Consider the following 144,179-nt stretch of genomic DNA (forward strand, 5'->3'; position numbering starts at 1 on the left):
TCCGGGCTCTCTCTCTGGTGATCAGACACGCAAACGGTGCAGCCTGTTCCAAGGCAGGGTGATTCACAGCGCTGTGTGTCTTCCTGTGCTTACAAGCTCCCTCGTTCCCCGTGCTTTGCCGTTTTCCTCCTCTTCGCTTATAAAACGGGGCTCCAGAGGTCAGCGCAAGCAGTGCGGAGACATCGGGAGCGCCGGAGGTCACGGGAGCGGCGTGGAAGTACGAGAGCAGCCGCAGTGCCGATGGACCCGGTAATGGACGCACGCAGGCCTTCAGTTGACCAACCACGTCCCACTGGATGTATTGTGCAAAGTCCTGGGTGCACGATATTAGTTGATGAAAGCGCTGCTTCATCCGCACGCTCCGTGTCACATTGGTGCGCTGGAAAATGCTGATGATTAAACACGGACGTGACGCGAACGAGCGATCAGCTCCCGTCGTTCGCTGGGCCAGAGCCCAGATGGGCTGCGAGGCTCTTTGCGGGATGGTCAGCGGACTGTGTGTATTTTTTCTTGCAAATGGGTGGCTTGAATACTGAAGAGAGGAGCGGCGCAAACTTTGTGCCAAAGCCTGCAAATATGCTTCATAAGTCATTTCTTACACAGGGCAGTGCAAATAGCACAGATCATTTTTGAGCTTATGTGGAAGGGAAGCTATCGGTTTACTTTAATAGGCCTGATTTGTGGGGATGCACCGTATGAACCGTGCTCATCCATTTGGTTTATTGCCCACCAGGCAGCTTGCTTGTTATTCAGTCGAGGTTGAAAATTATTGCGCTTGTCTATTAATCCTGATTTTTGTTGTTTTCGGTCCATAATTTAGGACACAGGTAGTGTTACTTGGCTGTGATATTTGTTCTCATTGTCCTGAAGAACCACGCCGTTTCGCCGGTCTAATTGTGCGACAGGTCCTGGTATGGCCCTTGTGTGCTGTTTCTGTACCCAGCAATACGCACTGGAAACAAAACGGAAGCACCTTCTACCTGCCAGCATCTCTCGTGGTTTGTCTCGCCGGGGTAAACTGCCAAAGATCGCCATCAGGAAGAGAGAGAAGAAAAGAGCAGGGGGGAGCAAAAGAGCAAAGTGTTGATTAATAACGGTCATCGGTGCTGATCTTGGGGGTGGGGGGGCAGACACTGGCCAATTACAGCACTGTCGCCGCTGCAGATTTCCTTTATATTTCCCACGAATGCCTTTCCCTCACTTTCCATAAAACAGTTCCTACTCATTAAAGCATTCCCCCCCCCATTGCGTTGCAGGGAAGGCACTCGGAATCATAAAAAAGAGAATGAAGGTGGCAGATGCACATCGCATTACAGGAGCCACACAACAAGAGGAGCACAAACTGGTGCCTCTAGCTCCTTCTGGTGATTAACAGACACATCGAGATATTGAGCGGGAGGCAAAAACGCAGGCAAATGCGGCAGAAGTTGATAGCGCCCCCATATTTAATTGAGCCAGCGATGATAGTCATTACTTAGAGTTGCCTCTGGCACTTGTCCCCTCGGTAGCCACTGAGAACAGGCCCGCAACTCAGAGCTGCCTAATCTAATGGTGTAACAATTGTGCCTGAGACCCAGCTCATACGAGCAGGACTAATGCAATCTGCGAGAGCCCCTGGAATCAGAACGTAATTAGATTGGCCTGTTCTTGATGCACACCACACTGACTCATTCCCGGGAATTGAACTCTATTGGAATGGGCTGAATTAACTCCTTCCTCCCTGCGACGGCGCCGAACTTCAAGAACACGTGCAGGGATGACGAGGACGGCGAAGCGGAAGGCGCAAAAAGAGTACAGTTATCACCGTTCAAGGAACTGACTTGCTCGTTGCAGTCATCGCTGCGTTTCTCGTGAAGGAAATTGCTGTTTTTCTGAGGCTTTTGCAAAAAGTTGGAGTGGGCGTTTGAGTACAGCGCCTGTATTTTTCTGTTAAACTCTTACTTGGTATTACTTAGTATTCGTGGCACAGGGTCATCTGTGAAACAGCGATGTGGAAATACAGGCGCTCGTGGAAAATATGTTTGTTTGGACACAATCACTTTCAATTGAGATTCTGTTAGAGAAATTGCAAATTTTGTTTTGGAAGAGTCCCTCATTGGAATGAATTGCAGTGTCTGAAATACTGTAGGGTTAGGGTTTGGTAGAAGGTAGAAGCATAAAATCTCGCTATCATCTGTCCTCAGGTGTGATATTAGATGAAAATAATAATAATCAGCAGATATTCACCATGTTATTCTACGATACCCTGCTCTTCTCACCATATTCAGTAGGTGGCGCACGACATTAAAAAGATGCTAATGAAGCTCAGGGCTAATTGACCTGAAGGAAAGCATGGAGGGCCGTTCCTATCCGCTAACTGTATACATTAGCGGAACAAAAAGCCTTTAAGGACTGATAATGCAGCCAAACTGATGAAATAATTGGCACTTTCTTAATCCGTCTTCACGTGCGGAAAATGCTTTAAATATGTGAAACGAAGGGTGTTCACATTGAATTGATTAGTGTTGCCTGCTGTTTGTGACCCGTGCTTCTCAGCTTACTGTTCTAAGTGCCCTAATTAGCTCTTAGTCTGCGCAATGAGTCCGCCGGGCTGCAAACTTAAACACACATAATGAACAAAAACGTGTGAGGGTTTTTAGTGTGCCTCGTAAACCCACTCATTGCAGTTCTAGAAAATTCCTCTATTAAAACGGTGCGCATTGCAGCGAGTTTGGAAATCCAATGTATTTAGTTAACTTTAGTTTTTTTTTTTTTTCTACTGCAAAATTGCACAGTTTGTATGTGACAGCAACCAATGTTCGTATGAGGTTTACATTAAGGCATCTTGTCAGAAATTATGTGGCTCACTTGCAAACACGGAGTAACTGCTGTTTTCTACTGTAACATTATTAGGTAGCATGGTTTTTGGCAGTCAAACTCATACATATAAAAACAAAGAGTAACATTTCCTATAGCAACAGTTGTTTTTGAGTACTATTATGTGAAATTGAACTTTTGAATTGTGCTCATAGACACAGTACGGGGTCTGCTGAACAGTGTTTATCGCTTATTAGCCAGCAAAGTGAAAGAAAAACAAGTTTGTAGGTAAATATTGAACGGCTGAGGACATCATTAAAAATACCTCACAAGTCTAGTCAATAACTGTATCCCCTTAATTCTTTGAAATTTAAATGAGTTGTTTTTCCACTCTGTTTAGGAACAGAAAGAGGATTGCCCCTGCAGAGTGTTTGCGTTTGTCCCACCTTGCTCCTACCCTGCAGTCATTCAAATGGCATGACCACACATAGCATGACAAATGTTGTCTTGGCCTTCCTTCAAAAAGGTGGGGCAGCTGGTAGTTTAGTGGTTAGAGCTGTTACTTTTAAGCCATAGGTTCAAATCCCACCTCCTACTGTGGTACCCTTAAGCAAGGTTCTTACCCTAGATTGCGCCAGAAAAATTACCCAGCTGTACAGACAGGTAAATAATTGTAAGCTGCTTCGGAGAAAAGCATCTCCTAAACCAATAAATGTAAGGTGTGGGCTCTCCCTGGTATTATCTTACACTTATTGCAGTTCTTGGCATGTGTTGGCGGTCATCCTGATAAAAAATACTACCTATGGCCTCCTGTTGTTCAATTACCCACATCACCCTTGAAGTGTTTACCTTTCCACATGATTATAGCTGTGAAAATAGCCTATTAAAATAATGGATATTCATTACCTTTGTCTAAAAATGTCAGACAAAAGAAACAATTTTCTCTGAGAAAGGAAAATATCAGTTCATTATACTGTGTGATACTACGAGTCCCTCATTAAAAACTAAGAAAAAGAGTAAGAGAACATTCCTATAAGAATATGTTTGTAGATATTAATATGGAAAAAAATCCTGTGAAGGATATAATCTGCAATACAACTGTGATTAATATAAACATATTCCAAAGAATACTGAACATCCTGATGGGAAACAACGACCTCTGCTGTTTAGATTGTGGGAGAAGCCATATAAAAACTATTATGCCTCAAAACAGTACAAAATGTTCTTTGACTACATTCATAAAACAGCGAGTGAGTTCTGGGTACAACGCTTTGCCATGGAACTGTAAAAAACACTTGACAAGATATTTTTCAGCACTGGTACAACCTGTCTTCCCAAACAATACTGATGTCATATCTGGCTCTGTGAGGCTTTTTGTACAGCAGACCCTGGAGGGGTCGGGGGGTGGAGTAAAGGCCTCATTGAAAATAATTTACAAAACTACTGGCCCTTATGCTCGTGTAACCCCAGAACTGATGTAATTATCCTTGTACAGCCTTCAGGGCAGGGGAAACAGTGGAGAGAAATATGACCTTCAACACAGATGCATGCCCTCTCCTTCTACTGATGCTGTGATGCACACATGCTGTTTGCTGTACCCTGTGCTGTGTGCTTCATGCACTTTGCATTGGATCACTCATTTTCTTGTTTTCTTTTTTAAATTTATTTCCTGGTGTAGAAGGCAGAATATGGTTGATTTCTTACATAAAACTCACATAATCTTGCATGACACAAATCTTTGCTTCCCTTCTGGCTTCACGGCAACCTTTATTGTGTGAAGCCGTGTAAATCGGTCCAGTGGTGTAGCAGCTGGCCATTATCAGCAGCACACAATGGAGTTGTGCAGAGTGGGACAGTGTAGACGTACCTCAGCGCTGGGGTAACCCATCTCCACCCTTGGCATGCCTATGCAATGGACAGCAACTTAGAGACATCAGAGCATCTGCAACAAGTTTTCGGTTCACGAGTTCATTATTTATTTAGCTAGCACACTGTCCCACCCTGTGCATGTTGAGAGGTACTGAGTATAAGAATACAAATTATTGCAAACAAGAAGATAAAAAGAAAAAGGCACAGTGGGTTCCAACAACAGCTGCAAGAACAAGTAGAGATCTCAGGAGCAATCCGCCAAATAATGGCACCGTAAGTGGGTCCAAACACTAGTAGTGGTAATTGGCGAGTAAAACACAAGAAACATCCAGGGGACAATGAATGGCATTGCTTATCCATGTGACTGTACATTAATCAATACGTCAAAGGAAATATAATTACAGCGCGGCGGAGGAAAGCATGTGCAGTCGGTAAGAGCGGGACGAAGACCACGCCAAGGTTACCGAAGCCTGGGCAGAAGCTCGGGACACCGTTCTTTGGATGTTGACGAAATGACACATTTTTGCTTGTTTGGCACATTTTCCTCGATTCTCTTTCCCTTTGCAAAGCTACCTGACTGAGAATAATGATTCCCGTGGCCTTGGCCGCATCACAAGCCGTAGAGAGTCCAACGGCCCATGCATTTATGCATGAAAAGCCTCTGAAACTTTAATAAGTGTGCGCCATTAATCTATGTGCCATTTTGTAAAGCTGGAATTAAAGTTTCATTTGTATTTTCCCCCCACCACCCTTCCATTACAAGCTCCGCACACCCCTCGGATGCCTCGACAGTTAAATATTCATCCGTGTTGAATCACACACCACGGAAGGTGGTATCTCTGTTGCGCTAAGTGCATCTGTGATCTCACTCTGACTGCCGACCAGGGAGGTGGGAGCTCTAGGTGAGGCCCAGGGAGCTGGGCCCTTCATACTCCACTCCACTCGCATGTACGCGTCGGAAGGCAGCACGGCTTTCAACGCGTTATTTAAGCACCGGCAGGGAAAGTGTTTGTTGTGGCCATTCTGGACCTCTGGAGCATGAGTGTTAGCAACGCTCTTTGAGAGGAGCTCGGCTAAATTTATATATTGCGCGCGGGCTGCCCGCTCCATTTCACCTGGGCCCTTTGCGCCAACAAACTTTTTTCTAATCACTTGCGCTGTTATGAATGAATGGCCATTTTGAACAGCTTTAATTCGTCAAAACACGCGTGAATCCAGACAAACTACCGCGCAGGCAAAAAGCGCGAAACGGCGCGATGCAAAGAGCCCAGGAGGCCGTCGAAGGCCCTCGAGAGCGCGCAGCCCCGCCCTCCCCTGTGAAGAGTCCGCCGTGAATGGGGCTCCTTAGCGAAGACGAGACGAGCGCGCGCGCGCGAGCGAGCGAGAGAGAGAGAGACATTGAGAGAGCGAGGGGGAGGGAGTGAGCGGCGTTTTCGTTTTTTTTTTTTTTTTTTTTTTGATCATGTCAACGCGAGCGGGTTCCACGGCGCGCGCGGCGAGGAGGCGCGAGCGGCTCTAGGCATGGAGCGGAACGGGCCGTTTCTCAGCACAGAGCGCACGAGCGGCGGCAGCAGCACTAACGGAAAGTTCGCGAGCGGTGATGTCGCGTGTTCGCGCCTCCACTCCGAGAACGCGTGAGCACTTTTAAAAGGACCGCGTCGGGAGGCGAACCTCACTCACCTCCTGAGGACACGAGGAGACGCAGGGATGCGTGCATCATAGTGCTGTAGCGACGATTTAAAAGCTTCAAGCCTTCATCGCATTGAATCGTTGGGCAAACTGGACATTTCTAGTAGAGTCCCCGCGCTGCTCGTTCTGAGGAAACGCTTGAGAAGACGAGAAAAGAGGAGCACACCGACCGAGGACTTTTTTTTTCCGGAGACGCGAGGCTTGAAACACACACCGGCGTTTCGGTTTTGCATCCCCAGGCGCTGATGACACACAGCAGCATCCATCCATGTGAACAAAGTATGGGATACCCTCTTTTGACTGGGAAGGATTGCCCGGGGTCCGAGGGAAGTGTGCGCTCTCTTATTTAAGGCGGCTCAAGTTTAAATGAAGTTTTCGGGGAAGAGAATGGGCTCGAAAGACAAGCCGGTGCTGTGTGTGAGTCGAGTGTGAAGAAGAAGGAGCCGAGAGCCGCCCGGCTGCTGCAGCGGCGGAGGAGACACAGAGCCGCGGAGACACAGCATGGCTTTTCCGGACTACAGGAGCGCTTCGAGGAGCACCGGCAGAGCGCACCGCTGCCCGGCCTGACGACACCCGAACCCGGCTCGGAGTCTACAGCCACTCAGCGTAATAAGGAGGAGTACTTTCGCTTGAAAAAAGTGGCGCGTCTGAAGTCCGCCTTGTCGAGCGTTCCGAAAACGCGGCTCTCCAGATAACGTTTACAGCCGGAGAACGCGGTCGTTTTCGCAAGCCAGGAAAGAAAGAAAGAGTGTCTGAGGCCGCAGGCCAGCGGCGGGCTCCCTCATGCGTGTGCCGGAATTTGGAGTCACGTCGCCTTACGATATTTTGAACCAACAGTAGCATTTAGTCGGGTGAAAAACGGTGTCAGACCAAACTGTAGACTCAGAAAGAGCCCCGTTTTTGCTGCCCCGCGGACATGAACGGTTGGTGTCACCAAATGGAGTTTTCTCTCGTGGCCGTGGTGGTGGCCCTCGTGTCGTGGGTGTCCGTGTGGGCGGACGACAGCAAGGTGATCTCGGACCGGTACGCGATCTACTGGAACAGCACGAACCCCAGGTGAGCGCGCGCACGAAGCACTCGCTGCACCGCACGCGACCTCGGCGCCGCCGGGCACCACGCCGGCCAGCAACTTCGCGCGCGCGCACACACGCGCCGCAGGGCTCGCGCGTTCGCGGCGGCACACACATCCGCTTCTCGCAGGCTGCCGGTGTTTCCCAGGCACGGGAACTGGAGAATCGGGAAGGCTGCAGGTCTCACACCGAAAACACACCGACACTTTAGGCTAGCGCGAGCTGGGCCAGGGACAGAGAAACTTCCTTCCGTGTCCTTCTTGGGACAGTCGGTCAGTGCTCGTGGACAACAGAACAGTTCATACTTTTAAACACGTCTCCGCCGCAACAACATTTCTTTCCCCGCTTTGTTTCCACCACTCCAGTCACACACACACACGTGCCACGCAGCGGCCCCCAGGGCGCGGGATGGGTGGGGGGGGGTGGGGGTCATACATGTTTATTTGTGTGTCGGATTTATTTACCCAGACACACTCCTGTAGTGGCCGCCCTTCTTATTCTGTTCAAAAAGCTCAGTTTCCATGCCTTGTGGGCTCCAGTGACTGACTGAGAGCTGACCTGCAGCTTCAGGGGGCTCCTCTGTCTATGAGGGAGTGCCAAGCCAAGGTAAAGGTAACTTTGCACACACTGCCAATGTGACGTGGTGGTTGCTCATTCAGACACTTTTAAAAGAGCAGAGCAAGGTGAACAGAGTACTTTCAAAGTAACGGTAGTGAAGAAAACACAAATGCTGAAGTATATGGGTAGTACAGTTATAATTTAGGGCTCTGTATGACCATGAAAGTGGAAATTAGCGGTGGGACTAAATATTTAATAGGTGTTTTTAGTGACTCCTTAACAAATATATCATTTTAGCATACAGCACAAAATCTTAAGTCTATTCTTTTAGTGTAGGAGGTGGGTGCCAGCAACAGACTCTTAATGTCCATTTCAGAACTGACCCAGCAGAGTAAGCAATGGATTCTGACACCCCTATAAATTATACACATTATATAGCATCTCAAGTAAACTATTTGCATCAAGTTGTTGAAAAACCCTTGCGCAGCATTTTTGGAGCGCATATTTCTCACACACGCAGTTGTGAAGAATTAAGAGTGAATATGTTTTAAAAATTGAGATCTTTCTTTCTTATGACGATGTACTTGCATCTTGTTTTGATTTTTTTCAGCATTGTGGACTAGAGTGAAAAGAGTTTTGACTTTCCAGTACTTGATTCCAGCACACTCCATCTTTTGACTATCATTAGTTATCTTTGTATTATAAAAAAAATCATGCTCAAAATCCTTGCAGGTACTCAAGTGGAATGGAAAAAGTTCTAGGCAATGTCCAGACCCTGACTTTAGTTAACAACGGTACATTTATTTTTGAAGAAAATACATTTGATGACTTTGAATAATATTCTTGCAGATCTTGTTTAACACTTTGCAGTAAGTAAAAATATCGACCATTGAGGAAACTAAAAACAGTAAGTGCCCATTTCAGTTCACTGGGATCTTTTGAAAATAGGTACTTGTAGCGTTCATTCCAACTTTTGAACTTCTTTGAGTCTCGGACGTTGCACTTTTTGTAGTCAGAAAAGTTTCTAATATTACACATCACTGAATAACACTCAAAATTAGCATCTGGTTTACATATGTTCACAATGACATTGTGGCACATATTTTTCTGGTTTGTTGGGTTCCTCTTTGACTCGGTCAGATGTGTGTTTTGTCAGTCAATTATAGTTTGACAACCTATATTATTGTTTACCTTCTGTCTTGATCCTTACATTTATTCACTTAGCAGATGCTTTTCTCCAAAGCGTCTTTATTTTCTTACTTCCTCCGATCCTTATTCGCCTACTTTTAAAAAGATAGCTATGCAGTTTTTTAGTTTTTGCAAAAGAAAAAAAGGAAAAAAAACAATTCTGAAAATCTTGAACTAAGTTGTAAAATATACATTTTCAGAAGTGATTTGCATGTATACTGCCTTTCTTCCTGTTGCTCTGTTTTCTTTAGGCTTTGTTTTCTAAAGTAATGTGATGATAATTATGTGCACACTTGAACTGTAGAGAAATGATGGGTTGTGAAAAGCAGCTGTATTATAACCCTGTGTAGGAATGAAGTTCCTGAAGAAAAGCCTCTGAGACATGGAGAGAATGGGAAAACGAGGCCTCCTCTTTACATCCTCACAGACAAAAACAGCATGATGAGGAAGAGTATTTTAATTTGATTTTCATTTCTTCTGAACCTTTAAGGACCAGGTGCACCTTTTGATAGCTTATGATTTTAATATCACCAACTGGCTTGTTAACAAGTTCCTGCAGTTGCAGCTTGCTTGGTGGCAAAGTACTAGATGCTGGTAGGTAGCTAAGTATAGGATTTTTCTTTGAAAACATACATGCCTGTTATGAATCATGTTAACATTTACTTCCAGATTTTGTTATTATTTTCGAACATAGTATTGTTTTTTATTTAGAAAGCAATGTAGTTTTGACTTGTTTTGCTTTAACTTAGCATTTTAAATGTTCTATTTTTTGGGTCATAAAAGATTGAGATTTATTAGCATTGTGTACTTGGCTGTTTGAGTGCAATGTGTTTTTTAAAAAAAAAAAAAAAAAAAACAGCAACTCTATTTTTTGACAAAACATGTTTTGCTGCCTTGTCTGTTTACAAGGTTAATTAGAAGGTTAATGGGATGAATATGATTACTCACAATATATGCCATTATGCCTAAAATTGTTCAAGCACAGAATGAATGGCATACTTTATCTTACCTCACCAAATGGTTCGTTACCCAGCTCGAGATTTGAAAACATAGCTTCTGAAACTATGTGCAGCAGTGATTTTTTAAAAAAAGTTTCTGTTACGTTTTTGCAGATAGGTGTGTTAACAATTGTAGCTGCATTTTTGGAGTCCATTTCAAACTGTTCTTTCATTATCAGGTCATCCAAGTTGCCCTTCATTTACAGAGTAAACTTGTGAAAACAAATGAATTTTTTTGAAGTAGAAGAATGGATAGAAACTTCACTATAACTATTGGGGAAAGTGGTCATCAATGATGTAAATTTTTTTAAAACTATGCTATAAGGATCAGTGACATCAAAATATAGACTTGTGACTCGGAGAGTGCAAGCCAATCCAGTTTCACCAGGAGTATAATCTCTGACATTGTTGCATGCATATTTCCAGGAGCACGTTTGCCATCAGTGGTCTGTAATGACCATCAATTAATTAGTACACTCGGTATAAAATTCAGTGAAAAAATGAATATGCATCACAAGTAAGAAAAAATAAAAATGTGAAGAATAATGCACTGACCCATGCATTTTTTAAATAAAGGCATACAAATGAGCAATTGCTATAAGCCAATGTTACCTTTTCCGAAGATTCATCACCAGATTTCAAATTTATTCAGTAAACTTTTCTTTTTCCTTTTCTGGTGACTCATATTCCAGGCTGTAGGAGTGCCAAAGAATATGACCAAGCAGTGTTGAATATAAAATAAACCTACTTGACAGCGAATGCTTATGAATTGGTCAGGGGTGTTAATAAGCACTTATGTATATCCCTTTCCCTTTTAAACTGGATGAATTTTAACAGCATGTGAAGTCTTTTGTGTGCTACAGACATTACTGTAGCTGTCCTAATGTTTGTAGGGACTGATTGGTTCATGGAATAATAGCTTCTATGATAGGGAATAGATGAGGGAGAAGGTCATAATGAGTGGTGAAATTGTATCTCAGTCAGGTTATTTCTGTATGTCGAAATATGCTAAGTTCATATTGTTACAAATATCTTCACTTGTTTGTTTAATTTTGCAGTTTTGTTCTTTCAGCCATATTTCACAGACTTTTATGGATGTGAACAAATAAATGGAAGATACAGCAAAGGAAGGCACAAATTGCCTTGTTCACTCACTTTTTTGGGAGTCTTCAATGTTTGCATGCCCCCAATCTTTTATGAAGTTAAAATATGCGTAGTACTTGTTAAGGGTCAACTTGCAATATTTTAAGTATTTAGTATTTGCGTATTTGATCTCGGAACAAAAATCGTAAAATGGCAACAAATTACTTTGTGTTCCTCTAGATGGCGTAGTGTTGTTTTTAGGATTCGCAGTGTAACGTAGCCGCCATTTTCTGAGTACAGAAAGGGAGACGGTCATTGCAGAAACGCTTAAATTGGCAAAAATAAACAAAATGGAACCGGTTACCGTTTTAAAATCTTATCTTAAGTGAAGAATTCGATTCTGTCTCATTCTGCTTTTTGTGTTTTTACATTTCGTCAATAATTACGTGGTGCACCTTGGTGATGCGATTTTTTTTCTTTTTTAACGCGAAATCCCAGTTTAATTTTGAAATGTTTATGGATCATAGAAATATTGGAGATATTTTCTATTGCTTTAGAAAAAGAAATTCTCTCATGCGTACATGAAGTGTAGGAAAGTAAATTAGATAAATTTCATGCTGCAATTTTAAGTGATTTCGGGTAATTTAAAGATTTCATAAGAGCTGTCAAAGTTTTCGTTACTTTTTATTAAATCGGAGTTTATAATAAATTTGATAGAACCCTTTTCCCGTTAAAAAAATTTTTCTTCGTGGTCTACCTTTATCTGACGTGCTTTTCTTTTTTTCTGGCAATAGTGTACAAGTGTTTTATTGGTCACTTACATTAGATAGATACTTTAAAATACAGAAATTATTTCTCTGGAACTTATTTACAGAAATTATATTCCTACATTTTCAGGCTTTATGTTTTCGAATAGATATTAAGTGAGTAATAATTAAAATTAGATGTTCGTTGTGCGTATTTTCTCTGCAGTGTATGTAGGTCGAAAATTTTGGAGGCACGCGACTGGAAGCTTTTGTGTGAACAAGCTTATTATTATATTTCTCTGATGGTATGTCTAATGGAGAGTGGGTATGAGAAGGGACTGCCCTCTGGGCTTGTGTACAGCAAATAGTTGCAAATCTGCTGTCTGTTTATCTAGCCAGACGCATGATGTTAATTAATTTTTCAGATTCGATTGGGCAGCACTATGGGGGGTCATTTGGCCTGCATGTCTACCAATCAGTCTTCTCCATATGCAGGCCGGTAATTAATTTGAGGTATCATGAGAATGGTGACTTACAGAATGATTTCTTCATCACTGCTTGCAAAATCAACCTGGATTGGAATAGGACAATATATTATAATAATTGTCATGCTTCTTGTGTTACCTGTGGGAGAACCCCTATCCAAAAACGCTAAAAGTAAAAGCCACTCTTCCTCTTCCTTCCTGTTCTTAGTTCTCCATAGAAAAGACATTTGTTTGCTCTAAAACTTGGATAACATTTTGTTGTCTAGAAGGACACTTTGTGGTTTTTGAATAATTAATTGAGTAAAAAAAGTTTTAAGACCAAGGGTAAAAAAAATCAACAATTATACTTCTCAAATGTCATTAGTTAAACAAGATGTAATGTATTATCATTTATTTTTTTAAATAAATAAGCAAATAAAAAAGCATGCCATTCCCATTCTATCAGTGTGGGTTTAGGATTATTTTGTATGTGGATTTCCTGATGTCACTGCTTATCTTTGTTCTCAGTAAAGAAGAGGGGCAACAATTGAACACATCAACTACATTTTCTTAAAAATATGTTAGTGATGAAGAGCACAAAATACCCCTTTTAAAGAAAAAGTTCTGACATGTTTTCAATCTGAAAACATCTGAAAAAACTTAATAAATGACAAATTTTGTCTTTAACACAAAGATGCTTGTTAGTTTTACACATTTTAGCACTAAAGTGCCTTAACATGTCATTAAAGATTAAAGATTGTGCACGATATCTACAAAAGCAGCTGGAATAAAAAAAAATTGCTTGTCAGTAATCTAGGCTCAAAGCTTCATTAAACATAACGACCTGAGGTGAATGAGTGCCTTAAGCTCACTGCACATGGTAGGACATGGTAGGCCACTTCTTTCCAAGTGTTATGTGAATATATATCAAGGTTATGTCAGTTGAAGGGAAAATGCAAGGTAAAAGATTCATTTTACCTGTCTCAGTGTTGCACAACTGTGGAGTGTTTCCTGGCAACATGTAATAATGCTTGGTTTAGTAAAAATTCTACACTGAATAAAAAATATAATATTTTTATGCTTTCTTAAGATAGATGGAGTAACTGTAGTATTAATAAATGTTATAAATAGATTTTGCTATACATTTTGGATATAATATACTTTTAATGCTAACCACTCCCTTAACTGGAAGCAGTTTTGTTATGATGCTGCAGTTTCCTGTAATTATTTACGCAAAGTTACTGAAATTTGCAGTTATAAAATAGCTTTAAATTGATTGTCTTTTCTCAGTATTACGGTTTCGTATATGTTGTGGTGACGCAACAGCAGTAAGAATGAAAGAATGAAATCTGTCTTCCAGATTATTATCTGGTACTTTTAAATATATATTTGTGTGTTGTAAGATGATGATAAAACACTACATTGTTTTTTTTAAACTCTAGCAGAGTATCCAGCTTTGTAGCTTTCTGTGAAGTTTCTCTTCATTGTTTGTGTGTGTGTGATACAAAATACTAGGCTAGTTCCTCGAGTGAGAGCATGGGAGAAACAGGCATTCTGTCCCGTTCAGTGTTATGCAAAGCAGGCTGTCTTGTTAGAACTTTAAATATTAATGAATGGCTGACATTGACCAGTGTTTCATGCATTTATTGTTTAACTTTAAAATTGAGATGTAAACATATTGTATATTCAAGTGATTTATGGCATTTTTGTAATTTCACTTCATCTCCTTTGAGTATCCCTGTACAATAAGTTTTAAGTTTTGTTACATGACCTGTGTTGACTTAGCTTGTGTTTCTCGTCACTGACATTTACAGAATTGTCACGTCACCTGTACGTAGAGAAATGGGGGGTGAGAAAGAGAACGCAGAACTAATATAAGGCAAAGACATAGCCTAAATTTGTTTTTGGTGTCCAACTGTAGTCAAGGAGTGGAATGGAATTTAATGTGATTTTGCTGAAATATTGTTTTCCAGTATGACTTCCTTTCCTCTTGGTTGACAGGGTTCCAATGTGTGAACCACCTGCAAACCACAAAACAATTTTACATGCACTTTGCATGTTGAAACTACAGGTTTACAAGCACGAATTTATCTTTGTATTATCAGTTTACAAAAGAAGCACCCCTTATATTTTAAAATCTTTATAAATAAAAATATAGGTAAAATTGCATTTTTACAGACTTTATGATATGTATCTAAGCCCCAGTAAACATTACGACAAAATGTAAGAGTATTAAACACCTTGATTAATCACTAAACATCTTAATGGCTTGTTGCTTGTAAAAGCAAAAGAAAACGTTTGACAAATTTAATGCACCTAAGTCTGTTTTCCATAGTAGCTCATAAAAGTAACAATGGTGCTTCTTTAATTAAATCCTGGCAAATAGTTTGCTTTTATTGATGTATGCACATGGTACATTAGTTTGTCCCCCTCTTCATTACTGCTTCATTGCATTCTTATTTGGCTTTTAACGGCATCAAAACATTAATCAAATTACTCTAATGGAGTTCAGACTTGCTGCTTTGAATAGTGAAATGCATTTTAGTACATTCTGGGTTATTTTTATAGTTTTTTCAAACAATATAACAAATTACTGCTGTCTCCTGCATAGAGCATAAAATGATGTATTTTTAAAATGGTTTACCTGCTGCTTAAAAAAATACAATAGTTATTCCACATCTAGGTCTGCTGCTTTTGCTTTAACAGAATTATTGATAGTAGCATTTATATACGGTAAATAAAGTTAGTGAACTGAAATTTGAAGGTACTGTTCTCACATCAAAATAAAGTTTTCAGCAATAAATGTACTGTATACAGTTCTCAATAATTTTAGCAGTGTCCTATTAAAAGTATTATGAGCCTCACAGAGACTGTCTGCAGGAAAACACTTTTAAGACAAATGATAGCACAGTGGTTAGAAGCGCTATCTTTGCACCCAAAGGTCAGAGGTTTGAATTTCACCTCTGGCTGTAGTAACCTCGAGCAAGGTACCTACCCTAAAATTACCCAGCTGTTTAAATGGGTAAATAATTGTAGGTAGATTAACACTGAAATTTGCTTTGGAAAGAAGCATCAGCTAAGTGAATAAATGTAAATGTAAGACTCAAGAATGAAGCCTGGCTACACAGACAATGACAATGTAATAGCTCTTACTTGATCAGCTGCACCTATTTTACTTACATTAAGTTGATGGGCTGGAAGACTGATGGTAGATCAAGAATAGCTTGGTGTTCCTGCTATGTGTAATTTTTTTGTAAGGAAATGTTGCTATGTTTTGTAAAATATGGTTTTGTGTGTTTTAAACAATATTTCTATAATAAATAGGAAAAAGTAATAAACAGTAGTCAACAGTGGACCTGTAATGCCAATGTAATACTTAACAAGAATAGCAGAAGGAAGTGGTTATAGTTTATTTTTTTAGTACAATTGCTAGATATTGCATAATATATAGTGGAACTGCATGATATTTGTAAGTAATATATTCAACTAAATGTTTTAAAGAACTTTTAAATCTTGAAGTACTGAAATAAGATACATTCATGAGTCATGACATCTTGTCAAAAATACCTTTTCACAATCTTTTCACACAAAATATTAATGAAAATATGCACAACAGCTTGGTCATTGTCAGGTGCTTAAATGCCAAGGACCTGCTACATTAGCTGACATATTGCACTATATCATAATTTTTCTGTTGTTTGTAAAGGTGTGTTTTGAGGAGGATTTTACAATCATTTTTCTGTTGCAGCTGGTATATATACATTTCATAATAGGTCAATGAAAAGCTTCCATGTTTATCCGTAATCTATGCGTTTCCCAAGTATATTTTTCACTTTATATACTGACCAGTAAAAATATTTTTTTGGTTTTAAAAAAGTCAGGTCAAAAAATGGTATACCTTGTGACTAGATTTGATACCAAAAATGTAAATACAGGTAGTTGCTTCTACTTTCTAGACAGCCACTGTTATCATTTTTCTTGTTGAGGTTAATAATTAGTAACTAATATTTGGTTCATTTAGTTGGTATTTTGCTACTTTACATCAAAAACTAACTAGCTATCATAAAATTCTGCTACAAACTGTTAATGGAAAATATAAAAAAAATTAAATTACTAAAATATGCAAGTTTGTGAATAACTAAAATAAGACATATTCTCTTCTGTTTACCATGCAACTATTGAATATTGTACAAAATATTTCGTATTTTACAAAGTGTAGTTTTCGTTTCAATAAAATTAAACAATAAAAAGAGAATGCCTTCTATGTCATTTCCATAAGACAAGCAAATACTTGCTGAAATATTGCATATCTAATTCTATTAATTAATGAAATTTGGAATCTGGTGAGCCCAGATAAGACAACATATCAAAATTTTAAATTGCAACATAATTTTAATGAAAGTGAAAATTCCATTTTACTGAATAGATAGTAACTTTTTTCTGTGGACCCATCATCTTCTATCGGCATGTAATAATAGTAATAATAATAATTCTTTGTTATTTTTATTTAATCATTTAATCTGTTTGTCTTGTTTTAAATGAACTGTTACATATAAACTCACTCCTGTTTTATCTACCGTAAGTTCCTTTTGAAAATTCACAAATATAACATCATAGCAACTGAATCCTACATAGTTGTCTTTGAATCCACACCAAATTTAAGGTACACTTGAAATATCAGTACTCTGTTATCATTTGAAGTTTTAAAATGATAGTGAGATTGCATTATAATGTACTTCAGTATCTCATCAGGGCTGTAAAAACTTCTCAGATATTGAGACACCAAAAGCTGTTAGCATTACTGTAGTTATACACAGGCTTCCTTGAAAAAATCAGGGGAACAGACCTCCACGCTCCCTTGTTATATCTGTGCATCTAATTATACACACATAATTATCAGCATACTAACATGAAACTACTGGCATATGTGTTACCTGTAAATATCTGATTTCAATTTTATTTGATGAGGTTCCTTTAAGGATTATAATGTACTCAGATTTGGAATATATTTATGCATTTTAAAAAAATCTGTTAAAATTTCTCTTAAATATGGCACTATGAAATATATAGTGAGAATTCTTCCTTTGGGAACAGGTCTTATATTTTTTTTTTTTTGGCCAAGCCAGGGCTGGGGAAATCCTCATGGAGACCCGCCAAAAAGTTATACACGAGTCCTGTCGGACTCTTACCGACTAAAACCCCAGCCTGATTGGACAATATTTCGACAGTGTTAAGGACACGCAGTCAGCATGCTGGTTGAAGTCCCAGAAGGGCCTCGGATATAGTATAACCAGCAAGGTCTCTGATACATTATAGTTAGGATTTTTTTCTAGCAAAATCTCAGAATTTTTTAGTAAGATATCCAGATCCATGTATATTAAGCACAAAAATATATGCTGAACAAAAACCATCTGTTTCACATTGTGACATACATAAGATTTAATATCACAGCTGGGTTATTCAACTCACAGATAGCTTTAAGATTATGAATGTAAGTGGATAGCACAAAATACTAATTTGACGATAGATATTCTTCTCTCTTAATTTTCAGCACTCAACTAGGTTTCAGCCATGTCTCTTTTGCAGTGTCTGTGGGCTCAACCATCAAAATGTATATACAGGACCAGTGTTTATATTTTGCTAATGATTTATCTGGGAGGAAATAGCTTACAATGGTACACAATATGCATTTACAGCTATGTTGAAAATATGGCGGCGTTTCATGTGTACAAATGTTTCTCATTACAACACTCGGAGAGTGAGCTAATGTACAGACACCATTGTACAGTATACATTAATGTACATGCAGTAAAGTTACTTCATATTGATGATTTCGTGCTTCCATCCATCCAGTTTCAAAAACCAGTTGTTCCGATCAGGGTCGCAGTGTACCAGAGCCTATCCTGGAAGCATTGGTTACAAGGATGGGGGAATACACCTTGAATGGGATGACCATCTACTGAAGCGTAACCACACACAGTCACTCATTCACACACTAAGGGTCAATTTAGAGTCACCAATCCAGCTGAACTGCATGTCTTTGGACTGTGGGAGGAAACCTGCACAGATACCAGGAGAACAAGCAATCTCCATAAAGACAACGGAGGTCGCAAAGATCAAACCCATGTTTTCTTACACTACTGTGGAGCTGTGAGGTGGCAACACTACTTGCTGCCCCAAGGTGCCTGCTCCAGATTTTTTATTATTATTATTATTATTATTATTATATGCTCATAAAATGTAATACATTTACCATTATATATGCTAAAATTTGATTTAGATTTCTTTTAGACCACTGAATATTAAATAATTTTTTTATGGCTCTGTCGCAGTTCTTCAAATTTTCAAGGACTGGTTTTATCTTCCTAAAATAAAGGTAAATAGGTGTAGTTCATGGTCATTATCACCACTTTCATATACACACACACACATTTTCAGAACCGCTTGTCCCATACGGGGTCACGGGGAACCGGAGCCTACCCGGTAACACAGGGCGTAAGGCCAGAGGGGGAAGGGACACACCCAGGACGGGACGCCAGTCCATCGCAAGGCACCCCAAGCGGGACTCGAACCCCAGACCCACTGAAGAGCAGGACCAGGTCCAACCCACTGCGCCACTGCGCCCCCGCACTTTCATATAGTTTCTGGAAATTTCATATATGTCAGGCTGTCCAACATTATTGGACTGCTTCACTTGTCTTCCCATAGCAAATCATGGAATTTGACTTTATAGCAGTTGGCTCTTGCACATATGTAATTTTCCTCATGGAAATTTGGAGCAGTTGGAGAACTGCTGCTATACCATAGGCTTTGACCTTCAAATACTTAGAGATTTGAAAAAAGCAAAAGAGACAAAAAATCTTGTGAAATGTAGTGTTGCTCTTGAGTCATCTGGGAGCTTTGTTTCGTGTATCACAGACATGTCAAACCTGTCATTCTCTTCAGAGTAGAAATGACTTTTGTCTGGAGGTTTGGGTTTTTATTGTTATTTGGGGAAATGTAGAGTTGCTTGGGTTGTGGAACAGTCTGGAAATAAGAACTATCAGCTCTCTGTCCCAGTCACATACTCTATATAGACCATGCATATGGCTGGACTGCTTTGCTTCGAAAGGGTAACACAAAATCATCTCGGACCACACCATGTAGCCAGCAGTTGTATTGGCCAGTCTTCTACTCTTTTTAAACATTATGGTCCCTTGAACTTCATACTCTTGGCTCTGTAGCCGAGGGAGCAAAATTATCAAATGATGTTAAGATGTTGTTGAGAGTGAAAAAAACATATTTCTAGATCAGTATTTTATCGGACAGTAAATAATAATAATGCTGGTATCTTCTTAATAACAGTGTTTTAAAACAAAAGGCAAAACAAGATTTCATTTCACATCACAGTTCATTATAGTATCAAAAGATGCAGTTGCACTGTGTGATTTTCCATAGAAGTGATATCAAATAGTTAATATCAAAGGTAAGAAATCAACATAAAAGTATGCTCAACATAGGTACAGCAGATCAACTGTAACACAGTATTTCTACAGAGCATTCTTTTTGCTTGAATGTAGGTCACAATTTTTCCAAGGTTTTCTCACGTTTTGCTCAGTTTTGTTCATGATGGCGAAGCTTGTACTCAGCGATGACTTGTTTTCAAGTAAATATGATGTATATCAGAGTGTACATCAATGGAAATTATTTTATGCAGTTGAACTATTGCAGAGACTAGAGATCCATACAATGATAATGGCCCAAGCCTCATATAACTGTTTTTTTGGACCTCCCGAGTACACATTTTAAAATGTTCAATGTGTATAAACCCAAAACTCATCGTGTGAGGATGCATTTGATTCCAATAATGATTGGTAGGTGTGTTTGGTGAAGGACTCAAGTGCAGAGTGTATTTATAATAGCGAGCAGAGCTTCTTGTGAAGAAACGATCACAGAACAATGACGATGAACATTGTCACTACGAAGAACATGATACGAGCCCACTTGGTTCTGCACTTGCTCTGACTTTGACCTGTAGACGGAACTCTCAGAAGATGAGCCATGGTTCATTTTAATTGCGTTTTTGTGCTGTCCTTAGCAAGATGCGGGAGCTGTGCATGAAGGTGTATCTGTCACGGTGCTGGGCATGGCCCTTGTGTGTTTATGACAAAACTAAGTACTTGTACTAGCCTTACGTTTACATTTTTGAATTTAGCAGATGCTTTTTTTCAAAGCAAAGTACAACTTAAGTGAAAACGAAAGTACATTTTACCAACCTTGTTGTGTTCACTGTGATTAAAAATCAAGCCTTCTCACTATTTAGAAAAACATTATTTATTGGTCTTCGTGACAATGCAATTAGCTGAGAAACTCAGATCAGATAATGTTTTTTTTTTTTTTTTTCTGCAGTGTTGTTTTAAAAATAAAATAATTAAAGAAAAGAGACTGATACATTTTGTTTTGTTAGATTTGCATTTAGGAAGCATTTGATAGAGAAGAAATTTTTTTGTCTGAGATGTATATCACTTTGGGGAAAAGCATCTCCTAAACAAATAAATGTAAACGTAAATATAACCAGATACCTTTATATGACTGGCAAAATGAAACAAATACGTAAATATTGAGCAGACCAAAGTCGATGCCAGTCGATGAAAAAACTATGCATTTCTTTTGGGACCTCTGTGCTAAGATGGTTATTTCTGAAATGAAGTTATAAATGTGATTCAGAACACAATGCCAATGAAAACCACATTTACATATGCATGCATAAGGTATGATATTCTAAAAACGCTAGTACATGGTGTATTTTAACGCCACACATTCTTTTGTGGTGATAGTCGCAAGACAAAAACATACAGTAATGCTGAGCTTCTCTTATATTTTGATTGCTATGTGAAGGGTGGGCAAAAACTACACACTATAGCTCATCTAATGGTTCATATGAGACTGAAAATGCACTAATGCTCATGAGTAAATAAATGGTGGTATACACACACGTACACTGACTGAAACTGCTTGTCCCGAGCGGGGTCGCGGTGAACCGGAGCCTAACCTGGGACACACCCAGGACAGGACGCCAGTCCATCGCAAGGCACCCCAAGCAGGACTCAAACCCCAGACCCACCAGAGAGCAGGCACAGGCCAAACCTGCTGTGCCACCGCACCCCTCCTGATTGTATAGACATGGTCAATTTTTTATTTGCAACTTTACACAATGTAGACATAGGAGACATGCACAACATTTTCTGGTGGTGCTTACTGGTAGTAGTTTTTTTAAACTTATTTTGTTACACATAAGAAAAACAAATTCAGTGAATATCTCCAAGCTTCAGAATGGCCTATAAAATATTTACATTTAACTCTTTAAACATACTGCAGTCAGGGAAGAAAATAACCATAATAAAATGTTTAATTTTAAGAGGCTGAACCATGTTCTTAACCTCTTTATTCATTTTACAAATGCCTTAGTGAAATGTTTCTCTAGATAGCTCAGTGCATTTTGCATTTTGCATGCAGTGTAACTATTTTCCTCGGCTATTATACAGCCAGGGTATTGCTGCTATTGTGCTATAAGTATAGTGAGATTGCAGATTTTTTTCACCCAGTGAAACTTCTTTGTGAAATCTGAACAATGTATATTCTCATGTTAGTATTTTGTTTTAGGGGGGTGTGGTGGCGCAGTGGGTTGAACCACAGTCCTGTTCTCCGGTGGGTCTGGGGTTCGAGTCCCGCTTGGGGTGCCTTGCGACGGACTGGCGTCCCGTCCTGGGTGTGTCCCCTCCCCCTCTGGCCTTACGCCCTGTGTTACCGGGTAGGCTCCGGTTCCCCGTGACCCGTATGGGACAAGCGGTTCTGAAAGTGTGTGTGTGTGTGTGTGTGTGTGTGTGTGTGTGTGTGTGTGTGTGTGTGTGTGTGTATTTTGTTTTTTGTGAAACAGAGATATTCCGTTGCGTGTGCAGTTGTGAAATGTATATATGTTTTATGTCATACAAAAATGGCAGAAATACTTCTGAATAGTCTTCTCCTTGGATTATACCAAGGAGAAGTTTGTTGAGTCTCAAGCCTATGTCCTCACGCCTGTATGATGATGAACTGCATTCTCACCTCAGGGCGGCAGTGAAGCTGACTGAACATCAGGATAGGGGAAGATTACAGAGCCTGTGCTGCGAGTTTAAACAGGATTAGCGATTTCAGCTCAGGTGCTGAAGTAATAGGATTAGGGACTTCCTTTTCTTGTTCATCCACCGTTAAGCCGAATTATGGGGCGAAAACAAAGAAGGTGCGTTTCTTAACTAGTTGGGACACATGGGACCTGTTAAACTCATGGGAGCCTACAATTTCCTGGAACTGCCACACACCTTAGCTCCAGGTGTGACCATGTTGTCTAAGATGGGATGTAATAAGCCTCTTGCTGAAGCCCTTGACCATTTTAGGTTAAAAGCATAACTAACTAAAGGTAGTTCTAGGCTAATTAAAATCCCTATGCGGTTTGTGAACAGCTCTTTGATGTCTTGAAAGACGATCTTAAAAGACAATGCTAAATAAAATAAATACATATAAGACACGCCTATGGATGTTTTTGAAGCTTTCTGAGCAACTCAAAGCCCGGATATATAAACGAAATTTGACAAAGTATGTTTCTAGTACCGAAAAATAAATTCTTAAACCAATCTGAGAATTAGGTGTGAGAAAGACATCTGGTCTCTTTACTCACATTTTTACAACCATTATTCCTAGTATTGGATTAACTCTTTTTGTCAGACAATCCATTTAAACGTGTCTCATGCTGTACATGCGCTGACCCATGTTTTTAACTGTACTATAGGCCAGTTGTTGCAGTCAACTGTGAAAAGCAGTGCATATCTTTTCAGTGCCAGCCTTCTGTGGGCCCACAGGAAAAATGCCTAGCTCACCAACCCAGAGGGATCTGCCTCTAATCCCAGGATTTATCCTTCAAAAGCCAGTCTCTTCTAGAAAGCTTTGAGGTCCTTCACAGAATTCTTTGCTCCTCAGCCTTTTCTAATAGGCAAGTTAAAGTATATGAGCAGGGGGTGGGCCAAAGGCTTATATGATGGGGGAATGGAGTGGGTTGGTGGGGGCGATGGACACTTGGCTTATTTTCGATCCTCCGATAGATGAGTAAAGATCTGTAAGAGCTGCTTGTTCCCTAGTTCTCCAGCGTTCACTCTGCTCATATTGGAACTGGGAGGGTTCATTTAACAGCTAAAAAGTGATTTTGAAGGGGACTTGTGTCCGTCCTTCAGAGGTCCATCTTTGCTGTTGGCCTGTGCGGAAAGCGCTCTGCGACACTGTGTGTTCATACTTTGTGTTTGCTCTCGAAAAAACTGAGGACTTTCTTAAAGCCCAGTGCCATTTCTGCCACAGTACACTGAGGTGTACACTGTGGAGTCTCGTATTGGACCTAGCTTTGATGGAACAATGTTCCAGTGCTACAGATATGTTGGAATTTCCAGCAAGCTTTTTTCCAGCAGTTCTATGATACACAGATACCAGTTCTTCTTTGCTGTAGACCTGCTGAACCTTGGGTTTTGTTTCTGAGTTATATTACAAATACCTCTTTGTAGTGAGTCTGCTGAACCTTTCACTTCCATGACAATTTCTACCTTGCAAGCAAGATGGTTTTGGCTGAATTCCCAGTGAATGCCATCATGACAAGCCTAAAGACCCTGACTTATTATTCCAGCAGCATCTCAAAAGAATGATGGGCCATGTGGTTTAATTTTACGCTGTCAGTCTTTTGCTTTTCCCCAGCTGTTCTAGGGTTAATCTTTGCTCCCCACATCCACAGTCAGTAAGTACCATTATGCCAGCACTCTGGAAAATAGCGATTGACATAAAATGAAAAGTATCATTGACTACAAAGGTCTGGAGATGTCAGAGAAACCACTTTCTTCCAACTACTTTTTTTGGGAAACATTTGAACTTCTTCTCTTTTACATTTATTCATTTAGCTGACACTTTTCTCCCAAGCAACTTACAAGGTTAATCTGCCTACAATTGTTTACCCATTTGTACAGCTGGGTAATTTTTTACTAGAGCAATTTAGGGCAAATACCTTGCTCAAGGGTATTACAGCTAGAGGTGAGATTCAAACCTGTGACCTTTGGGTCCAAAAGCAGCAGCTTGAACCACTACAGTGCCAGCCGTCCCAATGTTCACATTCATTCAGCAGCCACTTCTCTTCAAAGCAACTTATAGTGGGAAGGTTACAATTATTTACACAATTGGGTAATTTTACTGGGCTAACTCAGGATAAGTACCTTGCTTAATGGTATTACAGGTGGGAACTGAACCTATAACCTTGGGGTCCAAAGGCAGTATCACCAACCACTACATTACCAGCTGCCCTGACTTTTGAACCTTGTTGTCTGTCTCTTGGATAAATCAAACTGCACACCCTGGATGGAACCCTGTAGTGATACAAAAAAGAACATGGGTGGGGTATTTCTGGTTTCTATAAAGTAGAAACCAGAAATTCCCCACCCATGTTCTTAATTCATCTATGCAAATACTATCAGTTAATGTTCTTACGTGAGGGTTGAAGGTCACTCCGTTTCTCTAGTGCTTATAAATTTCCATTAAAATATATTTTTTCCCTCATCTTGTATTAATTTGCATATGTCTGGAAACAATGTGTTAAAAACTCTTAAAGGACCCAGGTACCTCCCACACTGAAAACACTGATGAACCAAAAATTATTATTTTGGGGACCACCTTATTTCAGAGAACAGTGTTGCCATGACCTGTTATCCCTGGACAGTTAATTACAATAGCCTCCTTGTAAAGTATTTAAAGCATTTTATGAGGCCGATACGCCACATTAGAGTTTACAGAAAGACTGGATGGGAGATGTCCTTGCCTTCCCCAATGCTTTCATTACCCAGAAAACCAAAATGTCTGCAAGTACAAATGCAGATGGGAGGTACAGCATCTAATCTCACTACATGTGGTCATCAAAATAGAATTTGACAACATCCCAAACAAAATCATCAGCATGACCAGTTTTTCCGTGCAGTTTTTTCAACTAGGATGGCTGCTGTTAAAGTACTTTCTGACATGGCAGTCGCAAAGGCTGTGGTCATTGAAGCCATACATCAGCTATAATGTTTACTTAATATGAAAAGAAGTTCCCACTCTAAGCCCCCCCAGGATTTTGGATAAAGCAGCAGCAAAATTTTCACTGTAAATGTTATCAGATGTGCAGTTGTGGAATTTAGCAGTACATGAAGTTGTGTATTCCACTGTTGTATCTTGTATGAATTCTTATTTCTGAAGTGTGAATACATTTGTAATTTAAATGGTTTGTGAGTTTGTTTAAAACCAGAAAACCAAATGGGTGTTTGCCATGAGTCAAATGCACCTCAACGGTACTTAGCCCATCTCTATCAGTAAAATTACATTACATTTTCTATAAACTCCAGAAAGGAAAACTGTGCTGTTCTTATTTTTATTTTTATTATTATCGTCATCATCTTGTTTGTTGAGCTGTTTGGCCGTCATTATCCAAATTATGAATTGTATAGTTCAAGGGTAAAACAGTTCTTGAGACTGTCAGTTGCAACAAGTTAATCACCATGTTTGACAGTTTAGATGAAGATATAGATTTCTGAAATTTGTAAATCCACACATTAACACTGTGTTTCTATTCATAACGGGACACCTTTCTCCACTGCTGTCGCTGTTGGACAGACTGGTTTCCACCAACAACATAAATGGTTATAAATACCCAAACCGCATCTAATTTCTGTCATTCAGTTTTATGGGCTAATCAAAAATATCACAGTTCATCTGAGCCTTCAATGACACGTCATACAAGTCCTTGCCTGTAGCTTCAGAAACATCGTCTCCTGGAATTTTACCACCATCTGTTTTAAGTATCAGTTACAATGTGAGACAGCAGCCGCTTGATTCCTGCACACTAATGTCAGAGGAAAATCCACACATATATCTTTCGCTGAGTAAAATTTTATCTGTATTTGGCAGGGTGGTCTTTTTCATAACTTCAAACCTAGTACATACATATGGGGGAGCACTCTGAAAGATGAAATCACGTGGGCTGTTTTCACATATGCTTCAGCTTGGGAAATTTTCAGGGGCCGTTATGAACTCAGATGAATGTCCAGTGACAAGGGATTTAGCAAGATGTAATCTTCAGAAGACTATTTCCAACTGTTTCTGTCAACTGTGACTGTAGGGAGACCAATTATTACATCATTTACGTCTGAAAAAAACAAGGCAATAGTACAGAAATTGGATGAGGTGGTAATGTGTACTTTTGCAGGTCTGAAGGAAGGTTATGGGATTTCACGGGAGTGTTCTGGTTTTTACATTCTCGGTCTGTCTGGCTTTTTAATAACTGAACTGCAGGTTTGTGACCGAAAGTGTAGCTCTACAATATGGGCCACGGTACGAGAACCTCGTACTGCGTGTGGTGCGCTGTCCCCGCTTCCACTTCCGTTCAGCTCTGATGGGTGGCAGGAAAGGAGAGCCGATGGCCAGTACCATTTTAATCTGTCTGTGGAACGGGCAATTAGGGAATCTTCGGAAGCACCGGGCCAGTGAACCTTTTATTGTGGAGTTCACTCGGCATACAGGGATTAAACTGGCCAAGAGGGACTCTGCTGGAAGGGTCTTTTCTGCCACATTAGCTTTAACAAAAAGGATTACTGTGGTGTAGGAGTAGCACCCCCACCCATTTTCCCCCCTTCTCTGCCAATGCTCAGTATTTGCAATTAACTGTCGTTCCCATAGAAAGTAAATTTTAGGGGTCAGTCAGTAGGAGTGTGTTCCTCATACTGCAGCCACACCCTACTGCAGTGTAATCAGAGGGATAGAAAGGAGGAAGGACCATTGTTTGAGGTTTTTTTCTAGGAAATGAAGGCTTGTTAGTTGAACCAAGCTGCTTGGCTGATCAGCTTGAACGGACTGTGGGGTAGTATAGTAGTTTGGGCAAGGGTTGGGGGGAGTAGCCAATAGGATGCTCTGAGCACTTCAGTAGACTTGAATGCAAGAAGTCCACACTTGATGATCAGACTGTATCTAATATGGCCGTTAAAGAGAATGGTGGGCCATTATATGGATTTCACTTGAATGGACCACAGAGTCTATTTGACTTGAAATCTAGATGTTGCCAGCATTGAATTGCACAGCCAAGTGCTCTCGTGAACATTACAGGCCATGGAAACGAGCTTTGGTGTATTAGCCGGTTCAAATTACAGAAGTTGAAATCACATTACAGAGCTGTCTGCCTGTGTTACTGATACACAAATACATGGACATGATAGCATTACCCCATTACTTTATATGTGGCATTTTTTGTTTAACACAAAAAGCTGCTGAATACTTGTAATGCATATTGTAAGTACTGTTTAGAGTTTCGTGAAGTTTACCAGAGGTCTTTAAAAGGTCATAGCTCACTCCCCTTCCCCGGCCCCATTCTCAGTCCCATCCTTTCTTGGTGCTGTGCGGCAGAGACTAAAACGTGTTAAACGGGGCTGGCCCCCTTGGATCTCAAATGGATCACAGCGGCGCAGAGCGTTTGGCTTGTTAATGCTGCCCTTAATCCCAGCTTCTCTGGGTGGGTGGGTTGGGTAAGAGAGGGTGGGGGGTTCTGCCCGGCTCCCTGTCTGCCCACGGTCGAATCTGCAGCCCCTCAGCTTTGTTACGAGAGCCTGAAGACCGCATCAGAGAGCAGCCGTCAGATGCCCCAAGAGCCCTTTTCCAGCCAAGGTCAGGACCATTGTACACCAGAGCACAGCTTGAAGGTCTTCTGTTGCACCAGGGAACATGGTACCAGCTTGAAAAAGCTTCCTCTTTCATCTGTTGCTTTGCATCAGTAATAGCCTAATATTAGCATGTGCAATATGTGTTCATGTGACCTGTTTCTCAAACACAGTCTTTTTACTTCATACCCAAAGAGTGCTTTGATGTTGGGGAAACACGGGAACTGGATGATGGGCACTTGAGTTGTTTCTGCGGTAATTTACAGCCTCTTAAAGAGGCTTTTTGTTGCATTTGCTGAAAGTTTTCAATTATTCTTGTTTTGTACTTTGATATGAACCTGCATAAATCATCTGATGAATGTAGGGAATATTTAAAAATAGGAGTTGTTTTCAGTGCTTTACACCACTGATTATTGAAGATTTGTTCATATAGCTTCTTACCACAGGGCACATTGTGTTATTATAGATTTTAAAGTAGTAAAAACTTTAAGTTTGTTAAGGATTAATTTGACTGTTTACTTCCTCTTCTACACTTTAGGCAATCCAACGGACCATACTGTAATTTTCTGTAGTGGCAGCAGTCATTCTTACATGTGCACATTAAGGCCATTACCTTGAGCACTTAGAATACACCAGTGATTGATGAGAATTGATTTCAGTTAATACATGTCTCTCATGCAGCTAAGAGAGAAACATTTAAATCTTTTGTCGGTCTTCACGTTGTGAACACATCAGTGTTATTACTGTTTATCTGCTGCTAGAAATCTGTCATGAGTTGTGCTAAATTAATTCCCAGTTTTCTTATCTGAAGCCTGGACAAAATTCCTCAACATGCATTACACAGGTAACCTGGTGATGTGTGTGTATGTGTGTGTGTTTTTTCTGCTCACAAAGTGCCCAAAGGGATTCTTTATTAGGAACATTTTCACAGAATAAAACCTTAACAGATTGCTTATTGATCGGCAGCGGAGCCAAACGGTAAAAAAAAAAAAAAAAACGAGAGCAAAATCAGGCCCTTTTCACTGCAGCCGCATTAACTGCCCTGTGTCTCATTGTATCCCCGATTCTGAAGAATCCAGCTCCTGATACCCTTTATCCCACAGAAGAAGCTCTCTGTTATATTGCAGTCCAAAGTGGGGAGATTTAGCACCGTTTCTGTCTGCCATATTTTTAAAATTCCACTTTTTTTTTTTACTGGTTGTTAAATATCCTGCACAAGAGGCCTCTTCTTGTGGGTTTGGCTGTAGGTGGCTTCCAGCTGAAAAGTATGATTTGATGTGTGTTAGTGTTAATACAGTTTGTTGTGATGCCAAACAATTGTCATTGGCAGATTTCTCCGATAAAGAGGGCATGTCATAACATCCGACTCCGTAGTATAAATGAGCTGGTCACAAATCGCTTTGTAAGTAGTTACGCATGTCTTTTTTGTCTACGTGATACATTAAAATAAGAACTAGTACTTTACATTGGCTATACCTATACCAAAGTCTGAATCAGTTCAAATTATTATTATTTTTTTTTTTTTTTTTTTTTCACATGAAATCGTCAGCTTTTCAATTTAGACTTCGTTTACATTGATTCACTTAGCAGGCACTTCTCTCCAAAGCAGCTTCCATTGAGCTCTATGTAGTGTTACTAGCACACACCTTATTCACCAAGGTGACTTACACTGCTAGATACACTACTACAAAGGGTCACACATCCATACATCAGTGAAGCACACTCTCTCTGTGACACTCTAGGGGGGATCCTAAACAGCATGTCTTTGGACTGTGGGAGGAAACCCACACAGACATGGGGAGAATATGCAAACTCCACACAGACTGAGCAGGGATTGAATCCACCTTCTCTCACACCACCCAGGCGCTGCGAGACAACAGCACTACTCGCAGTGCCACCATGCCGCCCAGTTTATTAATATGTGTTATAATATGTAATAATATGTATTCTAATAAAGGGGGGTGCAGTGGCGCAGTAGGTTGGACCGGGACCTGTTCTCCAGTGGGTCTGGGGTTCGAGTCCCGCTTGGGGTGCCTTGCAACAGACTGGCGTCCCGTCCTGGGTGTGTCCCCTCCCTCTCCAGCCTTACGCCCTGAGTTGCTGGGTAGGCTCCGGTTCCCTGTGACCCCGTATGGGACAAGCGGTTCCGAAAATGTGTGCGTGTGTATTATAATACATACATATATATATATATAATATTTAACATATTAACATATGAATGCATATGACTAAGATAACATATTAACGTATGAATACATATTATTGATATGTATTATTAATATTTCACTATGTATAATTAGTAATTTGTATAGTACTATTCCTTACCAAATGTGTTTTGTCTTTGCTATTTCTTTTTCTTAAGTATTTACAGTTAGAAAAAAGTAATACTGTTCAAGGAACGCATGAATAAAGAAAATTCCAAAGTTAGAATTTTACATAATTTTCTTAGGAATTATCTAAGAATTTAAGTGTATGTGGGATTCCTTGTGCCTGTAACTGTCTGGAAACCAATTCTACGTCTAAAAAAAATAAATCAAACTGATTCACTGTGAAAATAGAGAAGGACAGTAAGGTGTCAGAAAACATTTTCACCTGCTGGTTTAAATTTTTTCATCCTTGTTACTGGGTAGTATACTTATGGAAAATGTGTGATTTATGTTGGTTTTACAGGAAGTTTTCAAGAATTTTGTGCCTTACTTTCAATGGGAATTTTATTTTGGTGCTCATGATCTGACCTACTTTTGTCTCCAGTAAACCTTTATAAATTAGCCTGTCGAAATTCATCAGACAGTACATGAAAACAACCGGGAAGGAGAATTTTGAAGAATGGTAGAATCATTCAGAAATACAAAATGTGGAAAATAGAAATAATCAGTACAGATAATGGCCATTGACATTTTACCACTGAAAAGTCGCATTCTGCAAATGCATAGGAAAAAAATGCTTGAAATTTTATTCCTCAAAGTGGTAAATGTCCAGTTGCATTTCTGTATTTATAAGATTAATCTTCACAAAAGAAGCTCCTTTCTACGCTGTTGTCATTTCTTTCACATTGGCTGGAACCTACCAAGTTCTTATTCTGTTTTTTTTTCTGTGTTGCTGAGCTGAGGATTGTAGTAAAAGCAGTGCAATAACTGGAGAGTTAATGGGATTATGCAAATTGTAGCACTCTTAAAGGGTCCATTTGAAGTGGTTAATGGAGATTATGGAAATGGTCCACTGGCTAAGACGCTTGGAGTGGAAATGAAAGGCAATGGGAGGGCCTGGGAGAGAAAATAAATAAATAAAATCTGTCTACTTGTCAGCAGTGGAAAGGAGGTGAAGGTAGTGATCGCCGCAGACAGGGGAGTCTGAAAGGTGGGGCTGGGGAGGGGATGTAGATTTCGGCAGGGTCTGCTCGCCTGGGTGCTCCAGCTGCACTTTCTGGTCACAGTGTTGTGTAGAGGCGAAAATATGGAAAGATTAGACCAACATTCCAACTGGCATTTATAATACAAAAAAAGTGTTTACTGTTAACTCTATTGGATAGCCTATGGAGAGTTCGAGTACAAAATGGGACTGTTCGACCCTTTCGGCGCTCAGCAGTGACAACGCATTTCAGATTCAAAATTGGAACATCTTTTCATGCAGAACTCCAATGTGCCCATCACCAAAACAAGTTTAAAATTGAATTTTTCTTGAAATGATTTCATCTCTGCAGAGTATCATACAAGCGACAAGTTATTTCAGATGTCAGTTACTATGAGGATGGAGGAAAACAATGGATTTTAAAAAAAAATTGAAACAGTTTTAATTCAGTTCCTTCCATTGAGAAGTTCTTCCTGTGTCCATTATAAGAGATTGTACACTCTTTGTGTGTGTTTTTAGGCTACTGATGTGACTCTTGGTAGGTCCAAAGCCACACCCCCCCCCCCCCCCCTTCTCTCACAGATGCACTGCCAAGCTCCTCTGACTGCACACACTGTCTACAACCGCTTGTCCCGAGCGGGGTTGCGGCGAACCGCAGCCTAACCCGGCAACACAGGGCGCAAGGCTGGAGGGTGAGGGACACACCCAGAACCGGACTCCAGTCCGCCGCAAGGCACCCCGAGCAGGACTCGAACCGCAGACCCACCATAGACCAGGTTCCGGCCAAACCCCCTGCTTCCCTGTGCCCCCCCGAGTGTTTGTTTACTATTTATGCTCTCTTCCAGCCGCATGTGTGTGGATTTTTGCCTTTTTATTTATTTTTATTGAACGCCGCTGAAGAATGAGTCAGATTAGCTGCAAATAACGTTATGATATTTCTGTCTATAAGTGGTGTTTGAACATTTGGAGTATGATGTGGTTCTTACTACTTCCAGCCCAGACTAACATTCGATTACTTTTTTTCGCTGATTGCTGTTCTCCAAGAATGCATGTGCTTAATGAGGCTCACTTCTGCAATAGCTAACCTTTTTTTGTTAGAGAATGCTGCCGTTTTTTTCTGTGTAGCAAAGGACGGGTTGGAAAGGGTCACTGATTTGTTTCTAAGCAATCAAATCACTTTGGAACATGAATTCTTTGAATAAACGCAACCGTCCAACCAAGTCAGTATGCATCCTTTTATTCTGTTGAGAAAAATTAAAGCTAGTTGCCAGTTCTGCTTTCTAGCGATTGGTCCTCTAACAGTGTGTATTGCTTAGTGTTTGTCCTATACCAGGTTAATATATAAACATTGCACCGCATATTAAATGTCAAGACGATTTCCTATTTATTTGCCATCCCAAAGGCCTGTTGATTTTTTGGTGTCGGGAAGTATCTTGAAATGGATGGAATCCTTCACTGATTGTTGCTGTACCCAGTACTTTTTTATTCTCTTATTTGTCATTCACTGAGTGCATTCATAGCTGTTAATGGAGATCTTACGTTTTATAGTCGCAACAAAAATGGAGCGTTGCCGAGGATTACCCTATGGGTTAAAATATTTTCTCATATCAGCATTTTCATAAACAGCTGAACTGAATTTTCAATTCCGTATGAAACAGCATGCAAGTAGTGGGTTTGAGGTTGTCCCAATGTAGATGTTGATTCACCGAAGAATCACAGATAAGTTTAGAGAGCTTTCTACTGCACATAATGAAAAAACTGGAATGTGGCTTACAAAAGAAAGTAGGCTTGGCTAAAGAAAAAAGAAATGCAGGAAATAAAAGCAAAATGTGGAAATGTATTGTGGCGTTGCCCCTTTCTCCTTCTGCATTGCTAGGGGAAATCTGTGCCATAAAATTGCCAGCTACAGTCTAATTCTGTCCAGCTGCCTGATTTATCGTTTTATCTGTTGTGCTGCTCACTGCAGAGTTTTTCAGAATCTGGGAAAAGTTAGAACCCAAGATACAATGTGAAAGCCAGAAATGCGCGTTGACCTACCGGTGTGAAGGTCGTCCGCGGTGGCCACGCAACACTTTTGCACACAGTGAGCCGATCCTTTAAATCCTTTACATTTTCCCAGCTCGTCTTAATCAGCTTTGGAGGCATTCTTGTCCTCCCGCTCAGAAATCAAAAGTAATTGAATATTCACATAAATTGCAGGAGGACGCTACACTTGAAATCCAATAGCCCCACCAAGTTTCCCTCTCATCTCATGGACTAAAACTTAAAGGTCATGTAGAAGGGGGAGCAAAGGCTTTTAAATCCTAATCTGTTCTTTTTTGGCATCTCCAATGTAGAATTAGAACAAAATCAGTAAGTATTCTTTTAGATTTCAGTTCGAGTCAACGCTGGAATCATTTACAGTGGTTACTGAAGCTAAATGTGTTACATTTTAATGTACGAGTGCATTTTGCATTTGGCAATACTACAGATGAAGCCAGCCACCGTGTACCGGGCAGATTGCTGTAATGATAGTGATGGATGATCTGACTTGCCTTTTATGTCTGTAATGCAATATCACAGACAATAAAATAAACATCAACCAGTGACCTTGCTTTATTGCCATCCACTTGCCCTTTTTAAGGGTCTACTCGTGATACACCGAGAAACATTAACATCAAGCGAGATAGAGGCCCGCTCTCCATTACGATGAGATCACTGGGTTCCATGTGAAAAATGTATTCTCCTTAATGTAATTCTGGTCAGGGATGAGCAGAGGAGAAACAGCAGTTTCTCTAATGGAGAAAGGTGTTAAACCTGTGATGAGCATGTAAGTACATTTAAAACAATAAATGGTTTTTTTTTTTTTTTTAATTGGAGGATTCATGTATTTTAAATTCTTGTAACGAAAACATGAATATTGTTTGGGATATCAGGATGCATTCATCGGCAATGATGCTGAATAAATTTATCAAATTAAGTTTTATGTTACTAATGCTGCACATTGTGTAGGTTTGATACAAATAAAAAATTTGGTCAAATAAGTGAAGCCTCATTAAGGACACTTAGTACTGTGTTTCTTGCAATATTGGTTTGAATTTCTTAAATATGGAGGGAAATGCATTATTAAAATGCATCTGAGCATTGTGTTGGCTTCATGGAAGGTGAAATAATTTCAGTATCAAGTGGTTCTAATGAATATCTGAATGACTCACTTCTGTGAGCGATATTCAGACTTTGAAACAGTTTTCAATTGTTCACCAATCATTATCTGTGGTCAGATGTGTGTGAATGCATGTATTCAGAGGCTGCGCCAGTCTTTACCACGTTGCCTTGACTGCTGCTTTGCAACACCTATCAAGTGAGGACTGGGTACCAAATTGTAGACGGTTATCAGTCCTAACTCTGCACTATTGTGTCCGCTGGTTTTTAGGAACATGCCTGGGTTTGAGCTTTTTACCTCCTCAGATTTTGATTGAAATCTGTCTTGATCACAGTTTTTTAATTTATCCCTATATATATATATATATATTATATATATACATACGTACTGTATATACATATGTATATACAGGTGGTCCGTGATTTACGGTGGGGTTATGTTCCATGAAACCCATTGTAAGTCGAAAATATCGTAAGTCGAAAATGCATTTAATACACCTAATACAGACCTCTGCGTGGCAGACTGGGAGATGCGCATCGCTGCCCAGAGTATTGCAGAGTATCGCATCGCATATCGTTTTCCCGGGAAAAAAAGACAAAAATCAAAATTCAAAGTCCGGTTTCTACTGAATGTCTGTCACCAGCTCACCATTGTAAAATTGAAAAAATCATAAGTTGAATCATCGTCGATCGACGACCAGCTGTGTGTATGTATATATGTTTGTGTGTGTGTGTGTGTATATAGTGTGAAAGAGGGGTAAATTCTGCATGTGAAGGAAAACCGAATTAGGCTGCGAGTGAATGCCTGGTTAATGCCATCATATTTCTGTGGGATGTATGTCGCTTTGGATATAAGCGTCTGCTAAATGACTAAATGTAAACGTAAGAGCACAGGGCCTTGGGTGTGACTGTGGGCACACTCCTGTCTGTGGGACTGTACTGAGAGCAGCTCTGCACAACCCCTAATAATTAATTGAATGGGAAATGAGGAGCAGTGGCCCCACCAGGCTCAGCTCCTTTGGCATGTTAAAGTGACATTCTGTGCTACGTCTTCCTTTTCCCGCCAGCCCTCCCAGTGCTTGTGCTGCCTCATAAATTAAGACTAATCTGTATGAAGAGGATGTTGGTGAGGCTGGGCGTTGTGGCAGAATAGGACAGAGCTGTTTTTAAATAAGGGGACGTGGTGGCGCAGCGGGTTTGGTCGGGTCCCTTTCTCTGGCGGCTCTGGGGTTCGATTCCTGCTTGGGGTGCCTCGTGACAGACTGGCGTCCTGCCGTCGGTGTGTCCCCTCCTCCAGCCTCGCACCCTGCCTTGCCGGTTTAGGCTCCGGTTTGCCGTGCCCCCCCTTGGGACAAGCGATTTCGGACCATGTGTTTAAATACTCCAGAGCAAGGATATGATTGAAAGATTTCATTTTGGCAGAGCACTTCGGACACCTTGCTCGGTTCCGCTTCACTTCAAAGTCCACGCTTCTGAAAAAAAACAGGACAGCCGGGTTAAAAAAACTGATTCAACAATGTCCCCGATAGTCATCTGGCAAATGAAATCTCTTTTCCTTGCCTTGAGCTGTGAATTTCGGTGAGCTATAAAAGAACCAGTTCATCACCTTGCTTTTATTCGCTCTGCGACATCTATACCTTTACAACGAAAAGAGGAGCTGTCTTTGCCTTTCATTCCATCCATCCTGCCAGCGCTGCTCACCTTGTTGTCAGCGAGTGCCGATTCCCTCCTGTGGCTCTTGTGTTCGGGTCCCCAGCGGCCAGAATGCGGTGGGATGCAGGTCTGGCTGCCATAGAAGGAGGCCTCACCCCTTCTTCATTTCGGTAATTAATAACAAAAAGCACTGATCAAGAGGGCCTCTGAGACGATGCCCCAGCCGCCACTGCACTCCTGACGTCCCTCACCTCTCCAAAAGAGGACGTGTGGTTCGAGTCTGACCCTGAACTGGTAATGTCGCTCTGTGTTCCCTAGTTACACACACGTTTGTCTAGACCCGTGGGGCATTTTAAACTTGCTGACTTAAATGTGCTTGCGTTGAGCTACTGACAACAGCTCTCTGAACGGGAGGGGCAATTAATGTGTTTTCTGTCCACCCGGTTGCCCATTCCCAGTGCGGCGGTTAGGACCTCGGAACCGAGGCCGCTGTGCGAGATTGGCTTCACGTGTGCAGGAGGCACAGTGAAATAAACGTCCAACTTTGGTCGCAATTCAACCTGTTGAGAAAGCGCACGGAGGAAAAAAACCATTTCCATTTAGAGAGACCCTCCTGTAGTCTCCCCCTCTCCTCGACTTCATGTTAACAAGTGCTCCCAGGTGGGTGTTGCCATGGCGATTTCCCCGTGGCTGCCGTGGCGATGAGCTTGGGGCGGAACAGGGAGCAGCTTTTCTGAAGACAGCTGTGGCCTGTTTTTTTTTTTTTTTTCCTCTGGTTCCCATTACTTCTTATTTTCTATTGACACTGACCATTTTTTTTGGAAAACCTGTTGAATAGCATTTAGAGACCATTATTTCGGCCATTTTTCCTGCCCAGAATATTCACAATTTTAACAGGTTTTTTTTTTTTTTTTTTTCCCCTGTACCTTACTCGTTCAATAGATTTCTGTTTCTTTCTTGTTTGTGACGAGTCTTTGGATCATTCTTGATTTCTCAAAGATATTAAAAGCTACGAAGAGCCAAGCGTCTTCTACAATTTCACATACATCCTACATTTCTAAGGGAGCCTCCTCCTCTTTGTGAGATAAAACATCTCTGCAGGCGTATGGCAGAAAAGTAAATTCACCAGCATTTCTGGGCTACAGTTACCGTGTTCCTATTGCTCAGTTGGAAGTCGCCCAGAAGGCCGGTGATGTGAGAATGGCTCAACCTCGATGTGCGCCGCTTTCGACCAGCCGTCGACAGACTCGAAACAAGTGACACCTTCACCCCAACCCGTCCGCATGTAACATGGACTTACAGAGTGGTACAGTGTGTCACGGATGTCTGTAGGATATCCTGCAGGACATCGTAGTACAGCGTTACACTAAATGATTTTGTGTGACTTTAACAAACGCCAAGTGATTGGAGGTGTAAAGTCGCAGCTTTGCTAAGGAGTCCCGTCTTGACCCGCAGTTCGGTTGGTAAAACGTACAGGTTTTTGGAACGGCGCACACCGAGCTGTAACTCGCTCGCTGATAAAATCGTAACAAGGACTCACTAGGCATCAACGGGATCAGCGTTTCATATTTTGCACATTTTTTGCGCGTTTTTGTTCCCTTGTTTAATAGCTAAGGCTTGGTCGGGGAAGCTATAGCCAGAGCTGCTAGGCACTGGAACCGACAGCCCTGCGGTTACAAGTCAGTCTGAATGCTGCTCTACCTGCTGCCTGCCAGATCTTGGTGCATCGCACCACTCCCTTCCTCAGCTGAGCCCGTGCATGTAGAAATCTGTTCCCATAAGGCTGAACAGTGGTAAATTAAAGTACTAAGTAGGATGCTGCTTCAGGTCTGCACAGAATCATCTGTGATTTGCTTGCATGTGCGGAACGGGGGGGAAAAAAAAATGTTTAGTTGAGAGCTCAGTGAGTAATTTTGATGTACCGTATGTCTTTTTTACACTAATTGCACAGAAGCAAGTCTACAAACAGAGATGTTTTTATCCTGTATTACAAATGTCATCTTTTGGAGATGTTGTGCTTGCTACATTACCCAGCTCAGGGGGGTGAGATGGACTTCAAGCTGTGAATAAAAGCGCTCTCGCAAGGAGAGCCCCCGAAGCATCTTGGGAATTCTTAGTCGCGGCCGCGCATCAGAGGATCCTTCCCCATCATTTTAAACTTTGAATGATGTCCTCCCGAGCATTGTTTTAATGTCTTTCGCTGTTGTTGTCCCCCTTCTTGTTTCCTCCCTTCCTTATTCCGCCCCGTCTCTGAGGCAGGGGTGAGGTGGGGGTGGTGCTGTGCCGGTGTACCTGCTGGCTAGGGGAAATCGCTTCCATTCAATGCATAAATAAGTAGGCCCCCTCTCTGTCCCCTTGCCTCTTTCGGATGCACTCACCTTCTAACACCTTTCGTCTGCTGCGCCTGCTACATAGACATGTGGATTCGCACGAATCCAGGGATGCCGGTGAAGATGCATTCTTACTGACACATTCACACACACACACTCGAATACACAGTCACTCAATCCTTTCTTAGTTTTGGACCTCCCCTGTCCGACTTTGCCGAAAAGGCCACGCTCCCCAGCCCACATTCCCTGAATACTTATAGTTTATTCTCGCTTTTTTTTTCTTTTTTTTTTCTTGTGTCTTGTTCCCCCTGAAAAGGGCATTTTCAATTGAGTTGGAGCCTGTGGTGACCATTTTCAGGCTAAGCTGCAGATTTGAATCCCCCTCTCACTGAATCTGGGACTCTCGCTGCTTTCCTAGCATCTAGCTTTGATTGTAAATCGTACTTTCACGTACACAGAAATATTGTTAATGCGAATCGGAACTTTATCTATCAATCCCTTTGCTCTTCTCGATGAGGTGGCGACTGTAGTTTGGTGTACATTTCAATCTTTTTTTAATTTTTCACTGCATTGCTGCATACTGTAGGTCGCTCGGTTAATTTAATTTATATTCCTTTCTTCTGTTTGAAGACTGAAGTTATAATCAGACTCAGAATTTAAAGAGAAGAGCTTACGGTTATTAACGGTCTCTGATCAATGTTTTGCTTTGTTTACTCGTTAGAAATGTCGTCATTACACGAATATCATAATTTCCAAATGCTCATTGTATATTAAAAGTCCGTATGAAGTCCTGGTAAAAATGCAAGCAAACCCCTCGATTTATGACTATAATTTGTTCTTTGAAAGCTCCTTGTAGACAAAAATTCATAAACATGTAGAACCCATTAAGTTAAATGGGGAAACAATGAATAATTTCTAAGCTGAAAAAAATCAGCCGTTTTCACAAAAAATGTTAAATTATAAAGCGATAACTATAACTAAGATAATCCGAAGAGTACAAACGATCGTTTGTATTAGTATTTTTGTAAGTAGCACGCAGGTAGAGAAAGGAAGATAAAGTAAATATAAATTATTTAAAGGCTTACAGGGTATGGTGCATCAAAAGGCAGTCCCCCTTTTGATTTACAAAAAAGAGGGATACATTACTGTTATTGTATATATAATAGCTGTCAGGTAGCTAAGGATAACTGCAAACAGTTTTCAAATAAAATCTATTAGGATCACCTGGAAACCATGTTTTGATGCAGATTTGCACAAATCAAATTTCAAATGGTCAGATTTAAGTGCAGACTCCAATAAATTTTAAATCCTTGGATATTAGTAGTTTTTGTCCACGTGGCTTCGCGATTTGTTAAATTTATACATCTCGTTGTTAGAGCCATGCAAAAAAGTATCAGTAGCAATGCAACTTTAAAAAAAAAAAAGGCATCTTTTTGGACGTTAATTTGGGACAGACTTTGCACAGCACTCTAGTTGAAGTGAAGCAGAAGGAAGCAATGCGCAAAATTGTAAATTGTTCGGCCCATTTTGTCCAAGTGCGAGGAACGGGGGGTTGCGCGGGGGTCACGCTCAAAATGAAATGGATGGCTGTAATGTGTGGGCCTTGTGTCATTTTTTCCCTTCCCAGAATTTTCCCCCTCCCCGATCCTAGTCGTCCAATGTGAACTTGCCCTGTCTTAAGAGAGCCTTACCCCCGGTGCCCCAAGATTTCCTTTTTCACCCCCCCCCCCCCCCCACCTCCCAAACTCCTCTTCGTCTCACTCCCTCTCTCCTGCTCTCTTTCTACACCTTCGAGCTGCCACCTCCCTCCCTGTTTACGTCGTACAGTGTGAGGCTTTCAGCCTGCACGGTTTAATTCTGAAAGACAGGCCTCTATAAATAATTCATCCCTCCTTCGCCAGCCTTCTTTCTGCATACGGTACGAGTGTTAGTGACGGTCTGGGGAGAGGAGGGGGGAATTGTAAGCAGGCTACAAAGGCGAAACTAACGAAAGCTGGGCTGAGTAGGGTTGCTGCTTAGCATTGTAAATGTACGCCTCTGGAGGATTATTCTCTGTATACGTGTGTGTGTGTGTGTGTGTGTGTGAGTGTGTGTGTGTGCGCGCGCACGGGTGTATGTATGTGTGTGTGTGTCTGTGTACATGTATGTCTTTGTTCATTTCTGTGTCTCATATTGAGCTCCTGGGTACAATTTGATCCCAGGCGTTTGGATATTAATGAAAAATTAAAGCTCTTACCATAGAATTTGAAATTATTACTTTGACATTTACTGGATTACAATGGTAATTTGTGTAATTTCCCTTTTGTTTTTCTCTTTTTGATATCTAATCCTCACAAATGTGTCCGAATGACAGCGGAGATGCTGGAGGAAATATCGTCCCCTAGTTCCAACTTGACATAACAATAAGGATGTGGATCGAAGTTGGACGCTCTATCCGTGCTCATCCTACACTGTTCTTCAAACAGCCCTACCTGTCTGAATATTGTTTTCCGAAACTTAAATAAATGTTCTGAGCAGAAATGTCCCGAATGTTCTGAACAGAAAGTCCGCATTAAAGTGTAGCACCCATCAGTTGCATCATATAGACATTATACCGTTGTAAAGTATTCGAAGTGAACTCAAATCCCATTGCAAGTTGGGATGAAGTTGTTAATGAGAAATTGGAGAGTTATGGATGCATGATGGCAGCTGTATACGTTTTGCCCTATTAGCACAGTGTCTTGTGCACTGAGAGCACTGACATTGACAGTGCATGAAAGAATGTTGAAAACCCCGATTCTCTATGAACTGAAGACATTGTAATTTCTACTTCAGGAAGTTGTTAATTTAATGTGAAACTGCTCACTTATCGCCAGATCTACTGTTGGTAATGCTCTTTGATCAATTTGTTGCAACACGCCTCCAACTGGATGATCCAGTGGGAAAGTTCACATGAAACTTAATTTTTTTCTAAGGGAAGTCTTTTTCATTATGGATATACTGTATTACAGTGTATGCTGTTTCTGTTATAATTTAGTACCTTATAACACACGCTGTCTGAAACTGTTTGTCCCAACCGGGGTTGCGGCAAACTGGAGCTTAATCCAGCAACACATGGCGCAAGGCTGGAGGGGGAGGGGACACACCCAGGACGGGACACCAGTCCGTCACAGAACACTCCAAGCGGGACTCAAACCCCAGACCTACTGGAGAGCAGGACCCGGTCAAACCCAGTCCTACCTGCTGCGCCGCTGCACCACTGCACCCCTCCCCTAAGTAGTTTATATAAATTGTAAATTGTCACTATGTTCAAATGTTATTTTTGTTTTCAAGGGAACAAAGCCATGGTGAAAAATATAAATTGTACACCAGGAGCAGTATCTAAACTCAATCAGAACATTGTTTCTTATCCATTTGTTTCATATTATTAACACATTGAGTCATTCAGGTAATTTTTTCTTGTTTTTTCAAACCTAAATTTTCTTAAAATCAAAGGGGATTGGCTCAGACCTTCTAAAAACAAGGGGGGTGTTCTAGTGTTTTCCTGCACTTTCCTAGCCTCTGTGCCCAGTTCTAGTGTGGCAAACTGTGGACATGAGAAGAAGTGGGAGGCATCACTGCAGTAGGCCTTTGACAAATAACATCAAGACTTCAGCAACACAGAGCCATTCTTTTGTTTTGTCACACTCTTCCTCCCATATGTTTCTTATTGGGGAAAAATAACTTCTTGACATAAAGTCCCCCCATTTAGTTCTGAAGGGTGAAGTCAGCTATGCTCCATACAGTATAATTTTACTTGGGAAAGAATGGAATAATAACACCTCACAACTGAAGATAAGACTTCTGAAGACTAATATGACAGTAAATATTTTATCGGCATCAAAGTTTTTCGTAAAGTGACTCATGTATAATCCTCTGTCCCAGCTGAGGGATGGACATGATTTCTGTCCTTTATTCAGTACCTTTACGTTGAACCTTTTTCCTGCACTCTGTACAGAAAACTGTTTTATAGACGCACTTAATTGTGCTCGGAAATCAGACGTGTTGGCCTTTATAAATATCTCGCAATACTTGGACGCACTTAAAAGGGGATTTGCTCCCCGACTCAGTATCACGGAAAGCCTGGCTTTGCATACGATCTTCTCGCTTGTTCGGCGACGGTGCCAGCGTTTCTTGTGACGCGGGGAGGAGAAAGCTCTGCGATGCTCTGGCTTTGTGGGTGTCGCTGGCACTGAGCTCTGCGCATTGTGGCCGGCTACATGTCGTACTCACAGCCATCCATCCGATGCTGGACGCTCTCACTCTGTGCTCCAGCAGCGGCTCTCAGTGATTAGGAGTGCATTAGCCTCCTCCCTAGAGGAGCATTAAGTGGAGGAGCTTAATTGCGGCCATTCCCTGGCCACGTTCTGCAGAAAAAAATGGGGAAAAAAAACACGCAGACCAAGTTCCAGCCATTACACGGTCTGGCTCTTAGTATCAGGAAATGTAAAAAAACTCTTAAAATGAGTCACTGCAATGGCTTCAAGGGTATTGCAAATGAGAGTCCCTCAGTGGATATGTTTTGTACATGCCTTTTTTGTTTCCTGCTTCTACCTCAGCCCTCTGGACCTCGCAATGTGGCTGCAGTAGGGGGAGCAAAAGGCCCTGTGGCTGGACGCGTCGCCCCGTGCCGGGGTTTTCGGACTCCTCTCTCTGTTTGCCGCGGGAGAGGCCCGTCCTCGTGACGGAGAACGTCAGCGCTGTGTCATTATCTACATGTGTCCTTTGGCTTCATACAGCCCTGTCTGCCACCCACTGATGGGGCGAGACACTAAATGATCTTGTCATACAAATTCAGCTCCTAACCTCACAATCCCCCTGGAGGAAGCTCACTGGGAAGGCTGAACTTTGCTAATTGCCTCTGTAATAATCAGCCCCCACCCGTCCCCCTTATTTTCCTTGATTAAATCGAGTGTTCGAATAATGGTTTTGATGACCGTTTGATTGCCAGCGGTTCTTGTGCGCACACCCTTGCATCTAATTTATGTGTTTCTGTAAACGCTCTCTGTGCCCAATGATCCTAAGTGGGTCATACGGGGCACGTGTTCAACAGAGCTCCACCAATTCCTCGTCCGATCTGAGCTTTAATGATCTAAAAGTGTTACCATTAGTTTGCTTATTAAAAGAGATGAGAAGGCTCACCGTACTTAACTGGTGCACTTTAACCTGTCTCAGCACATAGACGTACTGTAATAAGGGTCTGTATTTTAGACCTGCTAAAGCCCCATAATGAATCAGAACATATTATAGCAATTGGGGGCCGGCACAAGAGTTTTTGGAGAATTGATGGCTCATTTCTTCTCTGCATCTTTCAGTCTTTGTTTATTTGCAGCTACATTTACATTACATTTATTCATTTAGCTGACGCTTTTCTTCAAAGCGACTTACAATGGTAGTCTGCCTACAATTATTTACCCATTTATACAGCTGGGTAATGTTACCGGAGCAATTTAGGGTAAGTATTTTGCTCAGGGGTACTGCAGCTGGAGTTGGGGATCAAACATGCGACCTTTGGGTCCAGAAGCATCAGCTCTAACCACTACATTGCCAGCTGTCCCCGCTATTGGTGTCTCAAGTGCTACAGTATCCCGTTGCATTCTGAGTGGCTCTCTGCTCTGTATTTCCCAGCTAGCTTCTAACAGTGTTGGTCAGAAATGCGTGTCCTGCCCATGTGTGAGGAGCAAATGATCAAAGTGCCTTCAGGGAGAAAATCCATTGGTGTAGCACTGAATACTTAACATCCTTCCTATCCCTCACTTGATTATCACTCTTATGTTTGCCCCCGTTGCAATCACAGACGTTGGGTACAAATTGCCTTCGTGCATTCGCCAAGGCAAGTAATGGTCCTTCAGCTCATTGTCTTGGCTTTTTTCCTGTTGCTGTTTCCTGGCTTGGCTCTTAGCGAAGTTCAATGAGATGTATGTGCAACATGTCTTTAAAAGTTAATGATAAAAATGACTGTACAAATCGAACATTAGTCTAATCTCTCAGTTTGTGTGTCCAGCCCATGCAGCCAAGAAGATGACTCCAGCCAAAAAACAAAAAATGATTGTAGGAGTAAATACACAAAATTCAGTGGCTCATGATGTGAAGTCTGTCAGTGGCTGACTAATGGAGTGAAGTTTAATAGATTTACTTTGAATGTGTGCCTGAATTTGTCTGTGCTGATGGTAAACAAATAAACCGTACACCGCTGTGGTTTTTGATGTCAAGGTTCTTTTGCAGGAAAGCAGTCAGATCTGCTCAGATGGTTGCGTTACGCGGAGCCCTTTGTGTATCACAGTGTTTCTTGCACATGAAACTGCATTGTCAGTTGGAGAAGATGTGACATCGGCCTAGGATATGCACGATGTAAACTCCTATACCTTTTACCTTTTTTCTACGCATCTACAGCATGCTGAGCTTGGAATTATGCTGTCAGAATTTCTCGGGGGAGCATGGTGGCGCAATTTATTTGGCTGGGGCCTGCTCTCTATTGGGCTTGAGGTTCGAGTCCTCCTTGGGGTGCCTTGCGATGGACTGGCGTCCCGTCCTGGGTGTCCCCCCTCCCCCCTAGCCCTGCACCTTGTACTGCCGGGTTGGGCTCCAGCTTGCCACGACCCCACTTGGGACAAGTGGTTTCAGACAGTGTGTGTGAGAATTGCTTGGTCATGATAAATACATTTTCACCTCTGTATCATTTCATGTTAAACATAGCAGGCATATAGTAGATCTTTTATCAAGTATCTTGTTGACATTTTGGGAACCCACTATATGGAGCTCTTCCCTTCTAAGTGATGTATGTGAAATTGGTGAATCACCTAGTAGTGGGAAATTGCTCTCTCCACTCTTCTCTGTGATCAATACAGCTTGCTTTGAACAGTCTGCTTTTTGACCTGCGCATGCAATTGCTTTCACTTCAGTTTTGTTGTGATACTACAATTTTTAGAGACCGAGAGTGAGAGAGATGGAATGAGTGCAGATTGCCTCTTAGTGCCGGAGGGCGACTTGTTTTATTTGAACAAATTTTAAAAACAGTATAAGCAGAAAAAATTTTTAAAAAATGGAAAGTTATTTGAAAGTTTTTAAAAGTGATCAAATATATACCAACGTGTACTGCTTTCCTTCAAGATTTCAGAAGTGTATTAGTGATGCAGTGATTTTTTTTTTGCCAAATTAATTCGACTGTCATGTCCACGAGTATATGTAGCTCCTCTCTATCTGTGTAACACAGAGCGCTACATAAAAGGATTGATTCCAGGAACACATTCTCAAAATCACAATGTAAACAATACTATATACAGGGGTCTATAATGAATTCACGTTGTAAAGGGATAATTGATTTCTTCACAAAGACCAGCTAGGGATTGGATATCCTTTATTATGTAAATCACAGTTAGCTAACTTCATCTGAATTTGCCGTGAATCCATATGGTGGTGGGATCTGGGAGCTGCACGCAGGATGATGGTTTGACTAATGTAGTCAAAAGAACACAAATGTTTTGTAAGCACAGGATCATGCCCGTGGAAGATTATTCCACATTTGCAAGAGTTTCATTTAAATTTGTGAGCGTGGCTTTCAGCTTGTAAATGAATCCATTATAGCCAGCTGTCAACTTGGTCAAATGTCTAAAATGGCTCAGTTTTTCGCCCGTACCGAATCCAGTTCACGGTGATTCAGGGATCTGGGTGCATGATCCAATTTCTGTGTTCCTCCTTACGATCTGTCTGCCTGTGTCAAATTTTGGTGCTTACAGTACATGACAAAAAAAAAAACAGAGACAAGAACAAAAGCAAGGGGGTAAAACACAATATTCTCTGTGATGTACGTTGCTTTGCAGAAAGTGTCTGCGAAATGTATAAATGTAAAATGTAAATGTAAATATCAGTGGTTAGAAATGTATCCAATGTGGCTCTTGTTAATGCACCAATCAGAACTGATCTAATGTTTTAAAGAAGTTGTCACGAACTTAATAATCATCTAGTAAAAAATTTTGTCTCGTACCACATTGTGTTTACTTGGCGAAGGGAAATGGAGCACGTTAATTGTGGCCCCAGGTTGATTTGTCTTGTTAATTGTGTGTTAAATTATTATATGTTCAAAACAATATGTTTCTGTGTCGAAAACAGTTTAACATACTGTGCTCAGTTCATTTATATATAAATATATAAAGAGCTAAAAGCTCTACAGTTTCAGGAAATTCAAGAATAAAATAATAAAAACATCTTTGTTGCATAAAAAAATGCAATAAAATATATGCAGTGAAGTTGGCAACATTTTTGAGTGGTTACAGCAGTGTCTTTCCTGACACATTGTCAGGAATAACATCATGCGTAATGGCCTGAACCAGTGGATAAAGTATGAAAGTTTTTATTTTTAAAATCTGTGCTGATGTGCCGTGTGCACTTGATGGAGAATCAGAATTTGCTAAATCGGATCATGCATGATTATAACATTCTGTTGTATAATTAGGGGGTAAAGGGAAAAAAAAAAAAACACTTGAACCTGTTTCAGGTCAAATGGTGAGTTTGCATTCATGTTAGAAAAATGGCGGAAAAAAATGTATCCAATTTGCCGTGATGCTCGAAGAAGAGGGCGTTTTTTTCAGTCAATACAAATGTGGTTTGAATGTGTGGATAATGTTGTTATTTCGATGTTTGTGTTCATTTATGTCCTCTTGTCTGAAGCACATTACCATCGTGGTCGTTGAAGAGCTGGCCATTATTGTTATGCATACGCCCCCCCTGCCCATGACAATGTCATATTCAGTATGTCATTTCTACTGAGTTTCCATTTATCACTTTGTTATTGTCTTCTTGAGAGCATTTCGATTCAATACGTGTTGTCCGCAACATCATATTTAACTGCTTACTGGAAAATGTGTTGAAGGTTTTGTGTCTGTGAATGACTATTGTTACATACTTAATACAAAGCTGTAATGTAGCTCTTGTTTTCGTTAGCTCTACATGTTGGGGACCGTGAAGGCCATCTACTCGCTGACTGCTATGTTCCTTCTACTGTGACTGTACAGTGCAAACAAGATCGCCATGCCGATCAGGCGTCAAACAATGTGACGGGCACAAAACCCAAATGCTCACCAGAAACCTAACTCTTTTCTAACATGGTTAGTTTTCAGGTTGGAGAGATGTGTTTATCCTGATCCAACGGTCTTGCGAGTGTCAGTCACGGTGGGAACTGTTAAGATTTTAACTGGCAAATAAACAAAACGTTCTTAAGTACTAAGTTGATGGGCAAGGCCAGACAAACTGTCAGCTTCAAGATGCTATCACCATTAAAGCGACAAATGTTTCAAAAGGTGTGTTTTGTCTCTTAATGGAAATAAATTAGTCCTCTTCCGCTGTCACCTCTCTCACTTGTGAAAGAAGTATTAACAGTACAGTGCAAACAAAAGGCTCAAATATGTAACATCAGCTAATTTCTATGCTGCATGTGCGAGTGCGTGCGTGCGTGTGTGTGTGTACTGGGAAGCTATTTAATCCCATCAACCTTTTAAAATCTGTGCATTTTCCTTCGAATCTCGCTGGCATCTGATAGCACACCTGATAATGACAGCAGATATGCCTGTGCAACACAAATCCAGCCCTGGCACATCTGGTAGCCCCGTGAGCACATCATACAATTTACGTATTATATCTAAATGTGGATTATCAGACACTAATGCTAATGTTCTCCCTCGCCACATTGCTTTCAGGGCAAACTCATTGCCGTTAAATAGCGTTGAAGCACCATGTCATACACTCTGCCGTCAACACTGTAAGTAAAGGGGGGGGTGGGGCAGTAATCCCACAGAAATGTCAAAATGATGTGTGGTATGCAGTCTGTGAGGATTACAAGGCTCTAATTTTACCATAATCCTTTAAATTAAATTCACTAATGACATTAGCACTCTTTTTTTCCCAGCGATATCAAGAGTGGAACGAAGAGGGCATTCCTCATAACGTAACTTTGCTAACGCACTTCGAAAAGGGATTCAAAGCAACTTGTTTTCTGGACGGCAGAATAAATGGGATTTAGATATGCATTGTTGAGGGGGAAAAAAAAATGAATGCGTATTGATTCCAGAATCTCAATTACTGCACTGTGCAGTCCTCGCCTGGCAGTGCCCTTGATACCACAGCTACCTAAAGGCTTTTCATTAGCGACGGAACACGTGTTTGATTTCTTATTAATTCACAGGCACGTGTCGCTGTCGGTGGTGCAAGAATCACGGCCCGCCGCCCTTCCTTTCCTTTATTGCTTCCCTTCCCACACCTGCTGTGTTAAGTTGTGTGATTTATAAGTCAGGCTCTCCGGCAAACAGACTTCCACAGGCTTGTCCGACGTGACGGTGGCAAAATCGGTGGGTGATTAATGAACTTGTGTCTCTTACCAACTTCAAACTGTCTCCATCAAGGCATTGGTGATGCATGTGGATTGAGATGAAGGGCTCATCCCCTCTCTGTTGGATTTGTTTCCACCTCGTGGCACCCCGGTGTCCAACTGTGAGTCAACACCAAACAAATGATCTTACATACTTTGTATGACAGAACGTGCGCGGGTCACTGCGTGTTTTAAAGCTTCTTTTCCAAGTCCGAAGCACATTTGCTACTTCCATCCTAGATATAATGTGGCCTCTGTCATCTGGAGCTCACTGGCCTCCTTTTTTCAGCGCTGGAGGAACGGTGAGGTTTTGCAGTCGACAAACCACTTGAGTCATTGTTCCCGAACTATCTAATGGTATGCTGAACGTCTCCTTAGATTAACTCTGGCTGCTGACTTTTCCCCTTTTCTCAGGAGGTTGTTTTTCTTAGAAGGCTGTTCCCAAAAGTGATGGTCTCCTTTAACCCTGTGCAGATTTTCCAGGCTCGCTGAAGTGCCCTAATAAAAGGGGCCCCATAACTGCGGAAATTATGGCTGCTTGTTGATTTGGTCGACTAGCAGCACGCTGTCTTGTTACAAGAGTGCTTTCCAAGTTCTTCTTCGGTATGAGGGAGCAAGACTTTCTGGTATCGGTTGTTACCAGATTTTACTTAGCCGGGATAAATACACTTTTCTTTAAGCATTTATTTTCAGTAAATGTGTTTTGTAGGGATGCTTTGTCTACTCAGTTCTATTGCACTAAAGGTGTAACAGAGGTTGCTGTTTCTGTGTATACAGTATGTGCAAGAAAATCTCAGCACTGCAATCCCCTCCAAAAAACGGAGTTATACATATTTGTCCCCTGGTGCTTGTTCGGGCTCTCACACATTGCCAGCTCTGTTGCTTTTTATTAAAAATCCCATCTCCAGTTTCTTGTGGACATTCCTCCCACACACATCCGGACCCTGTTATACTGAGCTTTTTTCTCTTTGCAAGAAACCCTTTCATCTGATCCCCAGAGCAAACTAATAAATCATAATTTGTAATAAAAAAAAGTTGCCAGTCTGGTTGGGGCTTTCTCCTCCTAATGGAGTACTCATGTCTTAGGTCAACAGTGTTTGCTTCTCCTCGACTTCTTGTCACATTGTCGTTTTGAAGATGTGTTACTCACCAGGGTTTAGTGCTTTGGAATGCAGAACAATTGTTTGTTGTTATAATTACAGACACAATACAGAACGACTGCGTGAGCACAGTAAAACCACATCTGTTGCTGGCAGGACTTCCCATCTTCATTTGTGCAAAGCGGAAGATTTTTCAAAAGCTCAGAGATATAATTTTTAGGATTTGACACAACTTTGCAAAACCCAAATAATAATTTTGTATCATTATATTTTTGTTGTTTTTTTTTTTGGTTTGATGATGATGATGACGAAGGAGATGTCTGTAACCTTAAGATACGGCTTGAAATGGCAATGGATGATATTATGAAAAGTTTTAGTGTGTGGGGGTGCGGTGGCGCAGCGGGTTTGGCTGGATCCTGCTTTCTGGCGGGTCTGGGGTTTTGAGTCCTGCTTGGGGTGTCTTGTGACGGACTGGTGTCCCGTCCTGGGTGTGTCCCCTCCCCCTCCAGCCTTATGCCCTGTATTGCCGGGTTAAGCTCTGGTTTGCCGTGACCCCGCTTGGGACAAGTGGTTTCAGTCAGTGTGTGTGTGTGTGTGTGTGTGTGTGTGTGTGTGTGTGTGTGTGTGTGTGTTTTACTGTATATGCAGTCTAGTCCGAGTGATGATGCCTGCTAAAGAAACTTGTTTGTGTGGTATCTGTTTATTTCTAAGTGTAAACAGATGCTTAGTGTTCAAAACAATGTCATAAAACACCAAAGCTTTGCGATTAAGTGTTCAGACTTTATCTTTTAACTATAGATAAATTCTTTAGGATTTACATATCGCGTAGTTAACAATGAAGAAGTTTTCTCAGCATGCCATATCATGCGAAATAGGACATGAGGATGGCGTAATCGTCCGGTTCTGCTGATTGCTAAAAGAATCCTCTCATCCTCCAGTCTTTCATTCATTACGCGACAGATTCTAGCGCTTTAGTGAGTAAAAGAGAGCAGCCGCTGTATGGAACAAATTACTGAGCCGTGTTGCGGCTGCAGGGATCCAGCTGCAGGGAAAGCCTAATGAGGTTCTTGAATCAATAAACTGACGATGATGAGAACTCTCTGATGATGCTGAATGCCATCTAGTTCTTTCAGATTTTTCTTCTTCCTTCCTTTTGTTCATGCTCACTGCAAGCATCACAAGCATCCGACACCATCGGTGGAGAATGTATCTTCATTGATTTTAATCGATATGCTACACAATAATTGATTAGAGGACATTCATAGATGTGTTCAACAAATAGGGATGGCAGAGGAAGAGTAAATTCCTGTTCCACTTTTCCTCGGGTTATTAGTTGATGAACAGTACGTTTGCTTTCCACATTTTTCACCAGATCTGCTGCCACAAAGAACAGAGTGCATGTGTAGGATTTGCATTGAAAAGTGCCAGATTATCACCAGTGGATACTTGTTGAAAATGTCACCTGACAGAGGTGCGGCAACTATGACATACAGCTAATGCACGGACGTGAGCCGTAGCCAGAGTACATTAGTCTGTGCTCAGCTCTCAAAATGACTTTTTCCAGGATTCAGACAAATTCAGAAAGGGTCTTCCAAAAGGTGTTGAGAAATACTGATTGACTTTTCATTGTTTGTAGGATATAATACAACTCAGACACTGCTGTCAATTAACGTGACCTCTAATTACCCAGTTTAAAGCATCTGGTCATTTTTTTTTTAACTTGACATAGCAATTGTGTTGTTTGAATGGCACCTTACAACATTTGCCATTGTGCAATCGCGGCTCTTCTATCGTACATAATTTTTTGCAAGACAGCCTATGAATAGGCTTATCTGTTAAATTCTGTTAGAAGACAAGATTGTCCCAGTGTAGTGATTAAAAGTTGCTGCCGATAAAGGGCACAATGAAGTGGCGTTCCCAAGTTGGCTGTCGCTCACTGAACGCTCTGCATTTTACAAGCATTCGTTAGGGCCGTTCAGGAACACCACTGTACGCATGCATTTGTTTTATTAATGTCATAAAATACGCACTGAACGTGGGATGCACAACTCTATGTCGTTCAATGTGTGAGGTTTTCGGCAACACAGATGGGGTAACATTAAAAAAAAGAGTACCAATTTCAAGCCTTGATAACGATACTATGCAGAAAACACTGAATACTTCCATCAGATAATATTCCGCTGCTGGAAACTGTTGACAGAACTTTCATTGGTGCTGCTATGTACTTGAAATAACTTGGAAAGAAAGCACTGGAAAGAAAAACACATCAGTGTGTGTAAATAATGTGTCGCGCTAGTGGTCTTAAAGCTTTTTACTTGGTAACACTGTGTGGAGGTGGATGGTGTGGAGAGCTGGGAAAATGGAGAGCTCGCCATGCATGGCTAAGAACCTGTCTGCCTGCCCCAACCAGGCACGTGCAAAGGTTTTGAAGGGGACCCAGAATACCTCGACCCCTCACTGTTGGGGTGGTATCTTCAGGGCTCCTAGAGGGGGCTGAGGGGCATGTTTCAGTCAAAAGGGGGGTCAGCCCTTCACAGAGCCAACTGCCACTCATGAGCAGTCCAACGTTGCCCTGGGCAACACAACAAAGCCTATCGAGATGAGGTCATGGAAGGTTGGGGGAAGAGCAGTTAGGCCTCGCTGCAGATTTCTTCACCCTGTTTTATATGAAAGGCTGAAAGAGGAATAGGGGGATTATTGGGGCTCGTCCTTTGGAAACCTTTTCATTTTTTTTCAAATCTGATTAGCCTTTGAGCAGCGTAGGGAGAAAAAGGAAGAGGGGAGAGCTGGTGGTGGGGGTAGTTCCCCTCGTCCGCCTGCTTTTGTGCCCAGCTGAGGAGAGACCTCAATATATCATGGCAAATTAGGCTTTTACATTTTTTAAGCAAGAGAGGAGTCCACTAGAGAGAGTGCCTATGTTTCTGTTTACCCGTATTGACCTACATCCCAGCCTCTTTAAAAAAGCGATCTTCAGAGAGCGAAAGCGAGAGGAGAGCGAAAGGAGGTGGAGGGAGCTCAAGTGAAAGGCTGGGCACAGAATATGCTTTTTGTCTGTGCCTCTCCTCACTGCCAGCTGCTTGCACTGTTACAATCAGGGTCTGGGCAGCAGCAGATTAGGAGTAGTCATACCCTAACCTTGGCTTCAATAAGAACATACATCCTTCTAGTTTCCACTGTGGGTAAACTGGGCACGCGGCCTGGCCTACAGTAGATTCACGACTTGGGCATTTGGCCTACAATATCCCACTGTGGAAAATCCACTCCTGGGAGCGGAGCCTTTGTTCCTTTCTCTTTTCCCATCTTTGGACTCGAGGCATGTGGCTCACGAACATGGCACATGATATTGCCGATTCCCATGTTGAAAAGAGGGGTGGGGGCGAGGAGAGAGGGAGAGGGAGCGGCAGCGGGAGTACGTGTGAAATTCTGCACCCTTGGCAGATAAAAGGCTTCACACAGCTGTGACTCAAACCCATTTCATGCTGATATTTCGTGGACTATCCAGTGGGTGACTGGTTTCCTAAGTGATTCCATGTAGTTGACTTCCATGGACCGGTGTTCGGAACACGCCCGTTTAATGAAACAGAGAGCTAAAGACATTTAATGAAGTGAAGGACTGCTCTCAACTGGAGGCAGCTGCCTCCTTCCACGTTCTGTGAGAGAAACGCTGCCGTCGGTGCATATTTCCAGTGCGACCTTCTTCCTGTTCACATTCGTATGAAATTTACCAGTGATTTATCAGCCCTTGCTTTGCATTATTTTAAATATTGTTATTTAGCAGTTCAACCTGTCGAAGGAAGATGTGCTCTCGGATTAGAGGCCCGTGATTTATTGTAGATCGCGTTGGTGTGATCATTAGAACGCCCGAGCGGAGCGCGTAAGCTGGAAAAGCCTCGCACTTATCGACGTGAAAGGTGTTTCTCAGCCTGGGAGCTTTTTCTTCTTCGCAGTGTCTTGCTGTCAGTCACCTTCAGTAGGAGAAATGTGGAGCAGAATCAACTGTTTTATACTTAAGTGCGTTGCTTTCATTAACAGTTGCAAATTTTCTTTTTTCCCCTCTTTTCAGCGCCACATTAGTGCTCTTTTGAAAACACGAGTGTCGAAAAGGAAACGGAGCGTGAAGCACAATAACTGGCGACACGGGGCGCCGCATTGCGAGAATCCGTGACCTACACATTTCCACAGCAACATTTCTTATAAATGCGAGGTGTGAGACTTGAAACGGCAACTTTCTCGCCGACGGTCTACCTGGCTCTCTCAGGAGCGGAAAGCGTGTGGAAAAAACTACCGAGTACTGTCGTTGCTATCCCAGACCTGCATTCCTCTCTTATTCCCTTGTTCTTTTGCAACGAGGAGTAAAAACAAACTCGTGCTTCTTGCGTAGCCTGCCACCCTCGCAGCCGTACTTGAAGCGGTAAGGCTTCTCCACGAGAACAACGGCAACTCTATGAGAACTGAAGAGGTTCTGTCTGGAAAGATCCTTCTCCTTTGTCTCACAGGAGACGAGCTCTGTGACCAATTAGTGTTTTATTGGCCAGAACAAAGCAGGAGCGGGCTCTGCTCTATATGGCCTTTTTAGGGTTTCGCTATACACCATTCCTCTCTCCCCTCACTACGCACAAAGATACACTTTCTCCTGAAAGCCCACAACGGAGAGAACGTTACGAAGACGCAATAATTGCGGTTACAGATGTAGGCGAGGTGGCCTGCCGAAAGTACGTAGACGGAGATCGTTCCTTAATCGCGGTTTCTAATCATGCACGTAGCAGTAAATGCGGCGCATGCACGGGTGCGAGGCTGCAGACCCTTTGCGCTGTCCTCTCAAGGCCCGCAACTCGCCCGAGCACAAACATCAGGGAGCAGGAGATACGCCGATGCTTGATACGGTCATTTTTTAAGTCATTGCTCAAAGCTTTGCTTTTCCCGCCTAACGTTGCCATCGCTTGTGCTCTCATATACTCTCTCCGCTTTGAGAGTGTATCACAGCGCCCGTGAAGATCCTGAGGTGATGACTTTTGCGCGCAAGCGTTCCCTCTCATTCTTATCTCCGCGGATCAATGTCTCATTAAGAGCAATGGAGGAGAAGACGTTCAACTGCCTCAATAATTGATCTCTTCAAATAGTGCATGGAGACAGATGGAAGTAAAAGGCAGAAAATGACAGAAAAATGCCAAGATACTTGTGGATCGCATTACCTGCTGCGAGTTAAGAGAGGAGGGCTCGAAATTTTGACACACATCTGGTGTATAGAAACTAAACCGAATGTGTTTAGAACAAAGTTCTTTTTTTTTTTTTCTTGTTGCACAAGTCAACCAAATAAGACTGTAATTGTAAGTATTTAATCCAAACAAAGGAATTAGATATCCATTGTATTTTTTTTGTACCGTTACTCTTCTAAAGCAGCAGAAATGAAATGCAATCTGGAGACTGAAAATAAAATTAAACCCTTGTTATGCATGACATTTATAAATTAATTTTTCTAATTGTATTTTCCCCCTTTTTTTTTTCCCCCGGTCTCCTCTGCGTTCGACCTGTAAAACATTTAAACAGGTAAGCTTGTTTGTTTTCGTTGCATGTTCGGTCTCATGTTTTTATTTAAAAATAAAATTGCTTTTTCTTTTTTTATTGTTACAAACTTTATCCCGGTAATTCACACTTAATATTCAGAGCTTCAAAGCGCTGGAGCTCGGATAACAATACTGACTAAAAACATTGCTACAGCAGCATGGTAATTTTGTCTATGTTCACTCTATATTTCTCACAGGTAAGTAAGCTCCCCGGCGTGATATTTGTGGTGCTAATTTCTATGCACACCGTTCTTCCCTTTGAAACAAATCCAGACCTGGAGAGACCACTGGGATGTGACGAGCCCACATTTGAATATTGCCATTATTGGCTCAGCTTAGATAAGATGAGATTTAGATGAGAACATTTTTCTGAAATCCTGGCTCTTTTTATTGTTAGTTTGGGACTTAGTCTCTATAATGGTAGGTGGGTCCTCCCCCCTCCCCCCTCCCTGTGTGTCAGCACATTCTGTCTTTTAACCCACACTGCACTTGAATGGTGTGTTGAGTGGCCTTGTGGGTAACGGGTGGGTCTGCAGCTGCTCAAGTGTGACAGTATACAGGAGACTGGATATGGAGTGGTTTAGGAAGGCTTTGATACAATGGGGAAGGGGAGGGATCCGTTCTCCTCGCTCTGCAAACCCACCCAAACGTCACACAGTCCTGTTTACTTAAACAAACTCCGCTCCAGAAACCCCTTTGGTTTCCAGTCTGTTTATTTCTCTGGAGATTAGCCATTGAATTCCACAATAAGACAATGATGGTTAACTGGGCGTGGAGCAAGTTCTGTAGATTTCTTCATTTACATTTCTCCCACAGCGATGAAGGTTCACTTGTGTACTTCTGTGTTTAATGATGGTTTCGTTGCCGTTTCTGGTTTATCGTTTGAAGTCACCGATTCTTAAGACCAGCTCCTACCAGAAGTGGGATTCTTTGCATGTGCAGTGTCATGAAGCTTGTGGTTTTCGGTCTATCCTGAAGCGAACACCAACCCGAGATAGTCTGATTCCTGTTAAAGCGATTTTAATGCAAGACACAAGTGTTTGTCATCAAGTTAGCAGCCGTTCCTTTTTGTTTACAGTGTTACGGGAAATGTAGACAAATGACTCATCCGAAATTTTTTTCTGCTGATGGAATAATCCTGTATTTTGACCTAGTAAAATAGAGAAAAGGACACAGATACATGCAGGACAGTAGGTGAGAATATATGGTCTTGAAATACACTTCCAGACATCTGAATCTAATAATAAATTGGTGACATAACATTGTAAACATCTGTAATTTAAATAATTTATTATTAAATTCAGATTCTCAAGTGTATGCATTATAGCCACTGCCAGTGATGCTTCTTTATGTAGGGAAGTTGAGCTCTTCATTCAGTTAAGTGGTGTCATGCTGAACAGGGACTAATCCATCGAAGCAAAGTCTTTCACACTGAAATGTGCATATGTGCTTGTTTTTTTTTTCGGATTCCTGAAAGATACGCATTCGCAGTCCGGGTTCAGGCATGGCACAGAAAGCAAATGAAGCTAGAGTCAGGCCCATGGTGTCCTTAACCATATACTACCTTTGCTTGCTTACGTACAAGCAACCAGGTAATGACACATGCCAGACTTCTTGTTTCTGTCAGGGTGGGAGGAGTCCTTAGATCCTAATCCCCCACTGAGGGTTGTTTCAGCTGCCATTTTGACACATGAAAAAAATCCCAGCAGGTCAACCTCTGGACAGGCTTCCATAAGCTGATCACAGGGCTCTTGGTGACCCTTGGCACTTTTGAGACCCCCACCAAATACTCCTGCAGCCTACCGCAGCTTCTGGAGCCCCATCTCGTCAGGGATCAGTGACTGTCACCTCTGCCTAGTTGTCCAGCCTGAGACCAGAATTCTGAGTTGGATCTGGCCAGGCCAGTTGCTAAGGGGCAGAAGCACTGAGCCGGAACCAGCGGCCCGCAACTGATGTTCCCAGGAATTCCCACGTTTCTTTGGTGAAAGCTCATGCCCCACCCCCAATCTCTGCCTATTAAAAGGCATTGTTAACCTTTCATTAGGAATACCCAGCTGTTGATGAATATACTTCCCCCCTCCATCCTATTATTGCACATTTTCTCCCCAGCATTTTTTACCCTACTTGAAGAATACTTGAAGACTACTGCACTGTACCATTTTTATGGGAAATACAGGCTCGATATATCACGGGACCCATTATGTGGCTTTGTAATAAATGTGCTTTTGAAGTCATCAACCACAGGAACTGAAGGGTTTGGGCATAACAGATACCTGAGACTCCACTTAACCATCAAGGATTCATGCATGCGGATGAAGACGCATTCAGTATTCTCTAAGTGCACAAGAGTCAGTTTCCATAGCTTTATTTTTGTCCTTTAAAAATCATTAGACTAAGAGCTTTTTTACATTGACTGATGATACACAGAGAATGTAAGTTAGGCCTTTATTAAAATGTCTTATATGGATGTTATTCTTGGCTTTTTTACTGCTCAGGACATTGAAAATTGCTGCGTTCACACCGCCATAGCGTCTTCCTCTTTTTAAATTAGTGGAAAACCAGTAGGTTTACCCATCTTCACTTATTAGCTTGTGTATATATGTGAGTTATATATATGAGCGCGCCGCCTCGGGTTAAGCGCGTAGTATTTAGGCAAAGATGGATCACTGTGTGCTTGAGCTCTGTGAGGAATGTGGCAGGAGCAAAGGACAGGAGAATTCCAAAGGTTTGTCAATGTGACACGCTGGCAATAGGGCCAAACCACTGGAGAGTGATTGTGAGGACTGTGGAGGTGCAGCGAGCTGCTTGAGTGCCTCAGGAAGTGAGAAGCGCGTGAGCGGTGGCAGTGGTCCAGCGGACCATCTTCTGCAGAAAGGTTAATCGTCACAGTCTCTTTACTCGCCTCTGTCTCCCTGCAGGATTTGCATGAAATATTAATGAGTGATTGGATTAACATTACTGGGGCGTGCTCCCAGCAGCCTGTGGCGTGTAATCCCTGCAGTGCCGGGGCTGGGATAAGGGTGAGTGGTGGCCCTGCATGAAGACAGATGCAGCCTGTCCAAGTTCATGGGGTGGAGTGATCGTGGACCAAGCAAGAGGCAGGAAGGGATGGGTGACTCAAACCAACACCTTCCTGTGTGATAAGGACACAAGTATACAGGCAAGGTTCTTGTATGCTAGGTAGTGTAGAATCTGCCTGAAAGGATTATCCTTCTGTGACAGGGGCATTAAGTAATACACAATAATGAGAATTTCATACAGTATTGCAAGAAAAGCACTAATAAAATATACCGGGTATCTTGAAATGTTGCGCAGCTCCATATATGTTGACAAACTGTCAAATAATTCAGAAGGAATCAAAGAATTATTTTAGGAAAATGTACTTAGAATGCTTTCTAGACATAATCACTGCTCTTGTAGGTACTGTTTTGCCACTGTATATATTGAGAATATACCTCAATACACAGTGTTACTATAAATAGTTTTGGTTACTTTTTTGTCAGAACAAAGTTGTGTTTTTAGAGCTGTGTCAAGTGAAAGTAAGTCAATCAGCCAAAGTTCCTCATAATAGCCTTGAATGCAACTGGGAAAATTGATGCATTTGCACCGACCAAATCAGAATTCGGAAATAAAGCTTCGGGAAGTAACAAAAATGTTTTAACAAGAAATCATTTTGTAGGAAGTATTTAGCAGTTTCTGTGAGCACTGTAGCCCTTTATATGCTGTGAGCTATTATTATTATTAGTATTTCAAGGAAATAAATTGTAAGAAATTAAGTTGACAGCCAAAACTGTTTTCAACTAGTTCAGAGCACTAGTAGTTTTCTTAGTGCAAAAAAAAATGTTTTTACACAAATGCATATCAAGACATTGTTATAATTTCTTACAACAATTGTATTGTATTCTGTGCATGTAATTGCCAGCGAGATGGCATGGTTTCAGGAAACCTCAAAATGTTGGGTGGTTGTAACAATATATGTAGACATTATCAATACAGAGACAGGAACAATAAATGGTAAATCCACACAAATTGTGTAGTCAAACCTTTGTATATATTTTGAAGAAATGTACTAAATAAATACTTTTAGTTGCTTTTTGCCTGTGGCTGGGGTTCAAAAAAATGAAGGATGAAAAATTTGTCTGACTCACTAGGGTATGGCACCATCATTCTTGAACATTATGCAAATTCTCCTTGGGAAAATCCTTGGCTCGTTCATAGGGAATTTTTATTGTTGTCCAGCCTCTTTGATTTGTCTTCCATATCCAACATTGACAGCCTGCCACTTCAGGGGTTATGCGAACAAAGCCAGGGTGCGGCCAAGCAGAACAAATCCCCAGTGCCTGCTGTTTGGCTCTTTTTTGGGGAGGGGATCGCTGCAGTTAGAAATCGTTTAGAGGCTCTGGCTGGTACACAGCCAAGACCCTTGTGTTCAAAGAATAGTTCATGTGACTGGATTCTCACCTGTAGGACGGAACACTTTTCATCCTGTTAAAATCTAACACTTATTTTAAAAGTTTAGATTTATCGCCAAGCACGACGCATTCGCTATATTCATAAGAACATTTATGTTTCTATATTATTTATATCTTTATGAGAAAAAAATGGATTCTGACATTCCAGAGTTTCCTCTGTGATTAAAAAAGTTTAATATTATGAAGCCCTCATGAATCTTGTAGCAGCGTCTTACTATGACAGATTTTCAGACGCTTCACATTGAATGTAATGTATCTCCTAAAAATACTATTATACTGTTATGTCTGATACATTTTGCTGCCGGAACAAGAATGCATCTCGTGTCAGCAATTTATTTATTTTTTTTTTCCCCCCGGTGCTCTGTTTATACTCCTGCTCTTACATACTTTTAAGGTTTATAGAGCAACGAATGTCCTCTTTTCGGAGGACAAGTCAAATAAGCAGCGTTATGTGACAGTAGCACAGTGAACCCATAAAACATTTATATTCTTTTAGTTTGAAATGTAATAAAGTTCACAGCGTGCATTCTGCAGTCTGCGTCTGTGTGGATTTTACCCTCCGCCATGCGTAACCCTGTAGAAGGGCCCTCTGGCTAATGGTTGTTCAGGCAGTTCAGCACAATAACGTCCTATATGTGATAAGTATTCCCAGAAACAAAGTTGTGTAAAAAGCAGGGAAAGACCTTGCACTTTATTCTGGTGCAACATACTGCTTTGTCCTGATCCCCAGTATCAGCAGAGTAATGATCAACTCGTAGGATCTACTGTCGAAGGGCACGGGGGGCCAGAGCCTGAGCTGTTTTGTCCAGAAACTGAAGAAAGAATTTCTTTTTCTAGATTTAACAAGACTTAGTATATATATATATAATTTTAAATTTGAAAAATTGAGTGAGAGTAAAATGTTACCTTTGGAAGTAAGCGCTGATCCTATAGGGAGCATCAAACTTGTTGCGAAAAAGCAGCTTTTTTCATAAACATTTTTATTCAATGCGAAATCTTCTTAAATGGGAACATAATTCTTAGATTACACAGTGAACCCTTGCTTTTTCAGGCTATTTTGTGTCTAAGGTACTGTAGCTGAAACAAAAGTTGTTTTTTTTTTAAATTAATTTTTGACGTGTCTAAGTAAATTAAGTTATGTAAAACTAATTTACATAAACTGTTATGTCATCAAGCATAGTATGTAAAGCAAAACCCAAATAAATATGTTTGTGATTAAAACATTTGAAAATTAAGAGGACTGAAACAATTGGAAACGTGCATTTTAACAATAACAATACAGTAATGTGCGAGTACGCATTGTAAACAAACCAGAGATGTTTACAGGACGCTGACTTGTAGCACTTTCCGCTACTTTAAACTCTTTGTAGAGGTGGACACTGGAATATGCAGTACAGAAGTAGGTAATAGTGAAGGAAGACTGCTGTGACATCCCTAAAAAGGCAGATGAGGAGAAACGTAAAATGATAATTTTTCATAAAATAGGGCGATCCTGGGTAACGTTTATTCAGAATGTGAAGTGTACAGTACTTCCTGCTCTATAAATTCAGCCGCTGCTTGTTCCGCGCTAGGTACAGGTACGCAAGTGCACATCCATCCATCGTCAACAACCGATTGTCCCGAGTGGGGGTCGCGGCGAACCGGAGCCCCACCCGGGAACACAAGGCGCAAGGCTGGGGGGGGGGCACATACCCAGGACGGGATGCCAGTCCATCACAAGGCACCTCAAGCAGGGCTCAAACTCCAGACCCACCAGACACCAGCTGAACCCGCTGCACCACCACGTACAAGTGAACAGTGTTTGTGAATAACAGATCAATTGTCAGTTGCTTGTCAATAGTGAGGAATAGTGTTACATTGTCGTTAAAGTATGTTTTTGCCTTATTTCTAAATTTAACGCAAGGAAAAAAGTATAAGTTTGGCCCGTTTCTAATGACCGATGTCCGAAATGAAGAGAATGAGATGTAATGCATCCTAATGAAGGGAAATCTCCTGTGACGTGATGTTTCTGTTGTACGAGTCTTTAGCGCGGGTATCAGTTTGCCAAAACTTCAGAAATGGTAAATCTTGCGGGAATAGTTATACACTTCTTACCGAGGTGGATGTTTTCACGCTCGAATGTCTTTAACAGGTGTCTGTATCTTGGTTTGCCACTCTGTAAGCATGTGTTTGTCAGAAACACATGACTTTTTTATCCTGGATGTGGTAACTTTGCTCTCATATGCTGAACATTGCAAGCCTTTTCCGTGTCCAATGCTACAGGGGTGTAACAGGCATTTAATTTCAGCTCTCCGAGTGCTACAGAGCCATGCCATTGACCCATGACTTTTATTACCCACTGAGCTGAAATGACAGACAGGTTTTACAGGGAGACATATATAACTTTTCATGAGGTACCTGAAAGGTAGTCAAGGGTCAGATAGTGTGTGATTTGCCAAGGTGATTATTATTCTGTTTCACTTCTACGTGTTTTTAGGAGTGTTAACAAATCGACATCGGTTCTCCCATGTTTAGGAGATTTTTAATGCTGAATTTTTCCCAGTGCCAGCTGTAATTCAATGAAGCCAAAATAATTCACTGCAAAGGTGAAATTGCTGATAATATCAAGTCAGTTAGACTTTTTCCCAGTACGCTTGAAACAGATTTAATGCTTCTGGATTTTTTTCAAATAATAATATACCTGAAAAAAGCAATCGTGACTGAGTGCAGAAGTATTTTTTCCTTTTTTTTTTCTTTTTTTTTAAAAATTTCTGCTTTATTTTTATTTTCCTCTTCCTTACCGGAACGTTCTCTATTACACATATGGAGTGTTAAAATCTGGAATGTCACATAATCACAACCAAATGATGTTTTTGGGAATGTTTTTATTCTGGGGTGGATTTCCATGCTTTAAAAATGACGACTCTGAGAGGAATGTTTGAAAGAACTCAGCAGGGGTGTTTCAGTCTCACTGTGGAGCAAAAACCAACAGTCTCACCCCAGTTCTCTAATGGTTTTCATCAGTGGTCTCCCTTTTTGGACCTTCTCCGCAAACATTCTGACCTTCTTCACAAACATGGGATGAAAAATAGTAGAGAATAAGGCCCAGATTGTTGCGCCTGTTGGTCGTTCATTGACACAGCCAAATAAATGGGGTGTAGATGGGGGAGTCCACTGTGAAAAGGGCCAAAGACTGAACCCTGGCACAGCCTCTAGGTGAGGAGCAGAAGGGGAGCGTGGTTTGGGGGCAGGACACTCCTCACCGCATACTGGGCTGCTGAAAGGCACTTGTCCTCCTGACAAACCCCCTGCTCCTCCCCTCCTCCCTGACCCTCCTTCTGTGGGAGAGAAGGGAGCCGCCAATCCCAGTCTGGTCTTTGGCGCAGCAATCGATTGGTCACGGACACTCTGCGGGTTAAACGGCAGTATGGGATCTCTGTGGACCCCGGGCTCCATGACGGATGTCTGGGAAACATCGGAGTGGGCCTATGGATAGAGCCAAATGTATCGGAACAACAAGTCAGGGGCAGCTTGTTTTGGATTCCTGTGGGTGCCCGCATGCGCTGCTACTCAAACCGATGCACCAATGGAAGAGTTCAGACGTTCTCCGCGAAGCAAACCTGTTTATCAAGTAGGATAATCCAAGACTGACAAGCCGCTAGCCTTGAATTCTTCTGCTCGACTGGCCCAAAATCAGCTGCTCCTTCTTGAAGCGTGTGAATTGAAAATCTGCACTTATTCTGTTTCTTTCACCGTCAGTCTAAAGCAAACGCGCCGCAGAAAGACTACGGCTTGATCGCGGTGTACGTTTTATGTTTCGGCTTTATTCCGACCACCTGCACTACATTAATAACATCCCAATGGCATCGACCCTCTAATGCTGTCAAAACAAAAGCGGTGTTGTCCAGATCCGTGCCACGCTACACTTTATACTTTCAGAAGGTTCTGCGATGAGAAACTTTGGAGTTAAATGCGAGACTGCGGAATTTTGACAACTTTTTGGCCTCAATTCAGCATCATATTGTGAGAGCATTTGTTGTAAAAGTGCCCAGCTGTTGTCATAACATAAACATTACGATATAAAAGCGGTATTGTGTTTCAGCGACACTCGACCCTCATTGTAATATCATATGCAGAATCATGTGAAGTATTAGTCATCGTGAGTACGTTGCCATAATTTCGTCCTGCAGTGGTACAAAAGCCATTAGTCGCTTTGGTTGCACAAGTGGAACTGAACACCAAGGTTGCAGCATTAAACCAGACGTAGAAATTTTAAGCATAGTATAGTTCAGCAGTCAGTGCTGGAAGATTAAAAGTTTAAGAAGATTAAATAAAGATTAAAAAGACCCAGATAAGGTCCTCAATGGTTGCGGCTGGCAGGTCCAGGTTGCTGGAGCTAGGAGGTTGAGAGGCATATTGTGACATGGTAAAAACAGAGATGTATAAAAGCCCTATACTTGGCGGAAAGCGTGGGTGGCAGCGTTGCCTGCCTGCTGCCCGCTGCCTGCTGCCCGCCTGCCTGTGTCAGCACAGAGAGTGGGAGGCGAGGCAAAGTAGCTGTAGATGGGAAGGACGTGGACAGTGACCTGGTAAATCTCGTACATTTTGAATGAGAACATTCTTTCTTTCTTTCCCCCTGAGCTATTTTAGTGCTTTAAGCACAATGTAGTTTTGGTAACAAAACGGCGGAAGCCTCAGCGTTCTGCTCCAGGAAACGGCGAGTACCGATGAGGCACGCTCGTAATTATGTGAGTAGCGTCGTTGCGGACATGGCGTTGAAGAGGCACGGGCGTTGCGCGCGGAGAGCCGCTCGTCAGCAAATAATATTGCCGGTCAAGAAATCCAGTTGCGCTGGAGCTGCACCCGCAAGCGTACCCTTCATAAATCTTGCTAAAAAAAATATATGTATTGTGTGTGTATGCCTTTCGCAGTGTGTAGAGGCATGGCCACGTTTCATGGAGAGATTAATTGTGGACTCACTTAAACTGACAGGGAAAAGTGTAAATCATTTGGTCTGTTCTGTCTTGGTTGGCAGACAACAGTCTATTTGACAGAAAGCAGTAATTGGGAAAATCTGGCTGTGGTTAGAGTCCTCAAACAGCCCACCTCCTCCCCAGCCCTGGCCTGCACCCCTCCACTTCCACCTTCAAAATGTCCCAAATTGAGCGTCCATGTAATTTCCACCAATTTAGCGTTCCGTTTCACAGGAACACTGCTTATGAAATGTGATGCAGGGTGAGGGGGAAAAAAAGTGTCTTGACAAGGAGTAAAACTGAAGGAAGGTTGAGGTATAAATTAAATCCCAGCTTCTGCTCGGAGTGAGCTGTCACTGCAAGACTCGTTCTTGCGTCTCCTGCAATTAACCGTGTTTTCCAACCCCCCCCCCCCCCCCCCCCCCACACTTTTTTAAGAATAATGTGTCGTTAAGTTCATAGCTTCATTATATAATGCGTGCAGTTATAAACTAAACCTGGGCTGAAATTGATCCCCAGCTCTCAGATGGGGAGAAAGAGTTTCTTGTTACTCAGCACAGTTACAAGAGGTGCTCTGACATGCCATTAGTCAGCTGGGGACCAACAGGGCGCGAGCGGCAGCCCGGTGCCCTGCTGCTGTGGAGAGTGCTGACAGCAGACACACTGTGCCGGGACTGCAGGCGGGGCAGTTACCGTGACACCTGTTCGGCGTTTGTATTCGCCTTTCTCCTCGCCAGGGCCTGCCTCCCAGCAGGTGAGCACTCCTCATTAGCTGGAGGGTAATTAATTGTCAGCCGTTCGAATGGCAGAGCGCTGTCCCTTCCAGGACCTTTCCAGGACCCCTCATCCTTTGGCACCCTGTAAATCATGAACCGTGTCAGGGTCGAAAGTGCTGTTTTTTTTTTTTGAGAATGCACTACGGAGCACCTCGCGCTAAGGAAGGGATCTTTCAGCAATGCCTCATATATGCTGAATGTATGTACGTCGGTGCGGGGGTGCGGTGGCGCGGTGGGTTGGACCACAGTCCTGCTGTCCAGTGGGTCTGGGGTTTGAGTCCCGCTTGGGGTACCTTGCGACAGACTGGCGTCCCGTCCTGGGTTTGTCCCCTTCCCCCTCTGGCCTAACGCCCTGTGTTCCCGGATAGGTTCCGGTTCCCCGTGACCCTGTATGGGACAAGCGGTTCTGAAAATGTGTGTGTGTGTGTGTGTGTGTGTGTGTGTGTGTGTGTATGTACGTCAGACCGGACAGGTCCCTCACCGGCAGGTAAGATCCAGCAGCTGCGCATGGAGCTCCACAGCATCAAAGTGGCCTCCTCAGATGCTTTTTGAAGAACTCGTTGAAGAAAGGTTGACAATGTGGTCGCAGAGAGCTCAGGTGTTTACAGGTGCCTCTTTTCCACCGAGACAAAACCTTCAACCAGCCTACCAACTGTGGAGCAAGAGCATCAGGAGGCAATTTTTAAAGGGGTCATTAAGAGGAGGACCTTCTCTTTCAGCCAAGGCGACATTATTTGGAAGGGGGGAGGCTGTACCGAGAGGGGCACATAGCAGAAGGAAGGGGGTCATTAAGCCCTCAAGGAGCTGTGGTTGACAAGAGCCCAGGGAGTTGGTTTCTCCTCAGGCAGATGGATCCTCCTGGTGTGAAGCTCGGGCTGGGGCTCCCAGGGAGAGGCACATTCACAGAAGAGGGCTTGTGCCAGACCTCTGCTGGGATGGAATTAGGGGGAACCACGCGAGCCAGTCTGGATCCGGAGCAGGCTGTGACAGAACGCCAGGGCAGGAAACACAAGCTTATTACAGAGTCTCATTACCTCACCAGCAAAAGGGGGAAAAAAAAAAGAAAAACAAAAAATAAAGCATGTGATCTTCTGGTAATTTGTAAATACTGGAGACCTATCGAGAATGCGTTAACCGGTTTGATGTACAGAAATGAATAAATAAAGACTGACAACTTGGGGTCTGATCTCCAAACAAATCTCAGGCCAGATTCCTTTCCTCTGGGGAGCGGTGTCTAGATTAGTACAATTACACTCCTCCAAAGTTACCAGATGGCTGCTTTGATCCCTGTGACCAACCTTTGCTTTTCTTACAAAAAAATCCCAATATAAAGAGCAGAAACCTCAAGGAGTTTCCATGATTTTTTTCTAAGAAAATATCAATTTTATTCTAGTATTATTTCCGAATGTACATTTTAGCATCTATTATTCCGATGCTTCTCTTGATGTAATGCACTCAGTTTTTTTTTCCCGAGATGTGCGTCGCTTTGGCGAAAAGCGTCTGTTAAATCAATAAATGTAAATGCTATCAATGTTTATAGAAATTCTTGAGGAATAAACTGCCCTCTGTTGTTGTTCTGTGCTTTCCGGGGACTTTTCTAACCGATACATGTGAACAGATCTCTGCCTCTTGTTAGATCTGCCGAAGGAGGTCATATGGAGACTTTTTCGGCACTCTGGGGAAGGCACTGCTCCGGGAATCAGTATCTCACGTTTCAGTCCCGGCTTTCATCTTCTGCTAGCAGAAAAGCCCATCAGCATTAGGGACTGCAAAAACAGATCGGCAGAGACCTATGCATGTGTGTCTCTGTGTGTTGGTCCATCTGTTTGTCAGCTCCGTGTGGGAGTTTTACACCTATCTATCTATCCATCCATCTATCCATCCATCCATCCATCCATCCATCCATCCATCCATCCGGTTTTAAACCGGTTTTTTAAACTGGTTTAGGTCAAGACAACCGACCAATCAGAAACCAGAACAATTGCCAAGGCCAAAGGTCACCACAAACCGGCCAATCACGTCAAACCTCCAGACAATTCCCACGCTCAAACTATATATAAAGAAAGAAGTCCAACACTCTCCACACAATTAGTGCACTGATGATGTCATCTTGACAGGTGATGAAATGTTTGCAATTTAAATGCCAAGCTCGGCGAACTGCTGAACATATCCATCCATCTATCCATCCATCTATCCATCCATCCATCCATCCATCCATCCATCCATCCATCCATCCATCCATCCATCCATCTATCCATCCATCTATCTAGTCTGATACTAGATATTAGTTCCAAGTCTTCTGTGAACCCTACAGTAACCATTTGGTTAGTCTGAAATGACCATGAGATGTTCCTAGCCGTGGACAGTGATCCTGTAAGGAGAAATGGACTGTGGAGGACAGTTTAAACATTGGTGAGGTACGGAAAAGAATGCATTGTGAATCAACAATTGCAGAACAGATGTTTTCTGGCTCATTTGTGCTTTCCAGTTATTGATTCACAGTCCTTCCACCACTTCTAACTCGCTTTTAAACTTGCTGAGCTTGGAAAGTACCTAGAACGGTTTTCCTGGACCCCTTTTGAGGGACTTGGAGTTTTAGGGTATGATGTTTCATGGAATGCATATAAAAATCTGATTACACATTGATGAAAAAATATCAGAGTCCCTGAACCCAAGTAACACTTGCGAACAGGCAAGGCATCGGTCACGCTAGTATCACGTATGTGGGTTAAGCCCTGCGAGTGTTCATTTATGCTTGTGATCCTCACCACGTCTCTCCTTTGCTTTGTTCGTTACCACGTAATTTTCCACGAGAGGTTTCTTCTCTGTTTTCAGTTCTGCCTCGTGGCCCATAGCAGAGCACATAGTGTCGTTAGGATGCTTCATATCACCCTGTTCTGATTGTTTGTGTCTTTCTGAATTAGGTGATAAAATGTGTAAAAGGACCGTTAGTCAAAGAAAGTGTGAAATGAATTTGTAAACTTACCAATCTAAAATAATTTTTTTTTTCTATAATAAGTGGTTAACAGTATAAAACTGTAAAAAAAAAAAAAAAAAAAATGTAAATTTTGAGTATAAATCTAAAAAAAAAAAAATCTGGCTTATGTATCATTTATGCATTTTCTGTAATTGTTGCTTTATTACCTGCAGCAGCATGTAGGTGTCTTGGAAAATCTGTAGATTTATTTGAGGTGTCACTTAAAACCATAAAACTAATAATTTAAAATATGCAAAGGTCGCCTAAATAAATAAGACAGACAGACAGACAGCTAGATAGTGCCTGTTTGTTCATAATGTCACGTACACTAAAAGCTACACTTCACTACTGCTTGAAAATATGACTTTTGTAGTATTTTTAATTATTCATAAATTGGCAGGTTATGCTGTGCTTGCGCCGAGTAACAGAAACCTTTACTGTAGAGCGCCAAATGCTCAAACAAACAAACCAAGGGAACTGCCAACCTCAATGTGCTGAGGGACCGGCAGATTTCGAGACGCACATTTCGAGTGTTTATTCTATGTATCTGCTCCCTCTAGAATAATTACACTACACACTGAAACCTTCACGATCAATACACTTGGCAGTGCGTGTTCCTGCACCTTAAAGAGGTATGTGTGTGTTACACACCCATCCATACAGTATAAACACGCAGTGATATTTATTGTGTGAAAAGGGAGCGAGCTTTCGTTACGTGCGCTCGGTATGTAATTCTCATGGCTGTATGTTTCATACACGTCGCCTAATCAATGCAGATGTGTTTCATTTGGAGAGGCCCCTCGAGGCACGGCCGCCCCTAGGAGCCCTAGACAACACTAATTACTGCAATGTATCCATTTCTGTTATTGTAACATTGTAACCCTGCCCGTTGTTGAATCTCAAAACAATGAGGGCCGAGGGGGGGGGGAGCGAGGCGAGCGGGGTTGTCGGGGGGCTGCTCCCCTGACCCCTCCCAAAGGTTCCCCAGGTTTGGGGACCGCTCCGACCAGCGTGGAAGGGGGCTGTAAGTGTGAGGAGGGGGGGACAGATGTAGGGGCGGGCGGTGCTGCGGCTTCCACAGCTGCCCCACGGTGCCAGCGGTCGCGCGGAGGACAGGCGATGGCGCCGCCTCCTCAGGTACCCTGCGTGACTCGTAATTGGCCACGGGTGAATAGCTGTTTCGGAGCAGGAGGCACGTGAGGGATGCAGAAAAGTAGTAGGGAAGGAGAACAAAGTGACATGCATGGAGGGCGGGGGGTCTGCCCCTGTGAAGTACACTTTGCTCGGGCGTACCTCCCTTCTGACCGCCAGCGCCACCTGCCTGAGCCCTGTGGGGCGAACGGAGGCTCGTTTTGCGCGTCCAGGCAATGTCAGCAACTACGCCGATATGTCCAAAAATTCAGGCGTATGCCAGGGCCGTGCTGTTATTGTAATCAAATGCAGATGATAGAAAAATGTAATAATAATAACAATACCGTATTTTGCTTGCTGTGTCTTCTGGCTGAGGAAGTGGCTCTGCCAGTAACGGCATCTTTGTTTTCTTGTGTTGCCGGTTTGTTTTATCAGTTGCTCAACTTCTTCCATGACCTTGGCCCATCTCCAGTGGCCAGTCCAAGTCGCTGCATCTTTCATTGCGACTCTTATTGGTTAATACACTGCTCCCCGCTGCTTAACTGGTGTTCGCTTTCAAAGTTGCATTTGGCTTTTAACACTGAGGGTCTTTAGATATGCTTAAGAATGGCACCAGTTCCAGGAATATTAAAGACTTCCCTTTTGAAGCCTTTTCATAGCAAAACAGAGCTGGCTCTGACATACCGCGGGGAATCCGAATGAAATATGCATTAAAAGCAGCGTGGTTGCTATTAGGATTTTGAATTGAAAATTACAGCCCCCACTTCACTTACCCCCTAAAAAAAAAAAAAAAAAAACTTTCCTCATCCTCGGCGCTGTACACTTCTCTTTCTGCCTGCCCAGAGTTACCATGGAGCCCATGGGCTGGAAGCCGTTAAATCCACTCTATCAGTAGAGGCCTAAGTGCCTCTTCTCTCACTTGCGTATATATAATGCATAGAGGGCCTCATTTCTTAGTTCAGTTTGTGCAGCATGCCCTCACGGCACCAGGAATGTGCAGACCTGGAAGGTGAACAGAAAAGAGCCGGAAAGGGTGTTCCAGAGTAGTCTGGTGCTCCAGCAAATTATTTCTCACACTGGACTCTGAGATTAGTCTGATTACTTGGGCTCATTAAAGACTGAAAGCAGCTTTTACTTTCAGCCATCGGCTTTTTTACGAAGAAAATTTGATTGATCTAAATTCATAGGACGTGTGATAAACTTTTCAGTACGGTTCACGTTTAACAGAAGTTGGTCCGATGTTGGTTTTTAGAGCATACGTGTGCTACGCTGAATCTGGAAAGGCATTAATGGAATTGTGTAGATTATCCCTCAAGTGTACAGGTGGTCCCCGATTTACAATGGGGTCACGTTCCGCGAAACCCATCGTAAGCGGAAAAAATCCTAAGTCGAAAATGCATGTAATACACCTAACTTACCGAACATGATAACCTAGCATACGTGCGATGGCCATTCCTAGCTTGCCGCCTTCATGCTGGGCAATTATCTTGAGTTTCTCCTTAAGAGTAATCACCTTCCTCTTCTTCTTCTCAGCACTAGCAGGAGACACAGATGGGCGTTTCTGTGACATTATGGATGTACGAAACACAACCGCGTGGCAGACTGGGAGATGCAGATCGCTGCCCAGAGAGTATCGCAGCGCACATAGCTTTCCCGGGAAAAAAAAAAATCAAAATTCAAAATACGGTATCTACTGAATGTCTATCGCCAGCTCACCGTCGTAAAAATCATGAGTCGGGGACCGCGTGTACACTTGAATTCCTGCTTGAATATACATTCATTTACTCGACACTTGTCTCCAAAGCAACTTACAATGTTTAGATCAGAATCATTACAGTTACTACTTATTCATTGACACAGCTAGGTAATTTTTACTGCAGCAGTCTTTGGGTAGGCGCCTTGCTCAAGGGTACTACGGTCAGAGGTGGGGAATCACACCCGCAACCTCTAGAGCCAAAGGCAGCAGCACTAACCACTGTACTACCAACTGTGCTGGTCAAAGCGGGACTCAACGTAGTAGCAACCATAGTATATGCAGAGCTGTTTGAGTCACGTGCACGAACGCCCGCTCCTGCTATGTTCTGGCCTGCACGGTGGTTTAAGGTGTTTAGACAAAGCGGCACGTCCTAACGGTACGTGATGAGCAGTAATGGTGGGTGAGTGCAACGGGCGAGCAAGCGCAGCGGCAGGACCACTGGCCTCCAGTCAGGCCCCGGGCTGCTTCCTCCCATCGACCGCAGAGACCACGGCCCGCTCTCCCATCCCCTCTCTTCTTCGCGATTGATGCAGACTGTGAGTGCCCCACCTTGTCTGTCAAAATCCCCCTCAAGGTGCTGCCTGTCACTCCTGCTTGCGCCGCTTCCCCTCCTCATCGATGTGGCTATGGCGAGCTCAGGCGGGAGGCCTTTCCGCCGACAGGGCCCACTCCACGTAGCCTTTGTCATGTAAGGGAGGGTTCGTTTCACCCATCTGTGGTGGAAGATTGTAACTCAATCTTCCCTGGTTATTTTTTAAAGATCTATGCCACCCAAACATGCAAATCTAAAAGTAAAATCAAATTCTAGCTCGCGTTATTTTAAAACATTGTTTTAAAAGTCTCTTCAAGTTCTCCTTTAAATGAATGGGAAGGAGCAGCCCTGTACCGTTAAATCTAAAAATATTGAAACTGCTATTTTGGTTAAAAGCATCTTTTAATAATGAATGGCCTTTTTTATTGTGAACGTTGCAAGGGATGAGGAAATATTTAAAATTAGAAACCTTTATGAAAATCTGGGGGGAAAAGAGTTATAAATGTTAAAATGCCTCCTTCAGGATAGTGTGAGATACGGTGTGTTTTACTTTGTTACAATTTTGCTCTGAGGTAAGAGTCATCAGCATTAACATAAAATGAGCTGGTAATTCTTTAGGAAATGCGGGCAAACTTTTGACTCTCACCTTTACGTTTTATAATGAGGTATCAATAGTGTAAACAGGTATGACTGATGCAGATGTGATGTGACAGGAGGAGTGAAGCGATGGGAGAGACGGCCATGCTCCAGAAGTCAGGCCTGACAGCGATCCATCTCGATGCACTGGCAGTGGAGTCGCACGGACGCTTTTCCACCAGGGCACCCTGGGCTCTCAGTCTGCAGCCCTGTCAGACAGCGGCCGTCCTCTGGTTCTGGCTCCTCACTCCACTGCTGCCTGGGATGACAGTTACACCTGCTCGCTCCAATGGGGTAGGCTGCGTCAGGCCTGTCACCCCCGCCCGCTAGCCCCCTGCCAGGTGTGTCCCCCCCACCCCCTCCACATCAGTCCATTACCCCATCGCCTCGACTCTGTTTGTCCGTCTCAGCTGGCGAGGTCCGTCTGTGGCCTGCCAGCCCCACTAGCCACCCTTCCACTGGGGGCATCAACCCCGATCGGAAGTTGTCGGTCTGTCGCGTCCGTCAGCGCACCTCCCCCTGACCACTGCTTCTCTGCACATGAGTGCTCGAGGTCGCTGTTCCTGACGCCCACGAGGGAGCCTCTCTCACTGCGTTCATTGGCTCCACCTCACTCGGGGTCTCCTGAAGATTTCTGCAAAGTTCAGCACTATGAGTCGCACACCTTTCCAGTCTCCCACTTGTTTTTTTTTTCTTTCTGCTCAAAGCATGGCTTTGAGTGATAGAGCTGTATATATATGAAATATCAAAATGTACTATATACATTTTCTTTTTTTAAATTTCATAAGGGTTAGTTAAACAAGTTCTTTCTTCCACCGCTGCTGTGGATTTTTCTGACTGATGTCAGTTGAGCTGTTCTGAGCTGTCGAGAGGTCATCCACGTTAGTGAATTTTGCACTTGTTTGTCTGTGGTCTCTTAGAAGTAGACACCTCCAGATGTCCTCGCTGTGCGGCTTGTCTCCTTATGTAGTGGCTGCAAGGAGACTTTACATGGCTGTGTGGTGTACTGTCATCATAGAGTGAAACGTATACATAATTGAACTGGTGTGAACCAGAGAATGCATGTAGGCCACCAAGCTATATGGATACTATAGCGTATCTCGAATAAGCCTCATTTTGAATAGGTTTCCATTCAGAAGTGGCATTTATGTTATACAGTCCTCTGGGGCTGCCTCCAGAGACAGATGTATAAACATTTACAGGTCGTGAATCAAAAAAACATAGAAAGGCCATGCAATATGTAAGCAAAGTGTGTGGCTGTCAGATAGGTGACTGCTTTGTGAAATATGCAGATATCTTCTTAGCGGTCCTCTTGACATGTCAATTTAAGCAGGCTTTAACATTTAGTCCAGGGTTATAAGTAAGCCTGACTACAAGAGGAGACCTCAGAGATTGCGAACGGGGTGTAATTGTTGGTGCACATTTCCCTGGCAGGAAATTGCTAACGCGTCACGGGAAGCTGTCTTGAAGGTAATGTCTGCCTGGGGAGAAGGGGGAGCGATATGACTGGCATATGAAATAAAATCTCTTGGCAGCAGTCCTTTTCTTGCACACCTGTGTCTATGTGTGTCTATTTGTGTGAGTGTGTGTGTGCACATATCTATATATATATATGCAATGACCTCAGGTTCAGTATTATGAGTGTCCGTAGCTGCTATAGTGGCTATAGTGAGTCTGCAGAAATTGCCAATGTGTCATGAGGACTTTGAAGGTGATTTCTGCCTCGGGGGAAGAAAGACTTTTGGCAAATAACTCGCGTGGAGGTGAAACTGTTTGCAGAACTCAACGTGAGTCGCAAGCATGCTTTATGAATGGTAAAAGGCAAAGGGAGACTTTCAGGGCTGGGGAACATGGCTGGCCTCATGTGCAGAGTCCAGTAATGTATGGGACAGGACAGGCAGTAGACAGCGAGGGAGACATGTCCTGACGAGTCATCCTTCACCGTTCTCTTGCCGTGAACCCGCCAAGTGTCCGTTTCATAGCGTTGTGGAGCACTTTTCTGGGATGATCCGGGTGTACTACGCTGCTGACTTAATGCAACAGTGTGTTTCTGCCCCGAGCAATCTGTATCCCATAATTCCATCTTCCTTTGCTGAGATGGTTGCCTTTGAGGCTTCCAAAACACAGGGGGTTTATTGTCAACAAGTGATTTAAGAAGCGGAATGTCGATATTCCCTGTTTGCATGTGGCTCCTTCCCCCCACACACATCACTTCTCTTCAGTCACACAGAGTGTTTGTAGGACTACCTGGAATGTTGCCTGCAACATCAGCTTCCGCCTCCATCGAACTGGTATGAATTGGAGGAATTTGTTGTGGATGAATGGTGCCAGATTCCTGTAGAACGCTTCCACATTCTTGTTGAGCTCTTGCCACGTTGAATCCAATCATCCTCGTGTTTTTATTCAGCCTGGTACATGAAGCTACTGCGGGTAGCAGTTGTTTTGGAAACCATTTATTTACTGTATGCAATGCCTCTAAAACAAGATAAATTGGTCTAAGTGTGGAGTAAGTAAGGGAAGCAGAGGTAAAGCACAGGAACTTCTGGAAGATTTTTCATAGCCCAATTGAAGAACCTCATTAGGACACGGAGATTGAGGGATGGTTTATCAAAATGCAGCTGGTGTGTTTTTTTTTTTTTTACTAAAAACGAGAAGCAACCTTTCAGTATTACCGTTATCGGCAAGTTTAACCTACACATCACTTAGCATGCCACTTTCTCAGCGAGGAATGGTGACTGGGCCCGCTTTGATGTGGAAATTAGTGTTTTTTATTCTTTGACAGTGTGAGTTGGGTGTTTACATAACACAGAGCGGCAGAACCCGCAAGAGACAGCATGCCAGTGCTGCCAGGAGAGGCCCGATAGATCTTACTGTCTTATCCGCGCTTAGCCACAGGCATTGAGAGGCAGTGGGAAAGCAATCCCGGGAATACATTATCCATTCCAGGCCCCTTTTCAAAGCTCAAACAGGGAAGGACGGAAGGACGGAAGGACGGAAGGAAGGAAGGGAAGGAAAGGAAGGAAAGGAAAGGAAGGGAAGGAAGATTCCCACAGCCAGGCCACTTCCGTGGATCCCTATTTGGCTGATCTTCCTTCAGTTTGCTGCTGCCGTGTGTGTGTGTCCGTGTCCATCCCTGCGTGTGTGTTGCCATTTCGTTGACTGTTCTAAAGTGTACCTGTTCCTCCCTCACTTCTTTTCTTATTACTTCAAATGAACACTGAGATCCTCTGTGGGTCATAGCTCAATAAAAACCAACTCATGTCAAGGTCAATGTCAGTGGAGTGTCCGTATCGCTCTTATTCTGCCCCTAGTAAATTATCTCTACTGGGTTTCTTGTGCCTCCTATGAAAACTCCATTTCCAAGGTTTGTGTATTGACTGAATACGTGGAGGAGAGCTTGCAGGCTCAGAAAAACTGCTGAAAGAGAGTCAAGCGGACGCCTGAAAAGGTTACAGTGAATTTCTGAGAAACAGTTAAGATATTTGTGGTAGAAAGCTAGATTTAACTGCGTGTGGAGCAAAGGCACGGTATGTACACAGCAGACTGCACAGAGGACAGTAATGGCATCTTGTAGTTCCGCATCCTGCTTAATATGGAAAAAATGGGATGAATAAAATTTCATGGCAGCTTTTGATTGCAAAAATTCTTGGTGGAATGCCAGCGGAACAGTAAAAATGCAGCAAATTAGATCGCCTTGTGTGCCACGCGGCTGAAATAAAAGGTGAAGGAAGTCAATTCTTTGAGTCAAATCCCAATGTCTTGCTGTTGTGAGAGGGTGACTGTCAGACAAAGGAACAAAACTTACATGCAGGGAATAAATAACAAATCAGTGAATAAAATGTATCTCGAATGAGAACAAGCGTAGAACAGCACAAAAATTTTAAGTAAACTAGACAGGATCCCTTTAATAAATCGGTGCGAACAAATCCTCTCTGTAAATCACAAGTAATGAAAAAATAAACGTCCTAAGCAATGTCTTTGTTATAATCTCCAGTATATTTGTATAAAAGTGCGGTATCTGAGTATTTATATTCTCTCTTGAGTATATCCACGTACGGTCACTGTATAAAAAAATACAAATTCCTCGCACATCAAACGTAGCAATCATGGCAAATTTGGAAAAGGAAAAGTTAAACGGAGTACAAACTCCAATCTATCTGCCATACACAGACTGGTAGTGATTGTGTTATTTCAGTGGATGTTGAGATTCTGGGCCTCACTGCCTTGATAAGTGACTGGACTCAGCCCAATCTGCCATGCCAGTGCTGTGCCTGGGAGTTAATTGAAGTGATAAACAGCCCGCCATCTGCCACGGGAGTGCTTTTCTGACTTAAACTCCACCCGCCGAGGAGCATCGATCCGTGCTAATTCCACGGGAGGAATTATTAGGAAGTGCTGCAGTGTCTGGACAGCCACAGCAATAATGAGAAAGGATACGTAATGCAGTAACATTTCGTCCTCATCACTGTCTACTATGTAGAGTGCGTCAGCCTCAGAGTAAGCCCCCGGGCTCCCATCGCTGTCAAGAAATAGGTTTCGACGTCCTCTGTTAGAGGGTTCCTCTGAGCCGACCGACCTAAACAAATAGCCCTTTCCCCACCGTACGTTTCGTTTTTCCTACTTCTTGACCGTATTATGACTGAGCCCCCACTGCCAAAGTAAGGCATGGTATGGCCTTTTGATTGAATCATGCTCGCAGATCCCCGCCTCCTCAGTGCAGGCAGAGAGACCAGGGCCACATTTCTCAGACTTAGCGTGTTTAATCAGAAAGGAAATGGCGCTCAAAGGCATCAGGACCTTTCGTGTGAAGCTGTCAGACTTCGGTCACCGACGTGGCTCGGTACGAAAAGCTGGAAAACTTCTGTAAGCAAGGAGATTTTATTCGTGATAAATGACATTGCGCATAGTCAAATTATCTAAATTCTTTCCAGAAGTAAACACACGAGATCTTGAAAGGCTCTCTAGGATTTCACATCAAGACGCGTTCTTATACAGCAGTTAAACGTATTTATTTGTTCGTCCTGCCACAGACTCCCTTTCTTTAATTCTACTGCTAAAGAAGCTGTCTTGTGTTTCCCGGTGCCCCGAGGTTTAATCTGTGCCCCATTTTTTTGCACTGGTTTGACTTTACTATCTTCTGTGCACCATGATACTAAATTTGGTTTATGCCGCTTTTGCGTGACTTCTCTCATTTCATGATGCTGCACAGAGTAGTCCATTTAAAATCCCTCCCAAGACACAGAAGCCGATTGCAGTTCTGCTTCTTTACTGCTTGGGATAACACTTTAAACTTTTTAGTTTTATTTAAAAAAAAAAAAGAACTCTCAAGAAAAGCATAAATGGAATCTCCATGCTGTTCATCTTTAAACTTCCCATTCTCCTAAATGCCATTCAGGGTCACACTATGTAATATGACAATGCTTAACTGTATCTAAAAACTCTTTAATGTAAAGCGCTGTCATATCTTCACCGGAGGCCGTCATAAATCCAACCTGTACTGCCCATTAATGCTAAGTGAAAAATGCTGTTCCCCGTTGCGCGCGTCTCGGTTTCGCAAGCTCGTTTTCTTTCTCGCCGCGCGCCGACTAAGTGTCGATTGTGGTTGTGAGCGCCCTTGCTCGGTTGAACAAAGCGGAAACAGCGCAGATGCGCACGCGGCATCCGGAGCGTCGGCTCGCTTTACGGTACACTTTGTTTCTCCGGCTGCATTTGGGCCACTCAGCGGGGGTGCGCAGGTGCATTTGCGCGTGTGGTTGTGGAAGATTGCAGATCCATCGCAGCCCTAAACATCACAGTCTGGTCTTGGTGAGCCAGCCATTAGCGGTGGGCTTTGCAGGGCCCCCGGTAAGATGGACGTGAAAGCCTCTTAATTCAGCACAACCTTCCACCCTCATCAAAATTACCGGCTCGTTAGACCAGCCACTGAGACCAATCAATACAGCCATTAACCAAGTGCGGCAAATGAATGATTTTAACTGGCCGGATTGCCTGGAGCTGCTGCTGGATTTGAGAGGCCCGGCCTCATCCGCGCTCTCGCTCCGACCCTCCGATACATTCCAATGTTTACCTGGCGATGTCAAGAAGCGCATCCGAGAACCACGACGGCTACGCTTGCGTTTTCCTTCCCGGTTCTTCTACCTCCTTATGCATTCACCCCAGATGTTCTCCAGCATTCTCCATCAAGTCCGTTCTGTTTTCATAGATCAGCTGTTATGTTGCCGTTTGTACAGTAGTTCAAATTTTACACCCGGTTGAAATTTTAATGATCTGGTGGCTCTTGCTGAATATTTCAGCGAAAGGGAAAAAAAAACAAAAGTTGGTGCCGAAGCACATGTACAAACACACGCACCTTCCAAATAGCTGTCAGCATCTGAACAGAGCCCTGACATGAATGTCTTTGATTAAGCAGGTTTCCGCCCTCTTTTATTTTAATTAGCTAATTCCACATTACATGGGAGTGATGGTGGGAAAAAAAAAGAAAGGGAAAAAAAAGGCATTTTAAAAAACGCAGTGCTTGCAAACCTCATTAACACACTTCAAAAGGACGCATAAAAAATTAATAATCGAGCAACAGTTTGGGTAAATTAAATAATTTAGTTGGTGTGCTTATCCGCAATCCCTTAAGATTACATTAAGAGCCATACAGCAGAGAAGATTGTTGTTTTTGTCCCTTCCTTAACATCATAGCGCACGCTTTGTCTTTTTGTACTTTTTTTAATTTGACGTTCTGTGTTGGCCAAGCTTTATCGGAGCAGCAGACATTGGTACGTCTGGAGATCATCGCTTTTATCTCATCTGTGGCTCCGTTGCGTAAAGGAGGGTGTGTATCCTGCCCCGCCAACAACGGTGTGCCCCTCATCTCTTTGTCCAGTGGGTTACCGTGATACAGACTGCCATAGCAGTGAGACATCCTGAGGCCTTGCTTTGTGGTGAGCCTTGCTAGGCTGACCACACTCAACGGCCAAGGGCTCCTGTAATCCCCGCTTCAAGTGAAGGAGTAAAGAGATTGTCCCGCGCTCGGCCTGGTGAGTGCGAGCGCCGCCGCGTAGAGGCTTGATCCTCTGGCACCCTGGCCCACCCGCTGCAGAACTGAACCAGAACAGATGTCCTTGGGTACTCCCCTGAACCCCGACATTGTCAGAACAGTTAAAACAAATGGGGGAGAGAGGCAGGGGGAGGGCGGGATGTGAAGGGATGCTGGGAGAATGGCCAGGTTGAGGTGTCTTTGACGGATTGCAGTGCAGAGCAGCCCGACTGTTGACAAGGCCCTGTGGCTTGGTTCCCCACACCCTCCCTCTTTGTCTTCCCTGGCTTTTGTTACGAAAAGGGGCGGTGTGTCAGATTCAGATTTCGGCCTGTAGGCACAGCTACAAATTGTCTTTAATTCGTTGAAAAATGGTGGAAAGGGAGGCTGCAATCTGAGCGCACGGCCAAGACGGCGAGCGTGCGAGGGCATCGGAACGCTGACCCGAACAATCGGTGCACGCCTGCAGTAAAAAGAGCTCGAGTAAAGGTTGAAAAAAATGTCTCCGAAATCTTAACGATAAAAATTCGTACGTGCGTTTTGTACAGCGATGTTAGTAGAAGTTAGTCGAAAATGTGACATTGTGGTTTATGATTATGACTGCTCTGTAAAATAGCTTTGTTTTATATTAACTGTCAATAACTGCTTATTCAGTAACAACCTGTTGGTGTTTCCTATACTGTATCATGTTTTAGGCAGTTTGCTTCCTGTTAAGTTTCAAGTGTAACCAGGCTGTCATTACAGTGATGTGACCTTTACTAGGCAGAGCGCAGATTTCTGGTCTCCTGTACTGTCAGCTGAGGAGCAGACAGAAACCACACAATTCTGGGAAAAGAAGAAGAAGGGAAAAAAAAAAAACATGGAATAGCCTCTGAAATATTTAACCCAAACTAATTGGAGAGCACTTCCCATTTCAGGATGCCTCAACCTCTGAAAAAGCAGGACCAGATCAAAGACTCGAGTGCTTTACCCCAGGGAGACTGATGAGGGAGCAGGAGCGGAATGGGGGATGGGGGACGGGGGACGGGGATGGGGGATGGGGCAGGCAAGCACAGAAGAGCGAGGGAAAAGGTAGGCGGCAGCCGGAGAAGCGGAGCAGAGCGTTGAAGAGCCGCCGGTGAGAACCCAGCGCGCTCAAACGATGGAGAGGAGCCGAGGAGGAGCGGACGCCAGCTGCGGCAGCGAGGAGAGGGAGAGGGGACCGGACTCCGCAGCCAGGCGCAAGTGCGCCCGAAGCACGGTGCAAGAGAAGAGGCGAACGGGGCGCGCGAGTTGCTCCCTCCTCTCGTTCGTTTTGTCCATTCACGCGGCTGTTTTCACCCTCTCGCGGTTGGTCACCCTTTTCGAGGTGCTACCGTGATGCTGGAAGGCACCGTCGGGCCTGTTCTTGTGAACGTACGGGGACGTCTGCTTTAAAAAGCTCCGCCATAGCGAGGTCTCATAAGTGTTGTTCGCCTCGATTTATCAATACTCCTCAACGGCGAGCCTCCAGCTTTTCAGAATAATCCCCATCCGTCTCCACCTCTCACCTCCGCTCACTTTCTCTATGAACATTTTGTGATTGACAGCCGGCGCTCATTTTATAATCTGTCCTGGCCGGCCTCCCATCGCTCTCTCACTCCACTCCCGTCAATTAAAAATCAATACAATGCTCATCTCTAATCTCCCTCCTGTGGTACTTTGATCCGCGCCTCATTAGAAGCGGACCGAATTTACCTTTCCTTCTAGACAAATAGCAGCCTGGCACTAAAGCACGCCTGCCCCCACCTCCCTGTCTGCATTGCATAAAGCTCTGCATCATCCCTCAAAACAAAAACCTATTCATGAATTCATTACGTTTCACATTTCAAATATTGCCTGCACAGAAAGACATCTCGCCCTCATCATTTCTTCACGGAGAGGCTTTGATGGCTCGTGATGCGGTAACCCCTTCATTAGTTCAGTGACCCTGGGGTTACTTTGACCGTCTCCACCTGGTGAAGGTTGCAGGTTCAGCCCCCTGCTGAGTCATAGCACACGCTTCGAGTGGCCCCTTCTCTCAGCACTGGGCAGCATCAGCAGGAGATATTACAGCGTGTGGCCGCATGTCCCGGGGGCTCTGCTCGCGAGAGCGTCGCGCAGCTGTGCGTTCCAGTCGCAGTCGTGCGGCGGATGACCTTGAGCCGAGGGCTGCGCTCGGTGTCTGGGGACCAGGTGCGCTCGTGTCATCTCTCCTGCCTCAACTGATTTCATGTAACAGACAAGGAGAAAAAGGAAAAGGCACACCTGAAACAGGACTCAGGAGCTTGTGTTCCCCCCCCCCAATTTTTCCCCCCCTTAGGTGCAAAATTAGGGTACCACTGAGCTGCACATTTCCCCCGGGGTTGCGCCTATTTCCACATCTATTTGGGGGGTCATGGGATCAGGCTGTGAAGAAAGCGTCCTTGTTTCGGAAGGAGCGCCACTTCCTGTGCCGAGCAATAGCGCCGCGACGGCCGTCCTTGCTCCCTCCAAGCCACCCCGGGTGGGGGCGCAGAAAGCGGCCGAGAGGGGCCGAGTATCTGCCTACGGCTGCCTTTGTTATCGCGTGTGCGGAATACGCCTTGTGTGCAGCACGCGTCTCGTCGTCGCCGCTTCTCCTTTTGCACGTTTAGGGTTTTTTAGTGCACGGTCATTGTTTCCGTTATTCTTAGACACCATCTTACTTAATTTGCATCATTTGTTAAAATTTCAGACTAAACACAGGTCCTGCTTCATTAACTGCATTTTTTTTTTTTTTTGTCGCGCTTCTCGTATTTGCACCCTGTCTGCATACAGCGCATTTTGGAGATGCGAGAAGCTCAGACAGAGGCACGTTGCAGAGCAAGTTGAGACATTTTTTGGAAGGGAGAGCATAGCCAGAAGGCTTCTACGATGTGTGGATGGCCTGCTTTACCGTTGCGGGTGCATCTGCCAGCCAGGGTAAAGGCTACTGGAAAGCGAATGTGGCGCATGGCTGAGCAGAGCTTGCTGTGCCAGGCGTTTAGCGGTGGAGAAAATGCTGGGATTTCTCTCCAGGACTCCAGCTCCTCTTTTCTCCCTTCTGAGAAACAACAAAAGGGCAATCCTGTATAATAAATCAATTGCTATTTTAAATATGCACGTGTAGAAAAAGTGCGTACACCTTCATTTCTTCTGTTTTTTTCTATAGCTTTAATACATACGAAGAAGACTGGGCATCAGAATAGTGCCCTGCTAAAACAGATATGAATATCAGCATGGAAGCCAAGTTGAGTTTTATTTTTTTTTTTTTTTTTTTTTTTTTTGGTAATTCTGTTTTAACGCATCTTCGTTCCAGCTTGCAAAAAATATCCACAACAGACTTAGGAAGAAAGGACGGTAAATCCCCTCCTCGTATGGGTCAGTGAATCAATTTTCTCCTTTAGTCGCAAATGGAGTTTCTCTGTATTTTGATTCCCTCTGGAAAACGTACAGTAAAGCGCCTTGCGATGGCATGCTTGTAAAAAAATGTGCTACGAGGAACAAAATTAGATCTGACTTGATTGAGAAGTCAGCTGAACGGCTGGACAGCATACCGGTGGCGTTTATGACTTTGCAAACAAGAGCGCGTGTATGTGGCGGGCGGAAGGCCAGTGCTGAGCCTTCGGCTTGCTCACACCGCTCTGCGAGAAGGCCTGACCCCTGCGGTCACCTGCTCTCACCCACATGGCTGAGCCGCGGTGCCAAACGGGTCGCTTTTGAAGCTTATCTAACGGCATGCAGAGTTGCGTTCTTATTCCCTGGTGCTGGGGGGCTAGAGTAAAAAACAAATCACTGCAGGAAACATAGCACCAGAGCCTTGTTGTCGTTTTCAGAGAATTACGACAATAAATTCCTTCAAAGAGAAGAAAAGGTTCCCCACAAGTTTTCCACAATGTACAGCCTTTATGCTGTAAAGTTTACACGGCTGTACTGGTGCTCTCGCGGTGTCGCCATCCTGCTTTCCCCCCCGAGTGGCCTCGTTGCCCTATAATAGATGGAGCTGTCCACAGTCGGCACAGTATCCTCTTTCAGGCTGAAACTAAGCACATAGCAGCTGCTGCCTTGATTCAGCCAGAAGAGACACTTGATTGAATCCAAAGAAGTGCGAGAGGATGAGGGCACCATGCTGAGAATGAAGTGAGAAGGCTGCATTTTGCTCAACTTGAGCAATTTTTAATTTTGTTTCCTTTCCCTGTTATTTTGTGCATATATTTAAGACTGCAAAGTCCATAACTCGGAACTGATTTGTCTTTCAGAGAATGCACAATACATGTTTTTCTTTTTTTGGAAAATGGGTGTAGATCACGTCAGCGTTTTGTAAAAATTTCACATCCAGTATTTGCAAACAATGGATAATTATTACCAGCATCTAATTAAACACTGCATCTTTCTTCGTTTCTAGTTATGTTAATATTGGTTACTTGTGCAAGTAGCTACAGTGGTTGTTCACGTGTAAAAGAATATCGGAAAAAATCACAATCACACAAGTGCTCCAACATGCATTTGTCACCCATTTCTAATGGTTTGAGTGTTGCAAAGGTCTCCAGCCTCTTCCCAGGGTACATTTATTTTAGATTCCTCTTCTAATAAACTTGAGTGAGACGGAGCAATTAAATTTGCCCATTTTCACAGACTGTTCAGTTTACTGACAGATATGGTTGTTCACAAAATTACAGGCGATCCTCACTCTACAACACGCCGAGACGGACTGAAAACGTGTGTAGTGTTACACATATTTATAAAATTAATTGTTAAATATTATAAAACCAATGTTTAAATAACAAAACACTTTTGATTAGAGGAGTTTTCGTACCTAGCTGATGGCTAGTATTATTATTTACCTTCATTTACATTACTCTGCCCAGATCCCTTTTAAATTAGTTTTAATTTGCCCGTGTACCTTGCCAGATCGACACTGTTACACTTGTAATAGCCTGCTTCTCGAGGACATGTTTACAGCAGATATAAACCCAGATTTTTTTCCGGTGAAGGAAATTGATATGTTTGTGTTTCAAAAATGCATCATGCTGTTTGATTATTGATGAGGCCAGTGTGGTAACACACGTAAAATTGCATTATACATAATAGTGATCTTGTACATAATTTATTGAACACTATTTACAGTTTTGGTATATTTTCTAATATAATATGGTACGTATAGTTCCTTTTTAAATATCGCTGTTGATATTGAGCGAGCTCTGAGTTACAGGTTTAATGACAGATTTGAAAACGTCAACAGACGGATAGTTCTGGTTCTGTGGGGACAATTAGAGCACCTTTTAGCTCACTGCCGATATTGACAACAGCCACTCAGAACCCTTTATAGCTGCAGTGTATGGGGGGCCGAGAGCACCCCTGGTAGAGATTAAATTCATGTGCTTCAGAGTCCAGCTCAAAATAGAAACAACTCTATACCTCTTCCACTCATAGCCAATGAAAATGAGGAACGTGGTCATTATCATAAAGCCCAGGCAAGCGAGGCGAGGAGGAATCACTTGCCTCTTCTCTCTGATATGTGTACGTCGCTGATGAATGGGGGTCAGAGGCAGTTCTTCGCAGATCCCATAGCTGAGAATGAATGGTCTCATTGAGCGCTGGTTATTGAGACTGGTGCTCCATGTATATTTTAACCCCTGCCACTAATTTGTTTCTGCTGCAGCTGGTAGATGGGAAGGCTGAGGCTTCAGGGCTCTTGACGCTGCTTAATGAACGTGTGCCGAGGAAAACATACGGCCGAGCGTCCCTGACCCATGGGCCTTGCCTGGCTGTGCCCTTGTCTTCCTTGATTAACATAGTAGCTTATTCGTGCCCCACCGCCATTCTGCCCCTCCTGCCTTCCCTGCTGCTCTGGCCCAGTAGTCCTTCCAAGACCGTCCAGATCGATGGTCCGATCGCAGCTGTCTCGGCCGTACAGGCCGTCAGGGCTGCGGGTCGTGACCTTCCATTGATCCACCCGGCAGGATCCGTCTGGCTTAGTGATGGATTCCGTCCCCCAGCTCTGGCTGATGACCTGACGATTGCATCCCCAGAGTCCAGCACTCATATTAAACATCAGATTACCAGCCGGCCTGCAACTTTGCCAACTGTATTTTATCCAGCTTGCTTCCGGCAAGATGTTTCTGCAATCTTTGTCAATTAAGCATCAGCGAGTTTGTATTCACACTTTGAAGCAATATGCATGAGAACGATTTAGGAATTTCTATTCAGTCTGTATGTAGCTATAGAGGTCATTATGTACTGTACATTCGATGGAATTTTTTTTTAACAATCAGGATTTTATTTCGTTTGTATTGGATCAACTTAATGCACGAGACTAGGTATGCTTTAATTTCACATTTCACTGAAGCAGCTTCATCTCCGAACATATATACAGTCGATCCTTGATTTTCTGGACTATGGGGGAACGAGGAGTCCGGTGTTACAAAAGTCCGGAAAATCGAAAGCATCATTTTACCACACTGCTGTATACTGCACTATGTACTACAGTAACCCTTTTGTAACCTAATTTAATGTGTAATGAACAGGTAATGCTATTAAAGAAATGAAGTCGGTATTGTAATTGAAACATACATATTGCACATACACTCAGACATTGGGGCACCGTGCACATATAATATTTACACACATGTACTTTTGATTAGAAAGGTAATGGAGCAAATACAGCTAGGTAAATAAATAAGATACAATAAATCAAGAAACAGATGCTTCCCAAAAAATTTGCTAGCTTGAATTTTGCTTTGTTTTATAGTGGTAACTCTGAGCGTGTTTACTCCGACTTAGAATCGAGCGCTTCCGTCCGAGGAGGCTAGAGGAACGCATGCTGCAAGCGGACTAGCTGGTGCTTTGCATCTTCGTGAGACTAGCAGTAGAGACGGCTGCAGGGTTTGTTTTTGAGACGCGCTATCAGAGTTGTTCAAAACATTGTTTTATGCATTAATGAAGTTATTTTTTTCCCCAATAAGCGAAAAAATCAGTTAATATGTTTCCTTATGTTTAAAAATCCGTTTCTTCAGTGTTTATGATTTTTCAGTTTTTTTTTTTTTTTCTGGAAGATTTTTGCAACCGTCCGTAAAGCCCAAAGTTGGTGAAATGGAGGGCTGCCAAATCGAGCATGGACTGCCCAGGTTTTCATCAGCATCCCCCAAGCAATAACTTTACGGACATGGGTTTTTCGTTGCGTTCCCGTTTCCATGGCTAAATTTATCAGTCAATGAAGGTGGGATGATGAGACAAAGCATAGACGGGCTTTTGGCGGAGATCGCACTAAGAGGGAGGGTTCCTCAGAAGAGCACGTAGCATCTGTGCTCCTTCTGCTCTACTTGTTGCGATTCCCCGAGAGAGATGTATCAGAGAGCAGGTTACAGTGCTACTCCATTGCACTTCAGGTCAGGTAGAAGGGCTGTGGTTAGCGTGCCGCCTCTTGCTCCTCCTTTCCACTCTTCCCCCCTTTCCTCTCTCCGTCAGCACTGCATGCCCCCCTCGCTTTGACTGTCATGTGAGTTTGCCTTTGATCTGGCACATCTTTGATACCAAGGCCCCATAACGCTGTGTTTTGAGCAGACGCGGGGAGACGGGATGCCCGGGCTCAGGGCACACGAGGTAGACGGGCTTCGCCGGTTTAACGGGGAGGGCTGAGTGAGACCCTTGACTCTATAGGGGAAGGCATTGCAAGTCCAGCTATCACACATTCAGGCTTTAATCTCTGTAGATGGGCTGGCAGAAATGATTATGCCTCCTAAATGATCACTGCACTCCTCTGAGCTGATGGCTATCAGAAGCATCAGCTGTAACGCCTGTACAGGACCTGCTCGGATTAATAATGCAGCTCCTTTGTTCAGACTGTTCGCTGCGGCCCAAATTGCGCAGCAGAGCGTCATTCATGCGAAATCTCAATATCGCTGTAAAAGATGCACTTGTGCATATATGGCCAGGAAACCTGAAGCTATTGAAGTCCAGCAAAATACCTCTCGGGCTTCTTTTGAGAGTTCTGTCATCTCACCACTATAGCAGAGAGTCCCGGACAGACACCTGACGAGGGTCTGCGGGGTGCCGGTGCCTGGGAAATGGGCGGCGAGCAAAGCTTGGGTTACCTGTTTGCCGCAGCCCTCGGCCCGGGGGCTGTGCCGCCCTGTCACTGTCTGCTGCCCTCGTGGGCGGCCGAGACATAGCTTCCCCCCAGCTGCCACAATAGGATCCTGTTTCCAGGCCCCCATCACCTGATGTGGGCAGCAGATAGCTTTGTCCCCCTGCTTGTTCCTTTTATCTCACATCTGGGAGTCGTGCCTGGGAGCAGCGCAGCAACAACACTGGCCGCATTGTCCCCGTCCTTGTCCTGACAAGGGTCGAGTTTCAGGCGGGAGCGGGCGCTCCGCGTACACTGTCGCCCTCCTGACTCCTGGCCCCAACCTGGGTGCGAAGCATTGCCCGCAGCGACCTGGCACCTGATGTTAATGCTGGGTGGGGCGTGAGCCTGCTATTCGGGCAGCCTGCTCAGCTTTTGACAACACAGAGATGACAGCGTTCCTTACCTGCCTACTCCTGGTCTTCCATATATGTCACATGCCTGAAAATACGTTGTGCCATTTTTACCGGTGTACTGGCCTGCCTCTAAATAGGCTGTAAGAGACTTCTACCATAATGTCTTCATCAGACTTTTCTCACAGGGCTGCGAACCTATCCTTTAAAGTACCGTCCATTTCAATCATTTGGAGCACTCTGTATATTCATATGACAAAGGGTATCTTAGCATTGTTCACAATTTATGCACACAGCGAACAGCTGGCTACTATTCCTGCCATTCACGGGGGGGGGTAAATGGCAAAGGAGCGGATTTTAACTGTGGAACAAAATCTATCCATAAATATACAGTCCCTGTGTCAAATTAACTAATAACATGTAAGCACCAGCATTTACGTGAAATATATCCTTAATCAATACAATCAGCAATGTGCTCTGACTGATCATAAATCACAGCACGGGGGATTAGACACTGCGAGCTGTACGTTTGCTTGCAGCTGAAAGATCCAGAACATATATGCAAAACATATTGTGTTCTTTTTCCTTTCCAGTTATCACTTTCTAAGAGGAGAGCGAGCAGTCCATAGTGTTATATATTATAGTATATATAACAATATATATATATGTCATATATATTGTTTTAGTATTATAGTGTACCTGTACAAGTCTTTGTCAAGAGCATTAACAGTCATCAGCCTCTTGTTTCAACTTACATGTGCAAATGATGCTGTGCAGGTGATGATGGGGTTGCTACTTTAGTGTAACCTAGTCTACTTTTTATTATTATTCTGGTTAATTTTTTGAGGACTGCTGCTGGTGCTTTGCGTTGTGTTTCGATGCCTGTATTTTTTTTTTACATTGAGATTCATTTAAGTCCTTGTGCTACCTGAATTGTTTGTTCAGCATAAAACCTTGACTAAAGACATGCAAGCATTGCATTATGCTGCCATAGCAGTGAATGTGGAAATATCAAGAATAAAGCGTTTCCCCACTTTATTGTTATGCCACCTTATTGCACTACCGAACAGACTAATTTAGTCCAATATAGTCCTGCCAGCCACCGGTCATTCTGTGTATCTCACCGTGAATTTATGCGCACAATTCCAAAGGTGCATGAACAAACAAGAATAATAATAACCTGAAAAGCAACATGTACTTCAGAAAGGGGGGAAAAAAAAAAAAAATCCAAATTCTTGAGTGGCATTTTAAATTACATCAGCCAAATGCACAAAATATGAGGAAATTCTAAAGATGCAAACGTGAGTTTCAATGTTCAGCGAACGGATGCTGGGGCTAGGACGTCGGACTGCTATTTGAGGACATCTCGTCGTTCCGGTGGACCCAGCGCTAATGTGGTGGTATGGAGATGAGAAGGCAAATGCCTCGAGTTTACCTAAAGCCAATACCAGAAATACAGGCACTCTGCATCATTCTAGCACTCTCAACTTTGCCATTCCACTAACAGTATTACTCAGCACTTTGCTAATGGAGTTTAAAAAAAGACATAAAGGGCACACTGAAAGGGTGGGGGGGTGCATTCACTTAGCTACTGAGTGCATAGCATCATTATCATTTTCATTTTTCTATTAATGCTTCTCCTCCCATATGGAGCAAAAAGCCTACAGAAACTCGAGATGAAAAACAGAATAGGTTAACGAGACATGCCAGCCCCCCTGGGAGGCAATGCACGATGTTTGTTTGCCCCTCCATTGCTCTTTTTGAGCAGCGCCACAACTCATTGCAGTGGCTCAGGGCTTCTCTTGGCTCGGAAAGTGTCCCTGTGTTAGATTTAGGTGCCCTCGCTCTGTGTGTGTGTGTGTGTGTGTGTGTGTGTGTGTGTGTGTGCGTGCGTGTGTGTGTGCGTGCGTGCGTGCGTGCGCGCGCGCATTATTCCGATGTGACAGGTACAGTGCGACTTCATTGCGCGCCGAGGTGCGGCCGCGCCTTCCACATGTTGCCAGAACCCCTGGAGGAAAACTGGCTGAATGGTTTTGGTTTCTGTAGCTGCTCTAATCTGTTTAATCTCGTAAACCACCATAAAACCGTAAACTTTGTAAACGTGCGTATGGCGAACCTTCTCATTCTGTTTTTATTCACAATTCAACTGTGTCGGTTTGTTTCTTTATTGCAACAGACGCTGTCCCGTGTCATGTATATATAAACACATCGAATTCGGTATCCGTTTCGATAATTGAAAAGAGAAAATGTATTTTTTCTGCCTGATTAGGCCTCAGAACACATTTAGGTAAATAATCAAGTTGTTTGTCAAAGTAAAATTGGTATTGAAAGTACATTATAGGGAAATTTTTATTTACACAGTTTTTTTCTCTTTGTCTATGTTTAAACATGTTGTTTAAGACTTGTACAAAAATGAAGCTCATTTTAAGTATCTCGTCTTGATTTTTTTTTAAAAAAAAAAAAAAACATGCATTATTACAAATACTGTGTGTTTGTAAGCAAGTTGTTGATTTGTCTAAAACAGCAGTTCCGTTTATATATTATATACTCACTCAGGCAATGTAATATTAGAAATACTAGTCATACATTTGGAAGTAAATATCATGCTGAATTTGCAGTATTTTATAGACCAATTTTTCTACAGCTCCAAGGTTTTCAAAAAAAGTCTGAAATACTCGGTGTAGTATTATGATGTAAAACGAAAATATTTGAACAGAAAATAAAAAATTGAGAACATTATAAGGCCTTTTGGGATTAAAATAATATTTTTGATTTAATAAATGACTGCTATAATTATTAACTAAATCATTTGATATAATCAATAATGAAACAGTATTTTAAAATGCATGGATATAAAATGAAGATTCCAATTAGCAGCTGGAATTAGAGTAACCTCTATAATGGAGTTAACACACAGTGTTCATTGAGGTTTGAGCGATTTTCAGAATTTATGTTAATGTCCTTACTTTAGTTCAAGACATGGTTCTTTGAGTTAAAGCAGATTGTACAAATATCTTAATATCATACAATAAATGGCAAAAAAATCCCAGAAACTAATTAGTACTTTGAACTGAACATGAAAAAAGTAAGTGGTTTAATACAAATAAATTGCCCTTGCATATTAAATAAATGTTAATCATCATATTTCATCCAAGGAAAAAATTGCATATATTGCCCATAACCTACTTAGCATAGTTTTATTCAAAGCGTCAAGGAGTCTTAATTTTCTTTAATGTATAAAGAGTCTCTGGATTGATAGTATTATGTTTTTAATGTGTGTCTAATGAACTCTTTTACAACACAACCTGTAAAAAAGGTATTTAAAGTCAGAGTGTGACCTCCTGTGCAAATGGGCTGTGAAATCAGTGTTACTCGATCATGAAATGCTTCAGAAACTTGTATTTGTCTTTGTGAAAAAAAGAGACGCTTTCTACAGTATGTGGTCCCTAAGATTGGACATTGATTCAACAGCAATTAACAATGAAAATAGCAATAGTCCTCTTTAAGAGTTGGTTATTAATTTTTCGTGTGATTGGAAATTGTTGAACCATGGATAAACCTTTATGCATCAACTTGTGTGATATAATGGCTGTATGTATTGTACATGTATGCCTGCTGTATTTCTTTAGTGCATTCCACATCGACCTATAGGTCACTCTACCCTTCTTTCCAAACAATTATTGCACAAAAAACTCACTTTTTTGCACTACCGCTTTTAAATCTGTTGAAATTTCTATTTATTGGACCGACCACACCACTGCTCTTTATTCCATAGTGTTTTTAGTTCAGTAGTTAGTTACAGTGAATTGTACTGCAGTAGTAATAGTGTATGTTGTATATGTTGTCCTCTATGTCACACCGTGGTGCAGGAGAACGGCTGTTTCACTCCATTCTAAATATATTGTGGAAGTGACTATGAAGTTGACTTTGTAAATGTTTATGTTTAATAATTCTGGGCTTAGAATTGTAGAGCAATGGATGAACCTTTATACAGCTACTCGTGTGATGTATGCTGGTTCATTTGGTGGAACGTGAAAAATTAGCTGTACTTTGGAATCACGTGTCTGTACTTAAGTCTCTCCTTCTGTTGATGTAATGCACTCATTTTTCTCTAAGATGTATGTCGCTTTGCAGAAAAGCGTCTGCTAAATGAAGAAATATAAATGTAAATGTAGTTCTAGTTTTATTTTACTTCTCATTTCAAGTGTAACAAAACTAAAAATTTATAAACAAAACTTTTAACTGTAATTTATTTGTTTTGTGGATAACATCCGCTACTAAAGAATAACAGAAACAGTGACAAATAATTCACAATTATTAAAAGCATGGTGCTGTGAATATTCCCTACTATGAATCAAATCACCAAATGCTGTTTATAAATGTATCTATGTAACACAAAAGGTAATTGAATGATTTATGTGACAGAAGAGGAAAAAGTTGTACTATTTTGGGTGCATAGCTATCTATAATGTAGCTGTCAATATTTGTTGCAAACATTTTACTGTGAATAGCGTAAATGTATTAAGAAGTTAATGATCTAACAATCTTTTTCTGCAGCATGCTGAAATTACTGGACCAAAGGATAAATACACGTATGGTAACTTTATGTTAGGGATGATAATCTGAAAAAAATAAATAAATAAATAAGAAAATACTTGCATGCATGTAGGCATTTGTAAAATTCCTTGTATGTGGTAAAACTAGCCGGTCCATTTACTTGTATACTTATTTTTTGTAGCATTTAATAGAAAATAAAATGGAAGATAGTGTCATAATGTTAAACATCTATTGCGCAACATGGTATAAATAGTTTGAGGAAATAAGATAATATGTTTAATTTTAACCAACATAGATTGTTGCCTAGGTTAAGACAAACAGTAATTTGCATTTTGATTTTATGCGCTAGCACGTTGTTTTATGCTTTGAGACACACATGGTCAAAGTGGCCAATAATGCCTTGACGGGTCTTACCCTTACAGTCTGGTTCACTCCGGAAAATTATTGATGAGGCAGTTAGAACAGCAAACATGTCCTCATGGCTGTACCCATCAAATGTCCTACAGTCATAATTAGTGGAAATGCTTGTGGCACAGTAGACGTGCTCAGCATCTTGTTTACCTTTGACTCAATTCAGCTAAACTTTTGCTCAACTCTCCCTGCTTCTATTTCACTTGTTCAGCAACGGAAACCGGCTTTTTTTTTTTTTTTGCGTTCACTGAGACATAGGTAGCGTCACTGTTCTTATCTTCATATAAAAATGGTTGTTGAATTGCAAGAGTCTACCATTTTAATTTCACTGTATGGGCTTCAGTGTGAAAATAAGCTTAACGTATCTTACAAGAAAACAGTCGTTCTCGGAGCTGTGTGACTCTTTGGAGAAACGTGTCTGGTAAATGAATAAATACACGTATGTAAATAATTTCAATTATGTTTTGATTACATGTTATACAAATCATGTGGCTTCAAGCTAAGAAACTGGAGACTAGGATTCATAGCATAGAGTTATAGGTATGTGGCACAAGTGGCTTTAATTTACAGGAATAGAATTTATGCAGAAATAAATTCTAACTGTCAAACACTTGATCAAAAAGTGCAAAAGCCTTTTTTCTTTGTTTTTTTTTTTTTTTTTTTTTCTTTTTCCTGGGGCATGCATATTGTTCACGTTACTGACTGTGCATTGGACAAACTGGAGTAGCAGACTCCCTAAAACCTTTGGGGTTAATTCATCAATAATCCAGAAGCAGGATGACGGAGGATAAATCAGATTAGGAGCAATGTGGTAAAAACATCAGAGCTGGCCCCTGCGTTCAAGTTGCACAGAAAAGATGACGGGTGGCGGGGGGCGGGTAACTCTCGGCCTTGAGGGCGATGGAGTGCTGGAGAGCCTTTTTCTCCATTGCAGGCATAACGGGAAGTCCCAACAAACCTTATCTGGAAATAACAGTACACTGATCCTTTCAGTGTTTCACAGGTACAGAGCTGCTCTTTTCGATCATTTCGTGTTCATTGTAAAATAGTAAATGTATCTTGGGTTTGGTGTCTTTCACGTACTTCTGCGTTCTGCACGGAGTCGATCGGTCAGAGAAAAAGCTGCACCACCGCGCCCTGTCAGGACGCAAAACAGACCCAGCAGACAGCGTGGCATTGCTGAATAAGTCCGAGTGTAATTTATCACCGCTGTGCCAATACCCATCGGCTTTCATTTGTACCACATCCATAAGAAGTGCCCCTGTGTTTGTGTGTCGTCTTACCTTCCCGTTCAATTATTCACCGGTGTGGAGGGTATTGAGCAAATACTATGTGTGAAAGGAACAAAATTGTATTCTTGAAGGCAGGGACTACAGTTGCCATTTAATTGCTGCTTAGTGGTAAATCACCCGACTCTGGGGTAGCGGCTGCGGATGGTGCGGTGCATGTGTCCGCCACCTCTGAAGGTGTGTGCTCAAGCATCCCCAGTTAGTCATCGTCTCTCGCTCCTCCCATGGATCACTCCTGTCTCTCAAATGTAAAAAAAAAAAAAAAAAAAAAGAGAGCTCTCACAGTTCTGGTTCTACTTTTTTTACCCTGTCTGTTGCTGTTCTTGTTGTTTCCTTCGTTGCTAGGAAAATAAATGTTTTGTTCTGTTGGAAGTGCTCTAATTATTCCTCCTCCTTTTTTTAGAAGAGGATGGCAAGTGTCTCCATGGTTTCTCAACAGATGCTTGCAGGTACTGCAAACAAGTCCTCCGTCAAAAGCTAATGCAGCGACAAATGCTTGTTGCGTGTACCGTGATTAGCCGTCATTATGGTACTCGCTGGAGGTTTGTCAAGATGGCCTGCGAAAACGAAAAGCCAGGTGTCACTATCGGCATACTTTTGTCTCGCTTTCGATGTGTACGTCACACCTTTCAAAGTGGTATTTTTGGCTTCGAAGACCGTTTGGTACTTTTAATGCTCGCATAATTGGCCCTGTTTTTGTCCGCAAACGGCAATTTGGTGCTGGCGATAGGACAGCCTGCCTGGATTTTGTTGCCTCCTGTAATTTTTGCTTTCTGCATTTGTTCCTAACCATTAATTGTCTTCAGGTGCGTTTCCCCGGTTAGTACAGTCGGCCCTCAAAATTCGCAAGTTTCATATTCGCGAATTTCATTATTCGCAAGTTGGTCTTCAATAATTAGATGGGATATTTTTTTTTTTTTTTTGCACTTTTGCAACCTCACAGAAGATGCTTGCAGTTAGGAAATGTAAAGAAATGTTCAGCAATTTATAAAAGCTTATAATATGTGCATTATTATTCTATTTTTATGTATACGACACTATACGGTACAAAAATTTCTTATGAAAACATATTTTTTGAGCTTTGCTGCCTAATTTGAAAATCTGGAGACAACCCGCACATAGCAAAATGTAAAAAAAAAAAAAAAAGCTTAAAATGTTCAGTAAATCATAAAAGCATAGGGTATTATACGGTGTTATGTTATTTAATTGATTATACACACATTCATTATGTATTCAAAAGATTTTTTTAAAACTCAAGTACGGTAAAGAATCTTAAGATCTGCACGATCTGTTGGTGGATGCTCTGTATCTTCTTTGTCTCAGCATCAGTCATGTATTTTGTTTTGCAGTGATCGAAGTGGCCGTTTCATCTCGCGTTTCTCGCAGCAATTTGCAGTGAACTTTGTGCAAGAAACTTCGAACTGTAGCCACTGGTCCAAAGCATAGTGCTCCTAAAGCTTCAGGAAGGGATGCCAAGAGGCAGAAAAAGGTGAAGATCCTAGACCCTAGGGGGTCAAAAAATTCTTTGCGTATTTTCGGATTCGCGAGGGGGCTGCGCCCCAGCCCCTCGCGAATGCCGGGGGCCGACTGTATTTCTGTTTCTGTTTTTCTTCTTTTTCTTTCATTCATATGTTTTCGAGCCTCATTTGAGTGAATCCAAACTCTTAGTAATCTAGGCTTAATGATGGATGGGTTCCAGTTTAGTAAATGACATAATGTAACAAAAATTTTATTCTATTGATTTTTTTTTTTTAATTTTCCATTCAGTTTTATCAGATTAATCATATTTTCAGCATTAGTTTATACTATATGTTTGTTATTGGAAAAATATTCCACATTCTTGAAATGAGCAAATTTCGGCGAATTTTGACACCGGGTTTCAAGCACCAAATATTCCAGTACGTTTTGGGACCGGATGCTTTCTAGAATGTTTTGTTACTTTCTAGAATGTTCTCGCACCTTCTGGAATATTCCAGCGGCTGTTAAGTACCAAACTAAAACTGACGCTCTAGAAGTACCAGTTGTGTTTTTGTAATCGGTAACCATTAATCAGTCATAACACAAAAAATCGACATAACGGAGAACTTTGAAAAATTTAGTTGCGTTGGTTACTCATGCCATGCATCTTGGCCTTGGAGTGGAGATGAGCAGGAGAATGCAGTGAGGGAAATGCAGTGCTCTCATCTCTCCATGCCTACCCGGTGTCATCCACGCATTCTCCTCTTTGTTTGTCTGGTTTGCTTTAGTGTGAGTCGTCCTTTCTTGCATTGGCCAAATATCAAGCGGGGGGTCAAGTCTGCGTAAACGGCCCGATAAGAAAATTTCTCACATGGAGCTGAAATAACACAGGGAGTTTTGGAGGTGCGGGGGGTTGGGGCTAAAGCAGGGGACTGAGGGTCTCAGCATCTGTTTGACACAAAGAACAATAAACATGTTCCACATGGGCTGAGGTGGGCTCCAGATGAGGCTGCACAACTAACCCATGGAAATGGCTTCCAGACTGCCCGGTGCACAATGGGTTATTCTCACACGCTGTTCCCATACACGGCCCTGTTCTCTTTCCTCCCGTTCCTTCGCTCGTAGACGCAGACACGCACTTGCGCCGCACGAGAGATGTTCCCGCATCCCGGCAAGATCGTCTGCGTAGCGAAGAGCGACGTAGGCCCTTCCTTTCAGGAAAGAACGGATTCTTAAGCGATCGCGAGCGGGTCGTAAACTTTCTTTTTTTTTCTTTTTCCCCAATTCGTATATGGATTCTCTGAATATGTGCTGCTGACAGATGGGTTTGAATTGTTTGAAAGAGTTGTTTCAAGTTATTAACTTGATTTGTTTGCATTAGGTGAACTCGCGAGGGTCGCCGGTTAATTGCAGAATAAATTTCCCTGTTTGTTTTGGCTCCGAGTTAGCTTTCAAAAAAGGGGTTAAAAATGTCACATTTTGCGCGCTGAGGCGCAGATGCCTGACATAGTCCAGCGTTTGCCAAGAGCCCCGAGATGTAAACAAACTCATCAGCTATTTGATTTATACTGAAATTTTTTTTTCCACAAACGCACAGCGCCGAGCGCATTAATTTGCGACCGCATGGAGACGCGAGCGGGCGCGCGCGTGGGTGCGCGGCGCGCTCTTTGTCACAGGGAGCTCTTCGAGTCGTGGCCTGTGCCCCTGCAATCATTGACCAGCATGCTGCTGGAGTCGTGTGTCTGAGGGTGGGGTAGGTGGTGGGAAGAGCTCAGGGCTTTCCTGGGCGGGCTAAGTCAACTGGATACACATGCACGTACTGGGATTTCTGGGAAAAGAGGGAGAAAAAGCATATGTTGTGTCACGCGGTTCCCCTTTCTGCTATCCCACCAGCCAGGTGCCTGACAGATTTGAAGGGGCTGATTGTGTGTTGTTTGTAAAGAGGTTTGCGGGCCCTGAGTCACGGTGGATCGTTAAGCTCGGGGATTCGCTCTGTGATTTCTAGTGGCAGACAGTCGGGCCTTTCTGCCGAGCGCTGTTATAAATCACCGATTCCACCCCATCAGATTTGCTTGTTTGGTTTTGACATCTTGCTTTGCAGATGCTTCCCACACTGCCTTCAGAAGGAGAGTGTGTCACGGACAAACATTTCCCCCCCATTAGGTAATAAAGAGAAAACCACATTGCAAGCTCAGCCTGTTCTGACATCACAGTAAATCAGTGGTCTTCAAACCGCTGGGAAGCCCAGGCACATTTGAAACTCCATTTGTACGTGACCCATTTATATCTGCTCACAATGGGAAGAAAAAGTCTGATTCATTAAGGTTGTGCTCTGGCCTGTGATAATACACACACACACACACACATTTTCAGAACCGCTCGTCCCATACAGGGTCACGGGGAACCGGAGCCTACCCGGCAACACAGGGCGTAAGGCCGGAGGGGGAGGGGACACACCCAGGACGGGACGCCAGTCCGTCGCAAGGCACCCCAAGCGGGACTCGAACCCCAGACCCACTGGAGAGCAGGACTGCGGTCCAACCCACTGCGCCACCGCACCCCCCTGTGATAATAGATACTCGAAATTTGTTTGGAACCAGACACATAAAGGCCTCTTTTGATCAAGATATCTTCATTGGAGATTGTCGGTCCCGCATCGATGTTTGCTTATTGATTTTTTTTCTTTCGTTTTTTGATGCGCTGCGTTTCTTGCTTTATACCGCTCCCTCAAGAGAACAGAATGTCTCGTGTAAGTTTTCCACATCACGCTATAGATGAGAACAGGAACAGTCAAACTTTGGGATGTAGGGGAAGCAGTCGAACTTGGACTGTCATGGTCACAAGCAGAAAGGATGTAGAGTGAGTGAACGGAGTCAATTTTATTGATTTATTCAAATGTAATGTAAAATTTATTCCTGATGTATAATTTATCCAAAGGGTATTCAATTTACAAAACAGATTTAACCAGCTGGATGTAGGTTTTTATTAAATATAGACCTTGTCTTCATCACATTTTCTAATGTTCTCTGTACGGGGAGGCTCAGCAGTCGAATTATAACCACATGCAAATTTTAGAGAAAGGGTAAAAACTGGGAGAACACCCGAGTCTTTGCACGCTTGATCCCAAATCAGGTTACCGACGCATAGAAATGTTCCTTTCTAAAAGCGCGTCATCCTGCACGCTAACATCTGGCCAGCTTGACTTTGTTTAAATTATGCCTCTGGTGGTCTGTATTGGTTATATTCAGGACTTGGGGATGGATGAAGGAGAGGTTAGTGATATTCAGAGACCCCATGGGCTCGAAAGATTGGGACAGTGGAGGGAAAAGATTGTGTGAATATTGAAAAGAAGCAAGACGAGTTCAAGGATGACTGATCTCTGGGTGCCAACGATAAGGCGATAGGGAGGGGCTTGCTGAGGCTGAGGGTCCTTGTACAGCCGCAGGAGGCAGGTTCTTTGCAGCCCCTCCGGTCGTAATCCCACACCGGGGGTTGGCTGTCATCTGAAGCTGTGCCTGCTTGTAGCCCCTGGGCCATGCCCTTTACCCATGGCCCAGTGCTCGCCCTTCCACCGCCCAGACTGGCCAGAAAGTCACAGAGCCTCACGCACACGTGGTTGGTATGTCTCCCACTTTGAGAACGTGCACTTGAAATGTTGTTAAAGGATAATAAATCATCTCCAGGTGTCTGCTGGTGGTCTCTATAGGTCCGCCTGATGCCGAAATGTCAAAATCTGACCAGGGACCTGAGCAGCTTGTCTGGTGCAGGTTTCATCTTCCCTTAATGGTCTGAGTGCAGTCAACATCTGATATACGCAAAATACTGGAAAACCTTACTTTTCTTGTTCTTCTGAATTAAAAACGTGTGTGTGGTCTGTTCCTGGTCCAAGAGTGGCCCGGTCTTGTTTGAATTTTTTTTAATTAATCATGTGTGTTCATGTTAGATTAGATGTGTGTTTTGCTTAATCCCTCAGGTTCAGGTAGAGTGTTGCAGGGCCTTTACTGGGTTGGATGTTTTTTCCTTATTTCTTCGGGTTTCTTCAGGTTTAGTACATTTTATTTAACTGCTTGGTCTAGGTCACGTATGAAACGTGTAACTCGTGAAGATCTCTCGTTTCTTTAGCGCAGATTGCATTGTGTTTACTTACCGGTTTCTCCGTGGCAACAGTCCAGTTACATCAACAAGGGAGCGTAATGTTTTGGCAAGCAGGTAACAGACTCTCCTTAGGTCTCCTGTTTGGAGCCGTCACATTTAGTTCTTATACGATGTGCAAGGTGGAAAAGATTAAGAAGTACTACTGGAAGGAACGCGACTTGTCACTTTCACGGCCCGTGTGGGAGATGGTGTAAAAATAAAATACACGCAGCGCGCTAAGATCAAGAGAACATTTCGGCAATAAGCAAGGAATATAAACACAATGATCTCACCACCATGAATCCAAGCAGTGTTCATCTGGCCAGAGTTATTTGTTAATGGTTGCTGCAGTGGCACCGCTAAATCTGATGCGCGTCTCAAGACTTCGGAGCGGACAGACCTGTGCCACTATGCAGGTGCTCAATTTGAGTGTAAATTGCCCCGACCAACAGACTCATTTCACCAGCGCCGGGTTAGAGCCAGGCACCGCACAGCCGCTTAATGAAGCCGCTCTCACTCTGTGAACCCCTGTCAATCAGTCTTGTTCCACTTCAGCATGCCGGCTTCCTCTGAGCTTTGCGCTGTCTCCGCAGTCACAGCGTGTTCCGCTGTGGACGTTTACCATAGCCAGGGCGGGATAATCGCTCTGTTGTCATCGCCGAAACATTCACTCCGAGAGACTGACTTCGAAGCAGACAGTGTGTGGTGGAGGCTTATTGTGGAGGATTCTCAGAGGCCCTGTGAAAACCCACGGATTAGTCAGCAAACTAGCTGCCAAAATATGCACCCTGTCCCAATTCCAGCTCTTTGAAAATCGCCACTTGCTCAGCTCCTCCTGTATGTACCCTGTACCCTCTGGTGCCTTGTGTAAGAGTCTCCCTGGATTTTTCATGTGGCCCCTCTGCAGGTTCCTGCATGGGGAGTACACCGTGGAGGTGAGCATCAACGACTACCTTGACATCTACTGCCCGCACTACGAGGACCCGCTGCCCCAGGAGCGCATGGAGCGCTACATCCTTTTCATGGTCAACTACGATGGCTACACTACCTGCGACCACCGCATGAAGGGCTTCAAGCGCTGGGAGTGCAACCGGCCCCAGAGCCCCAACGGACCCCTCAAGTTCTCCGAGAAGTTCCAGCTCTTCACCCCCTTCTCGCTCGGGTTCGAGTTTCGCCCAGGGCACGAGTACTACTACATCTGTAAGCCCGCCGCCTTCTGCTGCACGCGATCCACGAGACGCGCGCGTGCGTACGGTGTACGCGCTGGCAGCCTTGCGTTGTGCTTTCACGCACGCATGTTGCCGTGAAGTAATCTAACAGTAGATCACACTACATGCAGGGTTTAGAGTGCTTCGTATGACCAAGACACCCAGCAAATATATCGAAAGGAATGTCACGTCATTGTCGTTTTGCGACGTGGGGCTTTTTTCTCCGGCGGCTGTTCGGGTGTCGAGGGTATTTGATTGCCATTTGTGTAGAGTGAGAAAGTCGCAATAGCAGTTGGGCTTTAATTAATAGGCTTTGCTGTGGTTTGATTTGGCATTTGGGACGTTGTCGGAGTTGAAAAGCTGGATGCATTCGCACAGAACTATATAGCAATCTGTACATCTTTCAGAAATCTCTTCCGCTTTGTCATACCGTGCAGATGGCACAATAATGTTTAACAAATAACAGAATAAATATCCCCACGTTGTGATCCGTAATTGCACCGGCACTTCTAACGTCCGCACCCGGTGTTCGGGCACTTTGGTCGTGTCCTTCTTCGTATTAAACGGTCTTGGTCTTTCCGGACACCCCGTCTTCCCGCTGTTGAAAAACACTCAGTTAAGCTGCTGGCTCTTTGCACAGAGATGAGTGCAACCTTGTGGGAAGGACGCCACCCATCTCCTGCTGGTAGCCCGTCCATAATAAGGGACCGAGTGGTGGCAGCACCCCACCACACACTCCCCACCCGGTCCCCAGAAAGTAGAGCCAAGATAACTGAATCAAAGAGCGCACATTATTTGCAGTCTCCCGCATGCTGCTTCAATATGTCAAGTGTAAGAAGTCAGAGCGGGCTGGGATGTAACTAATCACAAATCTCAAGGAGAGATGAGAGGACAGCAGGGCCAAAATGCTTATCTCGGGCTCCTCGGTGGCCAGCGTGTGCGTGTGCGCGCGTGCGCTCTGTCAGAGTGACCTGTCGTCCTTTTGTCTGTGGGACAGTCCATCCCATTTTGTTTCCCCTAGATGAAAATGTCAATTTGTCAAATGGCAAGCATGTCATTAGCTGGGTGCTTAGACTCACAGGATGAGATCGGTGCAAAACCAGTTACCAGGGCCTTCATGCGGAACACACCAAATTATGCTGATTGGCTAAATCATATTTAGCAGAGAAAAACCTGATGGAGGCAATAGCGTCTCCCCTGGCTTTGCATCCATTATTAATATTTTTTTGGTATTTTAACAACTAAAATCCATTAAGCTCAGCGAGTTCTGCGCAGGGTGTTTTTCTCCAGACAGCCCTGACACTTTTCCTCCTAGATGCTCGACACCTACCGTCTCAAGGTCAGCGGTGTGCGGGATTCGCAGTCTGAGTTTGTGGAATTGCCAATGTCCACCCCCCCGCCCCCCAACCCCCGCCAACCCCCGCCAACCCCCCCCCCCCCAGCCGCCCACCTCTTTTGCTGTTTCCGTGCGCATGACAGGGCCGAATTTGCCGGGGTGCATCTGTCCCTGTTTTGCTAATGGCCCTGTGAAAGGTGTCCTTTGGCCTGATGAAAAGGACTCCCGCTGGGCTGGAGCAGAGAAAGGGCTCGGGGCAGTGTGCCGGCTGCATTAATGAGGCAATTTCGGCTCTTTTTGTTTTCCTTTTTCTCCCTCCTTTTTTTTGCTGTTTTCAAAAAACTTTAGTGAAATTGAGAGGAAAAAAAAAAAAGTTCCCAAAAAAAAAAAACGAATCAGGCTTTTCATCTTAAATTAATACAGCTCATTAACCAGAATGGTGCAATTCCATATATGTTTTCTCGTGCTCCTCTCTCTTCCTTTCGTTGCTAGGAAGCCGTCGTTCGTTGATGGCGTAAGAACAGAAGCGACACCCACGGAGCGACCGGGCCTTGGGTGCCTCAGCCGAAAACGACAGACACGATGCGAGATACGTTGAAAAATGCGATCTGAAGAAAGGAGGGAATCGAGTGATTAATCTGTGAAGCAAAAGCGGCGCAATCACAGTCATATTTGTTTTCAACTTCAGGTTCTTCCTGCCATCTGTTAATGGGAAAATCAAGGATTTATCACAGAGCACATCATACCTGGCAACTTCTACCAGAAAGGCTCGTTTCTCCGGTCTCAAAGAAGAGAGTAGCAGGCGCTCAAGTGACGCAGCTGCTCTTCCCGAAGTACACCATGTCCCGCTGCTATAGTTCGAGCCCAAATTGCAATATTTCTTTTGCCGTTTCTGATCACGGTTTCTGCAGCGGCAGAACGAGGTGCGAGACCTAGTCCGCGTGAGCCGGGCTGTGTCGGCTGACCTTTGCTGCAGCGCCCCCTAGAAACCTACTGCGTCACTACATGTAAGCAATGGTCAGTCCTGAGAGATGCGGGAGCGTCAAAGCTCAAGCTGCCCACACGCCACTTGTTTCTGCCTACACGTCTCTGGTCTGAAATAACATTGTCGTCATAATGCGTTTATACAACGCAAGTTAATGCAGCTCTGTGAAATTTTTAAGTTGTTTAAGTTGCGCTTCAGACCTTTTCCGAAGGCGACAAACGCTGAGGGACAGAGCGCCGAAGGTCTCGGTTGCGAGCAGCGGTGCAAGACCGTCTTTTGGAGAAGGCTGTGGCACCTTTGACACCACCCTACAAAATACCTTGGGATGCTGCTCCCTTGGGTGTAAGCATCTCGGAGGCGGCCAGGAAGTTCCGCTTCGCCGCTCCGATATACGCGCACGCCAGTCACGTTTCACGCACAAGGGTGTTTTTCGCCACCGATTATCTTCTGAAGCGGAGCAGTGTTTAGATCGCAAATTAAAAGAAAAAGAATTTATGTTCCCTTGACCAGCGGGGTGCCTCGCAAACTTATTCTACAGAAGGGTCTGTTGTCGCTCCGGGAAGGAGGCGAAGAGGGAGACAGAGAAAAGGCAGCGAAAAGAAAAGGAGAGTTGAAAGGTTGTGCCGAGCGCTGGAGGACTCTTTCCCGTGGCGAGCTGTTTTTAATGCACTCCACCCCGCAGCTCCCAGGCCAGCCCTGCATTGTTGGGCCCTTTGTCCTAGGCTGCGGTCAGGGCTGGGAAGCATTTTGCCCTGCTATTCAACCCTCTTTTTTTCTCTCCCTTCTCAGGAGTGTTTGGCCTCTGCCAATACTGTTGCTGTCACAGCCCCCAGGGTGTTGGGGCAAGGGGGATACCAGAGAAGGACGGGTTTTTGAAGGGGGTGGGGAGGTTAGACGGGGCTTAGCTGGCTTAGCGTGGGCCTCGGGGGACAAAAGAAGCCTGGCATCACCCCTGTGTGACCCGAGCTCCTGGCTTGCAGTCTTACAGTAGGAGATTGATTGGCAGTGTTGGTGACCTGGCGATTCTTCTCCGTGCTTACGTGGGGTGTCGGAGGCTCACGACGGAGGCTCTTCGGAAGACGGCGTGAAGAAAAAGTTGGCTTGGAAGCTTAAGAATTATCATGAAATCATCACGCTTTCGATTCCTTAAAAATGGTTTTGTCAAGCCGTATAGATGGGTCAATCAGCCATCACGTTTATTCATTTAGCCGACGCTTTTCTCCAAAGCAGCTTGCAGTCTTGGGGTTATAATTATGTACCCATTTATACAGCTGGGTAATTTTACTGGAGCAATTTGGGGTAAGTACCTTGCTCAAGGGTACTAGAGCTGGAGGTGAGGCTCGAATCTGCGACCTTTGGGTCCAAAGGCAGTAGCTGCAACCACTACGTTACCAGCTGTCCCACCTGAGTTTCATCGCTTCCTGTCAATATTTTTAAGCGGTGGAATCACGAGATCCCCTATGTCCTTATATCCTGAGACATCTCCGGGACGAAAACATCAGCGCATGTAGTTCAAACATTTGTTGTGCACATAACATTGTTTCTTACTGCATTTACTGTATAAAATTAAAAAAAAACTCTTTCAAAGCTCTGCAGCAATGCAAAATGCAGTCTATCCAGACTTAAAGGGGGGCATAGTGATGATTGATCAGTCATTCCAATGTCTCATACACGGTTTTTTAAATAACTTTGACACCATATGAATCTTCCTATACATAAACATAACGTTTTAACAAATTTTTAACAGGCTTTAAATATTTTTTGGACTCTGTATTTTTTTTATTCTTGCAATTCACCGTAACTTGTGTTTTTTAACAAATTGTGTTTCAGTTCACCCTCTATCCTAAAACTAGAGAGAAACATTACGATCTTATTAATGGGAGGCAAGAGGCGTAGCAATAAGATAATTCTATCTAATTCTAAATTTCTAAAAAAAAAAAAAAAAAAAAAAAAAAAAGTTATGTTATTGAGAGTTGTGTGGTTGAAGACCACTTTAAATTTGGATGTGATTTTTAACAGTTTGAGTTTAATTTTGCAGATTAACCAGGTACTGTTTACTGTTTTTTGATTCTTATGAAATATAACATAAAAATAAAAACTGTGATGTAATGGGCTGTCCGGTCATTTTAATATCTGGTAATCTGAGGGCTGGTCATGCACAAATCAGCTACGTATAATTGTTTTAAAAAATGTTTACAAGCAGCTATGGGGGGGAAGGTGTGCCATGTGCTTGTTTGTTTGTGGACATGAGACAAAGGTCTTTCCAAGGTCTATATTTTCAACAGGCTTTATGTATAAGATAGCTGACGATGTTTCTCGCTCACAAAAGGAGCACTTGTTTCAAACATATTGCTGTTGTGAGACATAATTCTACAAACCGTTTTTACCTCTAAGGAAATAAGACCATGACTTGATGGTTCTAAAATAAAAAAAAAAAGTTCCACAATTACACAGCTTTCACCCTACGTGTGATAAATAAGCAATTTTTAAGCCCAGAATGCCGTTTGGCTTTCCAAGGCGCTGCCACTATTAATGGAGCGATCTTTCCGCGCTTCCCATTCGTCGCTCTTGTGTCGTTTTCATTCCGGAAATGGGTGGAATTTGCTTTCCTTGGGCTGCCATATGGTGTGTGAGTGTGCTTGGTGACTTGGACCAAAGAGTAGTGCAGTTTTGTTCTTTGCACTCAACTCACAGTACAGGCTGCAAGGCGATTAGCGGCACACGCATTTCTGCAGAGCACCCGGTCGGGTATGCGTTCCAGTTCTGGTTGGGTTGTTGAGGAACGGGCCAGTCCGTGGACGCGCCAGGATGGTCGATGCCTGTCTCAGCCGTGCTTGCATGTTTCATTTCTCTGTTTGGGAGCTTTGGGCTGCTCAGCATACAGCAGCATCTCAGCGACCTTTGGGTCACAAGTTCAGTTACTCAACCATGAGACGACCTGCCCCCGTTACAGAGCAACAGCCTCTGAGATTAAAAATATGAGTATTTTCAGACGTGGAAGGCTGCACTAGGAGCGTTGAAGAACAATCTCCCTGTTGGTCACAAAATTTAGTTTAAATCACATTATTGCTGCATACAGGCATTGATAATGGTTGTACCTCTCTGTGTCCTTCTCTCTTCCCAGCATCTCCGCACCCGAACCTGGTTGGGAAGCCCTGCTTGAAGCTGAAAGTGTATGTCAAACCAACAAGTAAGTCAGAGTTTCACTCTTGTGTCGCTCTTTCATTTTCATGTTGCACTTGTGGCAGAGATGATCTTGCTTTGCTTCGGCAGTATTTACTCAGCATCTGGCGCTGAGCTCTTCCAAACCCAGGATTTCGGGGATGCGTCAGGCTCGCGGTGTGTTCGTGTCATGTCTTGACATGACCATTGCCAGTTTTTACTCACAAAAACAGTACTCGGTGCAGGAGTAGAACATCAGAGGCTGCTGCACAAAGGTCTCGGTAGATTGACTGATTACCGAGGAGCACGGATCTCAGGCAGGAGCACCAGAAGTCCACCTGGCCGTCCCCAGGGCATGCTCACGGGCAGCACATTCATCTGTCAAGGACAAGATAAAACCTGAACTTTGACCTGCAAACAAATCAAAGTCCACAACAATATTCTGAGCTCCTTGGGGGTAGAGCCAAAGCGTCTCTTTCAAGGGGAGAACCCACCAGTACCAGGACTATCATTTTGTGAATGAAGTAAAGAGTTCAATGAGTGTTTAACCCCAGCCCTGTTTGTACAGTTTTAGGTGTTTGGTTTTGATGCCCCTTCTGGTAAAGCCTGAATGTGAGAATGTCTGCTTTTCGCCCCGCGTTGCGTCTGTGTTTTCTCAACGCGACCACAGTAAGAGATGTTTACACCCACAGAAGCCAAACTGGTTGTGCAGAGAATGTGAAAATAGCATTTTTGGTGCGTTACAGCCATGACCTTAGGGCAGAATTTAAGTGCGGCTTTATTTATTTGTTCATTATCTAGTTCTTCGGTGCTCCAGATATTTGTGTAGTTGGATGTTTTACCGAATGCGGTGATGATTCACTGCAAATGGAGGGAAAACAGGACATAAAACGCGTGAGACGGAATGATCCTCATGGCATTCGTTTGTGTTGAGAAAGCCTACAATTTTTAGTCAGCTGAGAACGGGTGAATTTGAGCTGTACAGATTACTGCGTCAATATTTGTAATAATGTCATCATCGGACAAATATACCGAAGGCTTTTTCAGCTACTTCTGTATTTACATTGATTGTCAACTGGCAGGTTATATGGTCCATTGTCGCGATATAATTATGAATGAATATGAAAGATATCAGCTCGAAAGTGCAGCTGAAAAAGGTTGTGTGCGCTATAAGCTGAAATTTATATTTACATTGGGCATTAATTAGTTCGCTATGTACAACGTAAACAAAAGCACATTTCTCATCAGACAAAGAGCTTTAGATAGAAACGGGATTATTAGAGATCAGCCTGTAAGATTGATACCCCCGCTCTGCTGGTACACATTAGTCAAGTAGCTGCCTGGAGAAGTGAGGTTCAGACGGCAAATGCATAGTCAATCACAGAGGTGTTGTCAAATTTATGTAGCAGTCACAAGATTAGGAAAGAAATGTGTCTGAGCGAGATTGAGCTTGAGAGGAAACAGACTTGATTTTGGACCCCTTATGACCCCTTAAGCAAGTGTCCAGAGGAGAAGGAGCGTGGTGGTGCTCTTGCTTGTTTATGGTGCCCTTATTGTTACCAAGTAGAAATAAATATCTCTTGGCATATATTTAAAACAGAAAACCTCTCAATTGCTTATTCATATTATTTTATGGTGCATATCACGCCATACTGCAGCTGCTTCACTGCTGTAATTTTCTGTGAATTATGGTTAACGGTAATTATGATTTATATTTTGATAGTGCTTGCTTCATATGATCCTGACCTGACCCAAGCGCCACTAAAATTAAATCTGAACATCAGCTAATAGATTGATTGTGTCATTTATTAGAATGTGCAAGTGTTCAATTGCAATTTAAGAGTCTAGGGTTACTGCGTGAGAAGAGCGCTCTATAAATATGAAAATAAAAAAAAATTAAAAAATATAAAAACTTGAGTTCTGAAGGAAAGTATGAAACTCATACAAGGCTTTTTCACATGTGAATTAAAAAAGAAAACAATGACGCCCACAGTAATCATGGCCGCTTTAGCAGTTATGAAATTAAGATTTTTTATTAATTTATTTATTTTTACTTTTATTATGACAGTTGTGAATGCCACAGATATTGTTTACTTAAAGGTTATTCCAGTGTGACTGAAACCTTGGAGATGATGTTTTCTCAAATTTACAGGCAGGTTCAACCACTGTGTGAGAGACTCGAGCATGTTCAGAGATTAAATTTTATTACAATCTCTGCGTAGTTATGACAGAGTTAGAATTTTTACGAGATCCCACGCGTGTGTGGACTATTGTTATTTCTTCCCATTCCTTTGCTGTCCTGTTTTGGATTTAAACTGGGAATTTTCTGCATTCGTATTTACAGCTGGACGACGGTAAAGAATGTGGGCCCGATTTTGAATCATTTCATTGCCTTCTTTGCAGTTCTGTCCATACCATTGCTGTAACTTTCCCCCTTCGTTTGGTGCGTGATTGTTTATTTTCATGCGTACAGTAAGACCTGAACCGGAAATGTGGTTCAGGAGACTGGGGTAAACCTTGGCTCCCGCAACCCTCTGCTCTCAGTGTCTTTTGGAAGCGGAAACCGTCTAGGCCGAAATGGTCTGCTCCGAAATAATTCGCCTGAAAAATGCGAAGAAGCTTCGGAAGTGGAGGCCTAATTTAGGGCCGAGCGCGAGCCGGCGTAGCTGACACGACTGTCGTGAACTCCGTTCGTATGTCGCGTCACGCGCGCCATCGTCTCGGGCCGGAATCGGTGAGCCGGCCTCCCCGAGACATCCTGGGCTCTTTCACTGCAGTGTCTTTGTCTCGCTGGGAGATAATACGGTAAAGCTAAGAAAGCTAAACACGATCGTGACACAAGAAAGCAAAGGAACGTCGGCACGTCAAGGGGGATTTCCACCGAGTCGAAAGTCTTCATGTTTCTCCGACACAATTCTTTACCCGCACTGTCGCCGCTCCGGTCCTTGTGCTATTTGCCAGTGTAAATGTTTATTTCTAAACATTTGTTTCCTGCATCTTCCTCCCCCTCCCTCTCTCTGTCACTCTCTGTCTGCGCAGACGATTCTGTATACGAGTCCCCAGAACCGTTCCTGACGGACGACAGCACGGGCAGCTGCTGCGTGGCCGCCCCGTGCCTCACGCTCATGCTGGCCATGCTGCTGATGCTGTTGGTGTCCTCATAGCAGCGCTGACACCCTCCCTTGTCCCCCCCCCCTACCCCCGGTCACTCCCACCCCCCAGCGACCATCTGGACAACGCGAGCCTTCACCGATCACGCTCACTGGAAGCCTGCCGCGAGACCGCTGACACTGACGCTCCTGTCGGCCCTTGACCTCTGCGCTGGCCAGTGCCTCTGGGCGAAGGTGGAGTGCGGGCATTAGGGACAGAGCTGGAGTTCCCAGCAGGCCGTGCCCGGCATTTATGCTCTCGTCTTGTTGATGGATAGCTGTGCGATTCAGCTAGAAATATGACTCATTTCAGCTTAAAGGTTTTTCCCCTCTCATCTAGAATGAATCGACTCATGGCGCCGACGTGATCCTTTCTTCCCTTCCCTCCCCACCATCTGCATCCCTCTCACTTCACTGAGGGTTCTTTAAACAAACACCTACATTTTAGTTTCTTTTGTGGTAACGTTTTAATTAGGGCACCTCTGCGTCCACCTCCGGTGTAGTTCTGTTCCTGAGTACAGTACCTTCGTTTTACGTGTTTGCTCCCGACTGAACACGGGGCAGGTGTACAACCCATTTCCCCTACCCGCTCGCTGAAATGTCCCCATTCAATTTGAACATTAGCCATCCAGAATACTAGAGGCATTTTTTTAAACGTAAATCTGCCAAAGACACCCACTTAGTTTTACTTTTTTATGCGGGGTGGGGGTGTTTTGACTTTGGACAATAGTCATATTTAGCCGGAGAGCTCTGTGCGGACTTTCAGAATCATGGCACAGGGATGGCGAAAGTGGAAGGACAATTTTTTTTTTTTTTGATAATCTTTTTTCATATAAAAAAAAAGAATGTTTAGTTAAAAAAAAAAAGATTAGACAAATTGCCTTTTTCACTGGTGCTGAATCCGAAATCAATCTTTTTGTCGCAAGCTGCAGTGGTAGGTGGAAGGAGGACATCCTGTGGTGATGAAGTGTGTTGTGGATTACAGGTCTTTCTTTGCCTTCTCTCGCTCTCGCTCTCTGTCTCTGTTTCTCTCTTTCTTTCTCTCTCTCTCTCTCTCTCTGTCTCGCTCTGAATGTGGGGTTTTGTCTTTCACACGCAGTGCAGCTTCATGCTCTGCACCCGGGAGCTGGTGCGGCCGCCCTGGCCCGGTCAAGTGAGCCGGCCGGTCGGGAGTCTGGAGCGTGCGTTAAGCGCAGGGTGTTTGGCGAAGCGCTTTGAGAGCGCTCCCCTTCTAGTCATTGAGCAGGACTAAGGGACCCAGCCCTCTCACTGGAAATGTAAAGCGGACAAACGAAAAATGCTTTTTGTTTCGAACATCTGTAGCACTTCTGCTTAACAAACGGACACTCATTTCGCGACTCGGTGAAACAGCCAAGGTCGAGGGGATTATGTTGTGACTCTTACCGAATGTTATTCTCAAGTACGGAAAAGGAAAGAATACGATTCCAATGAGAGCCGACATAGAAAACACAATGTAACAAGTTACCTAAATACAACTTTTGTACTTTATTCTGTGTTATTTTTTACTTTTTACTTTTCAGAAAAGCAGGAGAAAACTATTCATATGTGATATGAAAATATAATGTAGACCCTTGAATGACTAGATTGATGATGGTACCAGTCTCTTCAGTCTCTGAAGTCTAGAAAAGTCAGCTGTTTTGCTATTGTTGTTGTTGTTATCCTGCTTGTGTCACAATGCATTCTGGTACTTGTAGTCCTGTAATAATTCATTTTACATTTTTCATGTGGGGGAAAAAAAAACTTGATTTGATTTCCTATGAAATGTTCTTGTTTTGGCAAAGGAAAGCAACAGGAAACATGAAAAACACAAATAAAGCTTTTTGTCTATAGCAGTGAAAGATCTGTTTTGCACCATGTACCTAGGACATGTGTACCTAGAAAACAGAACTATGTCAGAATGTTCATAACAGTTGCCGCAGTCGGTCGTAAGATTTGTCGTCATACCTGGTATGCATTTATCTACATCAAGTGTCGAGATTATGTTGAAAAACCATCCTGATGTATAATAACATCTGAACGTTTCTTTTTAAAGAAATATGTTGTGAGTATATATATTTTTTCAAGTAAAAACAAATGGTTAAAACACAACTAACCAACACCAATGGTGACTTTAGCTTTTTTTAAAGAAATTTAAATGGATTCAACAACTTGACCAAACCATAGTTAGTAGTTTAAACTCTTATCATCTGATGGATTTCTGCGAGAGTTCTGAAAAGTAATACATTTAAAAGTGCCATAAGCTCTGTGCTGATTGCTCCGTGAAAGGCTTCCAGATTTGATAAAGTGCTGTAGCTCCTGCGTGCCGTTTTTTATGTCAGCTGCAGAACCACAAGAGTAGCATCTGATTCACTGTGTGTCACTCCATCATTGATCTGAGAGAGATCAGCTCATATAAACATCAAGCTGTCCACCATGGAGGGGGAATCCGCAGAAGCTTTTGGAAGAGATTTCATAGGATCAATACTTTGCCATGCCAGCAGGTACAGGTTTTGCTGATAAGAGGCCAAGCTGGGAGACTGATGACAAAAAGAGAAAATGAATAAAAGTATAGAAATAGATTTAGAGAATCTCCCAAGAAACAGCAGCTCACACTCAGGCCTACATGTCAGCTCAGCTACTCGTAAGGTAAGGTGGAGTGAGATGGGGGTTTTTTTTGTCTGAAAGGAATTGAGATGGGGAAATGGGGTTTGATTGCTCTGAGTGCTGTAGGGACACACACACACACACACACACACACACAAGCAACAACTGCAGCCTTTGCTGGGTGACAAGTGGGAGGTGCAATAATTGGGGTACAATGGGGTACAAAAGTCTTTACGGTTTTCTTTTCCATTCCCCCTGACCAAGTCAAGACTGGGAGCATCCTGCTGTTACAGCCTTCAAGTCTTGACCACAGGGATAATATACAGTATACAAGTGTCTTTTACAAAATCTCTGCGCAGGAAATTATCTGAAATTGACAAGAATGTTCCATTTTCTGTTCATCGTGTACCAACTGTGCATGCATTTGCCACAAAAATAAAACAAAGTCAAATACTGCATTACACAACATCACACAATACTGTGCATACTCTTTCACGTTCCCTTTATTGGATTCCTATGTAATTTTTTTTTTGTTTGTTTTATCAGTAAAAGAATTTATTTAAATTCATTTAAATTGTTTAAAAATTATATTTAGTTAGAGAGACACAAGGTTAGTAGGGTGAGAAATCTACTTTCCAAAATAATATTTTGTAAATGTATTACATGTTTTCATACATTGCAAAACAGTACAAAAAACTCAAATATTGTTCAATGAATGTTTGTAATAAAGCAGTATAAATTATAGGCACGCTTTTTATTTTTGCAAGTTAAACTGTTTTTATTGTGAATGAAGCGAATAAATCAAAGTAGAGGTTCTTTTGTCAACCACTAAGCATTTGGTTCTATATATTTCAGAGTCAAAAAACTATTTCAGAAACATTTTTACTTTTTCCTGTTTCAGAATTTCATAGGCTGATCTATGTAACCTGACTATAGTGCCTGGAAAATAAAATGTAAAAGAGAAAAAACATTCATCGGTTTAATGTTGTCCCAAGAGAATAAAATTGTTCAAAAGATACAGAGAAATGCATAAAAAATATGAATTTTTTCGAGCTCTTCCCTTATTGCACCTTGATTTCATCAACCGCATTTTTCCCCCTGATTCCATCAGGCCGTATATTGTTACAGATTAATGTGGTCAGTATCACTTACTATACCAACAACTGTAGTAATTTTTACCTACAGTTTTCCATTTTAAATAAACATTCTTAGTGCAATACAGAAGCTTGCTTTTAATTTGAGACTGTCTGTCAGTGACTACATAGCATAGTCTTTTTTTAAACAGTGATTCAGTCTCTGGGCCTATTAGCTTTAAATTGAATTTTAAGGTATGTGGCTCATGAAAACTATTGCCAAAAATTTTTCAAATTGTATATGGAACACTTGTGGACAGAACACTTTATGAAACAGCTTTGTTTGTTATTCTGGGGTTTCTAACAGGACTGTTCTGTACTATTCGCTGAACACCGATTGCAGCAGGAGCATTTGAACTATTTTGTATTTCTTCTGTTAGCGTTCGCGTTGCATGTTTCGAGCCATTATTCATCAAAGAATTTTATTAGGAATTTAATCTGCCCAAAATGACCCGTAAATGAGAATAAACGCTGTCAAAGCAGCTGGCTATCTGCCATAGCTTCCACATCCAATGAAGTTAGAACACATAGCGACTGTCAACACGGTTAACGGAAAAACATTGCGGTCGAGTATAGAAACCTCCTGAATTTAATACTAAAAACACCTTGAAATAAAGATATCTTTCCAGTAGTTTTCATGCTCTTTTTCACAGCTTCCTGGCCATTGCTTATAAATATTCCTGTGTAACACACTAATGCAATAATATTGTCACGTTTATATTAATGCAAGTCGTTCTGCACGTGCTGCACCTGAGCTCCGAAGGAAGCTAGCTGCGAACTTTCAACGTTTGCCTCCAGTCCTCATGCAAGCTTACTGTGCCCCTTAATATTTGTGTATAAATCCACTAAGTATTATGTCTAATATTTCTGGTGACTCCAAAACCTGAGAAGTCGATGGCATACAATTGTATTTATATTGTAATTACGTATTATATGGGGACAGCTTGTAGCGTAGTGGTTAGTGCTGCTGCCTTTAGATCCAACAGTTGCTGGTTTGGTCCACCAGCTGTGGCTGTAGTACCTTTGAACAAGGTACTTACCATAAAATTCCTCCAGTAACCTTATGCAGCTGTATAAATGGGTAAATAATTGTAACCTTAACACTGTAAGTCATTTTGGAGGAACGTGTCAGCTAAATAAGTAAATGTAGATATTGGCTGAGTCTAAGGTACAACAATAAGGAAAAATACAGGATGACAAAGTACAGAAGTAGCCAAGTCCTGTAGAAGCATCTCTGCAAGAACAAAGTAGAACATGTAAGCACTGTACTTTGATTTTTAACCCTCCACTGTTTATGTATTTTTCCCTCCTTTTTTCTACAGACTATCGAAATATGTAACAAACTTTTAAACGCTCTCGCATTTAAGGGAGCTCCTTCGGAGTTTTGGTGCATTACGCCAATGTGGAGTATTCAGACAAAGAGGCCCCGTTTTTGTGCAGCAATATGAGAGCTAACAGCTCACGTGGCAGCGTTCTCTGCTGCACCGCTCTTTGCTGTGTTCAAATGTGCGAGCTGTGGCGGCGGAGCACTGTTCGAACCTTGGTCGAAACGTCCGCCGTCTCAGCTGACCTGGGAAAATTCACGTCTCTGTCTTCCATTTAAAAAGAGATCTGACCGTACGAAACAAATTGGCCTTTTAAAATGCAGTTATGCTGACAGAAGGACTTATCAATGACATGCCACTCATTTCGTACCAAGAATGAGTGATAGGGGTGAAGCGGCAACAAATCTGCCTTTTTAATAATTCAATTAGAGAACATTAACCCACGGAGCTGTGGCTCTTGTGGGCCAGATTCTCAGTGGCTCACTGTCTCTGGTTACGCGCTTAATAGGCTAGTATAACCATTTCCCCCGGCCCTTCGTGTGCTCCACGTGTTTAAAGATCTTCACGGAATAATGCAGAACTAGCCCCTGCAGACCTGGCATCATGATGATGATGTTGACTGATATTATAATTACATGATCTAATGCTAAAGGCATTGTAATGATTCTGTCAACTTTGACATCAGTTTAAATTCACACAGCTAAGGTCATGGAAAGAAGGGAAAACATTTAGTTTATTATTCATCATTGCTCCAATTGCTCCATGATTTGAGCTTCGCTACACTTTTGTAGTGGAGAAGTTAAAAGAGAATGTGTATATATAGACATATACATATATATATATATATATATATATATATATGTTGGGGCGCCTCTCCGGTGGGTCTGGGGTTCGAGCCCCGCTTGGGGTGCCTTGCGATGGACTGGCGTCCCGTCCTGGGTGTGTCCCCTCCCCCTCCAGCCTTATGCCCTGTGTTGCTGGGTTTGGGTTTGGCTCCAGCTCCCTGCGACCCCAAATGGGACAAGCTGTTCAGACTGTGTGTGTGATATATACATAACATCTATATATATAGAAACAAATATGTATATATACATATACACACACACTGTCTGAAACTGCTTGTCCCATATGGGGTCACAGGGAACTGGAGCCTAACCTGGCAACACAGGGTGCAAGGCTGGAGGGGGAGGGGACACACCCAGGATGAGATGCCATTCCATTGCAAGGTACCCCAAGTGGGACTTGAACAGCAGACCCACTGGAGAGCAGGATCCAGTCCAACCCACTGCACTGCCACATCCCCCTGCTATAGGCATATATACACACACATTGAGGCCTGTCAACCAATCAATATCCAACAATAGACAAACAACGTGTGTGTGTGTATATATACCTATACACACATCTGTCAATGCCCATATCTCTAATGGTAAATCTGTGAATGGGGAAGTAGGTTCAGTTCCTCTATGTGCCACACCAGCTGTCTGGTGAGGAGGACCAGGGTCCAGGGAACACAAACAGAGCTGGTCCATCCTCCCTCGGCTGGATGAGACAGCTGGGCTTCTCTCATTGCTCATAGTCACCGTTTGGGTCATCCGGTCACAAAATGCAAATCGTTTTTTCACCAAGTAAACCACGTCACCACACGAAAGCTCCTGTTTGTGACAGGAAGAGAAAAAGGTGACTCACATGGTGCCTGTCATCAAAGGCGTGTGTCTGCATTCTCCTCCGTTGGTGTGAGTACCACACGTTTAGAGAAGGCTTGAAATGCGGCAACTGAGCAAAACGCACGAAACGGTGCTGAAACCTAGAAGGAGCTCAGATGCTCATTACTGGGCTGATAGGATTTGTTCTACACAGTCGTTTGGTTCTGAATGAAGCATATATTATGTACTTGCATACGCAGCTTTAGATACAGCACATGAAGTTCTAACTTTTAGAAAATACATCTGAAATGTAATCTTTGGCAAGAGCTCGGAATTTTCACGCACTGTTCAAACAAATGCAAATCAGAAATCTTGATTCGATTTTGAAACGATCTGATTGTAATTCTTTGTTTTCAGAGATTAGCAGACCTTCCCTGCAGAAAACCAATTTACTGGACTCTCTACTGTCTCCCTTATATTGTCTTTCTCTCCGCTTTCTGCGGTGCTCGCAGGTGACACACCGGACCATCCGTGATCTTCTGAGTGCGGACATCGGCGACAGAGCCCGTGTTCAATTCTGTAAGGCCCGGCCTGACCTTTTCGTAATCAAAAGCTCAACAGCTGAGGCTTATCGGGCCCCCGGTGTGAAGCACCTCTCCTGCGGTGGTTTTCCAGGAGATTGTACCAGCGGCACTGCTTAACAAGATAAAACAGCCTGCTATCATAGCTCATTCCCAGCAAATCATGACTCACAATCTTAAGCCACCAACACCTAACTTGTTGAGTGCTCCTCAACGTAATGTCACTAAATAATGCCCCGTGCCGCAAATAGCCCAGGTGGCAAAATAGCTCTCATTTTTGCTCTGTGGGTTCACTTCCCCACTGGGAGTCTGAACCACCATAACCCCCCCAAACTGCCAAGCTTCAGAAAGCATCCCAGGGTTTGGTGGCTCTAAATAAGACGGACAGTTCTGCAGTCACGGTTTGAGCAGAACTTATTGTTAGGTTATACACTGTTATTAGACTGCCCTGATTCAAATGGCTCCTCTTTCCTGAATCTCTAGTATCTACAGACTTGAGCAGATCTGAACTGGGTTCAAAAACCACTTATGTGATTATACTGACAACTTACATTTTTAAATTTTTTTCTCAGCCATTCAAGGAAAGGAGTTAAATGTCATACAAGAAGATATTTGGGGGCGAAAGTGTTTGTATGTGCTCTTATAGAGGACTTCTTTTTGTGGGTTCAATCCCGTTTATAAATAAAGGTACATATATCGTTGGAAAATCGGACCTTTAAATATTTCGTACATATTTCTTAAGTTGAGCTGCCACCTCACAGCACTTGGGTGATGCGAGAAAATGTGGGTTTGATCCCTTCTCAGTTTGTGTGGAGTTCATGTGTTCTCCTTCTCCCTGCGTCTGCATGAGTTTCCTCCAGGTGCTCTGGTTTCCTGCCACAATCCGAAGACATGCAGATCAGGCAATCTGGTGACTCCAAATTTGTCCGTAGCGTGTGCGCAGGGCTGTCTTGTGATGGACCGGCATCCCATCCGGGGTGTTCCCCCAACCAGCCTAGCGCCCAATGATTCTGGGATAGGCTCCAGTCCACCGCAGCCGTGCTCAGGACAAGTGGTTATTCAAATTGGATGAATCTTTCTTAAATTAGTCATAACGGTTTCTAAATTTGTGTGAACACCTATTAACTTTTATTAATAATTTTCACTCTTGATGTTTTTGTATTCAGAGGCCTATGCTATTGTTCAGACAACTGACACTCTCAGGTAATCTGGTGCTGAGCGTGAATTCCTTTGCCATCAAGAGCCGCAAATACCAGTCAAAAGCTGGACAGACAAGAGTGCAGTGGCATCGGAATGGGAGTTGATATCATTCTATCTGCAATGCCTGCATAAGGAGGTAGGCTCCAGTTTCATTAAAATGTTCAGTTAAGATATTATTAATTTAAAATGTTTCTGTGTGTGTGCGTCCTTTGAGTTAGAATTAATGTGACCAGTAAATGATAATTTGCTCAATTCTGCATAACCTGTAGTACTACCACAGTGCTGTTTACTATTTGTTGTGTCCCTGTGGCAAAGGGTCTGCAGGTAAGACTTTCAGACACCGTAAGGCTCGCATGAGTGAACATAAAAGTGCCATCAGACGAGAAGAAGAAAACTCCCCGGAAGCAATGCATTTTAAAGAGTTGAATCACAATTTACCAACCCTCAGATGTACTGGCATTGAGAGTGTCACAGTAGGGATTTAAACAAAAAACTTGCACAGTTCGAGCCCATCAGGATTTGCACTTTGAGAACTTTTTCTACATATGGATCGAATGAAGAAGTGGATTTTTTTTTGTGCCATTGTGTTGCTCCATTAATTTTATATGCCGAACTCGGAGTTTCTCAGACTCCGAGGTCCTGGACCCCCATGTTTATAGTTTTTTCTAACAGAAAGTCTTCAGTAGGGGTCAACAGATCATGATTAGCTTTGTCTTGAGAATCTGGGTTTTCATTTATTTCTTTCTTTCTTTCTGAGCAGCTGCTTTCGTACACTACTAGTACATGTTAGAATATGCAATGTATGAATTATGTGTTGTGTGCATTTAAGATATACCTCTTATGCATTGTGCGATGTGTAGTCACAGGAAGGGTGTAGTCATAGGCTTCAGCAATATTTCTAGGCTTTTAGCAGCATAACACTTGAGGATAATGCAATTCACTCACCAGTCTCTGAAATGTTAGGCTCATAAAATATGTACTACTAATACGTACGGCATAACAGTTAATATGTTTGTTTTTTTTTAATATGAAGCATTTTTGATTTGATCAAACATTTGATCAGGGTTACCTTTTATCTTTGCCTCCCTATTGCTCTCACAGTTTTAAATGTCATATAATTTGTTTACTCGGAACGGACTCCAGTTCAAACATGCGAGCCTAAACAATAAAAAGCAATAAAGAATCAAAAGGATATCTGAAAGTCATTCCGACATCTTTATGACAATTTGGAATCCGGACGACGGTGCGGGAGAAGCGTCACGTGCGATAAATGCATATGGAAAATGAATAAATAAAGCTGCACTGTCATGCAGACACCTGCGGAGAGCTATAGTTCATGGCGCTTCCCTCTCTGAGTTCGAGATACGGTATTTTCGACAGCAGGGGCGTGAAGGTTAACTCCAGGCCTGTTTTTTCTTCTCATTCCTTACTTTAACAAGCCCTGCTAATGCAACCCTTAATTAGCTGAATGACGAATCACACCTTTCTTTAAGTTCAGGACACGTACCCCGTGGTAAACAGTTACAATACATTCTGCTTGCAATGTTAATTTCCTTCGTTTAACACATATTTTAGCATAATTAACAGGAGCGAGACAATCTGCTGCTAATTGATTCTGCGTTCAGGCAGCTGATTCGCATTCACTGCCGCTTTTTCCCCTCCACTCTCTCTTGCCCCCCCCCAACACTCTCTCTCTCTCTCTCCCCAGCACAAGAGGGTGAAGGGCCAGCTTGCTTTATTAATGAGCACCATCTGTGCTGAGGCTGAGCGAGAGGGAGGGAAGTCGTGGGCAAGGGTGGTTGAATACGAGGACAAGGTTCAAAAAACGAAAAAACGAGCTCAGGACCGCACCGTTTAAAGTGGCCTAGTCGTCCATAACCGTCGGCGTTAACGGCTCTGATGGCCCAGGGATGCAGCTTGTCTGAATCTAGGTCTAGGTGGAAAGCTTTCCCCCTCTCCCTAGAAAGCTTTTCGCATTCATCTTTTCCACAAATTCCACCATTTATATCTGTATCTTTTATGCGAACTCAAGGACTTGTTCATAAGTGCAAGCAGATGTCCCCCCACTCTCCTCAATGAATGAGTGTGCTTGAGGCACAGAAACTTGATCCCCGGGTTCAATGTTAGCAGTGCCGAACTCGCCTTTATTTTTAAATATATAATCCAAACTACATGTGCAGGCCACTTGATGTGTTTAAGCGAACAGTGTCAAGCTCATTGATGCTATGTCACCAAACAGAAATATCAATACACCGTACTTTGCGTTGCTGAGCTACAGCTATTTTGGACTTAACCTAAGGTGAGTTATTCAAGCGCATAACTTATAGTCTCTTGTCAGTGTTGGCCAAACGAGAGATTTGTCATAATTCATATTGATTAGAGTGTATGGATATGTGGACGAGAACAGTTTCACAATTTTGTGCTCGAAGTTAAAATGAGAAAGGCGCATGGGTTAATGTCGTCAGTGGAATCTATCTATCTATCTATCTATCTATCTATCTATCTATCTATCTATCTATGTCTACACACACTCGCGTCCTTCAGAAGTACACCCATGTTTTAGAAGTTCCATTGCACACCAGCTGTAGACTATATATGAGTCGTCCACTGCTATGCTCTGTATGTTTGCTAATAAGCATGTTTAGCATTAAACATTATTCTGCTGTACAGCCTCAAAAGGATGTCTAAGATATACTTTAAGGATTACCGATGAATTTTTAACCTGATACTGTCAAAAGGTAAAGGAAGTAGCACTGGATGACTGTTTAATATGTTTATGGCTTTTTATTGTAAAAATTGTGTTGTTTTATGGTCCTAAATGGTCATAATATTGATTTATAATATAATTAACAATAGCAAAGTATTTCGTCATAAAAATCCACAGTATTTGCAGTACTGGTATATATTGTACCCATTGGGGATGTGGTGTAAATCATGAAAAGTGCATTTTTTTCCCCATTATATGGTGTGTGCATGTCAGATGTGCCATATTGGGTCTCTGGAGGAAAAATGAGAAACGGGAGGTTTGATGCAGCGGGCTGCAGATCTGTGTAAGTGAGAGCAGCGAGGGATCTAACAAAGATTATGCATCATAATATATAATCTATTAAATGGATGTAAGAGGCGCACACAAGATACATCGCAGATCAGCAGTCAACATCAACATTAAAAAGGAAGGTGTTTTTTTAACAGCTCAGCGAAGAATGAAGCTCGTGGGCTCATTTACATTTAAATAGATATATATGGAGGAAATGCCAAAGAATGAAACAAATACAGTATTTGCATTAGATTTGGATTTGATTAAAATAGCCCTTGAAAAAGTAATACATCCACTTCTCAGGAGTTCTAAGACTGAGTCACTTCTTAACAGTTTAACAAGGAACTTGAAAGCCAATTTGACAGCGCTTTCTAATCTCAGTGCCTCACTGTCTCTGCCTGTGGATCTTCTGTCATTAGATATGTACATTGTGTCTCGGCCAATTACTCGCACATAAACATTCTTTCAGTTCCGATACCAAACTCACATGCAGTGTGGAGCAAAACCCGCATTATTCACGTGTTTGGCATCTCACGTCGGCATTTCAAAACATGACTGCGGGATTTTATTGCAACAAAATGAAATGTCACATTTCAACGTTTAATACAATAGAGGGGTTTAGCCCCACAACTCCTTTTTAGACATTTCCTGACTGATCAGTCTTTTGGTTATGATCTTTGGAGGTTTTTTTCAGCTTTTGCCAAGCATCTCTGACATTGTGAAATTACACTGCTGTGAAGGCCTCTTGTTCTTGGAATGTTATGTTTGGTTGCTGCTTTAGAAATTTTTTCCATTAATTATATGAAGGCTGCTTTGAGAAGTAATATATGAGCTCAACGGTACTCCGGCACAGCTGATACTGTCTGCCCCCTACCGTCTCGCAGTAACTTACTCCCAACACCTCTCTCCTACTGGCCATAAGCGAGAGCTGTCTGGTCCAAGAGACTTGAACTCATGCGGGAGTCAAATTCAGCCGAGGTCATTCGGTGCATTTGAGGGGTGGGGGTTGGTTCTTAAGTGCTGGAGAGGTCCTGAGGATTTAGTATCTGATTTTCCATTACATTTATTATTTAACTTATTAAATTAAGTAACCGAGATGTCTGAGCAGACTGAGAGATGGAAACACTCTCCGCAGCCCTACCCCGCAATCAAGGTCTCGAAACAGACAGCAGCACGTATGTTTGGCTGAAGCTCTTTATCAGAATGCAGTGCTGCTATCGGAAAAATAAGAGATTTCACGTGAGAAAATTCATTTCAAACTAAGTGAATCGAATATCCAGTTCAGATGCGCTAAAAAGTCTTTCCAATGACCAGTTTGCAATGATGAAATATTTATGATCCCTTTCATTCTTGCATTGGCTTTATTCATCAAATAAGTGCCACAATCATTCCATTTGGCCAGAGAGCTCTTTAAGTGCAAGATACCATGTGATATTGCAGCTGCTGAAAATGGACCATTAGCAAACATGTTTTTCTGACTTAAATCCAATTATTGTAATTAAGGTCCCTTTGGCATTTTTTGTAATTACTCTGCACTGTTTGGCAAGAGTTAAGTGATCTTTCACAGACGAGTGTGGGAATGACTGTATGTGGAGAACAAGAGCTTGCGTTCCTAGGAGCGGAAGTCGTTCCATAACAACCGGCATAATGGCCCGCCTCGCCCAGCCAACCGCCATCCATCCCTTCCTCTCGAAACAAGCGCCACAATGAGTCGGAAATTAAATTAAAAATTTATGGTGAGCGCAAAGCAGGGCGGCTTTTTAGGCCAAGTGTTCTGCCGGAACCTGAAGAGCCCTGCGACCGAAGGCTTGCAGTTGACGCGACAGGGAAGAAGCGTGGAAAGCGACCCCAGGGCCACACGTGGAAATCACACTGGCTTTCCAAAGAAGACAACTTTCTTGTTTTCGCCACCGAAAACAAGTGAAACTCCAATCACTTCTTCAGCGTTAAGGAGGACTTGCTGGACTGATTACTATTCTGATCAGTGCCAGGGGGCCATCTTCCACAGTCCCTGCTGCACATCTCTCGCTTACGTGTTCATACCACCGTAACTGAAATCCCAACACCCTCCTCTCAGAAAAAAAAAAAAATCAGTTGGAGTCATTTTTGTCCATCATGTTCGCTAACTGATGAAAGCTCTTGAGATAAAACCCTCTCCTGCTTGGCAGTTCGGGGTGATAAAGAGAATTAACAGACTGTGAACAGACGTCGTTATGGGCTGATAGCTAACCTTGGCGAAAGACAAACTCGCTGGTACAGCCTAAATTGCGACAGGTGTTGGGTCTGCATGCTGGGAGGGTGAGGTGGGGGTTGGCATTGGCTCTGACTTACCATTAACATGCAGAGCTGGGTTAAAGGATTAAAGTTGGAAATACTACATAGGCTAACAAATTATCCATCTTGATTGTTTTTCGAGTGCGAGGAAAAAGCATTTTTTGCACTGCTGTTTACAACAGGCTATAATTGCAGTCAGTAAATCATTTCATTTCTTTTTTTTCTATTTAATAATCTAATCCTTTTAACCCTTAGCACTGCTAGATTTTACTGCTCTGTTTCAGCATTGCAGCCCCCATATCATGGCAACTAGCGAATATGTGCATATGAGACATTGTGACTGTGATCTTTAAACTATTTCAGGTGTTTGTACCTTTTTGCTTTCTCTGTTTTCCCAAAGTTAGCCTGGCTGACATTATGGAGTTCAGAATAAAGTTACTATCAACATAACATTTTACGTTGTGGTTATGTCTCTACTTGGTACAAGTTGTTGAATGTGGCCATAGTTAAAGTATGGTGAATGTCACATTCAAATGGTGAAACATGGTGAAATATGAACAGTCCTTTTTTACTTTTTCCAATGTACTGATCAGATCATGAAATGTTTTATCACTGTAAATGAGAAAAACCCAGGAAAACATTCTCTACAATTTGTACTTGCTCATTATTTTATAAAATGTCCATAAACAGTTTAATAAAAATGAATAATAATCAAATAATAATGAATGATCAGCTGTGAGTGAAATTTTGTTTCTTACTGATCACATGTAAGGAAATGAGTGTTCAGTATTTCAAACTGGTCTATGAATATACGGAATTGAAACAAAAATCCAAATCACTTAAGCATCAAGACCAAATCTAGGAATATCCCAGATATGATATGAATGTCCCAGATTTTAGCTTGTATAATTTATCTTAAAAATATAAAGAACACATTGAATAAAATTGTTTTTAGCATTGCACAGTGCCCTGAGGTTGCCTTAGTCTTTTGAAAAATAAACAATCAAGCTCGAGGCAGTGCAAACTGCAAAGGAAATTTTAACACAAACTAAACAAAGCCAGCTTCAGAAAGCTCTCTCTGCATCCCTAGTAACTTGGGACAGCTGGTAGTCTGATAGCTGGCACTACTGCCTTTGGATCTAAGGGTCACACTTTTGATCCCCACCTCTGGCTATAGTACTCATGAGCAACGTACTCTACCCTAAATTGCTCTCGTAAAATTACCCAGCTGTATAAATGGATGAATAACTGTAGGTAAATTAACACTGTAAGTTGCTTTGGAAAAAAGCATCAGCTAAATGACTCAGTGTAACTGAAGAGTGGTCACGTAGCAGTTTACTGTATTGCACACTGAAGATTACTGAATTCTACCAGGTAGTTACCAGCCTGGACATGAAACTTTTCTATCCGCTCACATAATTTCTTCTAGTGGGAGAGGAGTTAGACCATGAATCAGTTTCTGGAGAACAAGTGATCTGTTTCAGGACAACAAGAGACTGACATGAGAGGGTAGCTTGTAAGGACAGAAGGGGGGGAGCTGGAAACAAAGACAGCCATGTGATAGTAAAATGAGGATGAAGGGGGATATGAAGGTCTTAAAGTCAGTGTAAGCCGCACGGACACCGCAAAAAATAGAAGAGTACTCTGACATTAGTGAGACAGAATCAAAGGAAGGACTGGTTAGACATGGAGAAAAATGAAAAAAGAAGCTCCAGTGAGATATGAGAAATAGAGAAACTTTGATTTGAAGACCTGATCCTATGTAAAGGACAGAAGAAAAGAAGCAACAGGAGACCGGAATGAAGGGGTAAGCAGAAATCTGAGACTTAAGCTGCATGCTTTCTTCAGTATGAAGAGGTGATTCCTCTTGTGGAGCTCCATGATGTGGAAGTAAGCACTGGGTCAGCGCAGGCGAGCGGGGACAGACGAAATCAATGGCTGCAATAAAGGGGATTCTGACAAAAAGAGGTGGCATCACCCACATGGCCCAGATGAGGCGATCATCCCTTGGGGAAAATGACCAGAGGGAAGTTGTGAATGCCTGGAAAAACACAGAAGGTTATAACCAAAAGGGTCCCACAACACAGTGTACCAGTAGGGCTGGATAGGAAGGGTGAGAGAAAGAGAACTGGAGGAAAGTGCATAGAGTTCTAATGTATAAATGACAAGGAGAGGAGTGAGGGTGACATGCAAATGTAAAGAGAATGGCATCAGGCGTATCGGCAGCTCATGAGGGCCTCGGTTCTAAAGTTATGTGGAATATTATCAATACCTTTTCAGGTTTCTGTGAATTTGTTGTAACACATTTCAGAAATATGCCAAAATGAATTGTCAAGATTTATGGTAATCCTTATTTTTTGCTCATGCTCCACGCTAAGTTAAATTAATGTGATTTAAGATATTGTCAAATTTTTGCACTTTTTTGGTGTTATGGTGTATATTTAATTAATTAAAATGAGTTTTTAATGAGTACCAGTCAAAAGTTGGAGTTTGCCTTGTCAACCTGTACAGTATGTGAATGGGAGAACCTGGACAGAAAAGTGAAAGCGAAACAAGTGTCAGCCCACAACCGGCAGTCTATGGGAACAAGATTGTGCTGAAGACGTTAGCTCATTTTCTGTTCAATTATTCATTCTCACAAGTGTTCATTGTTGACCAGATGTCTTCGGAAAAAAATAGTTTCCAGCACATGTGCTCAGACTTTTGACTGGTGCTGAATATTGCTTGTGCACTTATATGTACCTTGCATAATATTTATTACAAATCCGGATGTAATTAATGACTCTCCAAAATCATCATCAGATATTTGGACAATGAAGTGAAAAAATAAATTATTTAAAAAAAATGAACAGTTAAAATAATTTTCTGAGGTTATGCAAGTCAGTCAGTATTGTTGATATTACTAAATTCCAGGAATTTTAGTAGGATGAGTTAATTCACAGTTCATGGACAAAGAATGCACCATAAATACCAAGACCAACACTAAGAACTTAAAAGTATCTAAATGGTTTCAGTGCAGACAATAAGATGAGTCAAGAGTGTTAAAATGAATATATGGAACAAAAGAAGAACATATGTTTGTATGTTTCGGAGCATAGATACCCTATCATTATTATCAATATCACAATAAAAACAATGGATCCATGGGCCAATGGTCAACATTGCTTGACAGCATTGAATAAACTCTTATATGCCATGTAAGTGAAAGACAGGCAGTTGAAGCCCATCATCTCCAAGAGACGATGTCAGATAGAACCATGACAGAAATATAGCACAGAGAGAAATTCACCGGCTTCCATTAACTGATGGAAGCACTTCCCAACTAGTCCACTAGCCCAACACAGAGAAACTATGTCTTTTCTAAAAAAACTCCACTGAGAAAAATTTGTTTGCTTCATATGGCATACTATGAAATTCCTAAACTGTCACCAGGATATCTGAGCCTGGAAGTGGTTCCTTTGGTTCTCTACAGTCTGACACATACAGCAATGACTTGTCCAGCTGTGTATGATGTGCAGCATATGAATATGGAGGAATATGAATGTGAGGTGTTACCTTTCTTCTGTCACGCCCTCCACCACTCCCCTAACTAGGACACCTGAGTTCAATCAAGACTAGCAAGATTTAAAGCACTGAACCACCGGGCTCTAGTTGAGGAATCTCATTCACCCTGAGACAACCACCCCCTCTGCGCTCTCAGGTCCGCCCTCGGTACTCCCTGCTCCTAAACGCTTTGCCTCCTTTTCCCTTTGATTTGCTCCTCGTTGCCTCCCGCATACAACCACCTACCTAGCCCACGACCACATCTTCGGATCTTCATCTTAGCCCTATTCGCCCACCGCTTGACTATATGCCCATCCCCGACTACAAAAACCTGCCTAGCCCTCCAAAGTTCAATAAACTTGGGTCAAGCACCCTCTGTGTCATCTTTCTGCCTTGACATCTTCTACTTCTCTTCTTTGTCAAATGCACAGCTCTTGAGCTTATCTTGATGCGGCGTCATGTACAGAGTAGTAGAGCTCCCTGGAAAGCTGCACAGTTGACTTGGGCCGAGCGTGTCCTCCGCACACGTCTCCAATGGCAATGATTGGGGGGTGAGGGTGAGGGCGCGGGGCATCGCCAGTGAAGGGGGCATGGGGTGGTATGGTCGTCTGCCTAAAGTGAGGTTCAGTAGGGAACAAGGGTAATGACTCACAGATGTGGCGGCGATCTCCGACCAAGGACAAGCGAGGACTTTAAAGGAAACCCAATTAATCTCAAGACCTGTCTTAGCTCATTACCATTATTTTTCTACAGGGATGGATGAAAAGGACAATTACTCTTTGAAGTTTTCATTAAACACTGACTGGGGAGTTTGGGGATGCATTTTTCCTTCTTTCGTTTAGAGCTTTCTGTGCCAAAAATGGAAAATAAGTTGGAATTTTTCTCATTTGTGACCCTTTGCAAGCATTCAGAAGGTCTTTAACGCAGGTTAGCTGCTCACCCCCGCTTCCCACACACAGGTGTCATTTTATTTACATTCTTTTAAATATCCCTTCACATTGCCACATAATACATTCTGTTTAATGTTTTAGTTTTCTTCATTTTCGCCAAACAAACTGACTACAGAGGAACTCCTCCAGTCCAGAGCCACCTCACTATGTAAAGAAACGATAGCAAAATGTTATTTAAGGTTTGTTCCATGTTTGACCAAACTTTCCGTAATGAAATTGGATAACACTGTCCTTTATTGCAGTGCAGGAAACTTTTGGGTTTTGCCTCATATGAAGACAAAAACACTAAGGAATGAAATGACTGGGTACTGATACAGGCACCACAGTGAGCGCGTCTGAGATTCCTGACAGCTTCTCCACTTTGTAGAGAAATGCACTCGGCTCTTATAATATTTTTGCCCTGCAATTTAAGTTTGCCACTGCGTTCACGTTGAAAGCTTGTGTGACAACATTGCTGAGCATTGACACATTGATCTGTTTATTCTCAGCTTCTTAACTGAGCTGGAGCGATCAGGTGTCCGAGGGGGACTCTGATATCCTTTGCTGGTCTATTGATCCTGCTGAAGTCTGGGGCTAAACAAAGTTCAGACCCTAAGGACTGAGCTCCAGCAAGCGAGCACCTGTCAATAATGGTGATTATTGGCAGGTCAGGGCCGCTGCTTACAGATGAGCTGCATTTCGAAGACTCCATCCAGATGAGAGCTGGGAGATGCGTGCAAATGAAGCAACCAAGAAGAGTACATGAGGGAGCAGAGAGGCGAGTGGAGAGGGCCAGAGTAGACAGTAGGGGAATAGATCGGAGAGGAGAAGAGAAGCACGGAAAGGTTGACAATGGAGAGTAGAGGAGGGAGGAGAGGCAGGAGCTGTTGTAAAAGGGTGCAGAGCGACAAGAAAGGAGAGGAAAGAGAAGAGAAGAGAAGAGAAGAAAGAAGGGGGCAGCTGGTACTGTAGCATTTACAGCTGCCGCCTTTGGACTCAAAGGTTGGAGGTCCAAATCCCATCTCCAGCTGTAGTAACCTTGAGCAAGGTACTTACCCTAAAATTGCTCCAGTAAAATTACCCAGCTGTATACATGGGTAAATAATTGTAAGTTGCTTTGCAGAAAAGCGTCAGCTAAATGAATCATTGTAAATGAAAGAAGGATAAATGGTAAAAGAGGTGCAAGGAGAGATGAGTGGAGGCAGAAGCTGGAGAAGGTGAAGAGAAAGAGAAAGAGGGAAACTTGAGAAGAGACCACAGAAACATCAGAGGAGAACTGGGGGAGAAAAGAAATTATAGAGACAGGCCGAAGGGAGAAGAGGAAGGACTACAGCCTCGTAGAACTACCTGTACTCATAATCTATTTCTGCTCTCTCATATTTTCCTTCTATCACGTTTCTGATCATTTTTTATGGTCAACGTGTCAGTTTTAGCAAATTTTCTGATGTCTGCAGTTTGATGCTGAACCTTCTTAAAACAGAAATAGCTATGAAAATATAATGAAAACAGGAGAAAATCCTGGTAATCAATAGACAGATAGATCAGAAACTTGGCTTGACTTCTTTGGAAGTACCATCTGGGATGGCAAGCCTCGGAAGACAAAGACATTTAACCTTGACGTTTAACATTAAATATCCAATTTGTGTTACCTGTGGGAGAGCATCAGCGGGCTGTCATAATCCCATCCAGCTGCAGGATAAATGGGATCCTGGGGTGTGGGTTTAGAGGGGGTTAAGGGATGGAGGAAAGAAAATGTAAATTTCTTTTTTCTTCTAGACATAACTCATCCTTTCATGGAGTCCTGACATGATTGAAGTCAACATGATGAGGAAAAAGACAGTAGGTGTCAATCACCTGCCTAATTGCATCCGTTGTGAGGGAGGTTTGACAAAGCGGACAGGATGGCTGTTTATTCAGTGTGACAGGGCCCAGGAGAGACCTTCCTGGGAAACACAAGGTGCTGGCGGGTGTTTGCGGCCTGGGGGGGCCGTGTGCCAGAGACTGAGCGGTGCACACGAGCCCCCCGCAACGCTCAAGCTCGCCGCCCATGTCCGTGTGCTCTCAGCCTCCTGTCACCAAGGTGTCCCGGGGATCCGAGATCTGAAGACACTGTCACCACTTACGGCAGTCCTGGAGAAAGCCTGTGCTGAAGAGACTCCCGAAATATTGCACAGCGTTTGCACTGCTGTTGTGTTTTTTTTTTTTTTCTCTCTGCTTTTATTTAATCTTTTCACACTCCATTTGTGGTAATGTATACATTCTGCAAGCTCCTTTCACAGCTGCTGTTCAGTGAAATCAAGAAAGGAGCAGCAGAATTTCTTACCTTTTTCGCAGTAACAGTTAAAGGTTAATTAAATATCACGGTGGAGAAAAAAATTCCATATCATACTTTTGTTAAAATTAGTACTTATTTCTGGCCAGGGACAGAGAGAGGTAAGTTTCGTTAAGATCACATTGTGCTACCCTATTTTCTCCCACAGTTGTCTTTATGTGTGAATCTTCATTATTATTAATATGTTGTTGATTGTTGCGTGTCTCTCTGTGCTACTTGTGTTTGCATTACTCTTTGTTATAAGCCTTGAGGCAACTTGTTGGATAGGGCACTATACGAAACTAAATTGAAATTGAATATATCTTCATACCGCATAATCACTAATTAAAATCTTATAGCCATTAACATTATCAGAATGTCAGGATGGAACATCAGCTGTGGAATATTGAAAGAAGGGAGGAAGGAGGGGGGTTGTGAGTCTGCCTTCGATCTATATAATTATTTTTTATTAACTGTGCAGATTAAAATGGATTCTAGAGTTCCTCAATATACAGTCAATACTGATTTGGTTTCTGCTGTAAATCATACTCTGTGTCATCTTTACCAGTGATACTACAGCACAGGCGCTTGAAAAACATACCTGTTTAGTTTGTATCTCGGGTTTTGACCTAAAAAAGTAAACGTTCTCATTCAAAATAAGGCATTAAGCAAGGAAATTAAGCAATTTAAATCATGTGGAAATATACTGCAACCTGTGATTTATAAATGCAGGTATAGTCTTGGTGATAATCAAGATTTTTCAAAGAATTTTTTGGCGCTGTGAATATGAATTTAAATACATCATATCATTACGTCTTTTTAATTCTAAAATGAATACGTACATATAATTCGGTACAGATACTCTTCTGTTCTATGAAGCTAATTTTAGCAAGGCCAATACATATGAAGTGTTCTTCTTTAGTATAAAATATCAAGGGACAAATATTTTAAACAATTAACTGTCAAAGTAACACAAGTTAATTTTTCTTTTTTGAACACAGTCTACTCAAGAGCAGCACAAGTTAATCTTTCTTTCTTTAAATATAAGTTTTTCTTTTATGAATATAGGTTTGACAGAATGTCAATGCTGTCTAATATATTGTTCTGACATTTGTCCATAATTGGTTTCGAAAACCTTCAAGAAATTCTATAACCATTGGAAAATCCTTCCCGTTTCAAAATGCGAATAGTCTGAATAGTTGTGTTGCTGTGCTTTTGATGCGTGATAAAAACTAATATGATGTAGTGTAAATAAGAAAGCAACTTAAATTTCCTTATCATTTTGATTTTCATCAGAATCAGAATCAGATTTGTTTGGCCAAGTATACACACATGCAAGGATTTTGGCTTCGGTTCCCAATGGCTCATAGTGTAGAGTAGCCAAAAGAACCACAATATACAGTACATATATACACACATATGAACATACATACTTACATACAAGGATTCATTTTGGGGGGGAAGAATAAATAACGGGAGACGGAATAAATTTTGAGGGATGGAATAAATTGTCACGATTTTCCCTGCCCGCCTCCTGATTCTAAAGGAGTACAGGTGCTGGAGGCAAGGCAGTCTGGAACCAATGACCTTTTCTGTAGCCCTGACTACATGGTGCAGCCTGTTCTTTACTTGTTTGGTTGCTGATCCAAACCAGATTGTCATGGAGGAGCTGAGTACAGACTCAATGACTGCTGTGCAGAACATTGTGTCATTGTTTCATCTACAGCTTTGCATGTGTTACACGCACACACACACACACACACACACACACACACACACACACACACAGTCAGAAACCGCTTGTCCCAAGCAGGGTTGTGGTGAACCAGAGCCTAACCCAGCAACACAGGGCATAGGGCTGGAGGGGGAGGGGACACACCCAGGACAGGACGCCAGTCCATCGCAAGGATGTGTTATATTGCATTCCAATTAAACATTTCATAACTTTCCTTCTTGGAAGCATAAAAAGCTCTGAACTGCCTATGCAGAAAGAGTTTAGTGCACTGAAAGAAGGGACTGTGCAGAGGAAAGGGGGAAAGAGTGCAGTGTGGGCTAATGATTATAGCACTGGGACTATGTTACCCAAATGGGAGCGCAGAGTGACAGAGCACAATGTCACTCTATAAGCTGGGCAGCAGGAACACGACAGCAGTGAGCACAGCCTACTCAAGAGCAACACGTTGACCCCGTGCTTTAGAGGCAAGGATACAGGAAGGAGAGGAAGGAAGAGGTGTGGCTTCAAATCGGGGCAATGAGTGCCTCGGCTCGAATGAGCCGGAAAGAATATTTGCGACATCCAGCAGGAAAACTAAGCAGGGAAGCGACAGTTTATCCATATCTTTTGATAGCGGATTATGTGCAAAGAGGCACTGTGTGTCTGCGCCTCAAATCTGAGCGATCAGGGCACATGTGGGTGAGCGTTCTCACGCTTGATCCTACTGATGTTCTTGATGGATTGGTCAGGAGAAGTCTGTGCCGGAGCGGTAATCAAAGTAAGACACTGGAAGTGCAGCTCTGAGGCACACTGCGGCAGGGATCCTCAAGTGAGTGATCCCAAAATGAGGCCCAGACATAACAGCGATGTCGGGACCATCTAGAGCTGCCAGTGGGGGTGTGTTGTGCCCCCCGTCAACTGGTGGCTTAGCAGAACCCAAAAGCAGGCCTGAGCCTGGATCCGCTTGCTGAGGGCGAGGGTTTCCGATGCTCCGGAGAGACCCGTCATAAATCTTTTATTGGCTTTAGTGACACAAGGCAAGAGGCTTAGAAACAAAAAAGGAGTGTCAAACAAATATGATCAAAGAAGGATGCAAATGTCACCGCAAAATTAATATTTAAGAAGGGATTAATATTTATACCAGCATGTTTGTTGTTCTTTTTTTTTGTCAATGGCGTTGCACTGGGCTTTTTCGCAGAAGGAATGGGAGCATTTTAGGCCATGTCTGTGACACCCGACTTCTATTTTTAGAGTCCTTTCCCAATACTGAGGTTTCCTCTCTTCAATGCCGCATTTACCGCACGCTTAAATGTGTGAGTCCGACCCGAGGCTCCTTTCGGTGTCGTGGATCCCGGGAATTTCGCTTCCAGTTTTCTGTGCGTCACCAGTCAATAATTTGATGAAAAAGTCGTCACAATGAAAATATTTGAAAGGAAAAGTGTAAAAGTTTAAAAACGTGCCAGTTAAAAAGACCCATAGATCACGTGATCACTAAAAGTCAAAGCATCAGGAACTCAGACCGACACATCTGGTTATTTGCTCCCGTTGTGTTGCTGGTTTGCAGACCCAGCCTTGAACCCCAGCGTGGATGTTTGAGCGCCAGCACCCCCCCTCCACCCGGGGTCACACTTTACTTTGCCCACGTCCCCTCTTCCCAGACCTCAAGGCCGCGCTGCATTCTTCCTGGTCCCCTGTGCATCAGCCACAAGTCAGCACCTCTGGCCCCAGTGGAGGTGCAGTCCTGCCCTCTGTGGAGCAGAGCTCTGCCTGTCTCCCCATCTCTGCGCGGCCTCCTCGCCAGATGGGCTTTGTTTGAGGTAGGACTTATTTATTTTTATTAGGTCCTGGGCTCAGAGTCGTCCTTTGATCGCCCCGCACGCTGTAAAGGGCTCCTGCAGCACTCAGGTGCTGAGTGAAGCCATTTCCTCTGAGCTCGACGGTTGGCCCACACAGCCGCCTTTGTTGGCGCTGGTCACGGGCAGCCTCCGCACACCCCAGCCAGAGCAGCGCTGGAACTGGGGTTCGAAGGACCACTCGAAGGAAATTACACAGACACTGGGACCCATTAAAACAATTTCTACAATGTAAGCTGACAGTGGCTGGAGGCTTGTGCCGGAGTCGTACATCAGTTTTGTGCAATGGCGGCGTATGTTCGCAACGTATACGCCATGTGATGGGCTTCAGATGCACTCATAAAAGTATGATTTTTCTATTCCTGCAAGACAGCTGCTGAACTCAGCGAAGATAATATTCTTGCGAATATAAATTGTATTAGATACATATGTGCAGTTTGACTTCTTGAGAACCATCATAATTCAGAAGTCATGCGTTTATTTGATGTGTATGAAAATGGGTATCAGTCTCAGGTTTCTTTGAGATCATGCCTTTATTTGGATATAGACTGTGAACTTTTTATAAACACTGGCACGTTTCATATCTCCTTGCACATTTTTACACTTACAGAGTGCGCACAGCCGCACACACAAACGCACACTGGAACGTGGGCCGATGCGATGCCTTGACTTCGTTTTCACCGCTGATTCCATGGCTCCAGGACAGACAGAAGCTACTCCAAAGATTAAGATCAAGGTTCTTCCATGCCATCACCTTCAGCCCCAACCGGATCTGCTTGTCTGTGTGAAAGCGCAACGTAACGGACGGAAACCCTTCTAAGCTACCTGCGGTGCGTTATTCAATCCAACTGTACAAACATCTATGGCAATGTGTTGTATAATAATTAATTCCTCTTCCTTAAGGAGGAGCTGGGAGAACACACCAGTAGGAAACTATAATTCTGTTGGACGTGTCCTTTGCAATAACCTTAAAGCACATGTATGATTTAGAAATGAACCCTGCTCTTTTGTGTACCTCTGGAGGTCCGCTTTGCTCCAAATTAGGGTGTGCCGTGGCCCGTGTGAAAATGAATATGTGGGAGGCGGTGAAATATATATGCTGGGGTGAGACCACCGCACTGGACCCTGCCAGCCTGCAAAGCCCATTATGAGGGCAGCGGCTGGAAGGAGAACGAAGCCGCTCTGTTTTTACTGCAGTTCTGACCGCAGGGGTGCTCACTGTACACGTCTAGCTGCTCTCCATTCTCCTTGGCTTCAGTTACAGGCCCTTTTTTTGTTTTTTTTTTTTTTTTCCCCCCTCTGTCTTTTTTACGGATAGGTTCTCTGTGGATGTTTTTTTTTAAAATCCTGAGCTCATTTTTTTCCAGCTGCAAATGTGTTTATATTACAGCATATGGAGACCTTTCCCGTGGGTGTTGTAATAACACTGCATTACAAAGGAACGAGAGGGGATTTTATTGCCAAAGAGAGAGAAAAGGACAAGAAAAAGCACGAAGGAAAAGCTATGTCAGGAAGTACAGCAAGAAAGGTGTTAAGCTCTCCTCCAGGCAGAGTTAATATGGAAGCGCCATTCTGTACTGGGAATTTTAAGAACCAGTTCCCTGCACTGATTACTCTTTGATTGTAATAAAAAATCTAAAATTATAAGCAGGTGACAACTCGCATGGTGTAAGCCACTGGAAGAACACAGGGATGGCACGTTCTCATTGTTTAATTGATTACTGCCATCAAATAAAAAAGTTTTGCGTATCAAATGGAATATAGATCAGAATTCAACATTAGAATGTGCTCATAATGATGAGGTAGATTAATGCTATAATAAGTGAAGCGCTGATAGTTATCGATCGTAGCTGACAAAAAAAAAAAAAACCAAGAGCCGTGTTTTCGTTTTTCAGCAGATCCTGTTATGCTGGATCTGGATGCAATTTACAGAAGCTAAATGCAGTGGAGTGACAAGAAGGAGGACTGGGACACATGACAAGTGCTCTCACTTCAAGTTTTACAAGCAGCAAAGCACAGCTGTGGACATCTACAGATGCAATAAACAACACCTCACATTTCACTTGGGCAGAAAACGCACCGTCTGCTTTTTTACCTAAAAAGTTTTAAACATAATAAGATATAAGTACGACATGCAGACTAAGCAAATACCAACAAACTTAAACACTCGATACACACACACACACATTTTCAGAACCGCTTGTCCCATACGGGGTCACGGGGGACCGGAGCCTACCCGGTAACACAGGGCGTAAGGCCGGAGGGGAAGGGGACACACCCAGGACGGGACGCCAGTCCGTCGCAAGGCACCCCAAGCGGGACTCGAACCCCAGACCCACCGGAGAGCAGGACTGTGGTCCAACCCACTGCGCCACCGCACCCCCACACTCGATACAATACATTGATAATACAAATTTTTTAATTAGGTGGATAAGAGCTACTTAATCCAAAAAAGTGCATTCAAGCATACAGTCAAGGTCATGCTGTAGCGATATCGCTGTGATTTTAATGGCGCAGATTTTTGTTATTTTAATACAAACATTGAAATGTGTCACCCAGTAGGGAGATTTTTTTTTTTAAACAAAAATTTAAATCTCTCTCCCACAGATATTTACATAGATATTGAAAATAATAAAAATGATAAACTGTGTAACACATGAAATTTTAAATAAAGTGCAGAAAAATATAATAAAACTCCCAGGATGTGGCCTATCCCCTATACTTATGCACGCTTCAATACCAGTTCAAAATAAACCAGCCCGTGTCTGAGATGCTGTATTCTTATTTGAAGCACTGTTCTCAGGGGAAAAGGCAATGGTATTTAAAAACCAGATTTTCCTTGATGTTTTCATTCAGTGGGAAGTCACAGTTTGTCAAGTTTCAGAGCAGCTATGGAAGAATGTACAGCTGGGTCTGGAGCTGAACTGGAATATGAGATCTCACACCCTTGAGGATTTGTCCCTCCCTGTCAGACTCCTCTAACCAGCCTCCTTCCATGTTGCTGCAGAATGTGTAAGGGAACGGTAAGACTGACACATGCCAGATGAACCTATGACCCCGCGGGGTGAAGAGAAATGACCCCGTTTAAAGGTGTGGGTGTGTTTATGTTGTCTCCTGACTGCTCCTCCTCCAATCACATGAGCTCCTGCTTTGACTGACAGGTGCTGCTTGCTCCGATGCGCTTCCTGCCACCAATCAAGCATTAATATTTTTTAGGTCGAGTTTTAACCCAAAATTTCTTCCTTGTGTTCAGTGTTTGTTTAGAATATGAAACTGGGTAAGGAAAACGTTCATGCTAAATGCTAGGTCAAGTGTTCATTGCATGAATTTTGGTTTCCGTGCTAAACCAGTAAACATGTGAATAGGTACGATACCCTGTAAATAAGACTGTGAGAAAAGAAACACTAAATAGCAAACAAACATAATGATTAGTGTTCTTTCGGAATTAGGTGCAGTAAGTTTAATATGTTTTTATTCCATGTAGGCTAACTAAAATGCATGGGATGTACTGTATCTGTACGTAAAAACTATGTTAAAGGCCCGGTTATACATATCAGTTAATATGCACGGTAAACCGAACGACTGCCATTGCTTTTTATTTTTGTAGTAGTTATTTTTATTTTTTAATTTTTTACTAAAACAAACAAACACACACACACACCATCTGAAACCACTTGTCCCATGCAGGGTCACAGGGAGCCAGAGTCTAACCTGGCAGCACAGGGCATAAGGCTGGAGGGGGAGGGGACACACCCAGGAGGGGACGCCAGTCCGTTGCAAGGCACCCCAAGCGGGACTCGAACCCCAGACCCACCGGAGAGCAGGACCCCGTCAAACCCACTGCACCACTGCGCCCCCTTACTAAAATAAATAAATTTATTTATTTATTTATTTATTTATTTTTATTTTTATAAAGCGCTCTTCTCACACAGTGACACAGAATGCTTTAACACAGGCATGAAGCAAGAAAAACAGATACAAACAAAGAAGACAGTTGACTAATTTCTAATTATATAGTATATGTTTTTGTATTTATTTTTATTTTATATATTTCTGTATTAATTTTTACAGTTTTCTTGTATTTATCAATTTTAACAATTTCGAAGAAACATTTTTTTTAGTAGATGCTTTCTATCACAATACTAGACAAAACTTAGACGAGGGAATGATTTCTTACGTCCCATGTTTTAACGAACGTTTATCCAAATCATGTCTTATTACAGATGGTATTAGCCTTACTGGGCAATTTTAAAGCCTTACGAGCATCTCAGATGGAGCAATTCATGTTGCTTAATTCTTAAATCTATGTCCGTGGTGCAAGCCGCGGAGGACTGTGCAGGGAGCCGGGCGTTGTGCCGGAGAGAGTGATTAGGCAATGCAATCTGGGCTCAGATAAAGCAGACAGAAAGGCAGAAGTGTTGTGATAAGGTATTTAGTAGGCAATCCACAGTGGGGTGGGGGAGCCCAAATTGCCATGGTGCGCCGGTGAACGACTTGAAAGCCACTGGCTCTTTGTACACTCTGGGTGCTTTATTAGCATGCTGGGAGAGAGGGCCCGGTCGCACTTGAAATCTCCATTTTCCTCTGCATGGATCTGAAAACGTACTGGGCTCCAGCTGGTTCACTGTAACTAGCAGTTGTAAATGGTAACGCCGTGGATGCTGTGGTTCTGGATCAATCCTCACGTACTATACGTAGTTTCATTTCTTTTCAAATTTTTTTCAGAGCTTCAAATCTGGGCCTGGTCAACCAATAAATACCAAACAAAGGATATTGATTTAGCTAATGTCATGTATTACTGATGAATCGTGATTGCACAGGTCAAAGAAATTGGACCACGTTCATTAAGACTTGCGGTCATGGTGACGATTAATGGTGAACGGCGGTGTTCTAAAAATGGGTAGTTGAAGGGACTCTTAGCATCAATTATTTCAAATTACGCATGTATTGAGTTGGTTTCAAACCTGAAATGGATGAACCATTAAAGCAGAACCAGGGTGTGTGATAGCTGACAAAGTCCATGGCGGGCTAAGGCCGCATCACGATGGCAGGGTCCACGCCACACCGCGACGTGCTGAGGAAGACGGCCAGTCCCTGGGCGCCCATCGATCCCAGTGAGAGGAGCCAGCCGGCCGTGTCGTTATCGGAACGCGCTGCATCTCTTCCCCTTTTTCATGTCTCACGCCTAGCGAGCATTCAATCGACTATCTTTTCTGCTGCATTACCCTCTCAGAAGGCGAAGCGGGGTGGCCGGGGGGGGCGAGGGGTAAGGAACTCACAGGCGGTTTCCCTGCCTTATTGTAGACCCCTCTACTGGTTAGACCAAGCCGTTGGTATTATCCCACGGAAAGACTCCAGCATGATAGCAGGGTAGTGCTGCTGTTCATAAAACGGGGCATCCATTTCCTCCATCGTACACAACCTTTGGGGCTACAGGGAAAATACACTGAACACGGAGTCTGAACTTGGAGAACGCTGGAAGGTTCTTAATTTTCTGTAATTGTTTCTCTTCGAACTGAAATACCATGAGTCATCTCTTTCCCGATTGCTTTGTTTTCTACCACTGTGTGCTTAAAGAATGCAAAATAGATTCAGTACAGTGAATACAGTAGAGTCAGTTCCTTTTTACATATTCACTAACCTGCATTATCATTCATTTATTCACTTATTTATTTAGCGGGTACCTGTATTCGAAGCGACACACACGGCGCTTTGAAGTCTCACAATTAGTCCTGTGGTTCCGTCAAGAACCTTGAGGAGTCCCACAATGTTTGTCCTAAGCATCTTTTGGAGGATGTTCTATTTTAAGAAAGATACTGATAAAAAATGTATTTCTTAGTTATGTCAATACAGCTTTGAAGTACAAAAAAAAAAATGCATCAAATGCACGGAAAGACATATGCCAAGTCGACTTTGTACAGCTAGTAGCAGCATAAAGCTAAAGAACTCCTAAATTGGCCACAAACAAGCAAACAGTTCATGCAAATCTGCACAGAGGGGAAAAAAAGTCGCGGTCCAATTTCCGACAAGATGTTTATGTGGAGCTTTATGCGTCAGAGGGAACCAATAACTCACAAGTGCACAGCAATCTTTAGAAAACTACAAACCTTGTCAGAGAAGTGCCTCCAGCTCCATGTTTTTGAAGAATTACTACACAGAAGCCCAGGTGTCACCCGCCATGCCGTTCTGTGTTTCACGATTGTGAGGAAGTCACCCTAATGATGCATTTGGCCCACAAGAGCATTTCCTCCCCATTAACCTGTCAATTAAAGTTTACCTGCGAGGGAGCGCCGTTGCCTGAGTACCATCTGCGGTGGCCGTGCACGTTACGCCCGGCCCGGCTCTGGGGACCCCTGGCTCTGATAGAGGCTCCCCTCGTCCCTGAGCCTTGCCCTCCTCTCCTTTCCCCCGGCTGGCGCTCCTCTAACAAGCCCTGACACGCAGCGGGGCCCTCAGGAGAGGGCCGCGGGCGAAGAGAGCCGTGCTGCCTGCCCATGCTCATTAATAACCAGGCCTCATCCCTGGACCGGCGGTCAAACAATACATCCCGCCGTCTTTCCGCGCATCGCTAATCCTTCTAGCGTGGCCCGGTGCAGGTGTCAGAGCGCTACGCCTCCTCAGTTAATGCTTGTCAAAAAGCAGCCCCTGCACACGCTTGTCCCCACAAACTGAAGCGTCCTCTCCGCCCCCCGGTTTAATTGGTCGATCGGGTGCAAAAGCGACCCCCGCTCGCTCTGGGATGCTGTAGATGCCCAGGACAGGTTGGTTTCCTGACAGCTTGATCCACATGTGGTTTACCTTAATATGTGGCAATCTTGGTTACAGTTGCTTTACTAGTCCCTTCTGTGCAACCGTGCAACTGATCAAACACCAGTAATCTCGCTGAGCCCTAAAACAAATCACAGCTCTTCTACGGCTTAGACTGTCATCGTCCCAGCAATATTCGGAAAGATGACAACTCTCTAATGTAGTCATTAATGGTATTTGTGATTGTTTTCATCTGTGCTCTGTGAAATCTTGAACACAGCCCACTGGACACGCACGATAGAGTCTGATCACCCTTCCTCCCCATGTGCCTAAAAATCCCTGCAGATGTCCTCCTTTGACCCCAACCTCTCCCCAGTGCTCCCAGCTCCCCACAAACAAACAAACACACAAGAACCTCTCTTGTCGTTCCAAAAGGTGCGACAGAGACTCTGCCCTGGATGTTCAGTCAACTAAGGGAACAGGGGCTGCGGTCCCCCGGGCCGGAGCAAATCTGGATGTACTGTCTGAATTATTGATGCAATGTAGACTATGCATAATGCAAAATACATGGGCTGGGGAGGCCTGGGGCGACGCTCCGGCAAGCTGCTGCACAGCAGCACTCTGTGCAGGACGCTCTCTAGCTAGGCTGGGCAATGGTGGGCTTGCACCAGGGACCACTGCCCTGCACGCAGAACCACCTACTTCTTCCAGTGTGCAGCACCACTACATTTCCTGCACAAAATCAGACAAAATCACAACTGGTTTTAATGCGTTTCGGTAAAATCCTGCCTTGAAATGTATTCTTCAGCCACAAACTATCGAGGGCCACGGGTGCGTCAGAATCATGATTCCTGTCACTTTTGGCAGGTTGCAGCGTATAAGCCTTGTTTTCTGCCATCTCCCCTAAAAATCAATACATTTTCAGAGTTTCTAGTCACACGCCAGAGAGAGGGAAGCACAGTTTTGGGCGCCCCGTTCAGGGCTAAACATGGGCTTTTTTCAGATCCACTTGATTGTTACACTGAAATTGTCTAGCAACAATTTCCAGCAACAGGTGTCCTTAAAATCGTCCTAAACAGTGCGATCCTTCTTGCATCGACAAGCCGGACCAGTGTTTTGCGGGTATTTTTCCCTGACCTGCGCTCAGTGCCATCCCACACACTGACACACACGCCGGCTCACAAGTGCACTCATACATACGGACGACTTCACTTTAGAGATGTAATTGCACTCTTGTTGACCCCGCCTTTCAACGCACACAAATGCAAACTGACAACCCCCCCAACGCTCCCACCCCCGAGGGCCACTACTCTGCTTACCCCACATTCACATGTTTATCTCCCTTACTGTATGTCAACGGACAGCACTGAAAGCCTCTTCCTGCCGCTGAAATAGGAATCGGGCCTGGAGCTCAGAGAAGATGCTTAAACGGTATCAGTATCTGTACCATCTCCTTTGACTATAATGTCAAATTTTAAACTCTTCTGTCATATTTTAATGTCAAATTTTAAAGGCGCTCTATGTTTCTATTTCGGAAAATGCCCACTGTTGCGCTCCTCTTTCTGGATTAACATTACATGGGAAAACGCATTTGAACGTGGATTTAAAGAAACGTATCGTAGAGTCAGCCGAAAACTTGTGCTATCATCCGGAGTATTTAATCACAATGTGCTGGTACTGAAGTTCTGTGATTTGCACTAAATATCTAGAAAAGCAAAATGCTCGTATTTACATTTATTCATTTTGCCGACGCTTTTCTCCAAAGAGACTTACAATGTTAAGCTATTTATAATTATTTACCTTTTAATACAGTTGTGTAATTTTATTGGAGCAACTTAGGGTAAGTACTATGCTCAAGGGTACTACAACTGGAGGTGAGGATTGAACCTGTGGGTCCAAAGGCAGTGACTCTAAACACTATGCTACCAGCTGACTATTATTAGTGATACAACAAGTGAGATATTAACGAGAAAGGATCTTTTTAAAATATTGTTTAAAAGCTTTCTTTTTACTTTTATGGGTCCACGCAAACAAAAGAAAATTAGTCGACCTGGGGAGAATTGTCGCATAGAAAACAAATCCCCTAATTAGCAAAGGCCCGTAATTGAAGGAGATTTGCATTTGCTTTACTGCTCCTAAATGCACTGTTCCTTTTGCTGCTTTTGTCGCCTCGAGTCCCTCGAAGAAGTCTTTGAGAGCGAGGAGAAAGTATTGTACATCATTCATAAGAAGTCCCCCACAGAGACCCTCTTACTCTTTGTTACTTTTTAGTCCCTCCCTTCAAACCCAAAAGCCGGGAAGGAGAAAAAAAAAAAAAAGAAGCCGGTCCCTCTATCCAGGGAGGGAGTTTTTGGGCGGAGAATGAAGAAAAATGATTTCAATTCTACAGCCCTGTCTCCGCACAGCCTCCCAGAGGCCTGCACAGCAATTACGCCATACAACCACACAGCCATATTGGATTGTGAGACAGGGACTGTACACAACAGCTCTGAGACAGACTCCCATTTGGGACAAAATGTAATAAAAAAGATGATGTCTGCGGGGAAAAACAAGCCCACCCGGTCGATATATCTTGGAGAGTGCCCCGTTTCGGTTGACAGAACGCATTACAATGGAATACAATTTGAGTTTCTGAAGCCGCGTCCACGAGTCCCCCAAGATGGCTCTCGGAGGGAGCGGGGGGCCGGCAGCAGGCCGGCAGGCAGTGATAAAGCACCAGCCTCCCCCAGAAGAAAGTTCTGAAGCTGCACACAGACAGACCACCACCCCCAACATGTAATTGGAGGTACTGATGGGCTGGAGGGGATGTAAGCTGTTCCATATTGCATTCATTCTTCAGCAGAAGGACTAACTGCAGTGGCCATCATCTCTTGAACATAAAGTTGCTGGATAATGATCGCTGGTGAAGAACAGGAGATCCAGGATGCTAAGAAGCAAGAGGCCGAAAGCATATTCTGTTTGTGCCCTATTTTTCATTATTATTATAGAGAGTAATACCTCAAACATATCTGTTGCATAAAAGTTCCCTCGTAGGAAAATTGTGTGGGAAACTTTTTGTTAGTTTTTTCTGGGAATTTGTACGCGCTGTGGGAGAGATGCACGTGGCCAACATCCTGGCGTGCCACGGGACTTCTTTAGCATGTGAAAGCAGTGGGCGACACACAC

The 144,179-nt window shown here is 43.0% G+C and overlaps 1 protein-coding gene across 1 annotated transcript; it reads left to right on the top strand.

Moving 5' to 3' along the window:
* Nucleotides 1–6,149: 6,149 nt before the first annotated feature.
* efna2b (ephrin-A2b) lies at nt 6,150–110,954 on the top strand. The gene is made up of 4 exons (XM_018745862.2): nt 6,150–7,410; nt 101,185–101,477; nt 106,931–106,996; nt 110,008–110,954. Exons 1-4 carry the CDS (start codon nt 7,271–7,273, stop codon nt 110,130–110,132), a joined length of 624 nt encoding a protein of 207 aa, XP_018601378.2. The 5' UTR covers nt 6,150–7,270; the 3' UTR covers nt 110,133–110,954.
* The last annotated feature ends 33,225 nt before the right edge of the window (nt 110,955–144,179 follow it).

Source organism: Scleropages formosus, chromosome 9 (assembly GCF_900964775.1).
Source record: "Scleropages formosus chromosome 9, fSclFor1.1, whole genome shotgun sequence".
Taxonomy (NCBI): Eukaryota; Metazoa; Chordata; class Actinopteri; order Osteoglossiformes; family Osteoglossidae; genus Scleropages; species Scleropages formosus.

What these genes read in the sequence shown, in the direction of transcription:
- efna2b (XM_018745862.2), top strand. Translation starts at nt 7,271, where the DNA reads ATGAACGGTTGGTGTCACCAAATGGAGTTTTCTCTCGTGGCCGTGGTG. An exon ending in TGGAACAGCACGAACCCCAG is followed by an intron (nt 7,411 to 101,184) that starts GTGAGCGCGCGC and finishes GCCCCTCTGCAG; the next exon opens with GTTCCTGCATGGGGAGTACA. An exon ending in AGTGTATGTCAAACCAACAA is followed by an intron (nt 106,997 to 110,007) that starts GTAAGTCAGAGT and finishes CTGTCTGCGCAG; the next exon opens with ACGATTCTGTATACGAGTCC.